The sequence below is a fragment of the Mauremys mutica genome, chromosome 3, assembly GCF_020497125.1.
Source record: "Mauremys mutica isolate MM-2020 ecotype Southern chromosome 3, ASM2049712v1, whole genome shotgun sequence".
Classification (NCBI taxonomy): Eukaryota; Metazoa; Chordata; order Testudines; family Geoemydidae; genus Mauremys; species Mauremys mutica.
In genome coordinates this window covers 80,457,494-80,601,672 of record NC_059074.1, presented here as the reverse complement: position 1 = coordinate 80,601,672, position 144,179 = coordinate 80,457,494, and the positions used below count along the sequence as shown (strand labels likewise).

Genomic DNA, 144,179 nt, shown 5'->3' with positions numbered 1-144,179 from the left:
TGCAGCACCCTGGAGAAAGCAATTGTTGGCAGGAACTGGAGAACAAGAGGAGTTCCTGGCTGACTGCTGGGACTGCGTAATTGCATGCCCTGAGGAAGGGTGAAAAAGGAGCTAGGGCCATGGGAAGGTGACTCAGGGAGAGGAATTTGAGGTGCAGCAGGAGGCTGTGATCCACAGGGTCCGTAAGTGGGGACCTGGAGTAGTGGGTGGCCCCAGGCCCATCACCACTTGCCACTGGGGAATTAGCAACAGAAAGACTTTAAGTGGTAGACATAGAGGTCAGAGATAGTTACATAAGAAATAAAAAGTAAAATCAGTCTAAATCCTGAACTTTATCAGACTAAGCAAGATTTGAATCAAGCAATTTTTGCTCATCCTATTGGATGTTGCAGGAAGGCTACAGTTCTTAATACACAGGATAAATTTCCTTCTCAGCCTGGGACCAGTCTCCCCAGTTCAAAGTCTTTGTCTTCCCAGCATCCTTGTTGCCTTCAGCGTAGGTGGGGGGAGGAAAGAGGTGGTCTTATGATGCCACTGTCCCTTATTTTATACTCTCAGTTCATGTCCGAGGAAAGATACTGGCCCAGACATGTCTTGGTAGACCTTGCTGAGAAACAGAGTTGAGCAATCTCCACTGTGTTGCTTGCACAACTATCTCTTATTGAATTGTAAACTTCTTGTTTACAATTCACTTACTGGTCAATGGTATTTAACACCTGCCTGTGTGTGGATCACCTCCTCTGTTGCCACTGGAGAGCCAGCAGTGGGCCCAGTTTCTCAGCATATTTCAATAATAACCATATCGCAAAATCTTATAACTTAATACACATTAAAGATGTACATATTTTGACAGAACATTGTTTCAGCAGATAATGACCTTCCATGTGGTACCTTACAAGGCATGTCTTGTATGAAATATCACAACCATATACAAGTGATGAATAGGGGGTTTCAGGGTGCTACTTTGAGGTACAGTGCATCACGGACTGAAAGGGTTATTTCACCACATTTACTGGGTTTTATGCCTAGGAAAGGAGTCACAAGCCCTGCTACAGCTGGCCGGGCTAGTGAGAACAACTGTGGGCATTTGTCTTTCATGGTGGCTGTTTCTGCCAGTAAACTAATAGGAGCAGTGCTGCTCAGCCTCGGTACCCCACATTTTGTTATTTCTCAGTCATGGAAAGACTTGCACTTGTCTCCTAGAGCTTTGCTCTTGTAGAGTGATCAAAGCCCTCTTGGGCCACAGTCCTGCAGAGAACTCTGTGCAGGGTGATCCCTGTGTCTGTGCAGAGCCATGTTTAAGTTAGTGGGACTCTGCACAGGGGTCCATCCATGCAGAGTTCATTGCAGGATTGTGGTCTTGGATGTCATTTTGGTGCTGAGAATAGCGTTGGGCATAGCTGTTGTGACGATGCTGCCTGTGGAAGCTAGCTGAGGTCACTCAATTAGGGTGAACTGCAAACAGAATGGGGCAGACAAACCCCCAAAGCTGGTGGATATTCCAATACTTAGATTTACCAAGCCAGCCCAAAACAGCCTCTGTATTATCTCACTGGTTACTCTGAAGTCCAAACAATACAGTTCCCTTAAAGTACCCAGCCTCAAGCCTCCATCCAGATACATGTCAGATATGATGAAGATTACTGAAAATCTCATATAAAAGAAAAGGTTCTTCCAATCTCAAAGGATCAGCCACACACCCAGGTCAAATTATAACTTAGATCTTACCCAAAATACATGCTATAGACAATTCTTGTTAACTAAACTAAAAATTATTTAAAAAGAAAAGAGATAGAGTGTTGGTTAAAAGCTCAACATACATACAGACTTGAATTCAATTCTTGAGGTTCAGGTACATAGCAGAGATGAGTTTGTAGTTGCCAAAAGTCCTTTTAGAAATAGTCCATAGGTTATATCCAATGTCCATATTCAGGGTGACTCCAGTCAGTGACTGGCGATGTCAATCCTTATGGCTTAAGGTTTCCGCCTCTTGAAACCCAAAGCAGATCTGAGATGAAGAAAGATCGTGTCCCAGGGATTTTATGCATTTCCAGCAGCCTTTGGGCCTGAGAAAACAATAGGCTTAACTTCCCTTCTCCCAAACATCATGGCAATTAGCACAGGATAATTTATCCATTAAACAGTTCAGATACAGGTTACCACAACCTTCAAAGAGACATATAGACAATAATACTATTTCACTCAGGTGTCTTCCTAAATATTAATATTCCCTTTTTGATCTTTGAATCAAAGCCACAGCAATAGACAAGACTTGTTTGCTTACATCACAAGACCTGAGCAAACATCTACCCTTCTACCTCTAACAATGCAGGCTTGCATTTCAAATCATTTCAAATTTACATATTTTCCTAACCAGTCTCTAAAGTTGGGCCATAGGTCAGGTCAGTCTGTGAGTTAATTAACTCTTTCTGGCCCTGTGACCTTTCAATGAGATATTATATTATGCTCATAATGTCACAGCTGTCAAGTTATGTTCTGCTTCATGTGGGACATTTTCTACAAATTACATAATGAGGTAATTTGCATATAAGCATTAATAAGTTATGGTCAACACACCGTGCCCCAAGCAGTGGCAAGGGTAGGACATGAAGCTGCACAAGACTAGGTATCTGTGGTTGGGGTAGGTGCTTGAGTGTCTGAGGGGTATTGGGTGGGTCTCCACTGTGGCAGTTGCTGCTGCTGGGATTAGAAGGCTAATGGGAGGTACGGAGCCCTGGGATGCAGAGAACGCCTGGGGAGTATGTGGGTGCTGGGGAGGGAGGCAGTGAGTGCAGAAGCTGCTGGAGGCCAGGAGGCGCCTCAAAGTAGAGGATTCTGGGGTCAGAGTCTCCTCAAGGGTGGGGGGGGGGAAGGGAGGAAGTGGGAGGAGATGCTAGGGCTCTTTGGGGGGTGGATTCCTGGGAGTAGAAGGTGCTGGTTGGGTACCTAGGAGTAGCCTGCTTTAGCTGGCTGCAGGGTGGAGGGAGTTTAGAGCAAGTATTATGCCCATTTCTGTTCTGCTTATGCTGCTGTCCCTGCCCTTGCCACCTTCTCTGGCTGCCACCTCCTTCCAGCTGCTGTTTTGGGTCCTGATCTAGGAAGTTGAGCAGAGAGAGAAGGTGCTTGGCTGCTTGCTCAGCAGGTGCTTCAGCTAAACACCTGCAACCCTCCTGTATCACAGCTGGATGTGACATCTCAGCTGAGCTGTAGAAGTATGTGTCAGGACTGCCGGATGCATGACTCTTAGCAGACCTGATTAGAGTTATGAAAAATGAGCCTGTAATGTGGCTTGGCTCTAGCCCCCTCCATCTGGCCAAACTGTTTTAACTTGATTGGGTCACAAACAAATTTAGCCACAAGTGGTCATTTATAGACAGGGCCTGATTTCACAGTACATGCCAAACTCCTATATGCAGGCAGCTCCATAAGAAATCAAAAGGACGACACGACTTAATGCTTTTGTATTTTTACTTACTAACAGAGTTGTTTTCCTCACAACTGTTGCAGTCTGAATTTGAGTAAATAGGATGGCAGGGGACTATTTCAGTATTTAAAGACAAGATTATAGGCCAATGGGGGCTGCAGGAAGCGGCACGGGCCGGGGAATGTGCTGGCCGCTGCTTCCTGCAACCGCCATTGGCCTGGAGCAGTGAACCGCGGCCAGTGGGAGTCATGATTGGCCGACTCTGCGGATGCGGCAGGTAAACAAACCGGCCCGGCCCGCCAAGGGCTTTCCCTGGTGGGCCGTGTGCCAAGGGTTGCTGATCCCTGATCTACATGATACTTTCCAAACCCTGCATCTGTTTACGTTTGGCTTATTGGAGGTTAGCTTAAATCTGTTAATAATCAATTTAAACTAAACCAGACAGCACCTGTTTAACTAAATTGGTTTAGTTCAACAAGTGTGACATTCTTACCTTGAAAAGCCCTTAATTAAATCACTGCAGCGCTATCTGTAGACAAGCCACTCCTTTGGGCTGTGGACTTAAGTGAGTATTGAGAACTTTTAGGATCTTTGGCACAGACCTGTGATCATTGACTATATGTAAGGTTAAGATTTTGTCATGGTTTATTTTTTTAATAAAAGTCACAGACAGGTCACAGACAATGCACAAAAATCATGGGAGCCAGGACCTGTCCATGAATTTTACTAAAAATAATGTTGGGAGAGAGGGCTGGAGGGATGGGAAAGAAAGATAGCTGGCGCCCCATTGGTGGGCGGGGGGAGGGAAGGACTGACAGCCTCAACCCCACTGCCATGGGGGAGGTGCACAGCCCCACCTTCAGCCCTGTCCAAAGTAGTGGGGTGGGGGCACACAGCAGCAGCTCCACCTCTGGCTACTACCAAAGATGAGGCGATGTGCACATCCCCAGCTCTGGCACTGGCCAAAGCCGTGGGGGAAAGGGGGTGCACAGCCCAGGCTCTGGCAGCAGCCACGGGAGATGGAAGGGAGGCCACAGCCCTGGCTCCAGCCCCAGCCAAAGCCATAGGGCACAGCACTGACTCCAGCCCTGGCTGAAGCTGTAGGGGACAGAGGGGGCACACAGCTGAAGCCCAAGTCACAGTCGGAATCCATGACTAAATCATATCCTTAACTATATCCAATAGAATTATATACTCATGCTACTAGTGGTTTTTATTAATTGGGTATACTGCGTGTAATTAACTGAGTATTGCACTATGTTGCATATTGCCCATTTTAAAGATTTATCTTTTTGGACGTTATCTTGAGTCTTGGAGGCTGGTTCTGTAAGTTGTCAAGCCGTCTTAGTGCCCATTAATTTCAAAGGGAGTTGAACATATCCAGAACTTCCTAGGCGGTTTTCAGCACTTTACAGGATAAAGCTTATATAATGTCAAAGATTTATGTTGGGAAGATCTGCTCTGAATGAAATGATCACTACTTATTGATAATCAGCATAATGAGCCCAGTCCAATTCCTGTTGAAATCAGTGGAATCAGGACTGGGAATACAAGTTTTTTGGCTGTCTACCTTGAAACTCATTAAAAAGATGACTTTGTCTGAAGTTAGATACAATTACTGTAGATGCAAAATACAGCTGTGCATTATAAATCATCCTGTCAGAAAGTTATCTTTACCTAGAAGAAAAAGCCTACCCTTTAATTGTGTCTAACTCGTGTACTGTTAACAAATGACAAGTAGCCATGACAGTTCCAGGATATTAGAGCGACAGAGTGGGTGAGGTATTTTTTTTTTAAGTGGACCAACTTCTGTTGTTGAGAGACAAACATTCAAGCTTACAGAGCTCTTTTTCAAGTCTAAGGGCTTGGCTACACTTACAAATTTGCAGCGCTGCAGCAGGGTGTGAAAACACACCCTCTCCAGCGCTGCAAATTGTGGCGCTGCAAAGCGCCAGTGTGGTCAAAGCCCCAGCGCTGGGATCGCGGCTCCCAGCGCTGTCCGTTATTCCCCACAGGGAGGTGGAGTACGGACAGCGCTGGGAGAGCTCTCTCCCAGCGCTGGCGCTTTGACTACACTTAGCGCTTCAAAGCGCTGCCGCGGCAGCGCTTTGAAGCGCTAAGTGTAGCCACAGCCTCAGAAATGTTCTCAGAGTGTTACAGCTAAGTACAAGATGGAACTTTGCTTAGCATAAGTAGTTAACACGTTTTTCAAAGGACCATTCAAGGTGAAATGATCTGTTAACACCTCTCCAGTCATAAGGGGGAAAGAGGGAAGGGAAAAAGGCTGGAAGGAGGGGTTTTAGTGAGTTACAGATTGTTGCAATAAGCCATAAATCCAATGTATGTCTGTTTGCAAGATACCAAAAATTCAGGCTAAGTTATGAATATAAACTCCCAGACCCATCTTTTGACAGTAGTATGCAGGTTTCCTTTGATGATCAGGACTGTGAGGTCAGATATAGAATATCAGGGGTGGAAGGGACCTCAGGAGGTCATCTAGTCTAACCCCCTACTTAAAGCAGGGTTAGTCCCCAGACAGATTTTTATCCCAGTTCCCTAAATGGTCCCCTCAAGGATTGAGCTCACAACCCTGTGTTTAGCAGGCCAATGCTCAAACCACTAAGCTATCTCTCCCATGATCATTTTGTAGAAGTGTTCACCCATAGGTGATATGATGTTTTTGTCTTTTATCATTATGCTCTGAGAGTTCTTTTGAGAGCATAGTGATTTTCTTGTTGCACCGGTGGTTATTGGGACATTTAGTGCACTGGATGAGGTACACCACATGTGTACACCAATGAATCTTGATAGATCTGTTGTGACAGGGTATTGATCATTGTAGCAGTGGAGATATGTCTACAGGTTTTGCATCTGTTCTGGCAGGATCTAGTGCTGCTTTGAGTTGGTGTATCCTGGTCTGTGGAGATCTTACTTCTGATGATGAGCTTGGAGAGACTGGATGGTTGTTTGAAGGCCAGATGAGGAGGTTCAGGAAAGATTTCTTTCAGGATGTGGTCCCCATCGAATATAGACTGAAGTTGTTTGATATTCCTTATGCGTTCCAGTGTGGGGTGATAGGTGACAACTAGAGGTGTACGGTGGGATGGGGCTTTATTTCTGTTTTGAAGCAGGTTCTCGGTGTATTTGGGTAACCCATTCCATGATGGGATCTACTTCTCTGGAGTGTCCTTGTTTGTTGAAAGCAGTTTAAATGTGTTAAGGTGTATATTCCGGACTTTCTCCTCCGAGCATATTCTGTGTGCCTGGCTATAGATAAATATGTCAAGAAATCTGTTGGTGTGGTTATTGGATCTGTGAAGGTAGATGTGATTAGCCATGGGTTTCTTGTTTTTTTAGTTGTCTGTAGGGTTCCATTGTTGAAGCCAATCCTGGTGTCTAGGAAGCTGACACTAATATGGGAATGTTCTAGAGAGTTTATTGGATGGGGGGTGGCTGTTAAAATTGCAGTGGAAATCTATGAGGGAGTTATAAATCCCTTTCATTTGTGAGTGTCTTTTGCTTTCATTGTTGAATATATCATTTGGGATGTGATTTTTCTTAGGTAGCATATTACTAATAACTCTGTATAACATTACTGGGCTGGGCAAGGGTTTCCTGGCATGCACACACAACATGTGCGCACACACTCCCAGTGACCAAAGGGTGTAGACTCCTGGCTCAGGAAATTAAGGAGTGTTTCTGTTTTTCCAGACTCTGGGGGTATGTCTACATTACAGTTGCTACAGCAGCACAGCTATGGTGCTGCAGCTCTGACACTGTAGCATAGACACTTCCTATATTGACAGAAGGGGGTTTCTGTTGCTATAGTTAATCCACCTCTCTGAGAGGTGGTCGTTTGGTGGAGGGAAAAATTATTCTGTCAGCCTAGCTGTGTCTACATCAGAGACTAGGTCTATTTAACTACATTGCACAGGGTACAACAATTTTCACTGCCTTGAGCAACATAGCTGGGTCAATCTAATTAAGTGTAGACCAGGCCTCGGAAGGAAATTGTGATTGTAATAACAGTGTGTGGTAAACTGACTGCACACTCTTCCAGCAACATATGTGGTTTAATAAACCTGTGGTTGTTCACCAATAGATTGATACAAACTAAGACCCAGAAAGGTCAAAGGTGTCATAAAGAGTTTCCCTTCCTTTTAGTCTGGTTAGGTGCTCTTGTCTCCAGGAAATTTATTGAAATATCAAAGGTTTCTGCCGTGAAGATGCTTCTTAGAGAGCAGAGAAGGCTGTCCTTGGCTCATCTCCTTTGGCAGAAGGAAGACAACAGTAGCTTTTCCATGCAGGGGTTTTGGAGAGCAGGGATTGATGCTGCAGCATAAGCACAGCCTTTCAGATAGGACCTTTCCTGTCCTCTCAGTTGAAGGAGATCTGCTACAGAAAAGTAGTTTATACTGCTTTTATTGTACAGTTGCAAAGAGGGGATTGGTTTCACTCTGCATACACTAATCTGTACATTTTAAAATAAGGTTTTAAAAGAACTTTAACAAATGTGGAAGTTTAAAAAATAATCCTCTCACTAGTCTCATATTTTTTACTTCTCCGAAGAAAGTTAGCAAGTCCTCTTTTTTTCCCCTCCAGCCCCTTTTAAAGTCAATATTTCTCTTCACAGTAAATTGCTCTTCCTCTTGCTGGGGGACAGAACCATACAAATAGCTTCCTCTGAGGCCAAAGCCTGTGCTATTCTATGGGTTGACCAACAAGTCTTAATCTTTTCTGGAACCTAAACTCTTCATATGAGAACTTCCTCAATATACTGATGTATTATCAACTTTAACAAGAGACAGACTCTTAATTGGTCTTTCAACTTCCAAGGATGTAGGAGAACTGCCTGCAAGGCATATTTTTGCTAAGGCAGTGTAGCAGGCCGGTGTGGCTCCCATCCTCCGCGGAGAGGGTTGAGCCCCGGACACAGGAAGAGGTGGGGCTACAGAGTGGTGAGCCCGCCCCTCAGAGGGTCAGGTGGCGACCCGGAAGGATAAAAGCCAGCCCCTCCAGCTCAGTCAGTCTCCAGCCACCGCGGGGAGCAGACCTGCCTGAGGGAGCTCCTGAGGGGGAAGCCGCTGGAGCCCAGAGCCCTTGCCCGGACTGGCTGGAGATACCCCTGACTCGCTACTGGGAAGACCTACCGGAGCTTCCCCGTGCCACCTACGAAGAGGAGCTGCTAGGAACCTCCCCACCACCGTGCTGTTACCCCGAGGAACCCCCGGAGCAGAATTGGCCGGACTTCCCCGAGGACTTACCAGATCTACCCCCCAGCCCGGGGGGGTGAGGAACCCATGCAGTGGGACTTCCCGGGACTGGACGCCATGGACCAGGTAGGCCCCGAGGGGGATATTGGAAGTGGCCCGGGGGCAGCCGACCTCAGCCAGGCTGCTGACCAGACCGTACCCATGTCAGTGTGTTGCGGTCAGGATCCCCACTGACTGTCAGCGGTAGCAACCGCTGTTTAGGGCCCCGGGCTGGGACACAGTGGAGTGGGTGGGCCTGTGTCCCCCCTGCCACCCCACTCACGGGTGGCAGTTATCCCCCTCACGTTTAGTGCTCAGCCCTGCTGCAAGAGGCCTGAGCCTTCCCTGAACTGTTTAGTGCTCAGCCCTGCTGCAAGAGGCCTGAGCCTTCCTTGTACTGTTTAGTGCTCAGCCCTGCTACAAGAGGCCTGAGCCTTCCCTGAACTGTTTCCTGCTCAGCCCTGCTGCAAGAGGCCTGAGCCTTCCTTATACTGTTTATTGCTCAGCCCTGCCACCAGGGGCTTGAGCCCTCCATCTACGGTTTACGGCCCCGCCTTGTAGCCCAAGGCCGGAGCCCGGAGACTCTGACTCTGTTGCCTAGCCTTAAAGGGACAGGACAGAGCCCCCGTGAGACCAGCGGGCCGGTGTGGCTCCCCTCCTCCCCTCAGAGGGTTGAGCCCCGGACCCGCCTGTTACAGGCAGCTACAAGCAATTTATGACCACAATGAGAGATGCAGTGAACTGGCTATGCTGTGGCTCAGTATCATGCTGAAACCCATGTCTTCTGCATATTGTAGCAAAAAAAGGAGAGAAAGATTGTGGAGGGCAACATAAGTCAAAATCTTTATATACACTACTCTGATGGTCCTTGGGGTACTGTGAGTCACCTTGTTACCCCCTGCCTCCAGCATGAGGGAGATTTGTGCTTATCTTAGTGTCAGCTCCCTGACACCACCAGCCTGTTAGCCACCCAAGCACTCTCCTTTGGGCAACACTAGCTCTTATTTTGCCTTGCAGATTAGCAATAGGTGCACCCTAGTCCACAAGCTCCTTTGAAACATTTCCCTGTAGCATTCATCTCCTTATCCATAGAACACTCACAGAAATACCAGGTCTGCTCTCCCAAAAGGAACAATGTACACACCAGCTTGTATGACTCCAGGACAGAACCTTGGTACTTTGATAATAAACATATTATTGTTTTCACTATAAACATATCTAAGATTCAAGTGCCCAAATAAATTTGTTAGTCTCTAAGGTGCCACAAGTAGTCCTCATTCTTTTTATATAAAACAAAATCCATAATATGCTTTCTAGAGCCCAAACAGGTTAATCAATCATAATTTAATGGTGATCCCTGTAGTATGAAGCTGAACCATGGATTCTAAAGCACACTCACCCTAGAGCAAATGCACATACTCTTATTTATTGGAAGGAAAAAACAAGTAGTCTTCTTTCCAAGTTTAAAAATCAGGTTCTGATTCTTCTCTAAGTTATACTTGTTTGTTCCTAATTTGAGAAAGTGGATAATTAGGTGCTCATAATATTGGCATGTTCTATCTCAGGTACATAAATAGCCTCCATTACCATAATATCTGAGCACCTCACGGTCTTTAACATATTTATCATCTTTTTACAGATGGGAAACTGAGGCTAAGAGTGCATCCACAAAGGTACTTAAGCACCCAAGTCCCATTTTAGGTGCCACCGCAATCCACAAAACTCCCACTCAGCTGCTGCTTAACCCTGTAGGTGCCTAAATTCACTCTAGCTACCCTCCATGCTCCTCTCCATCCTTCCCTCCCCATTCCCATCACTGCTCTCTCCTTAATGGCCCCTGTCCTTTTCTTTTGTCTTCTCTTTTAGCTAATCCTTTCCTGCCTTCCCTCTTTGCCCCATTCCTGTCTTATAATAGATAAAGTAAAATAAATGAAAGTGTACCCCCAAAAGTTTAGAACAAACAAATCATGGAACTAACATGACATTTTAAAACCATCACACTTGAATGTGCTTGATGTTATATACCTTTATTACCTTTTATCTATCTATTTAGACTGAAAATTCTTCAAGGCAGGACCATCTTATGCATGCACATGCATGTATGTGTGCGCATGCAGTCCCTAACACAGTGGGAATCCCGGTATTAATTGGGGTCTAATGGAATATAAATGAATAATCAAGTTCTATACCAGAAAAAAAGATACAGTAGTGGTTGATCTGATCCAATACTCACAAATAAAACAGCCTGTGTATACTTAATTTCAGAGTTACTTTTCTTTAAATGGTTTGAATTTTATACAATCTTTAGGATTTTAACAGTCTCATATGACCAACTGTACTACTAAAAACATAGCCTTATAGATCCAAAGTAGCTTAAGTTTGTTGATTGTAAGGACATTCAATAGGCTGTTTGATAGGGCTTTTGGGTAGGGCTGATGGTGTGGCGTTTGGATGAAGTGGGGTACTGGCTAGTACAAAAACTTATTGTGTTATGCTGCTGAATGGATCTTAATATGGATTGTGAATTTAATTGTTGTCAGGGTGCCTAGAGACGGTCTATAGGCATTGGTTGTGTATAAATGGAAATAAGCTAAATGGAATTTTTCTTGGAAGATTCACTGTTGCATGCTAAACATGTATAAAATTCATTCATTTTAGTCTAATGTGTCAGCATTTCTCTCCAACTTTTGGATTGTACTTGGCACAACAGACTATTTTCTACCCTTAGTTATTTCAGAATTAGAAATGCTACCCATAATTCAATTATGCTATTGGTGGGATGTTAAGGCTCAGTCCTGTGAGGGGTTCAGTACCTTCACCTTTGGTAGCAATTGAGGATAGTAAGCACTTTGCTGGTTTGATGCCCAAGTGAGAAAGAAATATGGTTTAATATAATTGACTGACTTGGCTATAGATATGCAATTAAACAGTGTTTGAATTGATTTGTTTTGAATATTTTATAGGGCAATTGATATACCACTAGGAAAGCACAATATGAATGCGAGGACAGGTGGCGGGCTGAAGATGATAGGTGGCATCAGCTTGCTGACAGAAGGCAAGAGGCAATGGCGAGGCTACTGGAGGAACAAACTGATATGCTTCAGTGTATGGTTGAGGTTCAGGAAAGGCAGCATGAGCACAGACTGCCGCTACAGCCCCTGTGTAACCAACCACCCTCCTCTGCAAGTTCCATAGCCTCCTCACCCAGATGCCCAAGAACGCGGAGGGGGGGCCTCCGGGCACCCAACCACTCCACCCCAGAGGACTGCCCAAGAAACAGAAAGCTGGCATTCAATAAGTTTTAAAGTGCAGTGTGGCCTTGTCCTTCCCTCCTCTCTCCCCCCCCCCCCACCTGGAGCTTCCCTCCTCCTCCACCCCTTCTGGGTAGTTATCCCCCTATTAGTGTGATGAATTAATAAAGAATGCATGAATGTGAAGCAAAAATGACTTTATTGCCTCTGCAAGTGGTGATGGAAGGGTGGGAGGGGAGGGTGGTTAGCTTACAGGGAAGTAGAGTGAACCAAGGGGGTGGGGGGGAGTTCATCAAGGAGAAACAAACAGAACTTTCACACCATAGCCTGACCAGTCATGAAACTGGTTTTCAAAGCTTCTCTGATGCGCACCACGCCCTCCTGTACTCTGCTAACCGCCCTGGTGTCTGCCTGCGCGTAATCAGTGGCCAGGCGATTTGCCTCAACCTCCCACCCCACCATAAACATCTCCCACTTACTCTCACAGATATTGTGGAGCGCACAACAAGCAGTAATAACAGTGGGAATATTGGTTTCGCTGAGGTCTATCCGAGTCAGTAAACTGCACCAGCATGCTTTTAAACGTCCAAATGCACATTCTACCACCATCTTTTGCCTTGTTTGAAATTTTTTCCCAAGTATTTGTCATTTGAAACTGAATCCTACTGTGGATTCTATACTACATTGATTTTTGACCTTTTTTCAAAATCTACTGACTTTCAAGTGATCACCTTCCTTTTTCATTTACCTTGTTATGTTTTAGAGGGTTAGTTATTTGTATAGCACCATGTGTGTGCATGGAGACTTACAGGGTCCCTTTTCCAATGTGGTTATCATGTAAATCAGACAGAATACAACACGTAACAATAGAAGACCATGGCATGTGGAGTACAGAAGAAATAAAGACATCAAAACACAGGGTTCATAAATGTAAGAAGGTTTAGAATTCAAGGTGTTGGCTTGATTCTTAAATATTGATCCTTTACATACTAAGTTAGACAAGTATCTTTAACTAATATTAAATAAAATAATAATGAAAAGTGGTAAGAAATTATAGGGCTGGTTAAGGTCATGGGAGACAATGAGGTGGCAGAAGGATAAGAGCCCTATGGATCACAGAGGAAGAAAGGGATCAGTGGAAGGTAGCACTGATAGCAATTAGCAAGGCAGAATGAGCCACGAAAGGGCACACTGACAGAAAATTAATAGTGGCTCTTCAACGATGTCAAAGGCAAGAAGGAGGTATGAGGAAGTGACCCTTAGATGTGGTGGTAAGGAAGAGCTAACTGATGATTCCGAGGGCAGTTCCAGTGGAGTAGAAAGGGCAGGGTATACAGGAAGAAGACAGAGGTGGTGATAGAGAGGGAATAGGACTTCTGCCTTCAAATAAAGAAGGAAAGCAGTTAGAGGAGAGTGATTCCTAAGAGCAGAAAGAGGATTAATGGAGAACAAAGCAGTAGGAAACAGGGCCAAGTCAAGGGGCTGAAGACAGATAGAAACCTGATGAACAGAATTCAACAAAAGTGTTAGCGGAAATTAAAAAAAAAATCAAGAAGAGGGGAAGGGGGGGGGGAAGAGCTCCTCTGATCCTGACAATTTTACCTCTTATGAATTTGCCTAGAAAGTCAAAGGCAACAGACAGTAGCCAAGGATTAAAAGTGTAGGATGGAGAGAGAAGAATGAGACTGGTTAGCCAGAATAAGAGCAGAACAGAAGGAAGAGAAAAAGGACTTAGTGGAAATGGCAAGGTCTTGGGACTTCCTCCCCAAGTAGCAGAGGGAGACCAGGAGTGGACATAAATGGATAAGGGGAGAACCAAGTCTGAACATATGGAGAGGGCAGAGTGATAGATAAAGAGAACAAAGTAGGTAAGTGTAGAAGAAAAAGGTAGAGCTGAGAGTAGTAACTATTAGACAGGGTAGAGGGCCTGGAGATTAAAAAAGAAAGGGGGTAGAGAGAGTAGCAGAAAGTCCAGGGTTCCAAGATTGACAGTCACTGAAGGGATGAGTGATAGGGAAAGAGGAGAAAGTGTGACAATCAGAAAGGGGAAACTGAAATGGAGAGGTTTGAGAATACCAGGTGAAAGGTGACAAACACAGCAAGTGAGAGAGTCAGAGAGCCAGGAGGAAGTGAGAGGAAAAATGGAGCCACTGGGGTCAGGTGGCTCAGAAGGCAGATGAAAAGCTGGGTATTGAAGTGTAAGTATCTAAATAAGTGGCTTGGTTTTCTGAGGGGCTGAGCACCAACACTTTCTTGGTGAGAGCACCACCTCTGAAAATCATGCCATTTAAGCCCTCTGCCAAATTAATCCCTGCTGTAACTCCATTGGCTGCAATGGAGTTATCCCAGAGATTAATGCAGCCCTTGGATACAACAGTGATGGGAGCTATATAAGTACTTAGACATCTAAATATCAGTGTATATAATATTAGGCACTGAAGTTTGAAGCTTTTGTCCTTAAACTCTCTGCCTCCCTCCTCCTGCCACGAGGAGAGAGAAATACTTGCTCATTTTCATACAGCAATTTGTACTTTGACAGTTCCCCTTTCATCTGAGGGAGAACTACAATGTGTATTCTAGCATTTTCTGGCACCCCCAACTCCACTCTCCACTCTGGTTTCCTATAACAACCTCTTATTTTTTTAAACAGTGAAAACTTCATTTTCCTACAGGGGATTCAGAGTTTTTAGAACACATATCCAAAACTTCAATTTATGCATGAAGAAACTAAACAGTCTTTCCTTTATAATGTTTTATTTATGCCTCAGACTAGGCATGGCTGCTTTTAGTACTCCAGTGCAACAAAGGACCTTTGAGACAGACTTTTAACATTTGTAACAATGTTGTTCAAGAATCAAGACATTCTGGGATTGTGTTCCAGGAGGACTTTATGGGAGTTGACTTGATGTAACTTCAGGTTTTAAGCTTCACCCCCATCACAATCCAGAGCAAAATCCAGATTAGTAAGGGATTGTGTCATCACCTGGCCTGAAATCTTGGGTGCCTCACAATGCTTTGCTGCTGCAGCTCCCAACCTGCACTGCTCACAATCAGCAAGCAGGTCAGACCCTACGTGTCTGTGTATGGCTGCAGCCTGCCACCAACACTCCAGTCACACTCTGGCTTCCACCATCCCTGGTTACCACTTGCAGGGTAACCCAAACACACTCCCAGTTCTGGATTCCCCGCCAAAATATGTGTTCTGTGCTATCCAGACCTCTCCTGGACAGTTCAGCATTTATAGGTCCTTTGCCCTTCTAAGAGGTCCATGTACAAAAATTTGCTACTTTTATTCCAGAGGGAATTCTGTGCCTAAAAATACTACACCAAAAAAAAATTATTTGCACAATATTTTTAAATTTTGCAAATGTTATTTGTCAAATAAATGTGGCTTCAGAATGGCAGTGAGGAGCACAGGTCCCTGGCTGCACTGAGGTAGGAGATCACTCTGAAGCACCCACCTCCTCTGGTACAGGGACGTGGCAGTGAGACTGAACCTGACCCTGATACTGTGCAAGGGCCAGGCCTACCCCAGAAGCACCCTGGTGCCCTTCCCCTTTGCACCAGGCCAGGCACACCATGTGTGGGTGGGCAGGCTCAGCCCAGCATGATCTAAGTGTGGAGGGGCTTGGTGTGGGGTGAGAGGTTTCTGTGTGGGGCAATTTGGGTGCGGACGGCTCAGTGGGAGATCTGGATGCACTGGTGTTCTGGGTGCAGGGGCAATGGGACTCTGCAGGGGATTGAGGTAAAGATGGTTGGGGCTCAGCTGGTGGGGGTCTGGGTGTAGGGAGATGGGGCTCAGCGGGGGGGGAAATCTGAGTGAGGAGGCTCAGGGGGGGTTCCGGTTGTGGGGCAATAGGGCTCAGCAGGGGGAGATCTGGGTGTGGGAGATTGGGGCTTGATGGGGTGGGGGTCCAAGTACAGCTGGTTGGGGCTAAGTGGGGTGGGAGTCTGGGTGTGGGGGTTCATGAGGGGGGTCCAGGTATAAGGGCTTGGTAGAGTGAGGATTCAATTGGCCTGCTTAAATGCTAAATGCTAAAATGTTTGCTAAAATGCAGATTGATCTGTTCCTGCCTCCCTTCCATTGCCAAAGTACAATCACTTGACCAGTCAATTGCCAATCAACTTTGACACCTGGCTAGAGGTGTCAGCTTTTCCTTTGTCTTTGAGAAACAGGTTTACCCTTTCCCCAGACTAGTTTGGTAAATGTACTTCAGTCATTTCAGCTTACGTTCATGCTACACACATTTCACCATAATATTATCGACCAGTGTGGTGTTAGTTTTCAAATGATACCTCACAAGGCATATTTTGTACAAAGATAATTACATTAGTGTGCAAGGTGTCAATACAGGGGTGCACTTGGTCACCCACCCCTAACTCCCCCAAAGATAAACAAACAAACCCATTTGAATTCATATAACTATAATATGTCATCATAACACTAGCTTTATTTTCATTCATCTGAACCTTCAATGAGCGCATGACCCTAAATTTCTTAATTCCAAAGTATTTTACTCTTAGGGGGGAAAAAGATGCAAGCCCAATGGAACCAGATTTCTCCAGCCTTCCTCATAGGACACCCATGGTGTAAAGTTTCTACTAAGTGAGTAAAGGGGACCTAATCTGGCCCTTAATGAGTTATTTTAATAAAAGCACATGACATCTATTTATTGGTAGTGTCAGTTTATGACCCCAATTAAGCTACCGTTAGCAGGTGACCCACAATTAATGGAAAAGTGATTATTTCCTGTGGCCCAGTTTTATAAATGCATTATCGACAGGTTAGGCTAGATGACCCTTGTGGTCTCTTCTAGCCCTATGATTTACACATGGATTTTTACACTGGGAACAATTACGTACCCACACTGTCTAATGGAATAAGCTTCAATTACCATGACCTTTGGTCTACTAAACCTTTTGCTTCCATTGTTAATTATATGTGCATTGTAGTTAGTTTGGAAGAGGATAATTTGATTACTTTTAAAGCCCATCTAGCCTGCTTTCTACTTATGAAGAAATGGATTTACTACATGGGGTAGAGAATTGTTAAACCAAAAAATCCTGGAAAGAAGTAAAGATATGTAACAGTGAAAGAGGGAGACTAAAATTGGCCAACATATAACTGAAATGCTAAAGAAAGGGTTAGCAAGCAAATAATGGTTAGGACAAGAAACAATATACTACAGAGTGAAAGATATGCACTAATGTATGTATAGTTTGTGTTTGCTTTTCTTTTTTTAGTAAGTGAATGTGGCGGTGTTGAAAGGACCTAGACGGACAGCCATTGAAAACAGAATCTCCTGTAGATTAGAACCACTGCAACATGGATCGTAGCTGTGCCAGGTTCCCCCTACTGAGACAATACGCATCATTTTTGATCTGGAGGAACCATCCAGGCGTCAGAGTGTAGTATGGGAGAAAGTGTGGTCTCGGGCATTGTACTGGGACTCAGGAGACTGTGGTTCTATTTCCAGCCCTACCACTGACCAGTGGTGTGACCTTGGGCAAGTCTCTTCACCTCCGTGTCTTTGTTTCTCTCCCTCTTTTTGTCTATCTCATCAATTTAGATTGTAAGCTCTTCCCGACTGGGATTCTCTCACTGTGTTTACAGTGCCTAGCGCAATGTAGGCACTACTGTAATACAAATAATAATGGCGGTGTCTAAGATGTTTCCATATACAGATATTGCCAAATTAGTTAGTGCCAGTTGTGACAGGGATTTGTGTCATCTCTTGATGTGTGCCCATTAGGAACAAGGCAGAGATCACTAACTTATTTCATATAAAAGCAGCAAAGAGTCCTGTGGCACCTTATAGACTAACAGACGTATTGGAGCATGAGCTTTCGTGGGTGAATACCCACTTCGTCGGATGCATATTTCCTATAGGCATTTCATGTAGGCTGGCAGGATAAGAATTTGACATAACTACCTTTTTGGACTGGATTTTTCATAATAGTTGATAGAAAGATTTCAAACCACTTGGTGAATATTGTACTTGAGCCCATGCCAGCCTCATCCATCTCCGCAACTAGAAGTACTACTAGGTTGCTGTGGAAAATTCAAAGGCGCTCAGTTGGAACAATAACCTCTTGGGTAACGGATGCTGACCCCTGCCAAGTGTCACAGATCTTCTACCTCATCCTGTGGTGGTGGTGGTGGTGGTGGTGCTGCTCCTCAGTTTGCCTTTCTGGTAACAGTAGTTTAGTCCTCTGGCCAAACTGAATTATACCCATTCCAGAGTAACAAAGATCCAAAACAAACAGCCACTCTGGCACAGAGCCCAGGGAAACAAGCCACTTCTTGGTCAGGTTCTTTCTTTACAGGTATTTCTTCTAGGATCCAATTAAACTCAGTAGCTGCTGTACAGAACGTAAGTGACAAACATAAAGGGTTTCCACCAAGTAATACCTGTCCAGATCCTCAGCTACCTGGTCCTAGGCTCTCTGCCAGTTTATGACAAGCTCCCCTGCTGGCTACAGTGGGAACTTCCTCCATTTGTCTACTAGAAGCGCTAACCCTGCTGGGCCCCTGGAAGGTAGCAAATCTTCACTCCAGGCTTTGTAAGCTCTGTTTCAATGCTCAGGGCCACTTCTTCAACCGGTGGGTGGGGACAGGAAGGGGGGAAATCCCATAAACACACCAAAAATGAATGAACTCCCCTGCCTGAGATTTCTCTTTCCTATGTGCCTCAAGTCTCTAAAACACTTTTTAGTACAGCTCAGACTCCTTCTAGGGCCCATCCTGGAGAGAGACCCCAACTACTACTGCTGTACTCACATCTTTCTTTTTCTGTGTAGAAACCCACAACAGGTCTAGCTTCAATCTTATACTGAAAAAATGGAGGAGCTCTTTTATATCTGTCCACTTTCCCAGCAAGCATTAATCTCCAGCCTATACATCCCATCAGTCCATCTAAAATACAATCTCAGAATGCCTTGCTATTTGAACAAGATTGTGACAAGTCATAAGCCTGCCTCAATGTTCCTTTTGATGCAAAGGGGTTCTAGCCTTTTTTTTAAACCCTTTGCCATGTCATGTTACTGGGACAGAAATAAAGTGCATTTTCTTACTAGCACTCCTTTGTGGCACATGTTTATTAGGGGGTAGCAAAAGTAAATTAAATCTTTAGTTAAAAATTGAGCAAATGAAACCATCTGAATTCCTCAGTTTAGAAGGGAACCTGGCAGAGAACTAGAGGCAGGGATAGATTAAAGTTTCCTGGGGTCCTGAACCAGAGCAAGTGGCCTGCTCCTTCTGCGTGCAGTCCTGCCCACAGCCTCACCCCTTTCTGCCCCTTCCCTGGGGCCTGCCCCCATTCTCCCCACTGCAGCATTGCAACCCCTTTTGCTCCTTTCTGCCCCCCGCCCCATGTGGCCCCAAGACTGGAGAAGCTCTGTCCCCCACGCCACAGCCCTGGGTGGAGGCATGCATGTACACGGTTCAAAAAGGGCAAGGCTGACTAAATTATCTTTCTGACCACCTCTAAAGCTCTTCTATTTATTATGTTGATTGTTGTTACAGGGTGCCAGCCAGAAGAGAGATGTAGTCCCCTAGCTACACACTAACCAATTGCTAATGGTACTTTTCACTTATCACCTCTGATGGGGTATGTACCCAATGCACTAATGTGGACCTGAGATGCCAATTAAGATACCATGCTGCACCTAGAAAGGGAGTCAAGCTTAACTGATCATGAAGCCCAGCTGGGCAGGAGCAGACTGATTAGTATGGGGAGAGGAAGTTTGTAGCAGAAAGAGGCTGCAGGGAGAGAGTGACTATAGACTCTCTCTGGGAATAGAGGGAAGTGAGAAGGAAGCCTGCGGGTGGGGGGAGAATAAACTCTGGGAGCCTAGCCAGACTAGAAGGCTGAGAAGAAAAGCTGGGCTGCAGAAGAAGGGAAAACCCCTAGGCAGTGGGCCCTGTCACTTTATCTTCTCAGAATGAAGGTATGCTCAGCTGACAAAAGAGTTTAGATTAGAACAAGGAATTCTTTGCAAAGTTCAGTAGCATCTCAGCACCTAGTACAATTCCAATAAACAAACAATAGTCAACAATTTGGGGACAAGTCTAGAAGGACTGGAGGAGAGTCTACCCTCTGCATACACTTTCTCCACTCTAAATGAGAAATATTGGGATTTGTATGCTTCAGCCTAAGTGCATGTCATATGTTACCATTAACCATGTATAGTGGGTTTTCTCAAAAGACAATGAAATGGAAATGAGATAGTGATGAGTTTTGCATAAATCCTTATTAGATAAACACTTCCTACCCTTCATCATAATCCTTTCCAGTCCCTTATATCTAATTTGACTTAAATCCCTTTGACATTCATCCATGAACTGGATCTTAATAAGAGGAGACAAGTCTCATAGAATTCTGCAGAGCCATCCTCTTGTACTATGTGAAAACTGGGAACATCTAAATAAGAGATGCTTAACCACTGCTAGTGGTCTAGCAAAAAGAGGCCTCTCTCCCCCCTTCTTTGTTTAACTAACTAGTCATTAAACTGTGAAGTGGGAAATGACCAAAAAAAAAAAAAGAAGAAAGGAGGAGATAAAAGATTTATCCCCTCATTATTTCCAGGATCAAGACACAGTCTGTTGAAGACAGAAGAGACATCCATTTGAGGTCTGAGATGACCATTCTCCCCTTCAGGTCCATTTGCTGTCATTCACTCTGAGTTCTTCTGGTGAGACCCAGGCTGTAGCCACACAAATCTTCCACAAATCTTGTTTCCCTAGGGGGCCTAGAGCCTGCAGACACAGTCTACAAAGTGAGCAGGACTGGCAGAGTATCATTATTATTATTTGTTATGTTTGTATTACCACAGTGCCCAGTCATGGACCAGATCCTCATTATGCTAGGCCCTGTACAAAACACCGGACAAAAAGCCTCTAAAGAGCTTACAATCTAAGTATAAGACAAAAGAAAACAGATGGACACAGGCAGATAGGGGAAGGAACAATGAGACAATCTTGGTCAGTATGGTAGGCTGAGATCTCCGCACACCAGCAGAATAACCATTATCAATTTTTTTTGTAGGCATAATAGAGAAGGTGTTTTTTTTAAATGAGGGATTTGAAGGAAGAAAATGCATTAGTTTTGTTTATGGAGCTCCTCCCAAGCATGGGAAAAAGCACAAAGGTGCTTGTCTGAAAATTTAACAAGTGGTGGATGGGGCTACCATCATAGGGCTGATTGGAGGTGAGAGTCAACATCTCATTACTGAATGAGCACATCTACCAAGTTGCCTTAATTGCCTCCTATAGAGCCCTAGTCAGAGTTTGAAGACTTTCTCTCCCAGCAAGTAGCACTACTACTACCTGCTCTCCCTTGCATGAATGCTCCGTTAGTATTGGAGGGGAATAGATTGTACCCTTGTGTCTGCGGGAGCAAATCAAGCTCTCTGTTTTTAAAAGAGATGAGACTGTATTGTCCGTCCACCTCAACAAGGCCCTACCAACCTCCTCCAAATATTGTGTAATGCTAATAGAACTATTTCCCATGCCTCCATGAACTAAATCAGACAATAGTGCTTCTGTCTATGTCTTCAGCTAAGTCTGCCCTTGGATAACCCAAAGGAAGCGAGGAGGTTTTTCTCAATGGATAGAGCTGAGCATCTACATTCTCCTTCTGTATGCACTGATGGATGTGAAAATGACTCTTTTAACCATCATCCTCCCATAGTTACTTGTTAATTAGTTGGCAGATACAACTTGCAGGCACCATCAAACATATAAAATAAGTAATTATGGTCATCCAAATCATTTTTGTCACAAGAACACTACCATGCCAGGGAAGGACTGGAAAGCATATCCACTCTTCTGCCTTATTTGAAATTTGGACAAAAACAGGAAGGAAATTTGACATGGAACAACCATTTGTCAACCAGATATTTGGGGGTAGATCCTCAGCTGGCATAAGTTGTCATTATTCCATTGACTTTCAAAGCAATTAATGGATCAATCCCAAGCTACATCAAAGACCAGATTTCAATAAATGAACCAAGACAACTATGCTCTTCTAGAACAATGCAGATCACACACAACAAAGCATGTGAGAGCTAGGGACAAAGCCATTCTCTGATATTATGGAATGCACTTCCAGAGAAGATTAGGTGAATTTAGAGTCTGATCATCTTTAGAAAATGTTGCAAAGCCTTTTCCTTTGAGAAAGCCTTTCCATCATAAGTGACAACTAAAACACCTCTCTTATTCCCAGCCCTCTACCAACCTCTGTCACTGAGGGGTTTTTCTTATAAGAGGAATTGGGTCCTGCCTCACCTGTGTCTGATCAGCTAAGGTCAGGTGATTATAAAAGCCAGCAGGTGGGCCAGATGGGTGTAGGACTCAATTCAAGTCTAGGCATTATATATGGCATCTTTATTACAACCTCTTTGTGTGTAACACAGATAACACTACAGCATTTCACCAGCAGCTAAGAAAGAAATTATTGGACTCAACCTTTAGGCAACAGTCAGAGGAAATAGAGAAGATGGGAAAACTAAACAAATATATGGAGAATGCTGGGAATTTAGTGGGTGGGAAAACCCCCCAAACGCCTCGTGTGAATAGGATTAAAATAAGGATAAAGGAATTAAGAGAAAAGAAAGACCTAAAAGAAATTAGTATATATAGTCATGGGAAAATGCATTATAGGGGGAAAAACACTCCCCCACATAAAAATGTGGAACTTTACAATGTAATTAAAAGAGGAAAATGAGCGCTAAATGGATTAAAATCAATATATATGTTATAAATGGAGAAAAAACATTGCCAAATTTTTATGGATGGGTCTAAAGATGAGAAAACTGGGAGTATGGGGACAGCATTCTGTAGCATAAAGAAATCCATTCGACTATGAAATTTTATAGCCTTATGATGGCCGAACTAGCAGGGATAATGTTGGCATTACACCGAATGTGTGACCTACCTCCACTGTCATCTTGTCAAATTCACTATCAGCACTACTGGAAATCCAAAATGAGAATTCAGATGGCAGAAATTATTGAAATAATTAATGAAAATTTGTTAACAAAGTTGGCACAGATGGGAATAAATATTGAAATAGCATAAATCCCAGTCATGTTGGGATAGCAGGAAATGAAGACACAAAGTATGCTGTAAAAATGAAAAACATTGACAAAGATCCCTGTAAGTAAACAGGAGTTAAAAACCTAATTTAAAAATAAACTAGGAGAGTAGTGGCAGGAAATATGGACAGAAGAAACAAGGGGAGAAAAGTACTTGAAGTAGGCTCTAGAACTGAAAATGCTGACATACTGCAGGAACCTGAGGAAAAAAGTGAGGTAGCTCTATTCCAAATACTGGACCCTGTGACTTAAAGAATAATTTGACCTTAATTAATAAACACCAAGATGGGCTGTGTGAAACATGTAAGATCAAAGAAACAATTGAGCACATCTTTTGGGAGTTTATATTGTGTAACATTGATAGGTGGATTTTGTATGACATTCACGCACCGTAAAGAGACAAAGTTTACACTAAAATCCCTGGTCGGAGCATCAGGAAAATGGGGTATCTATTGAGCAAGCAATGTTACAATTAAAAAAAAAATACTGGGAAAAGAGAGACTGTAACTATATATCATGAAATCCTGCCCCTGACGATTATAGACTTAGAATGTGAGTCTGCTACACCATACAATACAAGATTAATAAGATGAAGATGATATGGACAGAGACCTGTCAGAAGCAGGAGGCCCCTGGGTGGGGAAAAAGGGAAGGGAGAGGAGAAAGGTACAGGAAGCAGGTTGGTGTCTCTGGCAGGTCCTGGAACAGGGTGACATACACACATCATAGACTGTTCTAATCTGGGTTGAATAGTCAGTGATGTTGTGCCTAGGTTTGCCCAAATGAAAATTGAATTAGTAAAGCATGATAGATGGAGAGCAGGTTTGGGCCCTTAAGTAGGTCTGTGGTGGGCTTTGCTGACAGCAGTAATATTTGTGGCTTTAGAAACCTAAAATGTATATCCTGCTTTGAGACAAATCTCTCTAAAGATCTGTATGAAAACTGTGTACTGTTATGAACTGGGTTCAACCTTGTTAGGGGTTGAGTTAAAACGTCATTAAAACTGATCTGTGACCATGCATTTTACTTGATATATAGTTACAGTCTCTCTTTTCCCAGTATCAATGTTACACAATATAAACTCCCAAAAGATGTGCTCAATTGTTTCTTTGATCTTACATGTTTCACACAGCCCATCTTGGTGTTTATTAATTAAGGTCAAATTATTCTTTAAGTCACAGGGTCCAGTATTTGGAATAGAGCTACCTCACTTTTTTCCTCAGGTTCCTGCAGTATGTCAGCATTTTCAGTTCTAGAGCCTACTTCAAGTACTTTTCTCCCCTTGTTTCTTCTGTCCATATTTCCTGCCACTACTCTCCTAGTTTATTTTTAAATTAGGTTTTTAACTCCTGTTTACTTACAGGGATCTTTGTCAATGTTTTTCATTTTTACAGCATACTTTGTGTCTTCATTTCCTGCTATCCCAACATGACTGGGATTTATGCTATTTCAATATTTATTCCCATCTGTGCCAACTCTGTTAACAAATTTTCATTAATTATTTCAATAATTTCTGCCATCTGAATTCTCATTTTGGATTTCCAGTAGTGCTGATAGTGAATTTGACAAGATGACAGTGGAGGTAGGTCACACATTCGGTGTAATGCCAACATTATCCCTGCTAGTTCGGCCATCATAAGGCTATAAAATTTTATAGTCGAATGGATTTCTTTATGCTACAGTTTCAAACTTGTAAGTAGCACAGGCAAGGCGTGTTATTCTTATGTTTGTTTTCTCAACCTGTAAATGTTCCTTTTTGCTGAGAGGATTTTTACCTCTGTTTGCTGTAACTTTGAAACCTGAGTCTAGAGGGGTTTTTCTCTGGGCTATATAAATCTAAGTACCCTGTAAAGTATTTTCCATCCTGATTTTACAGAGATGATTTTTTCCTTTCTTTTTCTTTAATTAAAAGCTTTCTTTTTTAAGAACCTGATTGATTTTTCTTTGTTTTAAGATCCAGGGAATTGGGTCTGAACTCACCAGGAGTTGGTGGGGGAAAGGAGGGGGGAATGGTTAATTTCTCCCTCTTTTAAGATCCAAGGGGTTTGGATCTGTGTTCCCCAGGGAAGGTTTTGGGGGGACAGAAAGTGTGCCAGACACTGATTTCTGGCTGGTGGCAGCGTTACCAGATCTAAGCTAGGAATTAAGCTTAGAAGGGTCCATGCAGGTCCCCACATCTGTACCCTAAAGTTCAGAGTGGGGGAGGAAACGTTGACACTTACATTGGCAGTTGGTGCCTCATTCTTGTCAATTTCAGGGCTGCATGCATGGGTAGCCGGTTACCTGGCTGTTGGGGGAGGCTAGTCCCCAGCCCCTCCCCTTGTGCCCGAGGCCCCTCTTCTCCTCCTCCCCTTCTGCCCCCCTCCCCTCCATGTGCTCCCCTCAGGAGTCCAGCACATCCCCAGCCCTGGGCAGTGCAGCCAAAGCACCCACAGCCCTGGTGCTCCAGGCAGCCAGGTGGCACGGTCCAAGCGCCAGGTAAGCAGCGGAGCCCCAGCGCCAGCCATCCTGGGTCCAGGACAGTGCAGGGAACAGGAGAAGGGGGCCTGCCTGGGGGGCAGAGCATGGGCGGGTCCACGCTAGGCTATTTAGGGAGGCACAGCCTCCACCAGCCTATGATACTGGCTGCCCATGGCTCCATGGAATCCTGATATTGACAAGAAAGCTGCTTATTGCTCAGGCTGTCACCATGGGGCAGGTAGGGGGCTCCTGGCTCCCAGCTGGGCTGCTACCCAGGCTCCCGGGTCCCAGCCAGGTTATGTTTGCCCAGCTCCCCACTGGGAGCCTGGATGCTGCCCAGGCTTAGGGTGCATAGCTCCTCACTAGGAGCCTGGGTGGACGCCCTGCTTCTGGTGGGGAGCGGGGAGCCAAGAGCCTGGGGGAGGGAAGAAGTTAGGATGTGCACCCCTGACAGAAGGAGGGCAATGTGGACATGAACCACCACAGTAATTACTGCAGTGGCTGTAAGTCGACCTAACATAGGTCTACAGTACAAACGTATATAGGCAAGTCCTCAAAAGAACAAATGCAAAATAAGATTAAAATTGATTATTTAAATCAAGGTTTCCTGCTTGCTGATTTAAATCATTATTAAAATTGGTGATTTAAGTCAATCCACCATGATGGGTAGTAATCTCCAAATGTAATCCCACTGGTTTCAGTCAGTCTATTTGAAGATTAGGGTGGTACCCTCTGTGAATAAGGGTATGAGAAACTAGCCTATAAGACCCATTGAACATGAAGCAGAGTAGGCTTCTGGCCAAAAGGCTTGCTCACAGTCCATTAGCTACTATATACAACCAAAAAACACATGGACAAAATCTTATTGTGTTTAGCCCCTGTGATGGAATACACAAATCCCACTGGGCAACAAGGGTTAGGGACCTGTTCTGGCTCAGCCAGCCCTGCCCAGCCATACCTGCAAGAGATGCACAGACTGGAGGAGGAGTTAAAAGGGAGCAGAACAGCTCATATGTGGGCAGGCCAGGGAAGAGAAAGGACTCTACCTTACAGCTCCTGAGAGAAGGCAGCCTATCTCCCTCAACAATTGCCTGAAGGCCCCTCTCTGAGGGAAGGGAGGACTGGTTTCTGTTATACCTGGAGAAGGAAGGAGCACCTCTTCTCACCCAATTTGTGTTCATGGCCCACCCCTGAAAGGGAGAGACTTGGAACTGACCTGGCTGGAGGGCAAAGGCATGAGAAGAGACAGCTGCTGTCTCAAGAGGGAGAGAGCTTTCATGCCATAGCTGGCTGCAGAGAGGTGCCATGTGGTGAGCTGACCCTCTACACGGCCTCCTGTGATAGACTATGAACTCTGGACAATAGCAGTGTGGTAGGAAGTGGTCCACAGAGGGCAGCCTGAAGGTGCTCCTACGTGTCAGACCCTCACTGGGCCTTGGGGTGGAGGCTTGGGCTCCCCTACCACCCCGCTCCTGCATGTTGAAGGGCCTAAGCTCTGAGCACGAGGCAACAATTGCCATGAGCAAAGACCATCACAGGCCCCAGTGAGCAAAATGGAGTTGCCCTAAATGGAACTGAAGGGATTTAAAGAGGTTCATCTCTCACTGTGGAAGTCATGGTGGTGGTGAGGCAGAACGGATTGGAGCCATGATGACTTGGCAGATCCCAGCCCTTCTATTTCACTGCTGCCATATGGTTGGGGTAGTGTGCATGTACCTCTTAAAGGGGGTCACCCCCTGCCCCCAGGAAGAGCCCCAGCTGGTGTGGGTTAGGTTTAGCTATGGGAGGAATGTAGCCATGATGGTCCAATAACTTCTAGCTGCCTCTGGTACTAAGCTGTGACAAGAGGGGTGGTTGCTTCTCAGAGGGCTCACTTGTCATCATGCAGAAGTCCTGACTGATGGTGGACACAGGAGGGAGCTATGATGACCTGACAAGTCCCCTAGCTCTCCTGTCACTGTTGCTGTTTATGTTTAAATGGGAAGAACTAAAGTTTTGCATTCAGTCTTAAGTTTCGCATTTTCTTACTTTCGGTAGCTTCACTGTCTAACCTGAACAGTTATTTATGTATTTAATTCCCTAGGTTTTTAACAAAGGGCTCTGTGGGGAGAGAAATCACAATTCTCTAAAAGGCATCAATCAGCAAAAGCCAGCAGGAGTTTAGCAACAACATTAGTAAACCGTGCCCTTTAGATTTAACAGGCACCAGTTGGCCAAAGGTCACCTTGTTCCTGTTAGTTCTCCAGGTTAGATATGCATTTCCTTTCCTCTGCATGTTATATGCCCTTGTAAGTGTGCACTTCAGAACATTTTTAAGGCAGTGCAGGTCCATTTCTCCATCCCCCTTCCTGTTCCCAGAACAGTGTGGATTTTTTGGGAGGTGGAGGGTTAGGTTTGGGGTTTTTTTAGTTAAAACAAAAAAAGGGGGGGGGGAGGCTTAAAGCAACCTAAGTAGCTTAAACATCTAAAGCTGCTAAACTGAAAATATTAACAAGCAAACATTCAAAAACAACACTCTGCCCTCCTCCCCCTCCCCAAACAATTTGCTGTGGCAACAGAGGACTTAGAGCACTGACCAGGGGACAACTGGCCAACAGACTGATTTCAGGACTGTGGAATGACTTACCTCAAGAACTAAGGGCCATCGCAAACATCACCACTTTCTGCGTCAAGGGCTAGGCACACTGGCTTGACCTTGCCATCTCTAATATAAACATCTAATAGCTACAATTATTGGTTTTTTGTTTTTTTTTAAAAACAGCAACTTCTATCAAAACAAGATACTTCCCTGCACATGCTTCTCCTTCTGGGAAGAGGCTGAGAGAAAAACATGTGACAGATGTGTAGGCTTAATGCCCTACTGGATGACATTTAGATACTACAGTACTGAGCATGGTCTAAAAACTTATATAGACTACAACAGACTTTTTAGAGTTGTCCTAGTTCAAGGTGCAATTAATCACTTAAGATGTGCAGAACTTTAAAACCAGCAAGCTTAACTTAACACTAAACCTGGGGCCATCTTACTCCCTTCGAAAGCTCCCTGTATGAGTAAGGCAGTGGTACCCAAACTTTTCCTGTCGTGCCACACCCCATACCAGTAATAGAATCTGTCTGCGCCCCTCCCCCCCATTACTGCAGAGCCAAGACTTCCTCAGCAGAGCTTGGGCTGAAGGTAGAACTGGGGGCAGAACTGGGGATGGGGGGAGGAAATGGGGCTAGAGGCAGAGCTGGCCTGGGGGCAAGAAGGAATGAGGGCAGAGCTGGGTTGGAGGTGGGGCCGGGCTGCAGCTAGGGCCAGAGAGAGCTGTGGTTGGAGGGAGAGCTGGGTAAGGGGGAACTCCCTCCCTGCCCCCTATGGGAGCTGGCCCCAGGTCCTGCTGTACCCTCTCCCTGCCCCCAAATGTTCTTCCACACCCCCCTAGGGAGTGTGTGCCCCACAGTTTGGGGACCACTGGAGTAAGGTGTAAAGTTCTGCCACTAAAGTAATGTTTTTGTTTGCTTGTGAGATTATAATCTGAGAGCAAAAGCTCTGCCCCTAAGAACGACACAGACTGAGAGACTAAGGCAAGGAATAAACACGATGAGCTCAGCTGCAAATAAATAAAATAAAAATTGCACCAGAACGGTCTGTATATTTGCATAAACAGAACATGCAAGGCTATATGTAACAGTGTCATGTAGTGACATCATCATCATCACCCACCCTATCAAAAAATAATCAAATTCACTATTGATAGTTCTGACCAGATTTTTCAGAACATTGGTATTTAATGTGAAATAATATTATTCAAATATTACCTTCATAAAAAGCATTTACAGATTCAGTCTCTCAGGTGGTTTTACCATGCGATCAAGCACAAGCAACAAAATAGATGGCTGTGGTTTGGTTTGCCTGTGGACAAAATTCTAGGTCTATTCAAAGGTGTTGTAAAGTCCTGCAGTTGTGCAAATATACCAAAGAGAAAAATCTGTGAAAACAGAGCAGGTTTCAATTATCTATGTGAGTTAGACCACTCTCACATTTGGCATCATCTGTTATGAACAAGTGCATCAAATGTCTGGGTTTCAGCTTTTGTGCAGAAGCTAATTTCATTATTGATTTCAGCTATGACCTGAAAGTTGCCTTGTTAACCTTCACAAGCAGGGATGTAAAGAATGCACTCACCTCCTGTGGCTGGGATTGGCACAGCAGCTTGTTTGTCATTTTGCACCCCATGCCAACTGCTGTTCCAGCCCTAGTCACTGCTTCCATCCACCCCTTCCAGGGTAACAACAGAAAGCTCCCCAAAATGTTCTTCTGTCCCACCTTTGGGCAATTCCTCAGCCCATCCTTGAGGCTCAGCCTGCAGCCTCATACAGGGCTCAACAGTCCTTAAGATGGGCTTGTATGCCCCTCCCCTGGTAGGACCCTGTATTGAGCTGTTAGGTCTGCTCCTTCAGATGCACTGTGGTTTCTCTGGGCCACTTCCTGTGCTGATGGGCTTGCAGATCTACCCCAGGGGTTGATCCCATGCCATAACCCAAGCCTGACCCCAGATGTGCAGTACCTTCCCTCTTAACTTGTGTAAATTTGATTTTAAACATTAACTTTAATAAAAATTTTAAATCTATTAATTGGGTGGTGAGTTGACAACCATCAACAGGTCTGTGATTCATTCCATCATTACTACTTACCAGTTTAACAGTACAAGGAAGCAGAAGGAAACTATTTTTTAGGGAGTGTAGGGGAAAGGCTGTAACTCAGGAACTGCTTGGTCAAACGACCCCATTGTTGAATGGCTACACTCCTTTCTCTCTCTCTCCTCTTAGCTCTTTTTTTCTCTCATGATGTTCATCCTCCAATTCAAACAATTCTAACTCCTACCTTCTCTTTCTAGGTTTTTACATAGTGCTGCAAGGTAGACCTTTTTTAATTTACTGTATAGCTACCTCTCCAGCCTGCTATCAGAAAAATTAAAAGATTATAGTTCATTTTTAATAAACAATACTATTTGCATTGACTACCAAAGGCATTTCTAAACCAAAATACTATCAATTTCAGTTTGTGCAGCATCCATCTCCTATGGGGCTGGTAGTTTCACATGAGCCCACCTGCATTTCCTTCTGAGTTACTTTGCAGTCCCAGCAGCAAGGGAAGACTTTTCATTTTTATTTTTTTTAAACAACAACTTTTCCTATTCAGCGATAGGGTTTTAAATCTTTCTCTCTGTGTAACTCTGTCTGGTGTCTCAAGCATCTTGATCGCTTTCCTCTCTCTTGTTACATTTCTCCTCTTACAGTAAAATGTCTGTTTTTTAAAATAAGGTGTACAAAATATACAGTATTTGACAAATGTTTATGGAATGGATGTGAGCCAGTGTAAACTATTTAGAACATTACAGCCCTATACTTTGCAAGCTCCTCATTGGAGTTGGAAGCACTTAGATAATGTAACTATAATGATATTCCATATTAAAAATAAGCACTTCTGTTCCCGTGTCCTCTGTGCAAAGCCTGAGGTTTGGTTAGGTGGTGGTGATGGTGGGGACAATGGAATCAGCTGCCAATATGTGAATATGGATGCTCTGCATAGGTGCTGTACTAGGGTGCTATAGCACCCCCTGGCTTGAAGTAGTAACAAGCCAAATACATGGTTTCTGCCTTCAGCACCCCTACTATAAAAATTGTTCCAGCACCACTGATGCTCTGTAGCCTCTGCCTGGAGTTTTGTAGCCAGTGGATCTGTAATTGCTGACTAACTGGACCTTCTCCCTGCCAGCCCCCAAACACTTCTCTACACTGGCCCATCTGAAACTGGCACAAGGTCTGGCCCTGCTGCATACGGGTGGTGAGAAATTCCTCTGTGGGCTGGTTCATAGCCACTCACTCTTTGTTTGGTGGAGTCATGGCTGTGCCAGTTCACTGAGGAGCAATTTTGGTCCCAAACCTGCCGGGTGGATTTCTCTCCCTCTGGAAGAAACCCCCTCAGATTACAAAATGTGATCAAATCCCAATAACTGTACTTTTCTATGTGCTGGCATCTAATACTAATTCAGCATCTAGGTCCATTAACAGAGGACTTTAAAATCAGCTTAAAATCAAATTTGGGTGAAATATGAAAATTACACTTTTCGGACACAATCATTCTCCCCAAGAACATGACCAGAGATGGATGTACAATATCGGACAACAAATTTTAGGCAGCAGTAGAAATGCACAATGGCTATGTGTCATTTATATCACAAATACTGACAATAAGATCTTAAGTCAGATAACATATCAGATCAAATTGCAGTTACCAATATAACTCAACTATTAATACAGGCTGTATTGATGTTAATTGTGTTAGAAGGTCCCATTGACAACAGCATCAGATTGCATCAATTATACTTAAGATGGATATATAAATGTAATAATTGATTCCTTGTCAGAATAACAAATGACACTGAAAGAGCTGAATGTTGCATTTTCATATTATCAATATTATTGATAGCAAGATTAAAGGTAGATTTTGAAGCACTATGAAAAAACATCTGGAATGACAAGGAATAATGTATGTACATCAATTGATCAAGCTCTTACAATAAGTAAGTATTCCAATTTCTGAGATCGCTACCCTACATCTAACACTGGCAATGTTGTACATTGCTGGACCGACTGATACAATATGATGGATGTCTGCATTGTATACGTACATGAATCTGTTGCAATATTGGAATTTCTGATTATACACATGTGATTATCATTATCCTTTACATTAGGACTATTTACTGTTCCCTTTCTGGAAAGATTTGAACTAGTTGCCTCAATTATTGGAAAAATCTATCAAGTAATACAAGAAATGATATCCTAAAGGCCAAAGGGACAGAAGCAATACAGTTTCTTTTGGTGGATTTGCTTCATTCTTTGTCAATAAAGTAAATTCATTTGACTACCAGAAAGGAGATATCCTTCTCTTGAAATAGGCATTTGGAAAACAGTTTATATTAGAGCTCTCCCAAACAGTGAATGAGCCAAAATGATCCCTCATGTAACATCAGGAGTGTTCCATAAAAAGGTCAAACTCTAAGTGTTTTAAATTTACCCCTTGATGAAATATGAGCAATCACATTATCCCTTCCCACAGAATGAACTGGAATAAAAAATAAACCCAAACCTCCTATTTTACTCATTTCAAAACCCTTAATAGTATTTTTGTCATCCAAGGAGACTTGATTTTATCTTTCCTTTCAAGTACTACTGTCTTAATGGCTTTTCAGTACTTGAACATGCTGAACTGTGATCTGAATCTAAACTTTTAGAAGAGGGGAGGGATAGCTCAGTGGTTTGAGCATTAAACCCAGGGTTGTGAGTTCAATCCTGGAGGGGGCCATTTAGGGATCTGGGGCAAAAATCTCTCTGGGGACTGGTCCTGATTTGAATAGGGTTTGGACTAGATGATCTCCTGAGGTTCCTTCCAGCCCTGATACTCTATGACTTAATCCATTTTGTTGTCAGCAACTTTTCTTATACAGACACTTCTTCATTCAGTTACTTATTTTTGTTTTAATGAGACTTTCCAACTTACTTGTGAAACACTGGTCTTTAAAAAAAATCTATGGGAGATAGAAGAGGATCAGGGTACTGCTGAAAAAGTGTCAGTTGTGCTTTCCGACACATTGAATCCATTATTATTTATAACACAGTAGCACTTGAAGGCTTTAATTAGAATAATAGGCCATTCATTGTGCTAAGCACTGTACAAATATGATCCCTGCCTGTAGAGAGGACAAAAGTCACAAAGATCTGATCCAAATCATCCTACCACATGGCCTCCATCACGGTAGTATCTGAGCACCTCCCAAGTCTTTAGAAATAGAAATAAGAATATACATTTCTCTTTTTCTGCCTTCTCCAATGATAGTATAGATCCAAGCTTACTAATTCTTTCAACTTTTCTTGAAATAACATACTTTTATATCTCTATGAAATAAAGGCTGATAAAAAATAAGTGCAACCTTGTCCATTGTTTTAATTGTCCTGATATTATTGTGTCTCTGCAAAGAAATGCAATGCCCTTTCTGTTCTCACTAGGATATTCAAGGTTATAGACAATTAACTTACTGTAAAATCCAGGAACACTATCTCTCACAGGACTAATAACTGACTTGATTTCATTTATTATGAAAGACAGAAATTTCAACAAACGTTTTAATGCCTGGATAATAACTTCTTCAGATATCCTATTGGGTTGGATATATATATTAATATGTGCTTTTTCTCTGTGCTAAAGAGAAGACTGCTGATTGCATTCACTGTGTAAAAGACTTGGGTTTTTGATAAGCTGTGACCCTCTACCTTTCATTGATACAACTTTTCCCTCTGGCACTTGGCAAGTCTATGAAACTCTGAAATATTGTTGATAAAATTTCAACATTTGTCACTTGACATTTGTCATTTATACTCTCCAAAAAGCCTGCACCCTTCAGTCTGTCAGCAATCTTATCCACTCTAATATTTTATTTTGATAAGTTCTTAACAAAGAAGAGCTTAAAATAATATTCGGGTATTCTGCCTCACTAAGGGTGTAAGAGCTCTATTTCCCTTTCTTATGCCTCAAATAAGTGTATATTAAAAACAAATAACTTTGTTCACAAAGCCTTCTACGGCTTCATTCAAGCCTTCGCTCCAAAAACGTCAACATTAGCAGGAAGACAGGGGTGGTGAATTCAGGTCAGGCCAGGATCCTACTCTTCTGTCAGACCTGCATGATCAGCAGGAGCTGTTCTAGGGTACTGGATTAAGGTCTGGTCTACACTGGGGAGGGGATCAATCTAAGTTACATAACTTCAGCTACATGAATAACATAGCTGAAGTCGACGGACTTAGATCGACTTACCGTGGTATCTTCACTGCGGTGAGTCGACTGCTGCCACTCCCCTGTCGACTCTGCCTGTGCCTCTCGTGGCGCTGGAGTACAGGAGTCGACGGAAGAGCGCTCGAGGGTCGATTTATTGCATCCAGACTAGACGCGATAAATGAACCCCCGCTGGATCGATCACTGCCCACCAATGCAGCAGATAGTGTAGACATACCCTAAGTGACTTACTGGGGCAGCAACAGTCACATGGACTCTTCTGGGACTCTTAAGGTCTCACCAACCACCAGAAGAGCTCTCACTCCAGTGGCAGAAACACAAGGAGAAAGGCATGCCTTTGCAACTTTCAGTGCCTTAATCCTGTGAAGCTACAGGAGGGGCTGGGGAATTATTGGTTAGAAGGGGGCAGGAAATATTCCTGATAGAAATGAGTTTTAAAGAGGGATTCAAAGGAAGAGAGCAGGCAGGGAGACAAGATGATGGGGATTTTTCCCAGGGTAGGGAGCACACAACACAAAGCACAAACCTAAAAGTGTGAGAAAGGCAAGAGAGAAGGGGTGTACGGAAAGCAGGTGAGTAAGATGAAAGGAAGGAGAGGTAGTTGAGCAAAGTTATGAAGGATGCAAGGAGAGGAGTGATAAACTGAGAATCTGATTTGGAAAGCACAGGAAAAGGAACTGGACTGCCCTACAAGCAGACCTTTTGGTTTCTTGCCAAAACTCAGACAGCAGCTCTGGTAGACTATAGCTCTGAGCTGACCAGACCTTTTTGGTTCTGACCTGCAAATGGGCATATTAAGCATCCATTAGCTCAGGGGTTGGCAACCTTTCAGAAGTGCTGTGCCGAGCCTTCATTTATTCACTCTAATTTAAGGTTTCATGTGCCAGAAATACATTTTAATGTTTGTAGAAGGTCTCTTTCTATAAATCTATAATATATAACTAAACTATTGTTGTATGTAAAGTAAATAAGGTTTTAAAAATGTTTAAGAAGCTTCATTTAAAATTAAAGTAAAATGCAGAGTCCCCTGGACTGGTGGCCAGGACCCGGGCAGTGTAAGTGCCACTGAAAATCAGCTTGTGTGTCGCCTTCGGCACTTGTGCCATAGGTTGCCTACCCCTGCATTAGCTGCTCTATATACGAGACTTAGTCCAAATCCTGCATAGGAATACATATAGTCAAAGTGGTCAAAGACATCTTTGCTACATCCACAAACATTATATTAGTAAAAAATATGTAGCTTGTTTAAACATGGCCTTAAACAGTAAGACTAACATTACTACTATTCTAATAAATCACTTCAAAGGAAACATAAATAGACTGTCATCATCTTTGTCTTTCTTGAGTAAATTTTGGTACCAAGCAAGCATAGTCACCCAGTCAATGAGCCTGATCATTTCCCTTAGATCCATGTATGGAGGGGATCCTCTACTTGATGATCTGTCCATGCTCACTTGAGAGAGGAAGCAGAGTCAGCTGCACCCCTGCAGAACAGCTTGCCTTTCCCAGAGCCAGCACAGCATTCGGCATTGGATGCAGGATCATCTGAACAGGTGAATGGGTGATGTAATCTGGGTTTGAGGGCAGGAATGCCCACTGAGGAATCTGCTCAGGAGATTATACATTCAGAAGCTGTGTTAATTCTGAGTGGAATCCCTTTGTACAGTGGAATTCTCCTTTACAGGAAGCTCAAGAGGCAGTGGCTGGCAGGAAAAGCCCCAATCAGCTGAGAGATAGTTGACGGGCAATAGCGGTAGAACTGCAGCAGTCCAGGAAATTGTGCAAAAGGCTCAGACCTCCAGATGATGGTACTACAATTTTTTAGTGCTGACCCACCTGCTCTACTCCAGAGGCTGGGTAGAAGCCAGCGACCCATCCTTCTATCCACAAAGAGAGTTGCTTGATCTTCTTCAAGCCTGAGTTGGCATAAAGATGTAGAACTTGCAGGCATATGCACTCTTGCAATATAAAAGGCTTTAATTTAAAACAGGTGAGATCCTTAAATTCATATTATTCTTTTGACTGGGTCAGTATCCCCAAAGGGGTATTCTGGTCTGTGAAGACAATGAATCTTACCACTGAACCAAATATATAGCAGAGCTGTCAACCCTGAGGGTTTCCAGACCCTCCTACAGAGTCTGCTGGAAAATCTACAGGGAAAACTGATTTGCTATCTTCCCCCCTCACCCACCTGCTGGGGAACGCAAACAATGAGAGGCAGCAAAGTCAGACAGATTTCTTTCCCCTCAATGACCAACACAAGTTTTTGGGTAAAGGGTAGAGAGAATTAATACTATTTTCACAAGTGGGAGAGAACATAAAGACCCATGCATCCGACGAAGTGGGTATTCACCCACGAAAGCTCATGCTCCAATACGTCTGTTAGTCTATAAGGTGCCACAGGACTCTGCTGCTTTTACAGATCCAGACTAACATGGCTACCCCTCTGATACATAAAGACCCAGCAACTCAGGCCAGCTCTGCTTTCTTCTTCTCCCTGCCTCGTGTAAAGTGGGTCAGCTCCCCTCTGTTCCTCCCATTCTGGTCCTATCCTCCCTACGACCCAAGTTAAAACTGCCTGAGGGAGAAGGAGGTGGTGGTGGTAAAGAACTGCCTCTCCCCCCCGAAAGATGGGAGGTTTGAGTGAAAAGTCTGGAGTTGCTTTTCATGCCTGGGAGGAGGGAAAAAACTGCCACAACTGCAGGAGGAGCAGTGGTGCTGGGGGGCAATGAGAAGATCAAAGGCTGGGGGCGGGGGCAGTGCAGAATTGATGGGGATTGGAACAGAGGTGAGGGCTGGGGAGAGAATTGATTTGTTGCTGGGAGGTGCAGAATTGATTTAAGGCGGTGAGTGGAGAGTTGGTACGAGGTGTGTGTGTGCAGAATTGATTGCTGTGGGCAGATATTGGGCTGGAGAGACACATAATTAATTAATTGGAGTTCGGAGTTTCCAGTCAAGAATCCTTATATGTAAATTTGTGTGATTTTATGCAAAGTAAAATCTACTCTTTTTTTTTTTGACACAGGATGTTGATAGGTATGAATGTTTGTAAAGAACCAATGATGACTAATTCAAAGATACTTTTAATTGTCAATTTTCTTATTTTAATCTGCATGTTTTAAATACTATTTAATCTTCAGAGACTTTCCTGGCTGGGCTATTTTCCTTGAACAAAATACATACATGGAAGGAAGGGACATCCATGGAAATTATATCAGATTAATGTTTTACGAAGAGCCAAGTAAATTAAAAATCACAAACAGTTCCTTCCATCTTGTCCGCAAAAAACCCTGACACATACAGCAGTGCCTGGGAGAGTAGTGGCAGGGAACAGAATTTGTTATCTGTTCACTGACTATACCTCCAGCAAGCTTTCTGCTTGACTGACTGCAGGTCACAGACCAGTTATGTTTTAGAAAAACAACATCCTCTGTTTAAAAAGATGTTAGCTAAGGATTTTACATCACTGATGTAACCATCCAAGTACTCTACACGCTAAATGAATGTCTCAAATTCTAAGCTCGTTTTAAAATGGGTTCTACTATGCTCCTAAAACTGAAAAAAAATTCAGTCACAAATGTAACCTTTCTCAGACTATACTATAACTTAAATATCTGTGCCAGTCATGAAGCTTTCTGCTTCATTCTTTGTGTGTTCTTGAAGCAGAATACATAAAAGTTTCCAACATAAATCCAGAATAAAAAGAGAGAAGCAATCACTTAATCTTGTGATTTATTTAAAAAATCCCTTTAAAACTTAACAGAAGAGCTGAATCTTTAAATTCTATCCCATGACTTTATTAATAGTCCCTGTAGCATAGACATGGCCTTATTTAATCTCTACATTAAACCATTAGGGCAGATTGTGAGATGCAATGGGCTTTGAGACCAGGAATACAATGATGACACCCAGCTCTCTTTAAAATCTAGTGCAGACAATGCTACTACTTACACCATGCCATTATCAGTCTGTCCCAGTGCCTGGAAGAAATGAACACATAGGTGAAAAGTAATTGGTTAAAGCAAAACTGGGGGAAGACAGAGGTGCTATATATTAATGCTGCTCCTGGACACCATACAGCAGCAGCAGTCGATGCCTTTTCCCATCTTCAGTTGGCCAGAAGCCTACACCATTTGCTTAGGTGAGGAATACCACGTCCCAAATCACTGTGCACAGTTTGCTCAGTGCTTCCACGCTTGCTGGGAACAACAGCCCAGGCAGCTAATGGTGATGGAACAAAGTGGAATGGGGTTGCCAAATGTGGCAAAGTTCAGGAAGCAGAATCAAGTGAATGAGGGAAGAGGAGAGCCCTGCTGCATCCGCTATACTGCAGGAAAGGGGGACTTAGTTCTATCCTCAAGTGAAGCTGTGTGTGGACAGTGGTGGGACCTAGAAAATCTAGCCCGGAGCATGCAGAAACCTTGTAACCCTTCTGCCAGGTAGTGTCGGCAGGAAAAGGGCTGGGTTCTATTTTGAGGGGTTCCTCTTAACATTACAAAACAGAAGAGGATTGAGCCCCAACCCAGCAATCTGGGAAAACTATACACCACCAAGGGGCACCTCTAAGAGGCAATACTTCCCCACTCACAAGCACTTAATCAGTCTATAACAAAAGAAGACTTTTACTAAGAGCAGAAGGAAATAATAATTAATTTAGGAAAACACCTCAACAATTCAAAAGGATGCAAATCATAAGTAAACACCTGTCCCAAAGCATCCTGGGCAGTGTCCTCTGCTCAGTTTCCCACCTTGCAGCTTGAATGTCTGATGGACTAATGTCCCTTTAACATGCCACTCTCCTTTCCTTCTGCTGCACCTTACTCACAGTTGGTTGTCCAAGGTCAGCAAAGTCTCAGAATTCAGAGGTGCATTCACATGGGTTCACGTCCCATCTGTGAAGGGGAGATTCAAGGAATGCCTCTGCTGTTGCCGTTGCTCACTCTGCTGCTTACTGGTGCCTCTGGCTGTGATGCTGTGTTCTGAGGTTCCGCACTTAGACCAGTTCTTAGTGATTTCACTGAGTAATGGGGGACCTCATTGCTGTTGCAGCCTCTGTGTTTCCTTTCACTGCAATACTATCTCCACACCAGGTCTAAGGTTCACCCTCCCACCCCCACACCTGCCCATCAGTGTTTTCAGCTCTAGTGATTCAAACAAGGCCTCTAAGCTGATCCTGATCCGCTCCATCTTTAAGCACTCGAGGAGGGGCAAGGGGTCAAATAGTATCTAGGACTGTTTAAACAGATTCCTGAGGCCCAGATAAGAACACCTGTGCCCACCCTCCTCTGACTTTTACTTGGATTTGCTTAGTGAGTGAGGTTCAAGTAGGATGAGCCCTCAGCTAGGGCATATTAAGTATAGTTCTGCTTCCTTTAGTCATACGATGAGGATAACAACATTTCATAACCCATGTGCACAATACTAAATGGAATTTAAACCCAAAATGGATCACTTGGACAAAGCTGATCTGTCTGTTGTTCACCTAGGCATAGAAGGTGTGTCTGTGCAAATATGGTCTGCTCCTGTAGTCTTTCTCTCCAGTTCATCAATAGATGGTAGGGGAGTGCTCATTCAGACCCTGGCTTACAGGCACAACCTTGATGCTCTCCATAATTCACTTTGGCATCACGGATGTCCAAGTGCTGAGCCTCCTCTCAAATTCACAGAAACAACCGGTTTTCTTCCTGGCTCCTGAGCATCTGTTTGAGTCCCAGGGTTTTTCTGCAGCACACTTACAGTGCAGAAAGAAAATCCAAGGCCTCCATCTCAGAATACCTAATACTCATCTGGGCTAGATGCTCAGTCACCTGATTTCAGCAGGGTCTGGATCTGTATCACCTCAAAGCTGACCACGAGCTTGGGCAAACTAGTAGCACAGTCATAGGAAGGTTTCTTTTAAGAAGTCATGATCACAGCTCCAGTTTGCACTAGAAAATAGAGAACACACAGAGTGCTGGTGAAAAATGTGGGCAATGAAAGCTAAGGTTTGTGGGGCCCTCTTTGCATGTGTGAGAAACCCAAAAACAGGACTGCTAGGCATCGGAGTACAGAAACTTAACCAAAGATGCCACCTTGGTGGTGTCCAGTGCACTGTGGGACCAACAACTGAATTTGTGCAACTGCTGTTCCAGACTTTGATATTTACACTAGCACTGATGCATAGAAGACACCCTCAGGGCAAGTGTAATCACCATAGTGCTATGAATCCCTGTGCACCACTGCAAGCTCTTTTTGATTGTGGCTGTGTTGTGTGTTACAATCAAGCTTCGGGACTGCAGCAGTGCTGGCAATACCAAAATTCTTTAGTAGAAATACTTCCCAGGATGCTTTGGTTTGACAGCCCAGCCCAGCTCAGCCAATAACGCCTCCTGACAGTTCTTAGAATCATGGAATCATAGAACTGGAAGGGACCTCGAGAGGTCATCTAGTCCAGTCCCTTGCACTCAAGGCAGAACTAAGTATTATCTAGACCTGATAGGTGTTTGTCTACCTTGCTCTTAAAAATCTCCAATGATGGAGATTCTACAGCCTCCCTCGGCAATTTATTCCAGGGCTTAACCACTCTGACAGTGAGAAAGTTTTTCCGAATGTCCAACCTAAACCGCCCTTACTGCAATTTAAGCCCATTGCTTTTTGTCCTATCCTCAGAGGTTAAGAACAATTTTTCTCCTTCCTTCTTGTAACAATCTTTTATGTACTTGAAAACTGTTATCATGTCCCCTCTGTCATCTCTTCTTCTGATTAATCAAACCCAATTTTTTTCAGTCTTCCCTCATAGGTCATGTTTTTTAGACCTTTAATCATTTTTATTGCTCTTCTCAGGACTTTCTCCAATTTGTCCACATCTTTCCTGAAATGTAGTGCCCAGAATTGGACACAATACTCCAGTTGAGGCCTAATCAGCGTGGAGTAGAGCAGAAGAATTATTTCTCCTGTCTTGCTTACAATACTCCTATTAATACATCTTGCTGCTTTGCACTGCATTAGTGTTCTTTCAATGCTGTGACCCTTGTTCATTAATTGAATTCATGTAAAAGTAAAATAACTGTATTTGGTGCCATTTTAATAAGAAAGTTTGTTTTCTTTCCTATTTCAAATATGCAGGCTTTCAAGAGGTGCTCAAACCACTTAACAGCTAGAATTGATACTTTTCAAGGCATTTAATCTTCCTTTCGAGATGCCTGTGATTTGCGATAACTATAGAAAAAATTGTAAATTTAAACTCCATATTCAGCCCAGGAATTTTAAAATAAGAGCTGAAGTACTTAGAGCGGATAGACTGTTTATCTTTCCGTGATTAAGTGTTGTTTCATCATATTTTAGATATATTTTTGGGCAAATATTTGGAACACAATAATAGCATATATTTAAATACTTAGGGTTTGAATAATATCAGGAAGTATTTTTCTTTTATTTTCAAATAAGTCCTTAAAGTCATAGATCCACATTTATCCATGAATATTTAAGGTGAGGTATCTTACCCCCATTCTCTCAGTCTCTGAGCACCCTATAGTCTTGAATGTATTCATCCTCACAGCACCCATGAGGTAAGGAAGAAGTGCTGTTGGGGATGTGAAGTTTGACCAAACCACACAAGAAGTCTGTGGTGAAAAAAGAAACTGAGCCCACATCTCTTATGCTATAGCTTGAACCCTAACCACTAGACCATCCTTCCTTGCCCTGCTACAGGTGTCTTGAAATGGCCAGTGCTTCCCTTTTTTCTAGGGGCATGTCTTCACTAGACCTATTGTAACACCAACAGAACCTGTGTCCCCCCCCTATTATTAGGGTTGGAAGGGACCTCAGGAGGTCATCTAGTCCAACCCCCTGCTCAAAGCAGGACCAATCCCCAACTAAATCCCCCCCTCTGACTGAACTCACAACCCTGGGCTTAGCAGGCCAATGCTCAAACCACTGAGCTCTCCCTCCCACCGAATAGGAGGATCAAATGAACTCCTTAGACACAGACCACACCAGCAAGAACAAAATGGTGAGTTGTTGGTGGGTGGGATTGAACCTGGGACCTCTAGGGCTTAGTGCATAAACCAAAAGCCATGTGGCTCTTAGCTAAGGCCATAGAGCAGACTCATTAAGTGCTCTCTCTCTAAGTGGTCTCAGTATCAGTGAATGGGACAGACCACCACACCTAGGAAGTGTATGGGTTACATACTTCCCTTAGCGGAGGAAGCCCATCCTGAGATTGAGAGATTTCCCAATTGAAATCCCAGATGAGCACCCTGTTGTAACACCAATAGACCTTGTCATCAGGATCAAACCTGGGCCTCTGGAGCTTAGTGCATGAACCTCTACTTCATGAGCTAAAAGTCACGTGGCTCTTAAATAAGGCTCTTAAGTAGAGCAGACTCATTACTCTCTCTCTAAGTGGTCTCAGGGCCGCCCAGAGGATTCAGGGAGCTTGGGGCAAAGCAATTTCGGGGGCCCCTTCCATAAAAAAAAGTTGCAATACTATAGAATACTATATTCTCATGGGGGCCCCTGTGGGGCCCGGGGCAAATTGCCCCACTCGCCCCCCGGGCGGCCCTGAGTGCCCTCAGTGCCACTAGATGGGACAGAACACCACACCCAGGAGCTGTGTGGGTTACACTATGTTAGGTTGATTTACAGCCACCTCAGTAATTACTGCGGTGGCTGATGTCCACACTACCTTCCTTCTGTCGGTGGTGCATGTGTTTACTAGGAATGCTTCTACCGACTGAAGAGGAGCGGGGGAGGTGGGGGGGGGGCTGAGAGCCAGGGCTCTCAGCTCTGCGCAGCTCGCCACCATGAGCCCAGCTGCTCCCCAGCATTTCTTGTCTCCCCACTCCCAGTCAGAAGAGTGGAAGGGGGCAGCTGCCCAGGGCTTCTTGCCTCTGGTGGGGAGATCCGTGCCCAGCGTCCAATTGGCTGCAGTGCTCCCAGCGGGGAGTGGGGAGCCCGGGTGGCAGCCCAAGCTGGGAGCCTGGGTGGCAGCCTGGCTTAGAGCAGGGAGACCTGGCAGCAGCCCGGCTGGCAGCTGGCTTTCTTGTCAACTCCATGGCTCCCCCCGGGGAGCTGTGAAATTGACAAGACAGCCAGCAGCCCACGTAAGGAATGCAGTGTCTACACAGACACCGTGTTGCCCTAACTACACCAACATAAGCCCTATGCTTCTTGTGGAGGTGGAGTTATTATGTCGGTGTAGTAAGCATAGGTGCAGGAGCTGGGGGTCCTGCCGGGGGTGCTGCCTGGCTTGAAGTGGTTTCCATTATATACAAGGTTTACAGTTTGGTTAAATGGCTCTCAGCACCCCCACTATAAAAATTGTTCAAGCACCACTGGAGGTATGGCACTTACATCGGCGGGAGCAAGGGTGTAGTGTAGACACTGACATAGTTAGGTCGATATAAGGCAGCTTATGTCGACCTAACTCTGTAGTGTAGACCAAGCCTGAGTCTGATCTTTCATTTCATTTCTACCTTTTTTTTCTCTTGCTGAAGGCAGCCTTCAGAATTTAAAATCTGCTTTATTTTTATCTGTTATATGTAAAGGAAAACTGAGCCTTAGAAAGTGTGAATTTCCCTTATTAATCATCAATGGGGTGTTTACTTTATAGTCTTGTCTGCACAATCAGCATCTCAATTACCTTTTAAAAATGTTGTGAATAAATATGATACAAAAACTAGAAGCCATCTGATAATTTCTAAGGGTATGTCTACATGACAAAATTATGTCGACCTAAGTTACATCAACATACAGCCACCGCAGTAATTAAATTACTTTTGCGTGTCCACACTATGCTCCTTGTGTTGTCCTCACTGGAAGTGATTGCACTGATTTAACTGTCATCATGGGGCACTGTGGGATGATTTCTGAATGGTAGCAACAGTTGATGTAAGTAATGCAGTGCCTACACTGAAATTGCGTCGACCTAACTACATTAACATTGACTCTACACCTCCAGTTATTAAATCAGTGTAGTGGGTGAGTTACATCAGTGGGAAGACAGTTTAGTGTAGATGCTTACAGAGTTAGGTAAACATAAGCTGCCTTACATCGACCTAACTCTGTCATGTAGACCAGGGCTAAGAGTTGACTGCAGTCTGGCTATAAACACCCAGAGTTTTGTTTGAGTCAGGATTGGATTGACACAGGATACCATAATTTTTCCTTTTTTAGACTGATCAAAAATGTAAACATAATGTAGTCAAATATTTAAAGTTGGGCACACAAAACTATACACTTATAGTTGATCACTTAACTTCTTTAAATCAGTGTAAGCATGCTAATCAGTTATGTGCAAGTACACAATTGACTAACAAACAGACCAGCTACTTGTGCATACTTTTAAGTAATTCTTTTGAGTCAACAAAATATGTGCTTTGTTAACAGCCATTTCATTTATTGTGTTTATATGTAGCCTTTCATTTATATTTCTATGTGTAATCATCAGGCTGCATCTGTAGATAACTTTGTTAGGACTTTCAAAATAACTTACATGCTACATAAATTTATTTTAAAAGGTATTATACTTTTTTTTATAACACTGTGAATATTTTTTTAAATTGCATTTACTTGTACAAAAATGGAGTGGACTTTTCAGCATTGCCAGTACATTTTATCCAATGGTAAATTACTTTTAATGTCATTTTTCAATATTAAAACTTACTACATCAGTTTATGTATATGTTTGTGTGCCTCCACATCAGTTCTATATTTTCTTTTTTTTAACATGATTTCTCCCCGTTTTTTAGACTTTTATGTGTATACAATACCTAGCTCAATGATACTTGATTGGGACCTCTATTTTCTACTGCAATACAAGAAACAAATAATACATTTTGAAAGTATGTATTTTCATGTATTCATCTGTTCTCTGCTTCTCCTGTCACTCTGTTGCATTATGGTTACTGTTATTAAATCCTGTTGGTTTAATCTCTGTAATAGCTCCCAAATCTGCCCGTAACTCTCTTTTTCACTGCAGAAATCCTTTTCAAGTCAGTCATCAACGTCATCTTCATACCTGACTACTGCTGCCTTGTTCTCTTCAGTATTCTTAATGCTAATATCACTCAAGTTTTCCAATATGCTTTTGTGAAAATAATCTACTTAAAAAGAAGGGATCTACTCAAAGGATTTTAGCAGTATCTTGGGGACCTGATACTGTTTACACTTACATAAGTCTGACCTTTACTGGGAGTAGTTATACTGATTTCAGTTGGACTACTCATGGCAGTAAGGTGTAGCTCATACATATTTGCAGGGTTCAGCTCTACACCCAGAAATTGCATAATTCAGTGCAATTTCTTCTGGTGTCCACTATGATCTTTATTCAGTCACCTGACAGGCAAATTCATTTCCTAGTCCACAACGCACAATCACCGGGGGACACAGTCTTCTCGCAACAGCACACAGCGACACAAGCACCCTCCCGTCCTTGCGGACATGGGAAGGAAACCGAAGGGGGGGGGGCACTAATATTCTGAGGGGTGCAGGCACTACAGTGTTGGCTCAGTATCAGCCCCTGGACAGTTTGCTCCCGCTGCGCTTTCTCGGGCCCCAGCCTCCAAAGCGAAGGGAGAGAGCAGCGTCCGCGCCTGCACCTTCCTCACTCACTCACTCGCCCCCCCCAGCTCCTGACACCCCCAGCCCCGCTCCCGCGCCGCTGAGCCAGCTCCTACCGAGCTCACCCGCTCGGCTCCTGCCCCGCCCACAGCTCCGAGCCACGCCCCCGCTCCTCCCCTCCCCGGAGTACTGTCGGCGCCGCTGGGTAGGCGGGGCGCTGTTGCGGGTACGGGCAGCCACTTCAGAGCGGCGCCCTGCCGCTGGTGGGCACGCGCGTAGGAGCGCGCATGCGCCGCGGCTCTGGGCCCACGTGGGTGTGAGCCTGCGCAGAGAGCGAAGGGGGCCGCAGGCAACCGGCGCCGCCGCCGCCGCCGCGATGGGCTGAGGCGGGTCAGCGGCTCTGGGCGGAGCGGGGCCCCCCGAGGATGGAGAGAGCCATGGAGCAGCTCAACCGTCTCACCAGGTCCCTGCGCCGCGCCCGCACCGTGGAGCTGCCCGAAGGTAGGAGGGGAGCGGAGCGGGGCGGGGGGTCCTCGGGCCAGCGCCGGCCCCCGGCCGGGGGCGCCCGTGCCCGCTGAGCAGCGGGAGCGGCGTTCCCCGCCGGCGGCCCCCAGCGCGGGGTGACTCGCCGCCGCCGCAGCTGCCCCGGGGCCTGCCCCGCTTACTCCATAACCCCCCGCCTGTGCGCCGGGCGTTTCCCTGCGGCGCCCCTCACCGCAGCCCGGCTTGCCCGGGACTGGCTTCTCCGGGCACGTCGCCCTCCGTCAGGAGGGGCCGGCCGGCCGGGCGGGCGGCCGTGATGCCTGTGCCAGCGTCTCGAAAACCTTGGGACGTGTCCTGCCACCAGCTCGGGCATGATACCCCCATGGGCCGTAGCTTGGGGTCGCGAGCTAGGACCAGGGCAGAGCTCCAGAGAGAAGTCCGGCCACACCAGGCTGCGTTTGGGCCTGGGAAGGGTGACTGGGGTGGGATTCTGAAACCTGGTCTGCACCGGAAATGTAGCTTAATTTAGCTACGGTCCTCAGGGGTGTGAAAAAAGATGTAGTTCAGTTGACCCAGGGTAGACACCACTAACTAGCACCTCTTGAGGGGACGGTTTTACTACAAGCAGTGGGAAAAAAACCTTCCCTTGCTGTCTACTCTACAAGCAGGACAGAGGCATAGCTGTGGCACTGTAGCACTTGTAGTTTGGATAACCTTACTAATATACTGTTCCTGGACCCTAAGGGGCTTGTTTTAGACTGTTCTGTGGCTAGTGGCTCTCCATTCCTCTCTTTTCCTATTGGAAGGGAGGAAGAATTTCTTTTCCTTTTCCTCTTTCTCCCCCTTGCCCTGCCTCAAGCATCCTGGCTACTCTGGGTGGGGCCTCTTCCCTCATGCTTTTAGTTACTATGGTAAAGCAAATAAATAATGCTGAGGGGGAAAGGAGTTAACCTGTAGCTTCTGAAGAGCAGCAGTAAACACTGAATAATCCTTTTAGGCTTGGTCTAAACAGGAAGTTGTACTGACAAAATCATATAACCTTCAGTTATACTGACTTTGTTAAACTGTTGCAACTTTGTGTGGACAATACACAGGTGCACTCTGAATTGACATAAACAGTTCTATGCAATGTTGTCTTAGTTGGGTTGGTCCCAGGCATTAGAGAGACAAGATGTGAGAGGTAATATTTTTTTTCTTGAACCAACTTCTGCTGATAAGAGAGACAAGCTTTCAAGGTTACAAAGAGCCCTTCTTTGGGTCAGTTATAAACTGATATCAAAGAGTTCAGGTGCAAAAGTTATACTGATTTAAACCAGGTTATGTTAAACTGATGCAATGCCTGTGTGCAGATAAGCCCTTATTTTCATTTTGCAGCTGTTTGAGAAATCTGTGCAGAGGCATGTGTTGTACATCTGCAGACTCAGGAAGATAGTATCTGTTCACATTTAGAAGGTTGCAATCTGTAATGGATAGACATGAAAGTTTTAATTCTCAGAAGCTAATGGCTTAGGCCCCCTCAACTTGGCAGGAAAAAGACTTCCACTCATCAGTAATGAGTCAGGCTCAGCTGCTAGTCCTGGCTGGGGTGGGGAAGGACAGGACTTCCTCTTCCCCTACAAGGAGTGGCTTGGGATGGTTCAGATCCACCTCCAGAAATCTCATAAGGTGTGCCCCTCCTCTTGCTTCCTTCCCACATCGTTCTTCAGCTGCTGGGGGAGGGGCCACTATATGGGGACTTGCTTCCCAGTCCACCCAGAAAACCACCCCCTTCCAAGTCACCTGCACCCAGAACCCTCCCACTGAGAATCTCCCCCTGCATCTGGACCTCTACCTCTGTTCCCTCTGATGAGTCCACCTCCTCTGCACCTGAACTACCCTGATGAACTCCCTGCACCTGCACCCCCACCCCACTGAGCCACAACCAACTGCACCTGGACACCAAGCCCCACTTCCCCAGCATCCAGACCCACCTCCCACTGAGCTCATCCCCTCCATACCCACCCTGCTGAATCCCCATCACCTTCTCCGGCACCCAGAACCCCCTCAGTGTGTCCCTGTGCATCCATATTGCTCCTCACCTGGATCCCCCCGCCCCCATACTAAGTCCCTCCACACTTGGATCCTGTCAGGCTGAGCCTGCTTGCCACACATGTGGATTGGAGGCCAAGGCTGGGCGTGCATGTGAGACTTTGTTCCTCTTGATCGCTATCTTGGTGTGGAGATGCAGGGCCCTAGGGTGTTTCTGGGCCAGACCCAGGCCTTGCACTGTCAGGGTCGGGTACATCCTCACCGTTAAGTCCATGTCCCGGGGCGGGAGGGCTGCAGGGTGATCTTCCATCCATTGACCTGTGCTTCCCACTGCCATGTAGGTGCCTCCATATTTATTTGACAAATAAAATATGCAGAATTGTAAAGATTTTTAAAGTATTGTGTGCTGAAGTTTTATATTTTGGTACAGAATTCCCTCAGCAGTAATTCTACTACAGTGTTTGAACCCAAACACTGTAGCTTTGTGCTAGTCAGAACTAGAACCAGGTTTTGTCAGAACCAAAAAGTGTAAAGGTCTAGAAACAAAAGGGGGAAATTGACTATTTTTCAGTGTATAAGACAAAAAAGTTGCCAGCATTAATAGTATTAAGTAGATTAGATTTGAAAAAAAAATTATTTTTAGTAACATCAGTAACACAACTATGGAAATATGTAAATACAGGAAATCTAAAATATCCTTCACTTTTAAATTAACTTACATGATACTGAGACAATTCAGTAATGAGAACTTGGCAGCAATCAGAAGGATAAAAGTATAGACAAAAAAATAAAAAAAATCTAAAAATAAATCAACATACATATTTCTTATTTAGAAAGAACAGTTTGTTTTCACCTACAGTAATATCAGTACTACATCATAAAATATTTTAACATTTTCCATATAAACAGCAGTAGCTTTTCTTTTAGAATTGTTCAATTTATTTCAGTCATATCTATATATAGATCTATCGTACAGTGTAAATAGTTTATTCATCTACAGTAACTTCTAAAAACAGACAGTAACTACTGGATAAATTTACACACAAGATTTTATGGTAACTGAATAATCTAATTTCTGCACAGATAATGAAACTGCTGTCTACACACTAATGCCAATGGTTATGGCTGACCAGCACAGGTGAGTGTTTCTTCCTACAGGTTTGTGCATAAATTACTATTTTTTTAAATTACCTTATTTGTAAGGTTGCAAACATTAGCCTGTCTGTAACATCAGTCTAAATGGTAATAATAACCATCATCCATAGTAGTAGTCTAAAACTAAATATTTTTAAGGGCATAGAAAGCAACATGTTTAATTGAGCTGTATTTATTAAAGTAGTGTTGGCTCCAGGGTTTCTCTTGCTGAGCTGCCATCCAGGGTCACAAAGGCCAGGTCTGTACTACATACATTCTTTGGTACAACTACGTTGCTTAACTGGTGTGGATTTTTCACACCCCTATTAACGTGGTTATATTGACCGTAGCCTTCTGTGTAGACAGCAGTATGTCAGTGGCAGAGCTTTTCCTGTTGACATAGCCTGCCTTTTGCAGAGGTGTTTTTTGCCTAGAGTGTCTTCTCCAGAAGCGCTGCAGTGTCATGTCTGCGTTGATATAGTTGTGCTGATGCAAGTTTGTAGTGTAGACCTGCCCAGAGAGAAGATTTTTGCATAGCTGGGGCCCAGCCTGCTGAATACCCAGACTTGCATATGCCTATGTATATACTTTATGTACCTGAGAAATCTGGTTGACTCAATCCTGGAAGTGCCTGTGTGTGTGCTTAAGACGAGGAGTTTGAAGTGTGTCCAGTGATGGAGAAGGAGCCAGTATATAATTAGTACTGGGAGAACAGAACAATGGTAGTTTCTTTGTGAATGAGATGTAGCACTAGGAGTGGATGTACTGTTGGTATTGAAACTCATAGTATCTTATCTGTAGAGGAGATTGTCCAACATGTACTGATCAGACAAGACTGATGGCTGGGGGACTTCTTAAATGACAGCTGTTTAGGAAGTGGGGAAGCTGTTGGAATCTGTCTGAGGGATTGTCAAGTGCGTTTGCTGCTACTTCCCTGCCCCTGTTGAGTTTTGTAGGCAAGTAAGAAGCGCTGAAATTTGTTGATCTGATATCAGCATGGATGTTGGTCCTTCTCCACAATATGTTTATGCTGACACGTATACTAGAGTTTCAATTACGCAACCTCCTGGACAGCACAAACAGAACTGCAAGTCACCAGGTTGTTTCAGCCTGAGCCTAGTTTGAAATGTGTGTATCTTGTAGTTAATTCTGTGATCCATCCAGGCTTATAAAGCCATATGTCTTATGTGTGAGACTGCTTGCATAATAATGGCAATTCAGTCTAACAGTCTTCCTTAAATTTCATTATACTGGCACTTTTTCCTTCTAAACTTGGTGTATGCATAGGGAACTTGCCAGAAATGTGGAAGGGAACATGTAGTGGAGTGGGGAGAAGTATTGGCATACATTTATTTATAATTGCCCAAAGCAAAGTCAGTATAGTGCTTATCACAGTAAAGAAACGTCTTGAACATCTTGTGCTAGTCTACATTAATGTACATTCAAAATAAACACACAATATGGCATATTTGCTGATGTCAGTTTGAACTAGAAAGTGGAAGAGCAAGGGCATTGCAGGTTAGTATTCAGGTATTTTAACAGAGCTGTGGAGCCCTGCCTTGGTTATAGGCTGTAAGGGAGAAAAATGGTACACTGAGATAATTGTAAAACAGATACATTTTATTTGCATGACTGAATACTTTATGTTGTGATGCATATCTGAAAGTGGGTGAAACTATCTTTAGACTTTTTCCCCTAACACACAGTTTCATCTGCTTAAGGTCTGTTTCAGAGCTACTGTCAAATTCAAAGTTTGATGTGAATTATGCATTTGGACGTGTGAAGAGGAGCTTGCTTCATATTGCGGCAAAGTAAGATTTAGCACTTTTGAGTAGTCAGGGAGATGACTTAAAGGATTACATTACCACAGAAATCTAGAGCATTAAATTGGAAAAACCTTCAGTGCATATTTGTTGCTATATTTTTTCCTAACCTTTCTTGAATTAATTACCAGTGTGCACATTTGCCCTTTCAAGAATAACTTAACATAAAACCAGGCAGCTTACAATCAGGATTTCAAGTGGCCTTCCATATCCTAACAAGCTTTTGTATAGGAAACATTAACTACTGATGGTTGCTTTTTCATCTTTTTTGAAATAAGACTGCTGTGGGAGGAATAAAGCCTGTTTATGGTTTGTTGGTTAAAGAGTTACCTCTGCAATTGCTAGCTTCCTGAGCTTTGCTATTCCAGACTTGCTTTCTCTCTCTCTAGTAGACCATTGGCTTTTTTTTGGAAGCATTCAGTCATTCCGTCTCATGATAATGACATCAAGGAAGTGGGAAGTACTCCACTACTAATCTGATTCTTTACTGTCATAATATGGTGGGCACGTACTTCTCTGCTCAGTTATGAGCAGACGGGGAAGAATTTGAGGTTGTGTACTGAATATTTCTGATGGTTTTAGATCCAGGCTGAAGTCCTTGCCTGTAAATATGAAATGCATGATGTCAAATTATTTTGAACAGGTAGTAAAAATAGGCTTGTCTCTGACCAACTCCTCCCTGCTCCTTGTCTCCTAACTGCCTCATCCCAGGACCACTCACCTCTGTCCACCGCCCCGGGATCCCACCCCCCCATCCAAGCTCCCCTGCTCCCTGTCCCCTGACTGCCCCGACCCCTGTCCACACCCCTGGCCCTGACAGGCCCCCTGGGACTCCCACACCTGTCCAACCACCCCTCTTCCCCGTCCTCTTACCATGCCACTCAGAGCATCAGGACTGGCAGCCGTAAGGGAGGGAGAATGGTTTGAGCATTGGCCTGCTAAACCCGGGGTTGAGAGTTCAATCCTTGAGGGGGCCATTTAGGGATCTGGGGCAAAAATCTGTCTGGGGATTAGCCCTGCTTTGAGCAGGGGGTTGGACTAGATGACCTCCTGAGGTCCCTTCCAACCCAGATATTTTATAAGTAGTACACTTTAAGTAGCACATTCCTAGGGGGAGCAATTTAATACACTACACTCAGCCTGCTGATGGTCTGGAGTTCTCAAAATATGTTCTCGCACCCCTTCTCAAAAATTACACTACAGCTAGCTTAAAAACTTAACTTAACTTTGTATATTACAGTAATCGTTAAAGTGTTACTAAATACATACATTTGATGAAACAAAATAGTTGTACTTATGTGCCTGTGCTTAATTTGTGTTTGATTTACCTTCTAAAAAAATCTTGCATGTCTCACATCCCCAGAAAGGGCATCTCGCACCCCCTGGGGGTGCATGCACCCCCGGTTAAGAACCACTGCACTAAACTAAGATGTGCATTTTAATTTAATTTTAATGAAGCTTCTTAAACATTTAAAAAAACCTTGTTTACATACAACAGTAGTTTAGGTATATAATATAGACTTAGAGACCTTCTAAAAACGTTAGTGCATTACTGGCATGCAAAACCTTAAATTAGAGTGAATAAATGAAGACTCAGCACACCACTTCTGAAAGGTTGCCGACCCCTGCTCTAAAGTTTTACATTTTGTTTTATTTTTGAATGCAGTTATTTTTTTGTATGTAATTCTACACTTGTAAGTTCAACTTTCATTATAAAGAGATTGCACTACAGTACTTGTGTTAAGTGAATTGAAATATACTTTTCTTTTTTACAGTTCAAATATTTGTAAGCAAAAATACAAAGTGAGCACTACACTTTGTATTTGGTGTTGTAATTGAAATCAATATATTTGAAAGTTTAAAATACAACAATATATTTAAATGGTATTCTGTTTAATAGTGTGATTAATCGAGATTAATATTTTTAAATCACGCTTTTAATATTTTTAATCACTTGACAGCCCTAATGACGACCAATTAAATTGCAAACAGAAAATAAAGAGAAAGTTATGTAACAAAACTAATGGCAGACTCAGGTATTTGGATGGATCCTGTAACCCTCAGTCTTTGTTTTTTCTTTTTGCTGTGTTTACATTTGTGTATCTACCTTCCTTCTGAAAACTAAATCTCTAACTTTTTTTTAAAACAAGTAATATTGTACTTAAAGTGTTTTAGAGGTTTGATGCTGCAAAAGGACAAATTGGCTGAGGGAAACAAACATAATACCAAGGATGGGAAAAGCCTATATCTTTGAGGTTTCCTTGCACCAGCTTCTGCAATTTGGTCTTGAGTCCATTAAACTAAGATTAGTAACTCTTTCCCTGTAATGTTAACCAAATATTATATAATCAGTTCTCACTCCAGCAGAGTGTCTTTTGTTTTTTAAGCTTTCAAGTTGTAAAAACCTTAGTGACATTAGAGCCAAATTTTGTGCTGACTTCAATCTCTGGAAGTTAATGAAGTTGCATGATAGTGTAAGTTAGTGTAGAATTTGACTCTTAAAAATGCTTGCTGTGGTTTACCATGAAAGTTTCACTTTACTGATTTTGCCATTTCCTTTCTTTCTTTCCATACCTCCAAGCTGTGGATCAGTTGAATGTCTAGTTCTGCTGTTAAAAAAGGGAGCAAATCCTAACTACCAAGATATTTCGGGATGTACACCCCTTCATTTGGCAGCTAGAAATGGGTAAGAAAACTGTTACCTTCTCAAAGCATGCTGATTTTGCTTAACACAGATTATAGACCTGTTTTAAGAATGTTTATGATTTTAGTTTGCATACTGCTTAAATTATATATTTTGCACTTTTGAAAGTATAAATAAAACCACAGACTGTGTACCATGAATTTGTAGGATATTTATTTTTTTAAATTTTAGAATATTGATCTAAATACAACCAAGCAATAAACAAATTTCTATGGCCACTTAAGCATTTTTGCTAATCATAGTTTGATAGTTGGAGAGATTTTATTTAGTGGCTAATAATAATAAAAGGTATTGCAATATTGTAAGTGTATGTAATACAACACATGACAATGAACAAGGTAAATACATTAAAGGAGTAAAGCATGGATTGGATTATTCAGGATCTGGAAGACAAAGTTGAAGGGGTTTCATTGTTTGGATTGATATTTAGATAAAGAAATTAACTGTGTTCCCTGAAGGAACATCTTCTGCAAGACAGACGACTCAAGCCTTGTCTACACTACAGTTTTGTTGACAAAAGTGAGCTTTTGTTGAGTAAACTGTATAGGTGTACACACTGAAATGCTCCTCCTGCCGATGTAACTCCCCTGCTATGCCGACATAAGACAACCACCTCAACAAGAGGCATAGGCCTTATGTTGACATAGTTAGGACGATGCATGTCTGTGCTGACACTGCAGGCCTTATGTCGGCTGTCACTCTTGTCTGCTGGAGGCATGAAATTGATAAGAAGTAGGTTTCAGACTCCTGAGCCCAGCTGCTTCCTGGTCTCCACTCCAAACTGGGCTTCCACCTAGGCTCCACACTGGGAACCCTGGAGCACAGTAGCTGACTGGACTCCGGGTGTGGATCTCCTCGCCAGAGTTGAGAAGCCTGGGTGGCTTCCACACCCCCCCCCCCTCCCCCAGCTCCTGGCACGTTTGGCCTGGCTCTGTCTCCCACACTGCCCCTCTTCAGTCGGTGGAAGTGCTCCTGGTGAGGATGTGCACCACTGACAGAAATAGGGTAATGTGGACATTAGCCTCCACAGTAACTAATGCAGTGGTTATAAGTCGACCTACCATAGATCGACTTATCTTAGTTTAGGCATACCCTACTAACACCATACATGTAATATTAGGCCAAGCCCTCTTAGCCTATCTGCGCTCCTCTTATCTGGTAGTGGATTTCTTTAGCCATCCTGCTGATGGCTGGTTAAGTGTGGGTTTTTTTGGGTATCTTGAGAATAACACCACTTAAGGGCTGACTCGCTGCCTCCCATCTGACCCTTTTTTCTGTGTACATGCATGTCTGTTGCTTCTTCACTCTCCACTTTTCTTTTCGTGTGACTGGCAGACACCCTCTTCAAGGGCCTGGGAAAGAATATACTTATAAGTTCCCTAGGGCAGCATATGTGAGTGATGTTATGCTAGTGCAGATGATGGGAAATGCAATTAACCGTCAGTGAAGAAGTGGAACTGAAAATATACTATGTCAAGTAAACAGTGAAATGAAGAAAAAAAAAGAATACTTTTCAGTTATCTTAAGTGATGGTTGTAATGGTAATAGTTACAGAATTTTCAGAAGAAATCTGACTCTTCAAGTTGTCCCTTTAAAGGTAGGCGCAATATTAGCAGAGATTCTAGGTCTGGATTATTTTGTTAAAAGAACAGATTATTGCTGTCAACAATCACGCTTTCTTGCAGTAAAGGAAAAATCCCCATGAAATTAACAAGATGTGCCTGTCACCCTGACCACTTTGCTCTTTGAAGCCTGGGGACGGGGATGCGCTTCATAGCCCAAGCTCCAGCCTGAGCTGGAACTTGAAAGCACTGTCCCTGCAGCTATTTGTAGTGCGAGCCCGAATCTGTTGACCTGAGCTTGGACGCATGCTGCTGCATGCTGTGTTGACATACCCAAAGGGACTAAATGGCTTGCCTAAGGTAACACACGTAAACTGTGGTGGAACAGGGAACTTAGCCCAGGTATTTTGAGTGTGATGCGCCAGTGGATCATCCTTCCTTCCATATAGACTAAAAGCTGTTTTATCTGGCACTTCACCAACTGGCAAGCTCTATGAACCGGCATTTCTGATCTTCATTGAAAGTCTGGTTTATTGTCTGGTTGGCATGGGACTGGCAGGGGTTGGGGGATGGAAGGGGGTGTGGAGTATGGGCTCTGGGAGGGAGTTTGGGCGTGGGAAGGGGTGCGGGGCACGGAACAGGGTGTGGAGTGCTGGATTGGGGGCTGCTCACCTCAGTTGGGTCCTAGGCGGAGGCACAGCAGGCAGCTCTGTGTGCTGCATCCAGTCACAGGCACTGTCCCTATAGCTCCCATTGGCCATTGTTCCTGGCGAATGGGAGCTGTGAAGGCAGCACTTGGCACAGATTGGGGGCAGCGTGCAGAGCCACTTGCTGTGCCTCTGCCTAGGAGCACCCGGGACAGGTCACCGCTTGCAAGGAGCCACCCGAGGTGAGCACCCCCTGGATCTGTCACGCTGCACCTCTTCCCATGCCCCAAGCCCCCTCCTGCACCCAAATTCTTTCTCAGAGCCCGCACCACCTCATGCACCCAAAGTCCCTCCCTCTTAAATTAACCAGCATTTTTTGCTTCTTGGCACCCCCCATTCTACCAACATATAAAACAGCTTTTACTGTATTTTGAAATGTGTTAGAACAGGACTGTGAGGGTTTATGCCCCTGGTAGCAGGGCAGTGCGGCCTAGTGGCCAGAGTGCATAGAATCACCCCTGGTTGCAGGGCAGTACAGCCTAATGGCCAGAGTCTCTCCCACTTTGCTGGGCCCCGGCCCTAACAGTGACATAGGACCTTGTCACTGGCTCAGCGGGGGGTCCTACCGAAACACACTGAGGCTTACCAGGGGCAAGGTACCAGTCTGTCACCCCCCCAGGTTGCTTCCTACCGGCTTGAGAGTTGGGTTCTCCCTAGGTTCTCTGGGCTCCTCCTGTAGTAGGGCTTCATGCTGACCAGGAGAAGCTTCAGTTCCCAGCAACTTCCAGGGTGGTGGCTGGTCCTCCATAGGAGCTTCCCGGTTAGGTCCTTCCCCAGCGGCTGCCAGCCCAGATTGAGCTGAGTTCCCTCCTTTTATACTGCCAGAGCACTTGGAGCATGCCCAGTACGGCTGGGGCGGAACTTGCGCCGTCAGAGCTACTGGTCTGATGCTGCTGGGGCTAGTGCGGGGTGGGGCTGCCCTGTCATAAGGACACTTAACTATTCTGATATTTGTAACATAGCAACCTGTCTAATCAACCACCATTCTCCCTCTCCCTCCTGTAAGCTAAAAGTTTTGGCTGTGTGTGTCTTCTATGGCATTGGTGAGCATTTGCTTTTCTTTAAATATCAGTTAATGGTGTACTGTTATGAAGAAAACTTACATACTGCAGTTGATGCATGTGATGAATTAGTCTGAAAGGGGCATGGGGAAGATATTTGTTTTCTGCAGACCTTTTTCTTTTTTTATGACTGGAATTGCATATGTTTTTTCCTTTACAGACAGAAGAAATGTATGAGCAAGCTCTTAGAATATAGTGCAGATGTCAACATTTGTAATAATGAAGGTCTGACTGCAGTAAGTGCTATCCATTTTAGTTAAGTTACTGAAGTGCTTCTCTTGAAATGAATAAACCAGTGATAAGCATTTTCAGTAAAGTTAGCATATAGCTTGTTCCTGCTGAGTGTTTGACTAGCTCTACAATAATTAAAACTGGAAGGGTCCCTGTTACTATATAATTGTAAAGTATTGTGGAACTATTAATTTATCAGTGACAAAATTGATCAAAATATTTCTAAAACAGTAAAATATTTTGTTCAAATAAAACACTTTCAGAAATGCAACTTTATATGCTGAAGGTTAATTTTTTGTTTTTTCCACCTCCTTCCTCAGTGACCAGGGAGTGATCATTTTTATACAGGATTTTAACTTTTTTTTCCATTCCTCTGTGCTGGTATTGTAGCAAACTGCTTTGACTTGAAATTAAGAAAGGTAAAGTTGTGGAACTACATGGTATTATATTTGCAACAGCTAGTTTTGCTGTCCTGAACAATGAATGTGGACTTCTGATATCAAGGCAGAGGGCTTCTCCCTCAAACATTCTTGATTGTCTAAGCTGGCACCAATCCTTCTCTTCTTGTGTACCTCATGAGTGTCAAGAATCTAAATTTAACTCTGTCTGCTTGTTGTAGCTCCTATCAGTAGGATATTCAGGTAGTCTACTGGTTACATTCCTCAGCAGGTACTGTGTTTGAGGATCCTTTCTTAAACGCATTCTTGCAATCTACTCATGATCAAAGGGAGCTGCTGTGAATTCAGGCACAGATTTAGACTTCTAGATGCATATTTAGGCAGCTAATTCTAGGTTCCTATTTATGAAAATCTTGGCCACAAAGCCTTAGGTTTTGTACACTTGTGTTTATGAAATATATGTATGTATTGACTACTAAGAATATTAGTAATTTGATTTTTTTACTTAGATTCACTGGCTTGCTGTCAATGGGCGAACAGAACTACTTCATGATCTTGTACAGCATGTCAATAACGTAGATGTTGAAGATGCAATGGGGCAGACAGCACTACACGTGGCTTGCCAAAATGGTCACAAGACAGTAAGTTCATAAAACTCATTTGAAAGGACTGTAATTGTTAAAACCTTGGTAATACTTGTCTCTTTTAAAAAATAAAATATATATACTTGAAACTATGGCTAGTCATACACCTTTATGAAGGTTAAATGATAGAATTATTCACATGCCTATCTTAATAATTCTTAACTACATGTACTCATATAGGAATAAATGGTTTATTCTTGTGTGGGTGATCCTGCAGTCTCCTTTGAGAGTTTAAATAATTTAATGCACATCCCACAGCTGTTCATACAGTTGATTAATCTATTATTGCATAGTTGATTGCAGATCTTGGTGTAGTGTTTAATGTTCTTGAATTTTTTTTATGCGTTACTCATTATAATGTATAGTATTTTGAGCCATGTTTGTCAGAATGATTACATATAGAAAAGTGTATATGGCAACTTGGTTACTTTTAATCAGATACAGTTAAGTGTTTGTACTCTATCTTGGGGATTGTTTTTGCATTAGGATTAAGAATATACATATAGAATAGATGTGTACAGATTTGAACCTTTTTAAAAAAAGTATTTTAAGATCATATGGACCAGTGATCCTGTTATCCAGTGATATAGACCACTTTGAGTAAGCAGTGATCTCTGGACTATTTCCCAGCCCAATTCTCCATTCTACCACGGTCAAAAAGTTACTCTGTGAACCACCAGAAAGGGCTCCTGATGGCAAGCTGTCAAAGGTTACAAGTTTCAAGACATCACCTAGCAATCAGACTGATAATTATAGACACATCTACATCATGTGGATGGGATAGAGTTGAGGTTGTTTAAGTACCTTAACTCAGCATTTTCATACTTTACACTGTTTGCTTTTACTTAGTTTCCTCTTAATATATTTTTCAAAACTACAATATTTTTTAAACTCAATTTACTTATAAATATTTAAACTTCAGTATAAGCTTTTTGGGAGGATCTGATTTCAGTGATGTTACAGAATGGCCAAAGTCCTATAAAAAGAATTTTTATTAAAAAGCCAAGTCCTAGAAATAGAGACTAGAATATGTGAAAGCTTTTCAGGGTTTAACTGTCATAATCCTTTTCTTAATGTTTAGGTATCTTGTTTTTGAGATGTATTACTGGAAATTAAATCTACTCGTATAACTGAAGAGAGATGCATAAAGCTAAACAGTTTCAAGCCAAGTGATATTTTTGTTAGTTTCTTTCTAGTTTTGACACTACTTTTTTTTTCCTTTTTCCCAAAAGACAGTGCAGTGTTTATTAGACAGTGGTGCAGATATTAACAGGCCAAACGTGTCAGGAGCAACTCCGCTCTATTTTGCTTGCAGGTATGGTATGTTTGACTTCCAAATACTGTACAAAATGTAAAATTTTAATTTTTAAATGTACAAAACTACACTAATTCAATGTATAGCAAAGAACCCAAATCAGGAAATATGAAAACTAAGAATGTATTTAGTCTAAACTCTGCCTCTTTCTGGAATGCTGTATGGTATAGTATTTGAATATTTTGTCAGAAGTTTTAGACATGCACATGTATATAAGATTATATGTCTGTTAATATTGCAGGCTAAGCACCTTTCTACCAGGGTATACCCTAATAAACTAATAAGTCATAATTTTAGATTTAAAATAAGAAGCTGTTAAAATAACCAATATTTAACCAACTTTGCATGCTGGGTCAATATTCCAGGTGTACAATATATTCTTGGTATACAATTCTCAAACAACACTATGGGGGAAAAAAAAATTCAGACAATCAAAGGTACTAGTCTTCCTCGAAGGTTATATCCGTGGCAAGTTTAAGACTTCATTGTAAGGCTAACTTTGTTCCAGTTCTGTTTTTTAAAACAGTTGTTTGTTAAAAAAAATATTTGAGGAGGTGGCAAATTGAGCATGTGAAAAAGGCAGATGCTAATGGAAATGGTTTGGAACCATTGCTGTAATGGATGCTAACCTATAATATGGTTAAACATGCCTTTTATAAATCATGCTCTGGTATAAACTAACCAACATAAAGTGAATCAGCTATCTGAACTACTTTGTCATAAAATACAAACCCATGTCCTAAAGCAGGGGTGGGCAAACTTTTTGGGCTGAGGGCTACATCTGGGTGGGGAAATTGTATGCAGGGGCAAGAGGGGTGCGGGAGAGAGTGCGGGGTGTGGGAGGGGGTGCGGTGTGCAGGAAGGGGCTCAGGGCAAGGGATTGGGACAGAGGAGGGGTGCAGGGTGTATGGGGGGGCTCCGGGAAGAGGATTGGGGTGCAAGAGGGGTGTGGACTGCAGGAGGGGGCTCAGGGCAGGGGGTTTGGGTGCAGGAGGGGTGTGGGGTGCAGCAGAGGGCTCAGGGCAGGAGGTTGGGGGCAGGAGGGGAGTGGGGTGCAGCGGGGGCTCAGGGCAGGGGGTTGGGATGCAGGAGGGGTGCACGGTGCAGGCAGGGGGCTTAGGGAAGACGGGGGGTGGGGTGCAGGAGGGGTTCGGGCTCCGAGGTGGCGGCGGTGCGCACCAGGGCCAGGGCAGGTTCCCTGGGAAGGAGGGACCCGGAGGGAAGGGGAGGCGAAGGGCTACATGTGCGCTGCCCTTGCTGTGCCTCCAGGTACCTTCCCCGAAGCTCCCATTGGCTGCGGTTCCCCATTCCTGGCCAATGGGAGCTGTGGGGGGCGGTGCTGGGGGCTGCAGGGACATTAGGCCGGCCACTGCTGAGAGCGGTGCGGGGCCCGCAGCTCCCAGGTGGGCAGTCCCGCGGGCTGGATCCAAAGCCCTGAGGGGCCATAATTTGCCCAGCCCTGTCCTAAAGACTTAGTATTGGAGTGAAATTTTGTTTTCTACGTTGTTTAATTCAATTTCCAATGGCTCCTTATTTTAATTGGATCCATTCAGCTATTTGTTGGGACAGCTACAATTCTGTAATCCTGGTGCTTTGATTACAGGTTAAATAGTTCACCTGTTGTGAAATTATAAATGTAAACAAAGTGAGAAATGGGCTGACATGGTGGCCTGCTAAGAGCTAAATTGTGGGAGCCTGGTCCGGTGGAGGTCAGACATATGCTGGCTCTTGGCAGTTGGGGAGAGGGGAAGGAGAGAATAAATAGAAGCTAGCTAATTGAAGGTCTCCCAGCACTCAGTTTAGGGATTGGTATCGATATTAGAAGAAGCAGCTGAGTTGCTCCAGATTAGAGGCATTTAAACTAGGAGATTGGTATATCTCCAATTATTACTAGAAGGGGGAGGGATAGCTCAGTGGTTTAAGCATTGGCCTGCTAAACCCAGGGTTGTGAGTTCAATCCTTGAGGGGGCTACTTAGGGATCTGGGGCAAAAATCAGTACTTGGTCCTGCTAATGAAGGCAGGGGGCTGGACTTCAATGACCTTTCAAGGTCCCTTCCAGTTCTAGGAGATAGGATATCTCCTTTAATTTATTTAAACCTTCCAGAAAAGAAAGGATTGTGTGGTGGGTTCAATGGTGACTTCTAGAAATGAAAAATCCTTGGTTGAGAAACTTCCTGGTTCAGATAATGTCAAGGAGAGAACCCTCAAATGTTAATTTTTATATTCCAGTTGCATTCTAATTGGGGTGGATTTGATTTTAAATCAAATTGATTTAAATCATGATTTAAATCACTGGGCAGGAAGACTTGATGTAATCCTGGTTTTCTACATAAAAGTGCATTCTTGTTGGTTGTTATAACCTTAATACATATTCTTCACAACTCAGAGATAGATGTAGGTTTTGTTTTTAGAAAGTACACACTATACATTTTTAAACAGTGATTTATTTTGAAAACTTTTCAGATTTAGTTTTACAGCTATATCAGAAAATGAATGATTGTTTGGTTATTTCATTTTCCAAAGGTAACTGAAGCAGATATTTATGAAATCATTGGGAGGTGAACTATATCCAGTTCAACAGGTTAATTATTAATATTTGGAGGATTTTCTTGCCATGCTGTATTAGGAGGAGAACATTACCAGACAGACATTTAAATTGTTTTATTTTAACTAAAACTATAACATTAAGTATTCTGGATTTTTTTCTTCAACAACGAACATATATTTTAATAAAAGAAGCACATGTCCCTCACTTCTCACATTTATCTCCAGACTTCTTCTCCTTGTCCAGATCTATTCCACCCCCAAAAGCCTTCTATTCATTGAACTTTTTCAAACTTTGCACTTTTAGAGAGGTAAGGGATTGCCTCTGTGCACACAGATTTGTAGAGGGACAATGGAGCTGAGGTCTGTTTGTTTGTTTGTTAATAAACATTTTTGCTGTTAACAAGCATGTTACCTCTGGAGACACACATCTGCAGTTTGAGAACTGCAAAACTAAGCATCTCTGATGGTGCTCAATCTAGAAGATACTGAGTCTCATTGGGTAGATAGAAAGATTAACCTAAATAATCTATACAGATGTCTGTGGAATCCCTAATCAATGAACTATTGGAACTCATTTACAAAACTTTTCTGAAACATTAAATGCATATATTGTCTCATACTATAGAACTAGAATTTATAATCCCTTTTCCATTATGAGATCTTTGAGCTATAATGTGTCTTAATTAAAACTATCTTTAGATTGCTTTTTTCCTCAAAAAGCATTCTATCAAAAAAATTCAATTTAAATAAAAAAAATCGGATTTAAAAAAATCATTGGGTTTTTTTGTCCATCCTGATTCTAATATTATGTATATCCCCAATAAGTCTGCAAAATATTTTCTATGTTTAAGGGCATACAGGGGTTAAGACTAATTATTTTCGGAATGAAATTCATGTAATACACTTAAAGCCACATTACTTGGGCTTTGTAGGAGATGTTTAAGGGCTGAACAAATCTAGGGTCAGGGCATTGGAATGAAGTATAGAGCCTCTGTGGCTGGGGTAGTAATGGAAGCTCTCATGCAGGGTTTTAGGCCAATTGGTTTTGAGGAGTAGTCAACTTAGTAATCCTCTCCTGTGCAACTGCTTAATTTGCAGCGGGTAAAGACCGTCCTTGATTGGTGTAGAAGCCTTTGTGCCAGGTCTTCCTGGAGGGCTGAATTTCACCCATTCTGAAATAAATACTACTGTAATTGATGGTATATGCCTAAAAATCGAGCACTTGTAAAGGCTAACACCATTTTATAACATGCTATTATAGTATTCTGGTGACTATAGAAGCACTTATATCTAATTTTTCATTTCTCCTTTTAAAATTTAATTGGAAAATGAATTTTCTTAAGTGTAGCCATATGGAATGTGTGGCATAATTACTGCTTTTTGGTCTTTAATGGGTCACCACTGGCTGCAACAATAAAGTAGCTGATTATATGTTACATAAAGTAGTAATACTGTTTCCTTGACCCAGAGCTTTGACAATGAGATGTATTAGACTTTGAAATAGTCTCCCAAGGGAAGTAGTAAAGCCCATCACTCTGAATACTTTTATCTAGATTAGACAAAGCACTAAAAACTTATTGTAAAAAAAACCACACACATGCACCACATTATTGCACTGTCAGGATGATGTACTGGATGACAGAATAGATCTGTTTTGTCTTTCAGACTCCACTCATGCAAATATAGAGTATTTAACATTGCTGTATTTGAGTTTTTTTAATAACAGATAACTTCTGTTTTCTTACCCTTACAGTCTATTGTAAGAACATGGTTAGTTAGAGACGTTATATAAGTGATTCTTTTATTTAAAATGTATTGGATGAAAGCTTAGTAGGCATCTGGAAACAATCATATCTTCTCTAAGTACACTTGTCCAATGTAAAAGTGGCATTAAAAATGCCTATATTTTTCCTTGTGCACTGTATTACACTCAGGAACCATCAAATGGGCCTAGAGGCTACTTCTGATCAGAGTGTTCCTGTATGAATATACAAAAAATTCCAACTCAGGCCAGTGCTTGTAATATACCTTTGCAATAGGCTGAAGAACAGCCACTTAACAGTGGTCCCTCTGACACAGAAGAGGGGTCATCTTACATTCTGTGCTTCTACTTATGGATTTCTGTAATGTAACTTTATGCATTTGGTCCCTAGTTTGTATTGGTTTGGGAATCAAAGTTTGTGAGGAACACCTATTGCACTGTTAGCATATAATGTAGACATATGTACCACTCCTGGGCTAAATACTTTATGGTAAACCTTCTCCTTTATTTCATGTAGCCATGGTCAAAGAGACACTGCACAAATCCTTTTGATGAGAGGAGCCAAATACTTACCAGACAAAAATGGAGTTACACCACTGGATCTCTGTGTACAGGTATAAATTTGCTTTACATTCACCGGTGTTCTGTGTAAAATTGATATGGAATGATTTTTTTTCCCTCCTCCTTTATTTCTGCTATCTGAAAACAATGACTTCATCCCTAGAGGTCAGAGACCTCTTTTGAGGAGTTTCAGGGAAGCAGCTTTGCCTGACTCTTTTTCGGTTTGACTTCTTGGATTAGTTCAGAATAGCAAAACATGCAATTTTTTGTCTATTCCATTAGAAAATGTTTTATTCTTCTTCTCTTGAGTAATTAGGAAGAATGTCTATTCTTGCTACAATCCAGATCAACCAAGATTACCTTCTGATTAGGGTAGGCATATAGAAGATTGATGCTTCTGTCACAAAATAGCTGCTCACAAGATTAGGGTCTTAAAAGAAGTAAACAGACAGCCGTTCACTTAGTCTCTTCTTAAAGGCCACATTTATTCAGACCATAATTACATCATCTTGGGGTAACACCTTCTCTTTTAGGTGTTCATGTACAAACTGCTAAAACAGCTAAGAGCCGAAGGCCTCTACGTAAGAGTAACTTCAGATGTTAACTTTTCAAGGAGATCAAGAAGATTTTGCTGCTGAGCCTTCAGTTTTTTAAAGGTATTGCAATCTCTACATCAGGCCTCTATTTTAAAAACAATGAGGATGTTATGACTTCCTGTTCCAACACATTTTCAGCTGCCATGCAAAACAAAATCTAGTTTTGTCAGAAGTCTACGAGGTTTTATAGAACGTAAGTACATTAGTGAGTATCTTGTAACTCCAGTGACCTGTTTCTTTTTGTTTGGCAAGACAAAGGGTCAAGATTCAGGATATTAAATACACTATTTCCAAGTCATCTTTAAAAGTTAGGAAAGGTCACTTAGGCAGTAGTTCTACTCTTCATGCTTCTGGACTCTTTTAAAGAAGGATGATTCTGAAAGATTTATTTAATAGATTAATCTGTAAAATGTCTTGCTCAATTCACAACACTTTTAGCATCACCTTTGTATCTAATAAGTCTAAGGGTTTTAATTACTATCACTTTGGGCACAGTTTCCTCAGTGCCAGTACGCTGCTTTCCCTCAGTCTACATCTTTGCTAGCATTTCTTTTGGTTCTACAAAAGCCTTACAGAGTAACATACCTTTAATATAATTCCAAATCAGGTTTAACCTGTAAAGTGTCTTTAGTTCATCAATGATGAGCTCATACTGGAAGAACTCCTATAACACCATTTAGCATATGCAAGATTCTCTGTAAGTGGAAAATTTTGACATTAATTAGAATTTATTAATTTGTTTTAATTAGAAAAATTAAACAAATAGCTGGTTTGTTTCCAGCACAGTAGGTGGAATCTACACAGTGTAAGTTAGGAAATGGGTAAATGATACATTGATATCCTAGAGATAGGAAAGAGTATTAAGGATGTTGTTGCGTCTAGGACAGTACTGAATAGAACATCTAGAGGCTTTAAGATGCTTTATAAGAACGGCCATGGCCCATCTAGTCTGGTATCCTGTCTTATGACAGTGGCAAATGCCAGACACTTCAGAGGGAAATGAACAGAACAATTATTGAATGATTTGTCACCTGTCATCCAGTCCTAGCATCTGGCCGTCAGAGGCTTCAGGACACCCAGAGTCTGGGTTGCATCCTTGACCATGTTGGCTAATAGCCACCTATCCTCCATGAACTTATCCAATTCTTTTTTTAACTCACTTATACTTTATATCCTTTTAAATACTACACTAGGCCATCCTTAGCATGTTTCTTTCCTATATATTTATCAAAACTGTATTTCCTAACCACTACTTTTTTTATATTGCTCACTCCTAATAGTTCTGCATTGGTAGCTCAACTCATTTGTGATGAGAATGGAGTGGTTACTGCTCCTTTGGTGCATTTAATTTTGAATACATCATTCTTCTCGCTCTCTCTGGCACGCCCCCCCCCTTACAATCTGAGAAACCAGATTGCAGAACTGAGACTTGTTTTAGACTTTTATCACAGTCAGCCAGCTAATCTCTGCTGGGATTGTGTTCTGTGCTGAGTGAGCAGTGAAAGGAATGCCAGCTGGGGATTCCTCTAATATGTATAGCTTCTTATTTTGCATATTTTCTTCATCAACCAGCATATTCTGGCATGACTCTAGTTTGATACCTGAAGTACTGCGCTCCGTGGACTGACAGGAACTTGGGACGTGTTTGTGCAAGTGCTCAGTTCTGGGGGGATTACACTTGGCTGACTTCCAGAGTGTCATTTACTGGCGCTTAAAGGAGGCCTTTCTAGTGGGCTTTGTAAAGATGTTTGTGACACAGGACCTTGAAGATGGTGCTGATGTGAAACTGTTGAGGAAACTGAGGGTTATAAAGACTTATATTAATATTCTAATACTTTTAAATATAATTGAAGCATAAGTGCTGTTGACTGGTAGGGAAAGCCAAAAGTCATCTAGGGTAGATTTCCTGAAACAAAATTAGAGATGTGATATAATTCAGAACTCCAGATTTTGGGAATCTTTTGGGAAGTTTATTTCTAAACCAGGTGTCTTGGGCACATGTCTAGTCATAATACTTCGATTTTTTTTAATCTTGTTCATTTTAATTAAAAAAGTTATACATTGTTTATGTGATTATCCTATTGCCAGGATCTGTAAGATTAAAAAAAAAAAGTGTCCCATGAGCTTGTGGTTTGGGAACCTTTAGCTAAGGCATCTTAACCTTGTTTTGGGGAATTAGTTTTCTGGGTGCAACAAGCTAGAATAGCAATACTTACCAAATGTGAAAGCAGGAGCTAATTCCATTATGATTTGTGTATAAATCTATTGTTTTCAGCATTCTTCTTAATTATCAGTTAAAATTGCTGCTGGAATGTAAAGTTATTGTAGTTTCTCAAGGATTAAATTGATTACTTTGAGAAGAGAAACTGAGATTACTAACGATTGACACATGAATGTTCATTTATCTGTATTAACAAAAAATCCACTCAACACCTAAAGTCCACTTTTTATTTAACTTTCAAGTCTTTACTTTGAGATTAGGACTTTAAGAGTCTTTTGCATTTGCTCCTTAGTATTGGATGGATTGCCTGGCTGTAAATATAAATATAGCACTTGTTTTTAAAATTGTTTTATAATAGTTGCTTGCTTTAAAAATGCTGTCTTACAGGGTGGGTATGGAGAGACTTGTGAAGTTTTAATACAACATCATCCTAGACTCTTCCAGGCAATTATTCAAATGACACAGAATGAAGAGCTACGGGAAAACATGGTAATACATATGTTCTATGCTCTGTCTACTCTCTCTCACTCTGTCTCACTCTCTCTAAGTCCCCATAGGCCTTGCACCCTCTGTCTACTTCTGTATCTTTCCCTGCAATTTAAACATCTCAAACTTGATGTTTAAACCCAACTTCAGTGAAGTTGAAGCCCACGTTGTTACATTACAATGTGTGTTTAAACCTGAAATTTTTGTTTGTTTTACATGCAGCACCTCAATGACAACTGGAGACTTCCAGCAGTTCTGGGGCAGAACCCTTTAAACATGGAGAACTGGGGAGGGGGGCGTATGTATATATTGTACAGAACTTCATGTTCTGGTAAAGATGTACTGATTTAACATGAAAATGTACAATGAGGTAGTCCAGTGATTGTTAATATGTAGTAATTTCTACCATGGAGTGCTGGCCTGAAATTCAGTTTAGGTTACAAGTAAGTGAGTTTGGATTCTATCTAGAGCCCTGTTAATGTGCTGTCATTATAACTTTGGCAGACTGGTCTGAACAGAATAAGAACTGGAAGAGTAGGCCTTTTGTAGGCTCTTAGCAAAAAATCTTTGGTACAGCACTATAAATGCACATTGTACTTCAGAATGAGGCATATTCTCCTTAAATAATAGCTTCTGTAGATACACCCTAAAATGGGTATGTGATGTATGCCCTGAATCGTTTGGAAGATAATGATTATTCACCTCTTTCCCTCCCAGATTCTTATCTAATCTGTACCCACGGTTGATGGGTCTTGAAATAATTTCCAGCCCATTTCCTTCTCAATAGTTCTCTACCTTATTCCTTTTACTAGTATAAACAGGGTCAGCCTTAGGGAAATTGGCACCCTGGGCGAACTTGTATTTTGGTGCCCTGCAGGCTCCCCACTCTCCCATCACCCCTGGCCCCCACAGGCTCCCTGGGCTCCCCTTCCCCCTCATCTCTGTTCCCCGCTGCCTCCCCGCAGTGCTTAATTTGTATTGAAAGAGGTGCCAGAGGTCTGCCTCCACACCAATTAAGCACTGGCTGGACAATCTGATGGTGGCTGCTGGTCAGGTGCCCGGCTCTGAAGGCAAAGCCACAGCCAGCAGCAGCGCAGAGGTAAGGGTGGGGACGGTATATGGTGTATTGTCACCCTCACTTCTGCACTGTTGCTATGGCTTGTAGTGTCTGGTGCTCAGCCTGCAGCTCAAGGCGGGCTTTGTGCTGTCACATGGGGGCTGTATCTTAACAAAGTCCATAGCCCTTCTGCAACCCTCTGGCCACTCCTGGCTCACCAGGGGCACCATTTCAGATTTTGTAGGGTGGGCAGCAACTTCAAACGTGATTCCAGGGGCTACTTAGACATCTGAAAACTTTTTTTTGTGCAGTTAACTTAGGAATTAGCTGACAGGAGCACTGTATCTAATTGCTATATAAAGAAAGAAAAAATATATACAAACTCAAACTAAAGCCACATTTTAAGTTTTATATGTAAATTTAGAACAATGAGGAGATAATGCAGCAAGATATTCCCAATCCCAAGCCTTGAGGAAACTGTTCTGGAGCTTTAACACAGATATCAGAAACACAGGTTTGATATTTTGGACATTTATCTTTAGTAGAGATAAATAAAACTGCTGTCTTTCTCTAACACACTCTGTGTTACTGCCATTATCTACTGTATTTTAGCCAATTGTTTTTTACTCCATTAAAAATGTATTTATTTAATTTTAACACGTGATTAAGGATTCTTCTCTTTTAGTGAGAATGGGAATTCTCCTATTTTATTTTGGAATTTGTTCACTGATGACAATCGTGTATGTGACTCACTAACCTTTAACTCCTTCCTTGCTTTGAACTGCATTTATTTTCATACAAATTTTAAGTTGTTTTACGGATATAACTAAAAATAAGTGACCTTTGTCTGCACAGTGTCTAAAGTTGTGTTTAGCTAATTTTTTTTAAACTGGCTCTGCTAAAGTGAATACAACTAAATTTACATTCTAGAAGGATACCGTTATTTGGTTGTACCACTTTAAATAATGAATTACAAAGCACAATATTGTAATAAAAGTAGTAATAATTACTCCAGCCAGGCATTTTAGAACTCAGTACTTTTAAGCATAAGAGAGAAATAAAATTATGAAATGCTCAGACTAGTAAAAATGCTAAAATAACAGTACTGTAATCTTAACAAACTTGGAAAGAATAAAATTACAGAGAATATATGTGCATTGCGCATTTTAACAGGAAGTACCAAGAAGTAACAACAATAATAATACAATTATATGTTGGGGGGAGAGTGTGTGTGTGTGTATGAAGTCCAGCAGCAGCCAGCAGCTCCCACTCATTACTAGGGCCCTACCAAATTCACAGTTCACTTTGGTCAATTTCACGGCCACAGGGGGCAGAAGCCTGGAGCTCAGGCAGGAGCTGTCGGGGGTGAAAGCCCTGAGTCCTGGCTGGAGCAGCGAGGAGTGGCAGCCCCCAGCCGAGGGCTCTGAGCCCAGGTGGGAGCCAAGGAGGTGGGGCGGGGGGGCCCTGAGCCTGGCAGGAGTTGTGGGGGCTGAAGCTGTGGGGGTGGCAGCCCTCAACCCAGGTTCCTGAGCCTGGGCAAGAGCTGCAGGGAGTGGAAGCCCCGAGTCCCATCTGGAGCCCGTCTGCCTCCAGTCCCAGCAGGAGCCGCTGTGGGGGGCAGAGGTGGCAGCCCCGAGTCCGGGCAGGCCAGCCTGGGTGCCCTGACCTTGGGCAAGAGCTGCAGGGGGGAGACAGCCCCCAGCCCAGCTCTGGGGCTGCTGCAGTGGAGAAGTGAGGGTGTTGTGGAGGTGTGTCTGATCTCCCTCTGATAACAGCTGTGAAGGGGAAGGACAAGTCCTGTCCCTCCCCAGCCCAGCTGATTTCAGGGAGATCAGATTTCACTGTGAAGGGCTTATTTCACAGTCCCTGACAAGTTTTTCAGGTTGTGAAATTGGTAGGGCCCTATTTATGACTCAGAGGCAGCTGCACAGGCTCCTGCCCCCCACTCCAGCTCAATGGAAACTGGGTATACGGGTGGGGAGATGAGGACACCCTAAAATCAGCCCCCCACCTGTGCTCTGCACAGCAGACAGGAGGGTCTCAGGAGCAGCTTGGCCAGGGCAGCTCCAAGCTTAGATGGAGGCAGGAGAAGCGGTGGCTGCAGATGGCCATGGAGCAGCAGGGGGAGCAGGAACAGGACACCCTGCTCAGCAAGGCGCCAGGGTCAGTCACCCAGCCCACCTACCCACTCCAAAGTTGGGTCCTCAGAATAAAGTAGCTGTGATGGATTATACAAACCCCATTTTGGCCAGGAAAGGGTTAATAAGCTGCAGTGACCCCATTCAGCCTGGGTGTCAGGCTGGAAGGAGGAGTTGGAAGGAAGAAACACAGCTCAGCGGGATGCTGAGCTGGAATAAGAGTAGACTGGCAGCTACCACATCATGCAAGAAACCTGGCTAGGGTTGGAAAATGACTAGAGACTGTAATGTGTCAGAGACTCCCTGCAGGAGGGTAGGCCTGACACAGACTGTTCATTTGAATGGTTACCAGAAATCCCCCGGTGTGCATGAAGGCAAGAAGCTGCAACTGGGGTCTGTATGAAAAGAAGAGGGCTGACAGCTGAGCTCAGCAGGGCTGAAGATTCTTTTGGGCTAGGTTGGAGGAAAATTTTTTTGGGGGGACTGGGAATGGATGCAAGAATATGCATGAAGAGAAAGGAATAGGAAAAGTAACAAGGGATGACAGCAGGCATAAAAAGATGTAGTGAAGAGCACAGATAGAAGTTAGAAGATTTTTGTGACTGGGAAAACTTTCAAGGTCCTGGACAGTGAGGGGTGAAAGGAGGAATTGAAGGTAGAGAAGAGACTTTGGATGTTGGCAAGATAAGTGTGCATGGGAGAAGTAAAGTTGTTTAGCAAGGAAGAGGAGGAATGAATTTAAGTGGTTAGCACAATTTGGACTTTGGAGCTCATCACTATTTGAATAAGAATGGAGGTAGTGAAAGTTAGGTTGAGATTCAAAATTTGGGATCAGCCAGGCTATTGGTATAACATTATAGCGCAGCAAAGGAACAAATCAAGAAATTTAGTCATATTGGCAGAGTGATGAAGCTTGTGCTGGACTTGAATTTGCATTCTTACCAAAAAAAAAGGCACTTTGCTTAATGATGAATTTTATTAGTACTTTCAGAGCATTTATTCATACTATATTCTCAAGTCCTATAATACAAAAGCTAACTTCTAAAATATACATTTTTGAATAGATTTTCAGTTTAAAAGATCTTACTGAGTATTAGTGCTAATTATGAAATGGTTGGGCACATACATATTACTGTTTCTATGGGGTTCCTGCCTCACCTAGCTGTATGTTATGTTTTCGATTAATCTGTAATAGAACACTTAGTAATATCGCATGTTATCTACTTTATTTTACCATATCCAGTTGCGGCAAGTTCTAGAACACTTGTCCCAGCAGAGTGAAAGCCAGTACCTTAAGATCCTAACAAGCCTTGCTGAAGTTGCTACAACAAATGGTCACAAACTACTGAGGTAAGTGTCAAAATATGCAAGTAGGTCAGTAATAAAAAATAGTTTAAAGACGCTTGTTATATCAAGAACAGAATATTCATTTTCTCTTGATTTCTCACTCGGCTGGCATGGAAAACACATATCAGTCATACATGATAGAAACATTTGAAGAAAGGCCAAGCTAGTGGGGCTTTCATATGCATTTTAAAAGGTTCTTTAAAAGAAACAGTCCAGTTTTTTTTAGTGGAGATCAGGTAGGCATTATGATTTCTGAGGCTCTGCAGTGCCAGATCTAGGATCTAGTGGAGTTTTCTGCCACTTCTTTTCAGTTGAAAGGGCAGATTAGGGTCAGGTAGTAAGCTGCAAAGCATGGGGCTCATAGTCATTCTTTGAGATTTTGGGTAAGTACATCTTTAGGATGGGTTTATTATGGGCTAATGCATTTTGTTTGGTTGTCAAGATCATCCAAATTCAACTGTTGGACAGATTCTGTAAGCTGTCTGCTGAGCTGTGAAAGCCATATACCACCTCCTGGCCCTTTCCTGCTGCCTGTTTCCTAGTCATCTCATTTGTACCTTTTTAATCTTAGCTTGTGTACCTGCGTGGATGATAGTCAACCATGTGTCTTAAGAATCCTTAATGACTGTGTGATGGGTTAGACCCCCCTTTGGGATGCCACCTGATGTACTATGGTTTCACTAAGACCCTCCTCCTGCTCCACTAGCCTGAACTCCCTGTCTCTGGTTTGCTGAATTAGGCTCTCCGGCCTCTTGCAGCTCACATACATAGGTAGGGCCACACGCAGCTGCGGACACGGACCAAAGTCAAATCTGTGTGTGAGGATTCACTCAGCACTCATGTGTACACCCCTTTTGGGGAATAAACCCAAAATAATAGTGTCTTGCATTGTATAGAAGGATCTGCACAGTGCAAACTCATAAAAATCTCCCTCTCCCTCAATGTGAAGAGAGATGCACAACTTCTTGCCCCCCCTGCAACCACCCACTTTAGAAATTGCACAAGCTGGGTTTAATAATAGAACAAATTTATTAACTATAAAAGGTATATTTTAAGGGAGTATAAGATAACAAACAGAACAAAGCAAATAAAACAAAATATGCAAGCTAAGCTTAATACACTCAAGAAACAGGTTACAAAATGTAATTTCTTACCCTAAATGTTGGTTTAGGCAGGTTGCAAAGTTTCTGTAGCTTAGAGTTCCAGTTATACCTCTTTTCAGACTGGACTCCTGTCTCAGTCTGGACTCCCCCCTTGCCTTCCCTTCAAGTGTCTTTAGCTGTCTTTCTTCTTAGGCAGGCAATGGAGTAGAGTCCAGTTTGGCCACCTCCCCACCCTTCAATAAGATTTACATGAGGGCGGAATCTTTTGTTTCCCAAAACGCCCCCCTGCCCTCCTTCTTTTAGTGGAAAGTTACAAGACGTCCAAGATAATGTTTAGTGTCTGGTGACAAGACCACCTGGCCTAGTAGTGTCACAGCTACATCCCAGGATGCTTCTCAGGAAGGAGAGAGATTAGTATCTTCACAGTCTTGTTCTTTCTTCCTAATGGCCCATCAAATCTGATACCCTTCACACAACAGGCCATCTTCCAAATACACACCCAGTTGCAATTGATATAGTCCATATTCCTAACTTTAGATACAGAAATGATACATGCGTATGAATTGGCTAATCACATTCAGTAAATCATAACCTTTCCAATGATCTCACAAGACCCATCATGCATAAAACATATCTTAGTTATGCCATATTCATATCATAACAATATTTCTATGAAGAATATGGGGTGTAATGTCACAGACCATGTCTGCCATTTTACAAAGTTTAGCTAAAACTGTTGCTTCATGTTCCTTCAGCTAAATGTCGCCCTAACATAAGTGCTTCTACAAGGCAGAATAGTGCGATTGTTTGACTGTGTGGGTGTTTGAAAAGTGTGAATTGGGAGTGCTTTGTTCCAGGTGGGCCTTGAGTGGTTGATTGGAGAGCAGGCTTTGAGCCAGGCCACCTGCTTCGAGCCAGCAGCCTTATAAAAAGGCAGCCAGTTGCAAACAGCGGACAGGAAAACAGAGTGAGTTTGCCTGGGGTTCGCCTGCGGGGAGGTCACACAGAGTGTTTTTGCTTTACAGGCTCCTGTGAGCATTACATACAACATCTGAGGAGCCTTTTAGAAGGAAGACATGGATAGTGAGCAATCAGCTGTTGTGACCTGCTCAGAATGTGCCATGTTTGGCTTTCTCCCAGAAGACAGATGTGACTTTGTCTGTATGAAATGTAAGCTGGTCTCCATATTGGAAGAGAAGGTTAGAGGACTGGAGAACCAAGTATCAACGCTGCGTTGCATCAGAGAAAATGAGGTTTTTTTGGATAGAAGTCAGTGTTTGGTTCTGGAAGCAAAACATGCTGACGAATCAGAGTGAGGTACAGAATGAGGAAGAGTATTGGCAGCAGGTGACCTCCAGAAGTAGAAAGAGGAGAACCTATGTACCCCCAATGCAGATAGAGGTGCGAAACCGTTTTGAGGCTCTCTCCACAGGTACTACTGCGGAGAAGGATTTGGAAGAGCCCTCTGAGGGAAGATGTCAGAAGGAAATCCCATCAGCGGGGAAGCATGGGATGCATTGTCCTAGGGATGGGGGTTCCATGACCACCACTCTCAAGAGGAGACGGGTGGTGGTGGTTGGGGACTCCCTCCTAAGGGGGACGGAGTCATCCATTTGCAGCCCAGACCGGAGACTCGAAGTGTGCTGCTTGCCTGGAGCTAGAATCCAGGACGTGACGGAGTGTTTGCCGAGACTGATCAAGGCCTCGGACTGCTACTCTTCCTACTTGTCCATGTGGGCACCAATGATACTGCCAAGAATGACCTTGAGCGGATCACTGCAGACTACGTGGCTCTGGGAAGAAGGATAAAGGAGTTTGAGGTGCAAATCATGTTCTCGACCATCCTCCCTGTTGAAGGAAAAGGCCCAGGTAGGGACTGTCGAATTGTGGAGGTGAATGCGTGGTTACGCAGGTGGTGTCGGAGAGAGGGGTTTGGATTTTTCTACCATGGGATGTTCCGGGAAGAGGGATTGCTAGGAAGAGATTTGATCCACCTAGTGAAGAGAGAGAAGAGCATCTTTGCAAGCAGGCTTGCTAACCTAGTGAGGAGGGTTTTAAACTAGGTTCGCTGGGGAATGGTGACCCAAGCCCAGAGGTAAGTGGGGGAGTGGGATACCAGGAGGAAACACAAGGAGGAGCATACAAGACAAGAAGCCTCCTGATTCTTACTGAAAAAGTAGGGCAATCGGCTAGTTTTCTTAAGGGGCCTGTTGTGACGGGTTAAATCACAGAACCCCCCCCTTGGGAGCTGCCACCTGATGTGCCAAGACTACTTCTGCCCCTGCCTTCTTGCCCTGTCAGCTTAGGACTTCAGTGCCCTGCCTGGTTTGAGCCAGGTCTGAATCACATTCCCTAACAGCTGTAGGCTTACCTGAAAGCAGCTTACAGAAGTGTTCTTGTCTTTAACACTTAGATGCCCAACTCCCAATGGGGGTCTAAACCCAAATAAATCCATTTTACCCTGTATAAAGCTTATACAGGGTAAACTCATAAATTGTTCGCCCTCTATAACCCTGATAGAGATGCACAGCTGTTTGCCTCCAGGTATTAACACATACTCTGAGTTAATAATTAAAAAGTGATTTTATTAAATACAGAAAGTAGGATTTAAGTGGTTCCAAGTAGTAACAGACAGAACAAAGTGAGTTACCAAGCCAAAAAAACCAAAAACAAACCACGCAACTCTAAGCCTAATACAGTAATACAATTGAGTACAGATAATCTCACCCTGAAAGATGTTTCAATACGTTTTTTTTCACAGACTGGATGCCCTTCTTAGTCTGGGCACAATCCTTTCCCCTGGTACAGCCCTTGTTCCAGCTCAGGTGGTAGCTAGGGGATTACTCATGCTGGCTCTCCTATGCAAAGTCAAGCCAGGAGTCACCTGGGCAAGTTACATGTCCATGCATGACCGAGTTACTTACCAGCCAAGCCACATTCCTAGGAAAGCCTAGATGTGAATTGGTGTCTTCAAGTTCATTGTTGGCTTAAGTATTTCTTGATTGGGCACTAACTGAGAATAGTCTTTTCTCAGGAAGCTGACCAACTGCTTCAGTACAGCCTACTTACAATCAAACAAGTATGCAGGCAATATTTATAAATATTTATAATACAAAAAATGATACACGCATACAATAGGATTAATAGATTCAGTAGATCATAATCTTTACAGAGATGTTACATGGCATATGTAGCATAAAATACATTCCAGTTATGTTCTATATATGTACATCCATGAGCATATTTCTGTAAAGCCTTATGGGTGGCACTGTCACACATGTACACAAATGCAAGAAGCCTGGGAAAGAAGCTGGAAGAATTGGAAATCCTGCCACAATCAAGGAACTATGATGTGATTGGAATAACAAACTTGGTGGGCCAGTTCATATGACTGGAGCACTGTCATGGATGGGTATAAACTGTTCAGGAAGGACAGGTACGGGAGGAAAGGTGGAGGAGTTGTGTTGTATGTAAGAGAGCAGTATGATTGCTCAGAGCTCTAGTTTGAAACTGGAGAAAAGCCTGTTGAGAGTCTTTGGGTTAAGTTAAGAGGTGAGAGCAACAAGTCATGGTGGGCATGTGCTATAAACCACCAGATCAGAAGAATGAGATAGACGAGGCTTTCTTTAGAAAACTAACTGAAGTCTCCAGATCACAGGCCTTGGTTCTCATGGGGGACTTCAATCACCCTGACATCTGCTGGGAGACCAATACAGCAGTGCACAGACAATCCAGGAAGTTTTTGGAGAGTGTTGGGGACAACTTCCTGGTACAAGTGCTGAAGGAACCGACTATGGGCCATGCTCCTTTTGGCCTGCTGCTTACAAATAGGGATGAATTGGTAGGGGAAGTAGAAGTGGTTGGCAACCTAGGCAGCAGTGACCATGAGATGGTTGAGTTCAGGATCCTGAAGAAAGGAGAGTAGCAAAATACAGACCCTGGACTTCAGAAAAGCAGACTTAGACTCACTTAGGAAACTGATGGTCAGGATTCCCTAGGAGGCTAATATGAGGGGGCAAAGAGTCCAGGAGAGGTGGCTGTATTTTAAAGAAGGCTTATTGAGGGCGCAGGAACAAACCATCCCGAATTGCAGAAAGAATAGCAAATATGACAGGCGACCAGCTTGGCTTAACAGTGAAATCTTCGGTGAGCTTAAACTCAAAAAGGAAGTTTACAAGAAGTGGAAATTTGGACAGATGACTAGGGAGGAGTATAAAAATATTGCTAGAGCATGCAGGGTGTAATCAGGAAGGCCAAGGCACAATTGGAGTTGCAGCTAGCAAGGGATGTGAAGGGTAACAAGAAGGGTTTCTGCAGGTATGTTAGCAATAAGGTGGTCAGGGAAAGTGTGGGACCCTTACTGAATGGGGGAGGCAACATAGTGACAGATGATGTGGAAAAAGCTGAAGTACTCAATGCTTTTTTTTGCCTCAGTCTTCATAGACAAGGTCAGCTCTCAGACTGCTGCACTGGGCAACACAGCATGGGGAGTAGGTGAGCAGTCCTCAGTGGTGAAAGAACAGGTTAAGGACTATTCAGAAAAGCTGGACATGCACAAGTCCATGGGTCCAGATCTAATGCATCCAAGGGTGCTGAAGGAGTTGGCTGATGTGATTGCAGTGCCATTGGCTATTATCTTTAAAAATTCGTGGCGATCGGGGGGAGGTCTCGGATGATTGGAAAAAGGCAACTATAGTGCCCATATTTAAAAAAGAGAACCCGGGGAACTACAGACCAGTCAGCCTCACTTCAGTCCCTGGCAAAATCATGGAGCAGGTCCTCAGGGAATCAATTTTGAAGCACTTGGAAGAGAGGAAGGTGATCAGAAGCAGTCAACATGGATTCACCAAGGGCAAGTCATGCCTGACCAACCCGATTGCCTTCTATGATGAGATAACTGGCTCTGTGGATACGGAGAAAGCAGTGGATGTGATATATCTTGACTTTAGCAAACTTTTTGATATGGTCTCCCACTGTATTCTTGCCAGCAAGTTAAGGAAATATGGATTGGATGAATGGACTATAAGATGGATAGAAAGCTGGCTAGATTGTCGGGCTCGATGGGTAGTGATCAACGGCTTGATGTCTAGTTGGCATCCAGTATCAAGCAGAGTGCCCCAGGGGTTGGTCCTGGGGCTGGTTTTGTTCAGCGTCTTCATTCATGATCTGGATGATGTGATTAATTGCACCTGCTGCAAGTTTGCAGATGACACTAAGATGAGGGGAGTGGTAGACACGGCGGTGAGTAGGGATAGGGTCCAGAGTGACCTAGACAAATTGGAGGATTGGGCTAAAAGAAATCTGATGAGGTTCAACAAGGACAAGTGCAGAGTTCTGCACTTAAGAAGGAAGAATCCTATGCACCCCTACAGGCTGGGGACTGACTGGTTAAGCAGCAGTTCTGCGGAAAAGGACCTGGGGATTACAGGGGACTAGAAGCTGGATATGAGTCAACACTGTGCCCTTGTTGCCAAGAAGGCCAATGGCATATTGGGCTGTATTAGTAGGAGCATTGCCGGCAGATCGAGGGAAGTGATTATTTCCCCTCTATTCGGCACTGGTGAGGCCACACCTGGAGTATTGCATCCAGTTTTGGTGCCCCCACTACAGAATGGATGTGGACAAATTGGAGAGAGTCCAGTGAAGGGCAATGAAAATGATTAGGGGGCTGGGGCACATGGCTTACAAGGAGAGGCTGAGGAAACGGGGATTATTTAGTCTGCAGAAGAGAAGAGTGAGGGGGGATATGATGGCAGCCTTCAGTTACCTGAAGGGGGGTTCCAACGAGGATGGAGCTAGGCTGTTCTCAGTTGTAGCAGATGACAGAACAAGAAGCGGTGGTCTCAAGTTGCACTTGAATCTCTGTGCCTTGGTTCCCCGTATGTAAAATGCAGATAATACTTCTCCACCTCACAGTGTGTGCTCTTGCTTGTATAGTTAACCTTCTTTGTAACTAAGGGAGGCTAGTTTTGCAGGTGGAGCAATGTAAGTAGTATCTTTTTAATACTCAGCATATCTGGTATAGCTTTTCTGTAACACATACAGTAGATGTGGTGGGATACTTTTTTGCAGAGAAGGACTGGATGGAACGCAATCCAGGGTTCATTAATACATCTCTACCCTGTTAGAATGCAACCTGATAAAACACAAATTCGGCTATAACGCGGTAAAGCAGCGGGGAGCCCCGGACCCATTAAAGAGCCACCCGAGCCCCGCTGCTTTACTGCGTTATATCTGAATTCGTGTGGAGCCCCAAGCCCTTTAAATCCCCACCCGAGCCCCACTGCCAGAGCTCCGGTGGTGATTTAAAGCAGGGGTCCCCAACCCCCGGGCCGCGGACCGGTCCCGGTCCATGGCCTGTTAGGAACCGGGCCGCGAACCGAGTGCACAGCAGGACATGAGCGGCTAGGACATGAGCGGTGAGTGAGCTAGCAGAGCTTCATCTGTGTTTAGAGCTGCTCCCCGTCGCTCGCATTACTGCCTGAGCTCCGCCTTCTGTCAGATGTTAGATTCTCATAGGAGCGCGAACCCTACTGTAAACTGCGCATGCGATGGAGGGAGTTTTGCACTCCTTATGAGAATCTAATGCCTGATGATCTGAGGTGGAGCTGAGGCCATGATGCTAGCGCTGGGGAGCGGCTGCAAAAACAGATTACATTAGCAGAGGTTTCACTGCACAGAGACCATAATAAATCAATAGCTTGCAGACTAATATCAGAACCCTATCAGTGAGTGGCAAGTGACAATTAAGCTGCATCTGGTGGCAGGCTTTATAGTGGCAAGTGAGTTGATGTACTTCAATTGTACAGCTGCATCTGGTGGCAGGCTTTATAGTGGCAAGTGAGTTGATGTACTTCAATTGTACAGCTGCATCTGGTGGCAGGCTTTAAGTCAGAATCCGACACTTATATTAGTCCGCATGTGGCCCGCCCATTATTTTATTTACCACTTCCGTCCGTGCCTCTTTCCCGCACAGTTTTGGTAAGCCCACAAGCTAATCCTTGCCAAAATGAGTAAAAAACAAACGTCGCTGCAAAGCTTCTTTGAAAAGGGGGAAAGACCCAATGATGAGACAGCAGAAGACTCTAAGACGGCCAACAAAAAGAAAGCTGCATTTAAAAGAAAATACCAAGAGTCCTACTTAAATTACGGGTTCATTGCAACAGGTGACTCTCATTCTCCACGCCCGCTTTGTATAATATGTGGCGACCGGCTATCCAACGAAGCCATGAAACCTTCAAAACTGCTTCGCCACATGGAGACCAAGCACCCTGCATTAAAAGACAAGCCTTTGGAGTTTTTCAAAAGAAAAAAACGTGAACACGAAGAACAGAAGCAATTACTGAAGGCCACCACTTCATCAAATGTGTCTGCACTGAAAGCATCATTCTTAGTGGCTAACCGCATTGCTAAAGCTAAGAAACCCTTTACTATTGGTGAAGAGTTGATCCTGCCTGCTGCTAAGGACATTTGTCGTGAACTTTTAGGAGAGGCTGTAGTTCAAAAGGTGGCACGTGTTCCTCTTTCGGCTAGCACCATAACTAGACGAATTGATGAAATAGCAGAGGATATTGAGGCACAATTGTTAGAGAGGGTGAATGAGTCACCGTGGTACGCAATCCAGGTTGACGAGTCTACCGATGTTGACAACAAGGCAACAATGCTTGTTTTTGTGTGATATATTTTTCAGGAGGATGTGCATGAGGATATATTATGTGCGCTTTTGTTGCCAACCAACACCACAGCTGCAGAACTATTCAAGTCTTTGAATGATTACATGTCAGGAAAACCGAATTGGTCATTTTGTGTCTCTATATGCACGGATGGAGCAGCTGCCATGACTGGACGGCTTTCTGGTTTCACTACTCGGGTCAAGGAGGTCGCTTCTGAATGTGAGTCTACGCACTGTGTCATCCATAGAGAAATGCTAGCTAGCCGAAAAATGTCATCTGAACTTAACAAAGTTTTGCAGGATGTGATTAAAATTATCAACCACATTAAAGTACGTGCCCTTAACTCACGTCTGTTCGCGCAGCTCTGTGAGGAGATGGACGCAGAGCACACACGTCTTCTCTTATACACAGAAGTGAGATGGCTTTCTAAAGGTAGATCCACTGGCCAGAGTTTTTGAGTTACGAGAGCCGCTTCAGAGATTTCTTTTAGAAAAACAGTCACCACGGGCAGCACATTTCAGTGACACAGAATGGGTCATAAAACTTGCTTACTTGTGTGACATATTCAACCTGCTCAACGAACTCAATCTGTCACTTCAGGGGAGAACGACAACTGTGTTCAAGTCGGCACATAAAGTGGCTGCATTCAAAGCCAAACTAGAATTATGGGGGCGACGAGTGAATATTGGGATTTTTGACATGTTTCAAACATTAGCAGAGATTTTGAAAGAGACTGAGCCAGGGCCTTCTTTTTCCTAGCTGGTGCATGATCATCTATTTCAGCTTTCAAAAGAGTTTGAGCATTACTTCCCAACCACAAAAGACCCCCGAACTGGGAAGGAATGGATCCGTGACCCATTTGTGAATAAGCCAGGTGAATCGACTTTATCCGTGCTAGAAGAGGATCAACTGCTTGAGATCACAAATGACGGTGGCCTTTAAAGTATGTTTGAGACGACTTCAAATCTCCATACGTTCTGGATTAAAGTCAAGGCGGAATATCCTGAGATTTCCACAAAAGCACTGAAAAGCTTACTTCCATTTTCAACATCCTATCTTTGTGAAGCAGGGTTTTCTGCAGTGACAACAACCAAAACGAGATAACGGAGTAGACTGGACATAAGCAACACACTTCGGGTGTCACTGTCTCCCATCACCCCCAGATGGGACCGTCTAGTTGTAGGAAAACAAGCTCAGGGCTCCCACTAATTCTGCATTATGGTCAGTTGTATAATTATTTCATTATATATTACAATAATAGAAATAAAAGTACAAAAATAAATGTAATGTGCTTAAATCGTCCCAAAACCATCCCACAGGTCCGCGGACATTTTTTTTCTACGAAACCGGTCCCTGGTGCCAAAAAGGTTGGGGACCGCTGATTTAAAGGGCCCAGGGCTCTGGCTGCTGCGGGGAGCCCCAGGCCCTTTAAATCCCGACCTGAGCCAGCTGCCAGAGCTCCGGCGGTGATTTAAAGGCACCGGGGCTCCCCGCAGTGGCTGGAGCACCAGGCCCTTTAAATCACTGCCAGGGAAGCCAGTCCAGTCTGGCATGGCGTACCGGCTCTTGCCAGTACACTGTACCAGACCAAACCCGATATAACGCAGTCTCACCTATAAGGCGGTGAGATTTTTTGGCTCCCGAGGTCCATGTTATATCGGGATAGAGGTGTACTAGTTTAGGGAAAATGTTAGCTTATTTCTTCTTTTGGGCTGGTCATATACTTAGGAAGCATTCTCAGCCTGGGAAGCAAAAGATTGGAACCAAATTCTAATGTGGAAAAAATTGACACTAGGACATTGGCTGATACACATGGGTGGATTAAGTTTGTCTCATTATTTAAATTAAAATGTCTGTGTTCAGAAACTTTGGTGGCTAGATAAGAATCTCCCAAATGATAAATGTATGGCTGTGACCAATGCCTTAGGTGACCACAATTTTGAACCTGTAATTTGTTTTTCTTTTTCCTTTTTAAAAATTTAACTGGGGGAAAATGCAGCCTTTTCTATCACGTTGTAATACTATTCTTTGTTAATCCTGGCTTACAAAAAGCTCCCTGTTCAAAGATCAAACAGCAGGAAAGATGTGAACTCTACATATCACTTTTCCAAAAAAGTGTTAATTTAAATCCTCAAATATTTTAGTAATAACTTTTTTATTTAAAAAAGGCAGTCTTTAAAAAAGGCAGTTCCCCCCTTCTTTGTTTCCTTTTTTAGTGGATGAACTCTTTGACCCCATCAAAATCAGAACAGGTGCTGTCTTTGTCTAGTACAGTGCTTCATATGCTGTTGGCACTCTAATGTTGCTTGAACCAGTTTTACACGTGGTTTGGTCTGGTTTAGGTTATCATTGTTTAAAAATGGTTATGCTACCTTCTGTGACACAGGCAAACCATGTTTTAAGAAATATTGAAAACTGGCTCATATGACCTTTTAATACCCAGTATTTATATACTATGTATAGGCTATTGCAGCAGATCTAGGCTGTTTCCTCACTGACAAATCTTCTTTAAGGAATATTATAATACTGTTGGGGCATTATTGTGGTATGGAGTTATTTGGTATGCTGCATAGATTGGAACAACTTATGCTATAACATTAATATTAACTAGTTCTGTAACCTAGTCAGGGCACTATAACAACACCCTTCAAGATAGTAGGTGAGCAGGTATATGGTTTCTTATAGCCATGTCACCACACATGTCTCAAAAACTAGAAGGTATAATTTATTGCAGGGGTTTTCAACCTTTTTCTTTCTGAGGCCTCCCCCTCCCCCCCCAACATGCTAAAAAAAATTCCATGGCCCACTTGTGCCACTACTGTTTTTCTGCATATAAAAGCCAGGGCCAGTGTTGGGTAGCAAGCAGGGCAGTTGCCTGGGCCCCCACGCCACAGGGGGCCCCATGAAGCTAAATTGCTCAGGACTGGTTGGCAGGGCTTGGGGCCCCTGGGCTTCAGCCCCAGGTGGTGTGGCTTCGGCTTTCTGCCCTGGGCCCTAGCAAGTGTAATGTCGGCCCTGCTTGGCAGACTCCCTGAAACCTGCTTGTGGACCCTTGGTTGAGAACCACTGATTTATTGTATTTAAAGTCAGAGTTGACACTCAACAATTGTATTTTAATATGTTAGATACTAAGTTTAACTCCTTGAAGTTGTTTAACACTGTGTTATGGTGTCTTCAGATTTTTCATAGAGGACAAGCATCCTTTTTACCAGGCTTGAAAAATTCTTGAAGCTTGGTTGTACAACTTGTTAACAGAAAGCAATCTGAACATGGTTGAGTCTGTGGTGTTTAATGAATTCACTGATATCTAGATTATATATTAATAATTACACTAATGGTGCAAGGATACTGGTCTGCAGTTGAAGTTCTGTCCAATCTAGTCACACAAGTATTAAACTTTTTATTTATTTAGTAAGTGACTTTTTGGAATATTATTACATATGTTACATTATTACAGTATTACTTGAGACAAAATACTAGCTAGCATGTTGTTCATCACTTAACTTTTTTTTAGTGGAAGCAGTGAAAACATTTTCTTTTGAGTCAGCTTGGTTTATGATTAGTGGTGTGCTAAGACCTTACTGTTGTAGATAGCATCTCTTTCCCATGCTTCAGAAGTGGTGTAGGTATATACAAACACTAACAAAATGTACCCTAAAAGTTTGTATTTGCTATTTTTATTTAGCTATTATTGCAAAATATCTGGAATTTAAATATGGTCAGAAATCAGTAAAAATGACAGCATGTGTTCCTTGACCTTTTTGGCTAGGGAATAGGTTCATCATTTGTTAGCCATGTGTGTTGGAGAAGCGTTAAATCCCCAAACATTGGGCTGTGTTTACCCCTTTATATACTGAATCATTTAATTTAGGGGAAAAAATACTTAAATCAATATTTTTTTTTCCCCAGCTTGTCAAGTAACTATGAAGCTCAAATGAAGAGTCTCTTAAGGATCGTGAGGATATTTTGTCATGTCTTTCGCATTGGCCCATCCTCTCCCAATAATGGAAATGACATGGGCTACAATGGAAATAAAACTCCAAGAAGTCAGGTGTTCAAGGTCAGAAAAGTATATGACGTTGTTAGGAAGATAGACGTTAAAGAGATGAATTTCACAAAGCATGCATTCATTAATCAGACATCTCATGAACAGGAAGTAAGTTTGATTGATACCCGTATCTGTGTTTAAACTAGGCCCACCTCTTTACTTTTTGTGTAATCAGTTTTTTTACATTACATTTTTTTACTGACCTACATCTTACTTATCCTTTTTCTCTTCTTAATTTCTCCTACTAATAATCTAATGTCATTTTAAAGACATTTTAAATGCTTTAATTATCAATCTGTGTTTGTTATGGTAGATCTTAGGTTTTTATTTCTGTTTTAGGTTTAGTAGTCTCAATGCTATAACATTAGGAAATATACTAGAATGCATTAATGTAAATCCAAAATATGATGATTAGAGGTTTATAAGGTTTTTATCACTTCTTTTATCTGATTTCTCAAAATAGATTAAATTAATTTAATCTGTTTCTCTTTTTACTTTCATCACCAAGTCTTTTCTGAAGTAACCTTGTTTAAGAACTTTCAACCAATAACTTTATTATTGAATACTTTAAAGTTAATTGGCTTTATAGTATCTTGAAACATCTGCACAAAGCTCTGTTAATGAAAAGTCTCACCTCTGAATGTATATTTTTCATGTATATGATACTTCAGTAGGAAATTGTGTAACTTGCTATTTTGTAAAGCATTCCTTTTTTGCTATCCTCTAAATTCCTTCTTTTCAAAACACATCAGAGTTACATTTTCTTCGATGTGAAAATCATGTTAGCATTGAGGTAGGTAGGTAGGTATGTATATTGAGAGATGAATATATTGGTAGAAACAAAGCAGCCCCAAAAAAGAATACTCAAAATTCAAACCTTGTAATTCTTCATTTTGTTGAATAGTGTCACCTACTGGAAGGAGGGGAGAAAATATATAAATTAAAAAGCCTCTGTTTCAGATATTGTCTAATTCTTGATGGTAAAATAGTCTGTCCTTTTTCTCAGTGACTCTACTGGGAAATATGAAATCTACTGCAGAAGAAATATTGCTAATATAACTCAAGCTTTTTCCTAAAACTGAAATATTAAAGTTGAATAACTTGATACGCAGGTGAACATCACTAAACTCTATTCAAACAGTGCCCTCCTTTATTGTCGTCAAAGATTTTAATGGCAGAGTGCTGTGGGGAAGGTTTGTATTACTAAGATCACATTGCTTTCTCAAAATACACTGGTAATAGCTTTTTTACGCTATAAAGCAAACTTATATTTTCAAATACATGAGCTTAGTATATTTAACTATGTACTGTACTAACATGGCTTTAAATCTTAACTTGCTAATTAGCAAAAGTGAGAATTGCATGATGGGTCTCAGTTTGTTTTGTTTGCGTTTAGAAACCTTAAAATTTTGAAGAAAGGATTCTGCCTTGGCTTCTGATAGCTTTTCTGTCTGGGTATTTTAGCACAGATTAATTTTCACTTTCAGGTGTTAACCCTCATCTCCAGTTGTATATTTTACTTGACTAGCAATGGAGAGGGCTAGTTTAAAAGTCTTCAGTGGCATGTTGCAAGTAGTATGCTCCTTTTGGACTCTCAGTATTCAGGTAGCTTAGCTGGTGGGGGCCAGACAGTATTTGGCTCCCAGAAGATATTTTCCTCTTTAATCTTTCCTTAGGTATGTAGTGGTCCTGATCACTTTAATCCTTCGGGAAGAAAGAAATGTCATACTGTGTCTGCCAGTTAGCAGTGGTTACTGTTTCAAGTGGAAGCTGCTTTAGACCTGTCAATTGTACCAAACAATGTGTACGTATTTAATACATTTTAAAATATACATCTTGGGTGTACTGGCCCTACGGAAGTCAATGGTAAAACTGACTCCTGTTGTAACTTCAATGGGGCCAAAATCGATTGATACATATCAAGTACAAGCTTCTGAAATAACCACAATAGCAAAAGTTACTGCCACAAGTCAAAATATAAATCAGTTTAAAGATGAAATGAGCACAATGTCAAATCATATTAAAATAGCTTCCATAGTACCCTCAAAATTGCTAAATTTAGGCTTTAGCTTGTAAGCTTTTTAAAGGCAAAGGTCCTTAACTTAAACTGTAAAGCCAGTGGCAGAACTCTATCTAGGATTCCAGTTAATCTTAACTTTCATGACTGCTGTTATGAAAGGAGTAGTCTTATGTAGCTCGCTTTCAAACCATTGGGGTTTTGCTTTTAATTGCACCCAGAAGTGAGAAGAACGAGTGCAAAGGATGAATGCTATGCACTCATTTGAACCAGTGCAGAATTCTGAGAACAGATGTTGTATGAGAACAGTGTTCCCTCTTGTAGGCAGGTGGATGTATTCTTCACTAGGTGAAGCCACTGGGTGCCCCTCAAGGAAAGAGCAACTCTAGAAACTTTCTTTCTTGAAATACGGTGCCCAGAACTGGACACAATATTCCAGTTGAGGCCTAACCAGCGCAGAGTAGAGTGGAAGAATGACTTCTTGTGTCTTGCTCATAACATACCTGTTAATGCATCCCAGAATCATGTTTGCTGTTTTTTGTAACAGCATCACACTCTTGACTCATATTTAGCTTGTGGTCCACTATAACGCCTAGATCCCTTTGTGCTGTACTCCTTCCTAGACAGCCTCTTCCCATTCTGTATGTGTGAAACTGATTGTTCCTTCCTAAGTGGAGGACTTTGCATTTGTCTTTATTAAACTTCATCCTGTTTACCTCAGACCATTTCTCCAATTCGTCTAGATCGTTTTGAATTATGACCCTATCCTCCAAAGCAGTTGCAATCCCTCCCAGTTTGGTATCATCTGCAAACTTAATAAGCATACTTTCTATGCCAATATCTAAGTCATTGATGAAGATATTGAACAGAGCTGGTCCCAAAACAGACCTCTGCAGAACCCCACTTGTTATACCTTTCCAGCAGGATTGGGAACCCTTAATAACTACTCTCTGAGTACGGTTATCCATCCAGTTATGCACCCACCTTATAGTAGCCCCATCTAAGTTGTATTTGCCTAGTTTATTGATAAGAATATCATGCGAGACCGTATCAAATGCCTTACTAAAGTCTAGGTATACCACATCCACTGCTTCTCCCTTATCCACAAGACTCGTTATCCTATCAAAGAAAGCTATCAGATTGGTTTGACACGATTTGTTCTTTACAAATCCATGCTGGCTATTCCCTATCACCTTACCACCTTCCAAGTGTTTGCAGAGGATGGATCTAGACTGTTCTCAGTGGTACCAGATTACAGAACAAGGAGTAATGGTCTCAAGTTGCAGTGGGGGAGGTTTAGGTTGGATATTAGAAACAACTTTTTCATTAGGAGGGTAGTGAAGCACTGTAATGGTTACCTAGGGAGATGGTGGAATCTTGACAAAGCCTTGGCTGGGATGATTTAGTTGGGGATTGGTCCTGCTTTGAGCAGGGGGTTGGACTAGATGACCTCCTGAGGTCCCTTCCAACCCTGATATTCTATGATTTATTATATTTTAAAATAATTTTCAGGAGTGCCTAATGTCCCGGTCACCTCTTCTTCCTTTAAACCAAGGGTGAGCAAACTTTTTGACCTGAGGGTCACATCTGGGTATGGAAATTATATGGCAGACCATGAATGCTCCTGAAATTGGGGTTTGGAGTGCAGGAGGGGGTGCAGGCTCTGGGGTGGGACCAGAAATGAGGAGTTCAGGATGTGAGAGAGGGCTCCAGGCTGGGGCAGGGGGTTGGAGTGCAGGAGGGGGTGAGGGCTCTGGCTTGGGGCTGGGGATGAGTGGTTTGGGGTGCAGGAGTGTGTTCCAGGCTGGGCCCGAGGGATTCGGAGGCTGAGAGGGGGTTAAAGGCTTGGGCAGGTGGTCGGGGCATGGGGAAGGGTCATGGGTGCAGGCTCCGGGCAGCACTTACCTCAAGCTGCTTCCAGAAGCAGCACCATGGCCTACATGGAGGCGTGGCCAGGCAGCTCTGCCCACTGCCCTGTCTGCAGGTGCTGCCCCTTCTGCAAGCACTGTCCCTGCAGCGGAAGCTCAAGGGCCAGATTAAAAGGTCCGACAGGCTGGACGTTGCCCATGGGCCGTAGTTTGCCAACCCCTGCTTTAAACACTTAAATAAAAAAATGGCCACAGTAATCTGGCATGGAGAGGTGTAAAGAGTTTGGATAGACCCTGAGCATGGGCTGACATGGAAAAAGCTCACACTTTGAGGGACGAGAATAGCTGTGTGATCTTACTGGAGGCATAGTCAAGATTCTATCCTTAACTCACTACAACAGACCCAGCCAAGCTTCATTTAAGAGATTCCAAAGGTACTAAAAGTAGATGTATTACCTGTGTCATGCAGATGATAGAATGCACTAGGAATCAGCCCCTCTTCGTAGGTGAAGGAATCACTAGCTAATTAAAACTCACTTCTTGATTATACTGAACTTTGGCTATGCAAAGAAATTCTTTGGTTAATATATATTTTGTTTAGAAACCCAAGAGTGAAGGAAATCCCTTTTAACGCAAATTAAGTCTACCTGTGAGAAGCCCCTTTTCTGTTTACTTTGACCAGGCTCTAATCTTCTCTCCATTATATTCCATTGAATACTTCAAATTATTTCAGATTCAAGACTGAAGTAATGGTCCCACATCACATTGCAGCTCTAATTTGTCAGTGATTGCCATAGATTGCTGCTTTGAGGTAGTCATTAGAAAAGGAACAGAACTTCTTGTTCTGCATGTGTGTTCAAACTCACTGTAGATGACCTTTGCTACCTTGTAAACTGGAGGCAATAATTGGTCCAATAGGACCCTAAAAGAACAAACTATCTTTGAAAAAATCAAGCAGGCACTACTTCTGCTTATTCTAAATGTTTCCCTCTGCAAACATACTTCTGTTTTACATTGCTTAAGTCATAGCCAGTTTGCTTTTATCTGGGTCTAACACTGGGAGAATTTTAAGACTGTAGAGCTCAATAAACTTGGCTAGTAATTCCTATAAATCCTAGTGTGATCTGCACACTTCCAGATTTACAAATTAACTGTAATCCAGGATACTTGGACTTGAGTCATGTCCTTGAGAGTGGGCATCTTCTAAACCTGAGATCAAATACAAAAAACACGGCAATACCTCTTTCCTGGTCCGAATTCAGTTCACATTGGATTTAGTTCATCTTATTTCAGCTAGGTACTAACACAGTGCAATCCAATTAAGTGGTGGTAGTATATGCAAGGTCAGATGCCTCATCCATGGGTGAAGTATAAATTATGATGATCTTGTTATTGATTAAGCTTTAAACAGCCCAAAGTTGATGATGCTGTTGACTAATTTCCCTGTGCATCCAAAGCAATATCCTTTAAGAGGTCACTGGGACAAATAAACGTTAAACATGCTATGCCTGAATTGTGGCTTAGTATTCTTTAGTCTTCAGTGCCTGTATTAAGTGTTTAATTATCTTGTTCTGCTGATTTTTTTTTCAAAGTCTTTGATTTTTTTTCTGGTGAACTTCTTTTCATAATCTCCCTTCCTAATCAGAGAAGCCTGTAACATTTGATTCTTTCATTTCTAGTATCAAATTATGATTTTTTTGTTGTCATATGGCTATTTATGGACTAGTGGTTCCCTGCTCTAAACCTTTTTAAAACGAAAACATTTGTCAGTTGGCTGGAAGGTATTGCTGTATACGGTAGCATGAGAGCTGGGTTTGATTTCTGGCATTCCAGGTCAGTAGAGCAGTGGCTCTCAACCTTTCCGGATTACTGTACCCTTTTCAGGAGTCTGATTTGTCTTTCGTACCCACAAGTTTCAGTTCACTTAAACTACTTGCTTACAAATCTGATATAGAAATACAAAAGTGTCACAGCACGCTATTATTGAAAAAATGTACATGTTCCCCTGGTTGAGAACCACTGTAGTAGAGAATGAAAGTGCTGCACAGGCAACATGAATAGGTTTAAGGGAAGGGGTAGTGCCATGTGATACTGAACAGTAGCCTTTCTGGACACACAAAGAATAAAAATGACGCGACTCAAAGGATGTTTGATATGTGTGCTAGAACCATAGAAATGTAAGGCTGGAAGGGGCCTTCAGAGGTCAAGTACAGCCCTTTGTGCAAGGAGAAAATGGAGATCAGTTACTCTTTCCTGATTCATATTGGATATAGAATAGAATTAAATTCATTCTTCTCATTATAGAATGAATGTAAGGTCTGTATTTTTAAAAGCAAACTAAGTTGGTTTCTTGGTGACAACTTCAACTAAGTCATCCTGCTTAGGCATGGTCATTAATGCCAGCATAAAATGTAGACCACTTTGGGAAGGTGTGTGGATTCACATTTGGTAAGTCATAATGTTGAAATAGGAAAACAGGAACTGAAACTGCCTTGACCACTGCTCTGAATACAATCTGAATGAATTTTGGGTCAGACCTCCAGGAATACCAATTTGGTGCCTGCAGGGCATAACGGGAACAGAGAATTAAAAATAGGAGTCCTAAGAAATCAAGAAGGGTGTCTGACAAGCATCTGAAATACTTAGGAGAAAGCATGCTTTAGAAATGCAAGGCTAATTGAGGAAATGCCTACATAGCTTTGTCTTTCAGAGTATATATGTTATGCATACAGCTACTTTTTAATCTGACTTCTATGTAATTCAGTAAATCTTGTTTTTAATTAAAACATTTAAGTCTTACATTGTTTTGTGGTAAAGTCAGTCATGCATCCTTGGAGGGAAGCTAACCTTCTGACCTCTTGTGAGAAGTAATTGAGGTAAAAATGACACCTATATTGAAGCACTCAGTTGAGGTGACCCCCAAGAAGTGTCATACGGATACTGTTTTGTCAGCACGGGTGCAACGAAAACAGATATCAGTAAGTGGCAGGAACAGAGGACTGAAGTTTATAAGGGGAGAGGTCCAGATCCCACTTCTCAAGTACAACAGAACCCTGTTTATCTGACTCTCCCTTAACAGGCTCTCCACATTTACCAGACAACCAGGACTCCAGGACCAGAAGTAGGCGAATTCTCCTGTGGCCGTTAGATGGTGCTGCAGCATCACATTTTCCCATTTTCTGTTTTTTTCCAGAATTTTGATTATCTGATCTGGTCTTGGTTCCAGTTAGACCAGATAAATGGGGTTCTATTGTACCTCTGCAATAATGCTTTTAAGAGGGAGAAGGGATGAGATGATGGATACCTGTGTGCGTACAAAAGCTGCCTTACTTATTCCATACTCTTCAGTTCACCTCTAGTGAACTGTGGTCTTAAACAAAATAGATACTAAATATCTTGTCCTGTGTTTTTTTTTAATTAAACTGCTCTATGAATAGTTTTGCAAAATAGTGAATGAGATTGTTTTTTAAAGGGATTTGGGGAAACTTGCATAATTATTACCAATAAACTTGTTTCTAGCCAGTGAAATTAATCATATTAGCAATATGAACTCTGAGACGTTCATGATACTAGCAGAACTACTCATAAAAATATTAATTTTGGTCCTGCTCTGGCAAACTTTATGTTGATGGTCAGTGTGCTTGCATAGAGCCCCATTGACTTAACTGGGGCTCTGTATAGGTGCAGGGGTCCACCTTATTGGAGCAGCTTGCTTGATCTAGATATAAAAAAAGAACAGACTTGTTCAGGCTTCTAACATTTCAAATAGTATATGCAGGATTGTTAGGACTTGAATTTCATCTCTCTATCTCACTGCCTGACCATAGCAGTTAGGATAGCGCTACCTCTGGTCAGTAGTATGTACATAGCAACTGCTGGACTAACGTGTGTGAGTTTTATAAATTAAAGTTGGTATAAAACACAAGGTGATCATATATTTCTTCTTTATCTACTACGTGATTCCCTTCCCCCACCCTTTCTCCTTGATTTTATGTGGGTTTTTTAGATTACTGTATGGATATGTGAAAAGATTTTACATGAACAAATACTTGACTGTCTATGAGATGAGCTTTATTAGAATTTAATTTAGCAGCTTCACCATTTGCATGGAAGTTGTGCTGTACTTGTCTTTGTTTATGGTGTGATCTTATTTCTAATATTCACAAATATGTCCAATTACATTTTTGTCATCTCCTTGTCCGTTGCAGCCGCTGGAATTACTCTGGCACTCATTAGATGAATGGCTAGTTCTAATAGCTACAGAATTGATGAAAAACAAAAGAGACTCTGCCAACATTACATCCATTTTACTAAAGCAGAAAGGGCCAAATCAGCAGGATGCTACTCTTAAGCCTGCCTTTGACGCTGCAGGAACTGAGAGCAGAGAAAAGCTATCTACTGACACAGGGGATTCTAAAGCATATAATGTTGCCAGGAAGCAGGAAGCTTGTGCAGATTGCCAGGATGTTATCTCAGTGACAGCAAACAGGTTGAGTGCTGTCATTCAAGCGTTCTATATGTGCTGCTCCTGTCAGATGCCTCAAGGGTAAGGAGGATTCTGCTCGTTATCTAAAATTTTATTTTTTAAAATTAGTCTGATTTCTTGTGAAAATATGCATGCTGACATATTTAACGACAATCAAGGGATTGCTCTGTGCTTCTTTCATTTGTTCAAGTATGTTGTTGTTTTTCATAACGCTTCTAAACAATGCAGCATACCTTCCTTTTCTTAGTGTTGCTGCTCTCTCATGAAAACTCTCGGTGCAATTCTGCTCACATTGAGTATCTTGATTAGTTTTTGCCTTTTTTGTCTTATTATGTGTGATAGTTGTGGGAAGACATGATCTCCTGGGGTTCAACTACTTCCACTTTATATTCCACATGTGAAGTCCTCCCTAGTTTCACATAATTGTCTTCATAACTGCTACTATAATTTCGATGTCAGAAAAATCAGAACTGTCATTTCATGCAAAAATAAGCACCAGCGGCAGAACTCATCTGACTTGATGTCACAGAGAATTGTAATGGGATACAAAACCTTTCATCTCTAGGTCACGCCCACTATGAATTCAGTCCCAGGTTAGCAGACACTAAAAAGCTGTTACCATATGACATCTGTCCTAATGGCCCAGGTGAAATAGATTGGTGGTCTCAGTCCAATACCTAGTGAGTAGACAAGTGTCTCCATTATAACTGAACTCTTCTTGTTAATCTATTTGACATAAAGGATTGAACTTGTCTTGATAATATGCTACTTGCCTATAAGCATAACACTGTTGGTGTTAGTGGGATAGTGTAAGAGAGCTTGTACTGCTGCTCCCTCAGTTTTTCTAAGGCTAAAGTATTTCATTGTATAGTATTGTTCATGCAACACTTTTTTCACAAACTCAGATCTCAAAGAAAATGCTTCTGCTTTCATAAATATACTTAGCAGTAGGAGTAATAAACGTTCTGGTTTAACTCTAAAAGATTAGATTTGAATCCAGAGGATATTCCCAACAGAGCAAAATTAATTGAAGGCTGATCAGTTGTAGCTGAAAGTTTTCTGACACGTTGGGCAACATGTCCCCTTTTTTTTTTTTTAAGTTGAGAATGGAGTCAAACTTTTAGTCTCCAACTCTTTCTAAATATTGAGTGTATTTTGGAAAATAGATTAAAGAAAACTAGAAAAATAGGTTAAAAATAGGGTCCCCCCTTTAAGTGAGGATTATAATTGCACAAAAATTTTAACCATTCAATGGTTAGCACAATACTGAATGTAGATATAGGGTAGGCTTAAAAACATACAAACTTTTAAAAGCATTTGATATATTTAAAAGTAACTGCCTCTTAACTGCCAAGACCTGAAGTTTCAGCATCGTTCTCCTGCAAGAACTGATAAACCAGAAGCCTAAAGCAGTGTAAAAGATGCAGTTCCCTAAAATGTTTGAGGTATTTCATGTCATCACCTCTTGCTGGAGAAATACAGGTTTCTGAGTTCAGGTGTGGGCAGGTGAAAGTAATGATCATATTAATATCTTTTGGCTTGGTCTATATACAGACGGATGTTGGTATAACTACGTTGCTCACTGGTTTGGAAAATCCACATCCCTGAGTGATGCAGTTATGCTGACCTAACTCCCAGTGTAGACAGTGCTATGTCAACAGGAGGGCTTCTCCTGTCAACATAGCTACTGCCTCTCGGGGAGGTGGAATACCACCAGGGGCATAGGTAGTATCTCCACTAAATGCTACAGTGGTGCAGTTGCAGCGCTTATGTGTAGATAAGTTCTTAGTATCTGTGTTTGTATTAAATGTTTTTGTTCACCTTCAGATGTTAATACCTTTTGAGATCTAGGTTAAACAGTTAAAAGCTGCACTAAAAACATGTTATGTTAACATGCTCTGTATATTTAAATATAAACTCAAGCTGTTAGGTGCTCTTAACGTTATAGTAGAAAGGGTGTATGCTAAATTGTATCATCCAATGTATGTGTTCCCACCTGTATAGTGAAAGAAGCAAAAGTCCTGCAGAAAATGCATGTGATAATGCAGTTAGGCTGTAACACAAACCATATGCCCAGGAGAGCAGTTACCAGTCAGGCTGCATGGCCAGGCTTTGATACTTCTTGCCTTCTTGATTGCTTTACATTGCATCCTCAGAGGAGGTGTTTTAATCTTCTAGTATATCTAATTATACACTTGAAAAATCCTTTACCGCAGCATGATACCAGGATTACATGTAATTTTAAGTTTAAAAAAAAATCCTAAAGTTTGTTGTACAATCTTAAATTCTGCATTCGTTTTATTTTCATTGAACAAAATTATTTACAACTGAATACATTTTATTTGTATTACAGGATGACGTCACCTCGTTTTATAGAATTTGTCTGCAAACATGACAATGTTCTTAAGTGCTTTGTTAACCGGTAAGCCTTCAAAAATTTAATTTTTTTGACTAAAATGTTAGTTACAAATTCATATTTAATTGTGATTCAGAGGTGTTTGTTGCTGGGTACAATTCTGATCCAGCATGTATTCATACACATCTAACTATGCACATTAGTAGGCCCGTTGGACTCCGCGGAAGTACTCCTGTGCATAAATGATGTATGCCCACAAGCATTGCAGGAATGAAGCTTAAATGAGTACGTACCTAAGCAACTCTTCTGTATGTTTCGTATCCCAAAACTTGTCAAGAAGGAACTAGAACCAGGGCCGGCTTTATGACCTGCGGGGCCCAATTGGAATACTTGGCGGCGGTCCGGGGCTTCAGTGGCACTTCGGCCACGGAGCGGGGTCCGCTCCAGGTTTTCTGCGGCACCGAAGGACCCCCCCCCGCCGCTGAAATGCCGGCAAAGACCCCCAGAGCAGGGCCCTCTTCAGCGCGGGGCCCGATTCCGGGGAATCAGGTAAATCGGCTTAAAGCTGGCCCTGACTAGAACTATTGGTCTGTGAGTAGGTGCCCTCTCCTACCCTGCTCCAAACATAGCCCACGACAGGTCAATATTACCCTCCCTCTCCCAAGGTTTTGGTTTACTCGCCAAAGGAATGCTGAATGCATAGTTTGTCTTCTCCTTATGCTTGGCTGCTTCCAAAGTTCCTCTGAGGATTGCTCAGTCTACCCCGTTGTCCTCTCTATAGAGAGCCTCTGGAGGAGAGTTGAGGTAATGCAAGCCTTCCACAAAGTGAGGCAGGAAAACACACTTTATGCAATGTCAGTGTTTCTTGAAAATATCCTATAATCATTTTTGTTTTGTTAGACTTTTTAAAATACCTTTTCAGGTATGCTCAGTTCTGTCATGAGACTTTGGTTAGATCTGTGCACCTGCAACTAGTAAACTTCCAACCTAATTTTTTTTTTTCAGAAACCCCAAAATAATTTTTGACCACTTTCATTTTCTTCTTGAATGCCCTGAACTGATGTCAAGATTCATGCACATCATAAAAGCACAGGTAAATGTTAAGCACTTCTTATTTACATCTTTAATACTTTTTTTACACTTTTTTTTCATTTGCACATCCATAAATTACTGATTAATTCTAAAGTGTGAAGGTTAACTACCTCTAGTATTTGAGCTTAAACAAATAGATTGTGATATTTGCCCGGGTGAACTTTTTATCTTCTATCTTTTCCATTTAAAATATAACTGAATTACTTTGAGGACAATTGTGACCAACTGTTTCTGGCCTATAGCTGCACAATAATTAGTCTGAGTCTTCAATGTATGATTCTGCTATAGCTGCTCACTTCAGTCAGATATCATGTTGCCAGCACATTCTCTTGCTGTCTGTAGTATACCTCCTACCACCTGTCACATGCCATTTGAGGTTAAAACACTTGAGTATTATTGCAATTGGTTGCTTGCTTTTTTGTGTTCCAGAGAGTTAAGTAAAAAGGCAGGAAACAAAACCCAGTACAATCAGTGTATTGTTGCTGCACACAAGGCCACACATGTGAGCGTTGGCTGCAATGTGATCATTATCCAAGTCTGCACTAGTACTGCTGGTGGGTGGCTCGTGGGCAGCACTTTGTTTCATTCAATCTTCAACAAATTACACAAGAGAGCCCCTTTACTTCTGCAGATAATCTGGTGATTTCCTAATATTCTCTGTAGTCCTGCTTATTAGAAAGACCTATGATAAAAAACCATTTTGTTGGTCCTTTAGACCAGTTTCTCTAAAGATTTGCTCAAGTCCTGAGAAGACATGTAGGCTAGCTCTGGGCCATGCTGCCTGAATAGCAAAAATCTCTTTAAAGAAATTCTGTATTTTGAGAGTTATCAAGGTCTGGACAGGATTCCCCTCTCCTCCATAGTCCACAAAGCAAAACATTTATTTTAAGTACTTAGAGTTTATGAACCGACCTCCGTTGCCATGTGACTAACTTTTCAGGGTAGAGTGTGAGGGTTGTGCTAGCTGTCAGTCCCCTGGAAAATTTTCAGTTCTGTTCCATATTGTACTCAGCCAAGCCCCATGTGCTGGTATCCTATCCACTAAAGCAAGTAAAGGCACATTCTGCTTCCCCCAAGTGATAATCAGTGGGCAGTGAACACACCGTTTGTCTGGCCTTGTTCTAAGCAAAATCCCATAAGTCACCACAATTGTTTGAATGTCATGAGTCAAACAAGATGGAACTACCTTTCTGGTGAGAGTTGCTGAAAAAGATGCCATTTTGTATGGATTTCTAGGGAATCCTGGCTGTTTCCATTTCCATAGGTCTTATTTGCTATTGAATTAGAGGTCTCAAAAGTACTTTGAATTACTGTAAATCATACCTTTCATTATTGCTGTTATTTTAATGACAGTATTGACTTTTCTATCAAGGGAATTATACTTGTTTTTTTGTTTGTATCTTAGAACAGTGTCTACTTTTAGTTTTGAGATAAACCTGCAATGGTGGACAAAACACCAGATGAATAAGGATTTAAAATATTCAATTTCTGAGTCAGTGATTTTCATGGTCTCTGGAGTATCAGGGGACTCTACAATAAAACATTCTGAGAATCCAACAGTGGGGGTTTTGGGTGTTGTGAGGGGAGGTGGGTCCATGAGACTTTTTCCTTTTATTAAATGGAGGAAACAGAGAATCATTGCCCTAAATGAGGAAAACCTCTTTCATCAAACAGCTTCTTAAAAACCAGAGCAGTTTCAGATTAAGGCCCTGTCTCTGCTACATAATTTAAATAAGTTTGTAACCACTTAGTGGCATGGTTGGCCATAAACATGATTTGTCTCCGCAACTCACTGTTCACAGTCAGCTGCCACAGTTGATAACCTGAGAACCAACAGTGTGGTGGTCTGCCAGAAACCTAGTTTGCCACATGATTGTCTTCCTGTAATCAGTTCTGCATTTTTTCTGCTATCCTGTGTGGAAAGGACCTCTAAGCTTGGCGGTGTAACTGGTTAGGCCGGTCCTCCTTCCCTGAACACGTAATCCACAATGCTGCTTCTGGCATTTTCTCTAAGCATTCTGTCTGCTGAGATGTGTGTGAGATAGCTGCCCTCATTTCCCAGAATGCACTGATGCAGATAAAATACAATTGTGCATGCGCACTTACTATGCTAACTATGGTTGTGAGATAGAAGTGAAGTACTGAAAGACAAATGTATAACTCGGTCACATAGGTGTCATGAACTGGTTACAAAAGCATGGCTGTACTTGTTGTATGGTCATGGCCTAACTTGGGTCAACACCAAACCAGACATAATGAATTTCTCTCAGAATTGAAGAAAATAAGTGACTTAAATGAAAACAAAACAAAACAAAAAAACCCCCAAACCATAATGAGTTTGCTTACTTTTACAGAAGACCTTTTCCATCATCCTATTCAGTGAAGTCATATTATTGTCAGGTACTATTGATTATGGCCTCATTAGCATAGAGGATCAATGAGGAATAAGAATGGAAGCATATGTTTGTGTTAATATGCTAAATAGACAATGTGGAGGATAGTTTCAAAGAAAACATTATTCATGAGAATTCATTATTGAATTTTAAAGTGAGCTAATTGGTTGCTAATGTATTCAATTACAGATCTAACATTCAAAGTGCCTGGACATAAGCGTTTGAATTGTTAAGTGTCGTCTTTTCCAAATGCAAAAATGAGCTATACAAAATGTTTGTGTATTCTTTTAGCAGGATTAGTGCTTGATTTTGCTTTTATTCCCTTTGTGACATCTTGTTGAAATGTCTGCTAATTACACTTTAATGAAGTCCCTCACTGGCGCTTAATATTTAAAGTGAATTTAACAGAATGCTTTGATTACTAGCCTTGAGAATGATTGAGTAATATATTGGGCATGTTTTACCTGTTTTGTTTTGTAGCCCTTTAAAGATCGTTGTGAGTGGTTCTATGAACATTTGCACTCTGGACAACCAGATTCAGACATGGTGCACAGACCAGTCAATGAAAATGACATCCTGTTGGTTCACAGAGGTATTACACTACAAAGAGGAGGAGTGCATGTATAAAGTGCATAATATTTCTGAGATTCTTTTAAGATATAACATTAACTAGTGTTTCATTATTTAGATTCTATTTTTAGAAGTAGCTGTGAAGTTGTGTCTAAAGCAAATTGTGCAAAGCTGAAGCAGGGGATTGCTGTGCGATTCCATGGCGAAGAAGGCATGGTAGGTAAAACATTCATAAACAATTTTTTTTGATATGCATATAAATATAATTTATACCAATTCTAACCAAAATTTGAATCTAAATGACGTTTTAACAATACTCTTATACTTTTGCTTAAGAAATATATTTGGTTACTCATTTTGTTAAACTGTTTGTAAAATTAAATTTCTTTTTGCTGTATTTTTATCCTTTTGACATGTAGGGTCAAGGTGTGGTACGTGAATGGTTTGATATCTTATCCAATGAGATAGTTAACCCAGATTATGCACTGTTCACCCAGTCAGCTGATGGTATGTTGGTATCTCTTGTTCTTCTAACTTTAAATTTTGCTTCAGCAAATGTTCATAATCTAGGGAAAAGGTCCGATAAGTTATTCATAATGTAAACCGTTATCAGTTAAGGTATAATTGACAGAAAAAGTCCTTTGCTAATAAATATGCACTGTACATTAACTACAATTGAGAACTAAGCAACTTTTATAAGTAGACATATTGCTGACTGACTTGCAAACATTGCTCGCTCTTTGGCATGGGTGGAGAAATTCTATTTTAGCTCCTTTTGAGTTCCCAGTTTAATTTTCCTTTCATTTTCCTGGTAGCAAGAAGACATACCTCATGCATCAGCAGCAGGAGGGTGCTGTCTTTCCCCTTGCAGTTACTTGTATGTCTGGGCTGGTGCAGGCAGGATATGGGGAGTTTTTTTCATCCCCTCTTGACATCAGCCCCACAACTGGTTTCTGCAGTTAAAAACAGCTGTTTATCTCCCTGGAATTGCTTTTCAGTGCCTGACTTCTTGTCTCTTGGGTACCGAACAGATCATCTAGCCACAAAGCTTTTCTCAGAAGTAGGGATTGTCTCACTCACACCTTCTACCAGTTTCTTAGGAAACTGCAAAGAGAACTCAGCCAGCAAATGTTGCATCCTGAAAGCTGGGGAAAAGGGTTTAGAAAGGTGTGTGGGAGAGACTGAACCTTCTGTCACTATGCTTTAATTAAATGCAAAGGAGTGGTTAGGCTCTAATCCTGCAAACACTTAAAGTATGTTCACAAATTTAGCCATGTGAATAGCCATGGAACTGCTTATATGAGTAAAATGATGCCTGTGCATAAGTATTGTCGGGATTGGGGCCTATATGTAGTAGCTCAATATTACCCTTATGATGAGGGCATAATTGAGTCATCCCTGATTGTCTATTAAAATTCCATTTTAACCCATTTCTTTCCTAAATCACTTTAGTCCTGCTGAATGTAGTACAGAAATTACAATCTGAATTAGAATGTTTTAAAAAACAAACAACCCCCCCCCCCCCCCCAAAAAAAAACACAGACCAAATTTTTACTTCAGTGTTTCAGATAATCAAACAAGTAGATTAATTACTTAGGTAGAAGAAAAATAGCTTTGAAATAGACCACAGGTGAGTACAGCTACACTTAAGCAAGTTGTTTGGCTCTGATTATAGTCTGTTGAACAATGCATGCTAATTCTAAAAATCTGGAGAACTTGCTTCAACTTTTTGTTATGTAGAAAGATACTGAGAACTTGAAATTATATAATTAAATCTTAATTATCCAAAGGAACATTTCCTCCTCCTTTTTCATAGTGTCAGACCTTGCCTATTGTAAGGTGTGTCCAAGTTTTGGCTGTGCATGTTTTATATTTGCTCTGGATGGCCTTTGTACTTTAATTCCAAACCAGCAAGAATGTAAATATTTCTGAAAAATATTCAAATTTTTGTCAATTCAATGGATTGAGGTGAAGAAGGTAAACACACTGTGGCCCTGGGAAATGTAATTTTTGTTTGAAATGTTAAGAATGTGTGTGTAAGAAATATCTGTTTTATCCTGGTTTTGCCTTTTGATTTTGGTCACACCAAGAAAATAGATCTATCAGAGAAGAGGGTAATGTGGGTGTGTGTTTTTGTTCTTGTCCTACGAACAAATTACAACTGTTGAATTTGTTTGAGGCTTCAAATTACAGTAAAAATATATAGGCTGCAGTTGTAAGATACGGGCTAAAACTATGACTAAATATAATAGCACCCTTTGTTTCGTAGGAACAACCTTTCAGCCAAATAGCAACTCTTCTGTAAATCCTGATCACTTGAACTACTTTCGATTTGCTGGACAGATCTTGGGTTTAGCTCTGAATCACAGGCAGCTGGTCAACATTTACTTCACAAGGTCATTCTACAAGCATATTCTTGGTATGGTTCTATTAAAATCCTGTTTTAGACAACTAATTCATTTCAGTAAATGATATAAATGATGTGGCTTGGTGGTACTGTTACTTATGCACTAGGCTTTCATCTTTGGTGACCTGTGGTAAAGAATGGTGGATGTGAAAGTAAGTCTTTTTTTTGTGTACATCAGGGTTACAGCACAATACAGCATGACTGGCATTCTCTGAAGAAAGGCTTAGATTGGAATAGTAAAGTTGTTGAAAATGGAAGTACACTGGGTACTTCTGTGTGGTGAAACTTAGTAGAGCAACTTTTACACTATATCAACTGGAGCAAATAGCTAGTCCTTCACTCTTATTAACCAATATATGAAGCTCACTTGTGGATGTTTCTTAAGAAAAAATGACAGTGCCACTGCTATAACCCCTTTAAAGTGTAAATATATAAACTAGTGGCCATTGCCACTTTGTATTTGATTCTTTTTAAACACATTGTTAGTTCAGAGACAAGAAGTACAGGCATTATAGCCAGCAGGTTCATTAGTTTTATTACGTAATAACACTGTTTGATATTTAAATGGTAGGTTAATTCTAAACCTTGTTTTCCATGGTTTGTAATATCTCAGATATGTTCCCCAGCCTAGAAGTATGAGACCTTTCAGGAATTCTGACAAAAATGTCTTCATAGTGGGTCCCTGAACTCTGATTCAAACATTTGGAGTTTTAATGTAAAACTCTCCTTCATTGAGGGTGCTTGGTTTGATAACTTTGAAAAAAATTGACTAAAGTTTTTCCAGCGTTGCAAATTTATTGAGGAAACTTGCTGGATCTAGGGGGGAAAATCTACTACTCCACTCTTACCATAAACACCCACATGCACACTCAGGTTCTCATCACATAGCAACAAAGAAAATCTGTATTTTTACCACCACCAATATTAACAATTCCTTCCCCTGACAAATTTATTACTTCTCAGTAGTGGCTCATTGGTGCTGCTATAGTAGCCTTCTCAGCCTTTTTCCTTTTCAGCGGAACTATTTTTGAGTCATCATTTAGAATGTAATGTAAGTTTGTGTCCTTTCTGTAGATTCCTAGAGGATAGTTTAAAAACTCTAATAGAAAGGAGATTATTCTTGCTCAAGTTTTCAAAGAATTTCATACCAATTTCTATAGTACCCTTTTGGTTTCACCCACCTTAAAATGGATGGGATTTTTCCATAAGAGTCTCATGACTGCCATAGCTGCCTGTCCAGCAAAACCTCGAGTCTTTCTCCATTGGGAGAAGCTTAGTGTCTCAAAGATTGCCCCAGATGCAACAGTACTGTTCCAGTCCCCAGAAAGGAGCTGGAGTTCTGCTCTTTCTTCTTTAGGAATGGGGACACTAAGAACTGTTGGTGTCTTTGGCTCCTCCCTGAGGAACAAGAACATATCTGCTGGTCTTTGAGGACCTCTGTGCAGTACTCTTATGGGGATATGTTGCCCTTGGCATTTATGGAATATGTTGTATCTGGCATCGAGCTGCAGAACAGCCAGAAAACCAGGGTCCTTTGGGGAGTGCCTGAGAAGTCCCACATGAGGGTGACTTCATTTCCTTACCGTACATATGAGGGTGCACCCCCTAAGTGCCTCAGGTCTTTTGCTGCTGCCACTGCCACAGAATGCTAATGGAACTTGCTTTCTATAGATAGATCTTCCTCTATCCTTCCTTAATATTGTCTTGTAATTAGTTAGCTTAGAGTAGTATAAGGTAGTTTGTTGTAAATAGCCCTTCCCTTGCCCCAGATACCTTTTACCAGTGCTGTGTTGGGCCATGAGGTCTCATAAGGGCATCGAGAGATGTGCCTTTTGCCCAGTGATCATACCAGAGACAGGTGCTTTCATCTGGTGCTTGCTCTGTCTGGGCGAGACCCACTCAGTAACCGAAGGTACAATTTGCTGCCGCTTCCCTCCCTGCTCTAGAAGGCAGAGTCATTTCAGGCTCTAGTCTTCTCAGTGTGCCTACAGCCTTGGTAGCCTGGGCTAATAGATGGTGCAGAGACCCCAGCCTCAGCGCAGAGGTCTTCCTGTGCAGGACCCATGATGAGTTTTACTGCTCTGGCCTCAGTGCCAGCTTTTTATCATGGGCTTGAGACCAGAATCTCTTTGGCCCCATGCTGGGAATGAATCCTTCACCTAGCACCAAAGATCAAGTTGGCACCACCTTAAAGGTTTCCTTAGCCCCAGTGCTAACACAGGAAGTGCCTATCTTGCCACCTGCTCCTCACATGATGATTTGGCACTATTCTATTCATCCACTGATGCCTCTGCCACAGCTCTACAAGGGTATTCAGAGGTCCATTCAGGTAAAAGGAAGGAGAAGCAGCACATCTCCTCATGAGGCACAAAAAAGAGAGAGAAGGAGTTCTCTCTCTCTCTTGTATTCTCTGACACGCAAATGCCTCAAAGATTCTCAAATGGCATTTCTTTTCCATGCTCCTGTGGAGCCGAACATCTCAGCACCAGTTAACTTGGACTTCTAACCAGTTCAGATCCCAATAATACTTTGGATCTTTGTGTCTGAATCTACTAGCCACCCTACAGCATGCTTTTCCACTGCTTGACTCTGCACTGAAACTTAATCCTCCAGTCCCAACCCACAGGTGCCTCTGAATATCTAACCGCTTTGGAGATGAACTTTACAGAGTCCCCAGAATTGATCTCCGGGCACTGGACCTCTGCTCTTGTCTTAGGTCCAGAAGTCATGGAAATCTACCATAGGCTTTCTTCAGCTACTCACGTGGCTGTACATACAGGACTCTGAATACCCTTTTGGAGGCTGAGACCAGTCCTGGCACTGACTGCGACACTAGTTCCAATGCCTCATCTGGCACCAGGCCCCCACTTGGCATTGATACCCTCATAGTACTTATCATTCATCCAGTGCCAAAACCAACCTTCCTCATCAGCACTGATACTGCCACCAAATCCAGTAGATGTGCAGGAGGACCTGCCTATATCTAAGGGCTAGTCTACACTTACCAGCCGGGTCGACGCGGTGAGTTCGACTTCTCGGAGTTCGAACTATCGCGTCTAATCTGGACGCGATAGTTCGAACTCCGGAAGCGCCGCGGTCGACTCCGGTACTCCACCACTGCAAAAGGCGGTGGTGGAGTCGACCTTGGAGCCGCGGACTTCGATTCCGCGGCGTCTGGACGGGTGAGTAGTTCGAACTAGGGTACTTCGAATTCAGCTACGCTATTCACGTAGCTGAACTTGCGTACCCTAGTTCGACCCCCGCCCTTAGTGTAGACCTGCCCTAAGGAATGGGATGAGACTCCTTCAGAATAAACCATCTGAGTCTCCTTTGGAGGAACATACAGATGGTATGTTCCTGAAGCCCAAATTGGTGCTTCATCTGTTTACATTCCTGACAATCACACTATTTCAGGGGCTACTGGGAAGAATGGCAGATACATGTCAGCTGCAAATGGGTCATGGCACCAGAGATATCCAATCCCCTGTTTGACATATTTCAGGTACAGACTAGTGAGACGTAGTCTCTGCCTCTTATTCTTTGGTGGGCTGAGGATGACAGAATTATTTGGCTATCTCCTTTTTCTTCCTTGGCTGTGTCCAGGTGAGCAGACAGGATGTACACTCTGGCAAACAATGGACATCAAACAACTTTTTCCAGCCAGTTCCCTGGTGGTGTCTGCAGCATTAGAGAAAGTTAGAGGTGGCAAAGTGTCTTTTTCCACTCCTGACTGAGGAGTGTAAGCTGGGTGCTTTTGGCAGGAGAGCCTACATGTCTAGACCTCCCAAATGGCTGACTACTAAACCATCTTGTCCATCTGCAGTTACACTTTGGGGTGCCATGAGACCCATCTTGGAATCTCAACTGGAGGAATAGAAGGAAGTGGCTAAGACCTTGGTCACAGGGAGTTGTATGCTCACAAGACGCTCTTAAGACCAGCATACGATGCCTCAGACACAAGTGCAAGGAAAATGGCTTAGTTTCTCCTCTTACAGCTTCTGGTGCATGATTATTTTGGATCGGTGGATAGTGGACACCATTGATGGTGGATACTCCATCCAGTTCTGCACCAGGCCATTTCACCATTTTCTCCCATCTCATGAGAGAGTCCTATTGGAAGAGTATCAGAGGGGTAGCCGTGTTAGTCTGGTTCTGTAGAAGCAGCAAAGAATCCTGTGGCACCTTATAGACTAACAGATGTTTTGCAGCATGAGCTTTCGTGGGTGAATACCCACTTCTTCTTCTTGCATCCGAAGAAGTGGGTATTCACCCACGAAAGCTCATGCTGCAAAACGTCTGTTAGTCTATAAGGTGCCACAGGATTCTTTGCTGCTTCTATTGGAAGAGGTGGATTCCCTCCTCAAGAAGGGAACCATAAAGGAGTTTCCATAGGAATACTGAGGGAAAGGATTTTAACACTACCGTTTCCTGATTCCCAAGAAGAGCTAATGTCTGAGGTCTATTCTGGATCTCACAAACCTCAATAGATACATAAGAAGAATGTCTTTTCCATTTCCCTGATTCCCAGGGTCACATAAGGAAGATCAGGTTGGACAGAGCAAACATCATAATAATATCTGCAACATGGTCTTGTCAGCACTTGTATCCAGATCTCCTGCTGCTGGCCATGGTGCTGCTTTTTCATTGGCCTCTGTCTCCAGACTTCTTGTCTCAACAGCAAGGAAGGATTCTTCATCCTAGCATAGAGACACTCCACTTGGTAGCTTAGAGGTTAGATAACCTGGGACTAATGTGAACAGTTCCTGCTCTCAAAGACCTCAAGCCCATTCTCTTACAGCTTTCACTTTGAAACGTTATAAATAAAAATGGCAACTGTTGTCTGGGTGGCTGACAAAGGACTCGCTAGATCTCAAGCTGAAGTTTCTTCAATCTTTAGTCTCAGGACTTAGTAGTCTTAGCCTCTCCCTGAAGGTCCACGTGGCAGCAATATTTGCTTATCAGAATGTTTTGTTAAGGACAAACCCTTCTTTCACTTTGCAGGTTCCTTAAGGGCATATTAAATGTTCCACCCCCTCGCCAGTTAGAGAGTTCCTGTTGACACGGGATCTAAATCTTGTGCTAGTAAAGCTAATGGGACCTTCCTTATGAGCCTTTCGCTCAGGCTTCTCCCAAGCATATATCAATCAAAATGGCCTTCCTGTTAGCAGAGGTAATTGGTAGGAAGATGAGCAAGTGAGCTTAGTGTGTGGATAACCGCTCCACCCTGTGCTGTGCTCATAAAGGACACAATAATCCTGAGGCCACATCCCAACTTCATGCTTAATGTAGTCCCAGATTTCCATCTATCTTAATCAGTTTCCTTTCCAACACCTCATTCCCACCCAGGGGAAGCAGGTCTCCATACACTAGATATAAGAGGCTACTGTGCTTTACTTGAGGAAAAAAACAAAAAACCCTAAGCCCTTTGATTATTTAAATAGGTTATTTGTAGTATGTGGGAGAACCTATTACCAGACACTCTCACAAGACTACATTACTATGTTCCATATATCATCTTAGCTAGGAAAACAGTACCTTGTTTGAAGATCCATTCCACAACTGCCACCTCAGTGTCAGTGGCCCATCTTAGGCTGGCTTCCCCTGGTGGAGACTTGCAAAGAAACTGTTTGAGAATTCAGTGTACACTTTCACCAGACACTTCTCCTTAGACTTAGCATCATGCTCCAGTGCCTGGTTTCATGTAGCTGTTATATGGTCCATATTTAGCTAAAGAACTCCTCACCCGCTATCTACCTGGTTGAGCCATGCTTGCTAAACTCCCATAGGTGAGACGCATATAGGCCAATAACTACAGTGGTTGGAGAATTAGCTCTCAGTATTCATGCTACTGGCCCTCCTTCCTCTTTGCCATGGAATAACATCAGGACACTGTAGTTTGGAAGAAGGAACTGGGGCAATTCCTTATGTAGCATAGGGTGGTGATGTCACTCATACACAAGAACTGTCGTGCACCTGCCAGTGGAGGTGGTTTTGTAAAGTAGCTTGACACCAGGAGTGCCACATTGCAGTGGACTGTACAGAGGTAGCTCTTGAACGCTTACTGGTAAGTAATCTTTCACATTACTGTGCAGGCAGAGAAGAAAGCTGGAACTAAATGTGAAAGAAATTCCTTTGGCTCTGGCTGTGACTGTGTGGTAGGCAAGGAGTGACCAGGGCTGAGATTGGAGGAGCTGTTGATCTTCCCTCTTTCTCCATGGTTTCACAGCGGGGGAAGATATGGAAGGATCAAATTAGCAGTGGTACTTGCAAAATGTATGCTGTAATTGGATGTGTAGTTAGGAAAGGGGATAAAAATAGGAAATTCTAAAACTTCTTTCTGTACTCAGCTGAGCCTGTATAACAACTTTTTGCTTTTTAGCCTCTTTACATTATAAAAGCAAATCTGGAAGTTGCTTTAGAGTTTCACAACTTAAGTTTTTGTTCTAAAAGTGATTTGTAGCTGGACCACAGTTGTTGCTGAAAGAGCAGCAGATCTCACAGGAAATGGGATAAAAAAGAAATCTAAAGAACCAAGGAAATTAATTTATTCTGAGTATATAAAAGACCTCCATAACTATTTCCTTAGTATTTTTTTTCCTGATACAAACTGCTTTTTAGTGAAAAGAGACATTTTTTAATATACTAAAGCAACTGGTTTTGTAAAACTTACTGGTTGTAAACACCTGTTGGACTGGTGTATTTTTGTGAGGTGAATGGTTGAAAGCCTTGGGCTTCACAGTGAGACTTGAGTCAGTGTCCCAGGAATGTACACTTGTTATAGCTTATTGACGAAATGGTGTGTGACTTCGGTTCACCAGGAGAGTCTATATCAAAGGACATGTTTTACTTTCTATGGCTGTGTCCAAAATATAGAAGATATGGCGAGTTTAAATTCTGCTGTGTATCATGACTATAAATCTGTTTTTCATCCCTGCATTATTCCAGTCCCTCTCTAGAGGGCAATCTTCTACCATAGAACATGCAGGCTGAGGCAAACTGAATATGTGGATTTTGATTTTATTTTCTCAGGTATTCCCGTAAATTATCAGGATGTGGCATCTATTGATCCAGAGTATGCAAAGAACTTGCAGTGGATTTTAGATAATGATATCAGTGATCTTGGGCTGGAACTGACCTTCTCCGTTGAGACTGATGTGTTTGGAGCAATGGAAGAAGTGCCTTTGAAACCAGGGGGTGCAAGTATTCTTGTTACACAAGACAACAAAGTGAGTGTTCAGGTTTATCCAGAAGTTACTGATAAGAACAGTTGAACTGACCTATGAGTGAGTAGAAGCATAAATTATGTACCTAAAGTAATCATACCCACAATATTAAAAAGTAGCTGGCAAAATGGTCCCCGTTTGTATGTCAGTAAATTGGACCACTCTTCTGAAGAAAGTTCTTTAAACTGCTCTTGGAAATTCTGTCTCCTCTTTTGTTGGAGTTTTTATGAAGAAAAACAAGGTAGAACTCAAATGAAGGACTTTTTAGAAGTGACATCATACTATACTGCACATAATCAAGTTCTTGGCGGAGGGTGGGGGTGTGGGAGGAGGAGGAGGAGGAGTATTAACCAGGAACACCTGTGCGCCTTTCAAAAATACAGCTGTAGGTAATGTTGCTTAGGTGTTGTAAAATTCACTGTTAAACATGGCCTGTTTACTAAACAGTGGAGTATTTAAGGTGTGTTGGGACAGAGAAGTGCAAAGCACCCAAAACTCCATTTGAAGTCAGTAGGAATTGTGCTGCTCAGCTACCCAGACAGTTTGGTCTTACGTTATCATTGAACAAAACACGATGCAAATTCATTCACTAAACAGAAAGGGATAGGATTTTGAAATAAACTTATTAGGCCTTTCATCTTTCAACAATTCCAGGCTTATTTTATGAGCCATAAACAAAGTTTAACGATATAACATTTTGATCTATGTAAAGCAGAAGCTGACAGAATTATAACTGGGTTAAAATCTGTGTGCTAGCGCAGGTGGGTCTAATACTTAAACACAGTACTAAAGCAAAGTCTGTTTCTGTTCTGTGTTAAATATTTTGTAAACAACTTGCTGCTTGTGCTACAGAAAAACTAAACCTAAATTAAATATGTACTGTATACCCTGTGGCTATAAACCCCTGAAAATTGAATGATATAGTGGAATCTAAAGAGAACTTCTTTGGAAAAGATACAAAGTAATGTAGACTTCTAAAATTTAGTACTGTGATTTATGTTTCATGCACTGCCTACATGAAGAAAGTCATTAGTCTGTAGTGTGTAATTACCATAACAAGGGTTAAAATAGTATCCTTTGCCCAGCCTCTTTTTAAAAATTTAGTTCTAAATTGATATAATTTACCTTTTTATTGAATTTTGTCCTTCATTCAATAGCTAAGTGTATTCTTCATACAGTCTTTTTAATGTTCAGTATCTGGTAATATGCCTTCATGCTACTGACACTTCAGAAATTTACCATTTGTGTTTTCTTCTTTAATCTTTCCATATGTATTAAATGGTTGTGTCGTGGTGGGTCTGTTACCAGTATAAGCACACTGTGTGTGAATAGATTTTAAAGGAAAACTGTGCTCAGTTTATTCAATGCAGTGGTCTGAAAGTTTCCATGAGAAGCATTTCCAACCATGTATAAATTGTTTAGTATATATGAAAATAGTTGTAATCACAGTTTTGTTTGTGATATTGAGAGTCTGGGAGTCCAGCATATAATCCTTTTCAGTGTTAAGCAAACGAGCATCAATATAGTTGGTGTTAAAACTTCGTAGAAGAGTCAAGCAGACATTGTTCGAATCAAATTCTGTGCTTCCTTCGCACTGGTTCTGACTTCAGCATACTATGTGTATTTTATATATATACATACACACACGTAAATTATATGTATTTATCTAGCTTTTTGTTGGTAAGATATTCGGCTGTTATATTGGCAAATGACCACTTGGTGTCGTCATTTATTTTAAAATTTTCTTGTTTCTGGGACTTTGACAGTGAATTCTTACGTGCATAATCTTCCTTTCTATCAGGGCAGAAATGTCATTCAGATAACTAACATGCATATTATGAGACTGATTCTCCACTGTCTTGTACCATTCAGAGTTGGTTTTCCACCCCCTTTGCACAGGTGTAAATGACTACACAATGCAAGTCAGTGGAGATTTGGCCCCTTTATTAGTATTATAAATGGATGGAGTCAGGGAACAAATACACTGTTGTTTGGTTCCAATCTCTCAAATTCTTGTCGCATAATATATATATAATATATTCTTAGTTTAATATATCCCACAATAATTTGTGGTTTCAGTGTTGCCATTATAAAGTCTATCGTCAGTTTACAATGCTCTTTTCAATTTGAACGAAGTTGGAAATTTGCTAACATGTCATCCCTAATCTAATATTTAAGTTCTCCTGTTTGACTTATCCTACAAGAATTTTACATATTTTAGTTTGATAATTTTATGTATATTTGCTTTATAAATATTCTCATACTGCCTCAACTACATGCTCAACCCTGACATGAAGAGATCACCTCTAGAGGTGATATTTCTATTCCCTTCTTGCCCTTAGCACCTTTTGATGTTGCTAATTATTATGGTGACTTTTGAAATATGGATGTTAGTCCCTTGGGAATGTGGAGATTATCAAACTATTTAATGACACGGTCATACAAACAGCAGTTAGAGGGCAATGACTTTTTTGCTCTCTACTGATCTGGGCTAGATTCAGTCTAATGCAGGGGTGGGCAAACTTTTTGGACCAAGGGCCACATCTGGGTATGGAAGTTATATGGTGGGCCATGAATGCTCACGAAATTGGGGGTTGGGGTGTGGGAGGGGGTGAGGGCTCTGGCTGGGGGTGATGGCTCTGGGTTGGGGCTGGGGATGAGGGGTTGGGGGTGCAGGAGGGTGCTTTGGGCTGGGACTGAGGGGTTCAGAGGGCGGGAGGAGGATCAGGGCTGTGGCAGGGGGTTGGGGTGCAGGATCCGGGCGGCGCTTACCTCAGGCAGCTCCCAGAAGCAGCGGCATGTTCACCCTCCAGTTCCTATGTGATGGCGGGGCCAGATGGCTCTGCATGCTGCCCTGTCCACAGGCACCACCCCTGCAGCTCCCATTGGCGGTAGTTTCCATCCAATGGGAGCTGTAGGGGTAGCACTTGGGGCGGGGCAGCGTGCGGAGCTCCTTGGCTGCCCCTCCGCATAGGAGCCGGAGGAGGGACATGCCACTGCTTCTGGGAGCCATGTGTAGCAGGGTAAGCCCCCGATCCCTCTCCCTGGCGGGAGCTCGAGGGCCGGATTAAAATGTCTGGGGGGCAGGACGTGGCTGTCAGGCCTCGATTGCCCACCCCTGGTCTAAGGATACAGAGTCTTTGACTTTTAAATCATATGTCAATTCTTGGTCATACCTATTCAGTAAATATTTTCTTGATGACCTGGATTTGTATTGTGTAACTTAATGGCTCTGGCAGATTTAAAAAATGCCTTTTTTTAAAAAAGGATCCAAAGTATGTAATGATTTTATACTGCAGTCTTTCTTCTCCAATAAATTTAGAATATTTTTCTGTAGTCTACAGTGTAATTTTTGTTGTAATTTAAGAATAAAAAATTGCCCTTTTCCAAAACTTCTACTAACATCTGTAAGAGGAGGGAAATTCAGTCTCTGAAGAAGTTCATTATTGTGTGTCCAGTAGAGGGATACCTGTTGAAAAGTATTATCATCCCAACCAATTCAGAAAGTCATGGAGCACAAAGGGGAAAAAAATGATGCTAATCCCAGTCCAGTAGAAGAGGAATGTCAATTGAGAATGACGTACTTATTTAAAACAAAAATTAGTTCAGCAGATAAAAACTGAAGAAATTTGTATGGATGATGTTGAAAATAGGATGTACAATTTCAATAAAATAGTCTATATGTGGCTATCCAACAATGACAACTCACAGGGTCACGTGCTCTCATGTGGCTTCATAATATGATCTGTGAGGAGCAAGATCATGAACAAATGTCACACAGGAATGTGCATGCTCACACTGAAGTCTCAGCATGATGCTTGACCCTTTTTTCAATCACTTTTTCGCACCTGGCTTCCTCAAAGTGTTAACTTTTATTGATAGTTGCTCTCTATTCAGTCTATTCTGTCCTTGGCTATGTCTTCAAATGTATTGTTCTTTATGCTGCATGAGGTGAGTTTCTGCTTATGGGTGTCTCTTTGAAGTGTTTTGTTGACCACTCATACTGTGCTTTCAAGAGTGACAGCTCATAGAAAACTTTTGTTTTCTGGAGTATGTTGTTGCCCACTCTGATAACATGATCTGTCAGTCTAAGCTGAGCTTTGATCATTTACTTGGCCTCAACTGGCCTCAATTACTGTTTTTGTTCTTTCAAGGATATTAATGTTTGAGACTTTGTCTTGCCAGTCGACTTTCAGAATAGAGTGGTGGCAGCATGTGTGACATTCTTCAAGTTGCTTAATGTGTCTGTGGTAAATTGTCGGTTTCACACCTGTCTAAAAGGGATGCTATTACTGCTGCATTTGGTATTATCAGTTTTGTTAAGTGTTGGATGGTGTGCTGGTTGAGTATCCTATGGCAAAGTCTTCTGAAGGCCTGGCTTACCTTTTATATTTGACTTGATCTTTCATGATCCAGCGAACCATCTGTTAAGATACTACTGCCCAGGTATGTAAAGTCTTTGGCTTAAACAATCAATGGTGATATTTGGCTGGTGGTTGGTTGGAAGACGACTTGTTTTGTTTTTTTTCCAGGCTGATGGTGAGTTGAAACTGTTTAGTTGCCTCAGAGAACCTGTCAAGGATAAGCTGTAGATCGTTTTCACTATGGCAAGTAGTGCATAGTCATCCACAAAAAGGGCTTCGCATACGAGTTCTTCAAGAATTTTTGTATTTGCAGTAAGCCTTTAGAAATTGAAGAGTTTTCCATCAGTTCCATACATTACGTAGATGCCCTTTGGAAGGCTGGTCTTTGTGTAATTCAGAACTGCTGCAAAGAAGACACCAAAAAGTGCCAGTGCCAGCACACAGGCTTGCTTCACTCCATTATATATGGGAAATTGTTTAAAAGGTCACTATCTGAGAAGACTTGACCAGTCACATCTTTGTGAAATTGATATATGATGTTGGCAGATTTGGTGGAGCAGCCAAACTTTTTTCTAGAATTTTCCAGAGGCCGTTTCTGCTCACAGTATTGAATGCTATTTTTAGGTCAATGAAGACAGTGTACAGTTCTGTGTTTTTGTTCAGTTTTTTTTCCCTGAATCTGTCTCTCAACAAAAACCATGTCTGTGGTGCCGTGACCTGATCCAAATCCACAGTGGCTCTCTGGTAGAAACATGTCTGATACTGTTTTGACAAACTGATTGAGCAAAATATGGGTGGTGAGAATTTTGCTACTAACAGATAGCAGGGAAATATCCCAGTAGTTACCACAGTCAGAGTTGATGCCTTTATTTTTGTATACTGTAGCTGATTGCATCTTTGAAGCCCTGAGGAATTTGCTTGACTTCCCATCTTTGATTTCATGTAGATAATTGACAGCATTTAGGCCTGCAAGTTTTAAAGATTTCATCTAATATGTCATCTTTGCCAGGTGTTTTGCCTGACTTCATTTGTTTGATAGCTCTTTGCACTTCCTCAACAGTAGGTGGGTGGGCGATTTCTTCATATATGGGGGTCAAGTCCTCTAGCACCTGTGGGTTGATAGTAAAGGGTGATTCCGTGGCTCAGTGAAATGCTGTACTCATCTTTCAGAGATGCCTCACTTGTCCTTGATTAAGGTAGATCCACCTGAATTCTTTAGTGGAGCTGGTCCAGATTTTGATGGGCATAAATAGCTTTCAGGGAATCCTAAAACAATGTTATGCTAGTATTGACATAATGCAGTGTTTCTTCTGCTTTCTTTTCCCACCAGTTTTCCTGTAGGAACGAATGCAGTCTTTAACCCTTGGCTTACGGGTACTTGAATTTATCTTTCTTTAATGTTGTTTTTGTCATTTTGCCAAGACATACACATCATTCTTTTGCTTGAGGATTTTTTCATTGAACCAGTCCTGGTGCCATCTTTGATTTATGGCTAGAATATCTTCTGAGGCTTGAAGAATGGCCGATTTGAATATATTCCACTTTTACAGTACATTATTGGTTGATGATGTAATGTTATTAAACTTTCCCCTAAGTCTTCCCTTAGTTTTTCTTGACAAAATGGATGTCTCTGCTTTGCTATGTTCAATTTGAGATTTAATATCTTCAGCCGAGGGGCAGCAGCATGTAATTTAAAAATGACTCTGATCATTGTGTGGTGAGTCCAGCTATTTGCCCCTTGCATTGCTCTGGTGATATTAATGCCCCTTTGCCATATAATGACAGTCATTCAGGTGCTAGTACTTTGATCTCAAATGCATCCAAGAGGTTTTATATTTGTCTGCTTGCTTAAATACTGTGTTGGTAATAGAGTTCATGCTCAGCACACTTGCTGAAGTAGGAGGCTATTGCTGTTCATTTTTCCAACTCCATTGGTCTTTATTACACCATTCCAAGCCTCGCTGTCTTTTCCTACTCTGGTATTAGTCTCCCACAGATAAATCTTTCAGTGACTTCAGAAAGCTGCTTCTAATGGCAAAATAAATGCCATAATTCCTTTCTTCCTCTGATGTTTTCCCTTTCCAAAAGAAGATTAGCCACCTCCTAGTTCAGCAAACCCCAAACTTTTGACAGTCGTACCCCCCTTCCCGTCCGCATCCCCCCGTCTTCCTGTAGCTGAGAGCGGGGATCTGGCTCAGGGTAGGGAGGGGGGAGACACAGACAGGGTAAGGGGGCCAAAGGTGGGGCCGCAGCTGCGGGGTGGGTCTGGGGCTGAGAGTGGTGCCAAGGCTGAGGACGGAAGCAGAGCTTCAACTGGGCTGTAGGGGGGGCCTATGGCCAGCTGCTGCTCTGCTCCAAGCCTTACCCTAGCCTTTACCCCGGGCCAGGAATGGAGCTGTGGCCAATGGGCGAGGCTGGTGGGGGGACCAGGAGCAGAGCCACGCCAAGGCTGGCAATGGGGCCAAGGCACAGGGCCAGGAGCCAGGGACATGGCTGGGGGCTGGGTGGCACTCTCTCCCTGCCTCTGTGGGGGCTGGTCTGGGCCCTGTTGCGCCCCCTCTGGATGTTCCTCCATGCCCCTTAGAGGGGCACACCCCACACTTAGGAACTAGGACAGAGGTCCCCATTCTGGAGCCTTCTTCTGCAAGTCGTCTTTTGCTGAGGGCAGCCATATTGATGCTCCATCTTGCAAGTTCCCTTGCAATTAATAATGTACACCTTTCAGGTCTTGATGTGGTGTTATCTATTAGAGTCCGTATGTTCCATATCCCCATGATGAGAGCTCTTGTTTTGCGTACAGAATGACCACGTGTGTGGATGATCCACCAGATGTGGTAAACTGCCCAGATTAGAGTTGGGCAGGCAATATTATGGCACTTTTGCTGGCCTCTTCCTTTATGGGGGTGAGCAGTGCTGTCTTAAAAGGGGCTATTCAGTCACCTAGGATGTTGCCTAACATCCTTTGTGCCAAGGATGAAGGTTTGTGTCTGACTTCCAGTATTCACTTACACCTGACACTTCACCACTTGGCATTGCTGGAGGACTTCCTTTCTATGATGCGTGAAAGGCAATCTTGGTCTCTTGGCTGCTGAAGTCAAAGACCAGTGGCTTGAAGGGTCAGAAAGACTGGGAACTTCATTAGCTACATTGGATAGCCACTGATGTCTTTTGTGCCTTGTCATATTTCATGGAATGTTCCTGCAGTACCTTTCCCTCTGTTGAACCAAAAGGACTCCTCTGCCCTGTCCACCAAAGCAGACTTAGTACAGATTCATAAAGTCCAAGTCCAGAAGGGATCATTGTGATCATGTAGTCTGACCTCCTATATAACACAGGCTGTAGAACTAGAGCATATGGTGTTGATTTAAAAATTTTCAGTGATAGACAAGACACCATGACCTTGGTAAGTTGCTCCAATGGTTAATTACTCTCATTGCACTTTACATCTTACTTTCAGTCTGAATTTGTCTAGCTTCACTTCCAGCCATTGGATCATGGTATACCTTTCTCTGTTAGATTGACAAGCGCATTATTAAATGTTTCCCATGTAGGTACTTACAGACTGTAATCAAGTCACCACTTAAACTTCTCTTTGTTAAGCTAAATAGACTCAAGGAGCTCAGTCGCTATGAGGAAGGGTTTCTGATCCTTCAGAGATTCTTGTGGCTCTTATCTGAAGCCTCTCAAATTTATCAACCTTCTTGAAAGGTGGATACCAGAACTGGATATGGTATTCCAGCCGCTTAGGTGAAATAACCTCTCTGCTCCTACTTGAGATTCCCCTGTTTGTTATGCTTCCAAGGACTACATTAGCCCTTTTGGCCACAGCGGCACACTGGGAGCTCATGTTCAGCTAATTATCCACCACAACCCTCAAATCCTTTTCAGTGTCTTCCCAGGAGAGAGCCTTCCATTATGTAAGTAAATGTTTACCGTTAGCCCTGTTAAAGTGTATCTTGTTGCTTGTGCCCAGTTTACTAAGCGATGTAGATTGCTCTTTATCAGTAACCTGTCCTCTTCATCATTATTTACCACTCCCCAATTTTTGTGTCATCTGCAAACTTTATCAGTTATTTTGTTTTATTCCATGTTGTTTAATAAGAACGTTATAGTAAGAGTCAAGAACTGATCCCTGCGGTACCCCACTAAAAACACACCTGTTTGATTATTTCCTGTGTATAGATACATTTTGAGACCTATCAACCAGCTTTTAATTCATTTAACGAGTGACAGGTACATTTTTATATATTTCTAGTTTTTTATCAAAATGTCATGTTGGGACTAAGTCAAAGTATACTACATCAACACTATTGCCTTAATCAAGCAAACTTGTAATCTCATAAGAAAAAGATATCCAGTTAGTTTGAGAGAGACTGTTTTCCATAACCCATGTTGGTTGATGTTAGTTATGTTACCCTTCTTTAATTCTTTCCCGTATCAACTGTTCCCCTATCATGCTCAGGGTCAATGTCAGACGGACAGGCCTATAATTACCTGGGTCATCCTGTTTCTTTTTAAATATTGCCACATAATGAGCTTTCTTCCAGTCTACTGGAACTTCCCTGATATGTTAGCTTACTGAAAATCATCATTACCAATCCAATGAGCTCTTCAGCCAGCTTTTAAGACCCTTGGATGCAGGTTGTCTGGAACTGCTGATTTAAAAATGCCTAACTTTAGTAGCTGCTGTTTAACATCCTCCTTGTATACAATTTTTTTTATAGCCGCCTTCGCTTCCCTGTTAAATCAGTTTTGTGTTTTTGTTTTTTAAAACCATTATGGCGTTCTTCCTCAACTAAGGGATTGTGCTTTTTGGACATCTAGAAAAGTGTTCTTAACCCATTCCCAGTCCCATGCATGTTGGAAATAAGTATTTCCAGAGGTGTCTGTCCATGGGTTCCCTCAACCTGGTTTAGCCTGCCATTCAGTCCTTGGAAGAGACTGGAATCTTGGTTGAAGATGTACTTAAGTAACCCTTCTCCTTTTGCAAGCACTTCACAAACATTTAACTAATCATTCATCTCACTCTTACGTTACTACTACTTTTACACTGAAAAGAGAATTTCTTCCAATTTTGAAGAGACTAGCAATTCCTGTTAGAATAAAGTATAAGGGATTTCTTTGAAATTGGGCAGCCTTTTAAAATAGGGATTTTTTTTAAATGTTGTCACTTTAGACTTACAGTAGAACCTCAGAGTTATGAACACCTTGTGAATGGAGGTTGTTTGTAACTCTGAACAAAACATTATGGTGGTTCTTTCAAAAGTTTACAACTGACCATTGACTTAATTCAGCGTTGAAACTTTACTATGCTGGAAAGAAAAATGTTGCTTTTAAACATGTTAATTTAAATGAAATAAGCACAAAAACAGTTTCCTTACCATGTCAAATCTTTTTTACACTTTCCCTTTATTTTTTAGTAGTTTGTGTTTGATACAGTACTGTACTGTATTGCTTTTTTCCCCCTCTGCTGCTGCATGTATCACTCGGAGCCAAAGTTGATTTAATTTAGTTTTGAGAAGTCTTGGCATAAGTTTTGAGAAGTCTTGGCATAAGTTTAGATTCCCAAGTAGAAAGATGTCTGCATTGAGTAAAAAGAATGTGTTAAAGACTTATATAGTGTGCATCAAGATGAGCTGGAATAGACTGTCAGGCTGTGCACAAGCACATAGTGCTGTGTTCGTGGTCCAGGCAATGTAAAGCTGGATGAAGCTGTCTTTCTGCCCCCATTTGAAAGTCCCTGTTCCTTTTTGACTGCTCCATAGTAGTAGCAGTTTTGAATGATAAAAAGGGAGTGAGCCAAGGCCTTGTTTCATTTAGTGTGTATCTTGGAAGGTGGAGAGTGAGAGGTTCCCACTTGCAGATTGCTTAAAATGTGTGGGATACAGTACATCAGCGGTGTCCAACTGAATATTTTCATATTGTAGGTCTTTTGTTTTTCTCCTGTTTAGTTAAAAAACAAGAAAAGGAAATTCCACCCAAACTGATGTTTGAGGTTGTATTGTTCATTCAGTTAGAAAATGACAGTGTAAAATTCCATTAACATTCTTGGTCTAGATCCAAGCCCCTGCTGGGACTGTGCTGCACTGTCATTCCAGAAGTAGTCTCCAAAAACATGCCCCACAAAATATGGCTGTGCTACATACATTTGTATGGGCAAAAAGGAAATAGAAGGGTACTTGCTCAAACTTCGTTGGTGTCTTCTTTTTTTTTAAGAGGCCTTTTGAAAATGTGGCCATGTTTGCTGCAGTTGCTAGCCTCAGTTAGGTGAGTGAAGAATGCATTGAAAGCCACAGCTAGAATTTACTTTGAATTATAATCTTAATGTAGGCAGGACTATGTTCATGCATATGTATTTTTATATACATCTCTACCGCGATATAACGCGACCCGATATAACACAAATTCGGATAGAACGCGGTAAAGGAGTGCTCCGGAGTGCTGCGCACTCTGGTGGATCAAAGCAAGTTTGATATAATGTGGTTTCACCTATAATGTGGTAAGATATTTTTTGGCTCCCGAGGACAGCGTTATATCAAGAGAGAGGTGTATTTTTTACCATAAAATATCTCATTTTAATGTTCTCAATATCTTTCATTGCAGGCTGAGTATGTCCAACTTGTTACTGAACTTCGAATGACAAGAGCCATTCAGCCTCAGATAAATGCTTTTTTGCAAGGATTTCATATGTTCATACCACCTTCTCTTATACAGCTTTTTGATGAATATGAACTGGTAAGCAGCAGTGCCTATATTTGTAACTGACAGCATTCAGCACTTCATTGCTAATGTAATGAGGTAGAAGTAAAGCTCAGTGTTTTGAAAGACATTTGATATTCATGCTTTGGTTTTCATTTCTATAGACCTGCTCTGAAACTTCTTCCTTGTTCACTCTGATTACCTTAGGTGAGCATTTTCCTGAAAGATGGTAGTACTGGTCACTCATTACAAGAGTAAAGTCTTGCTTTGTAATACCCAAGATAGAAAGTGAATATGTCTTGTGGTGTCCATAAATCCCTTCAGTAAACTTCAGGAAACGTTCCTATTGCCTCGTTTATTTATCTTCACCCACTTCCTACTTTCTGAATAAAATTTACTTTCCTAAAAAACTTGGTGTAATTGCTCCATTTTTCATTTCTGACTACATATATACTTAATACGTTGGAGAAAGTGACCACCAGTCAGGGCCTTTTCTGCCTGTTTTCCGTGATATTCCATGGCTGTTTCCTTATCTGTTTGGATGTTTCTCTTCTTTCCTTCTTCCTAAGCCACAAAGTCACTTGGTGTAAAATGTTCATAATGATTTAGGAGCCTAAGTCTCACTGAATGTAAAAATATAGATCATACTGTAAGCATTGCATATGATTTAATGTAAAATTAAAGATTTTTTCCAACTTAAGATTGGAAATTCTGCTTATACTGGAGTATTGTAGTTAAACTAAACACCCAAATCTTTTACTAAAACCAGAAAATTCAGAGCAGAAATTCCACAAAAATCCTTCTTATGCAGCCTTGCCCCATTTATTTTATTCTGAAGGGTAAATCAGAGTTCCAGCCTCCACTATGTACATGTGTGATGTTACAAATTTATACAACACTCTCTCATGTTTTTCTCCTGCAAAGTATATATGTGTATTTGTGCACACATTTGAGGTGTCGTTGGAGGGGGAACAGAGAGGCCACTGAAAATTAATTTCTTTCCCTTGTTTTCAAAGAAATACAGATTTTCTTCAGCATTTTGTCCTTTTGTCTTGCTGGTCACCTAAGATCCTGGTGTACATAGATAGTGCACATGTGCACACACATGCAAGCTCAAATACAATTCCAAGTTGTCATATTGGGGACACCGGTTCATTAGGCACACTATCTGAAGGAGTTGAAATATTGTCCTGTGATTCGTTTATATATGCTATTTTTGGTAGAATGTTGAAATTACCCTCCCCTCCCCCACCCCCCTATATTGTAGATTATGCTGTACTGCCAGTCCACTGAGTTCTAATGAGAGGCCTTCACAAAAGTTTTGCTGCTGTTCATTAAGCATTTTTTCCTTCTGTCCCCTTTCAGGGATGCTTTTTTGATCATTAGGTGTATCCTCCCCTCCCTCCTGTTCTGTCACTGTCACCTTGATTAAGGTGGTGGGGTCAGTCTAGAACCTGATCTTCCATCCTCACATCAGCAAGGTGTATCAGACAAGTGTTAAGAACACTGTGCCTCTTTTGCTCCCTGTCCTTCTCTTCTCCACAATGCATTCAGCTCCTGCTGGGCAAGGAACAAAACACAGCTTTAAGCTCCAAATTTGGCCTTCTGAATAGTAGTTTGTGGTACAACCACTAACTTGTGCTTCTATAAGTTTAAAACTGACATTGATATTTTTAAACGCTATATTAAAATATTATATTAAAAATTTAAACAATGTTTTATTATTAAAAAGGAAAACCTGTCATTTCAGGTGATCACTTACATGTTTAAAATTTCTTAACCTGTAAAATCTTTACCAGGTTTTATTGTATAGATAGTAACCGATTGAGACTTTTCAAAATGAAATTAACAACTCAGTCTTCCAGTTACGCAAATGCTTTAATATTCAAGTATGCTTTCTAAGAGAATTTTTTCCTGTATCAGAAATCTGTGAAACAATAAAACACAAAGGATTTCTCATTCTGATCTAAGGGATTTAATGTATTTTATATTAAGGTTGAATATGTAGTTGTGTAGTTCAGTGTAGACAAACTTGGCAGCCCTCATACACTTAAATATTCCACTTAGAATCCCTTTTATTAAAAGGGGTTCTGGTGGCTATGAGACAATGCTTTTACCTACTTTGAAACTGTATCTTTGACTTCTAGTTTCATATCTAAAATATTAAGTTGTCTTAGTCTGGAAGTAATGAATTAGTAGGGTTTCCCTTCTCATTGTCTCAGCATAGGTTGATCCTCCAACTCGGTGGATTTTTGGCATCACTCTACTGAGAATAGCCTGTTTAGAAAGATGCCAGTCTTCCTTCTGTCTCACACTAGATCAGATATGGATTTGGATTATCTCTGCCGAAAAGGATGAAAGTTGCTTCCCCCTTGCCAGGAGAGAAGGCCAAAGAAAAACTACCTCTGGTTGTGGCACTAGACTTTCCTAGTCAAGGTGACAGGTTTTTCAGCCAATCCATTTCTGTGCATTGGAGGGCTGGTAGTCTGCAAAGATCCACCTTGCCTGGGGGATGGGTGGATAGGTTGGTTCTAGTGGAACTCCGGTACCAGGACTGTACTAGCTCCCTTGCTTACACTGCACTTGCATGTAATAAAATTTCTACATCTGATGACTTGCCGGTGGAATTAAATAACGCACAAAGGTTTGCCTGTCTTTTTTAAAATGTAGGAGACTCAAGGATCTTGTATTATAAGATTTGATATCTTATTTATTATTAGGAATAAAGTATTGAAAGGAAATTGGAACAGAAAAAGCGTTTTGGTTTCATTCAGGATTATTCTTTAATTAAAGCAACTGCACTCTTCAAAATTAATTGTTTGTAGAGAAGACTAATCAAGATTTGTTTTTGTCCCCCTGAAGGAGCTGTTGCTGTCTGGTATGCCAGAAATTGATGTGAGTGATTGGATAAAAAATACAGAATACACAAGTGGCTACGAAAGAGAAGACCCTGTTATTCAGGTAAAGTCCCAGCTGAATGGATGGAGAATATTGTATTTTAATCCTTCAAAGTTTTTTTTGCTACTTTTGGATAAAAACTTACATTAACCAAAGTATTCTTATAAATCACTTAAGATGGGAATGTCGCATAATAAAATGAGGTATGAATCTGACTCGGAGCTAATTTCCATAATTTAAACCATAAAATTTTAAATTTGCCCTTATTTGTTTATATCTTTTTTTCAAATTAAAAAAAAAGTTTTCATTTTCCATTAACACACTTATTTTTCACTTAGTGGTTCTGGGATGTTGTAGAAGAACTAACTCAGGAAGAGCGAGTGTTACTATTACAATTTGTTACTGGCAGGTGAGAAATATTTCTGTTTATATTGCATATATTACAAATATTCTAGAGTCAACTGGACTGCAAATGGAAAGACACATTTCATGATCAAGAACTGTTTGTTTACCTAACTGGGCAACCTGAATACTCACTTGGGAGTCTACTGTTTGTTGATCTGTAAACAGTTGTACTGTTTGTTACCACCAAAATGGCTAATTAGTATTTGTCAACACTTACTGTAATTTTGGTAGTCACTTACTTTTATTTCATCACTTATTCCTGTGCATTATACCTCTTGTGTGGTTAACTTGCTATCTTTAGCTATCATAGATACTAACTCTTGCCCATTGTTGTGATATCTGAAAGTTTTACAAATATGTACATAAATCCATATCTGAACAGGCAGTTGTCGTACTGCTCTACCATAGAACACACTTGAGTGTCCGAACTCCTCTTTCTTTCCAAATTGGTTCTTTTAATGGCAGTTAAAATAAGCAATGCAATATAAAGTTTCACTCCAAAGTAAGCTGTTCCAAGAGTTTTTCCCCAGGATGACTCTGTCCCAAATACTAGTTCCTTCTGTCATGAGTCACTTGTGCCTCCCTTTTCATGGGGAAGTTATATTCAAGGAGGGGTTAAGGAGCTCCACTTGCCATAGGGAGTACATGAGTCAGTGAATGTCTCAATTTCCATGCAAGGTTCAAATACCTGGTTGCAGGGTAGGTCAACAGAAGATCCTGTTTATACCACCTCAGTGGCCAGTGTATAGGCCTAATTTTTCTCTTGCCCTTGTTTCTGGGAGGCAGGTAGAATTTAAAGGACAGGAAAAATGACTTCTGTCTTCTCTCCCACATCTTTGAAATGACAGAGTAGTGGATTTTTCTTTTTCCTGTTAATTTTGTGGACAGGCAATAAAAAGAGGGTATTGCGTTTTTCCCTAGAGGGAGCCAAGTTTGTGGTCATCGTTTAGTCTTGTGGCAAATAGTGGAATAGTGGTAGGCCACCAGAAATATCTCCAACCCCCATTAGTCTCATTGTATCTATTAAGAGCTTCACTATCTCCAAGGATCATGGTCAGTTTAGGGGGTTATTAGTGAGAGTCTTGATCTGTTCTTCCATCCCCTGCAGAACTGACTCCTGCAGTTCTACCTGCACTACTTCCAGGTCTCAGTTTCTAGCGTTTCTAAATTAGCAAAATCTATTTTTTGCATTAGTCCAGTTTTGCTATTCCTAGATCCAGAATGGTACTTTGAAAAGCACGGGTTTGGGATATGTGCTCTAAGTGGAATCCATTGTGTTTATAGCCTTGTTAATGAACTAGGGGAATTCTGACATGTGTTCCCTGAAATTGACTAATACCAGCCTTGCTAGAGCCCCCTTTGCTTTGTTTACAGATCACAAACTGCTATGATGTTATAGCTTTTTTTTTTAACAGTAATTAAATTTATATTGTTAATACCTTTAAAGCGTAGGACTGCAACTTGGCAGAAATGGCTCAGATTACTATTACTTTTCTGCTTATGGTCTGAGGTTTCGGCTAAGCACGGCTGGTGGTGGAAACCTATTGTTTCTTCAGTGAGCAAGAAATCTTCTTGGCCTTTTGAGCATTATAGACAGGCTTGGAAGCATCAGCTTTTTATTGGTAAATGTCGGTCATATTTGAAGCCAAGCAGGATCATTCCTGCCTCATACTAATAGTACCAACATGGCCTTGGAAACACTGGTCCTCAACCTGTTAGTATTGTTAGTGAGGCCTCTACTTCTCCCATTAGATTCAGATGTAATTTTCTCAGGATCATGGCAGTCTGCTCCGTCCCAACCTACAAGCCCTCCACTTGTTAGCATGGATGCTTCACAGCTAACACCATGACTTGCTTGAAGATCATTCAGGAGCTGCTTCTGAACAGCAGAAAGCCTGCAGCTAGACATACTTCCCTGGCCAAATGGAAACATTTTTCTACTTGCTCTCAGCTGAGAAATATCTCTCCAGTGCAGGCTTCCACATTTTTGGATTATCTGTTGCCCCTAAAATGGCAAGGTCTGACAGTTCCATTAAAGTACATCTGACAGTGATTTCAGCATTCCATCCTCCAATGGGTAGTTATGGGTAGGGCCCTACCAAATTCACGGTCATAAGATTGTAAATTTTATTATTTAATCTATTTAAATCTGAAATTTCACAGTGTTGGAATTGTAGGGGTCCTGACCCGAAAAGGAGTTGTGTGTGTCAGGGGGTGTTGCAAGGTTATTGTAGGGGGGGTTGCGGTACTGTTACCCTTACTTCTTTGCTGCTGCTGGCGGCAGCACTGCCTTCAGAGCTGGGCAGCTGGAGAACAGTGGGTGCAGGCCAGGACCCCAGCTCTGAAGGCAGAGCCGCCACCAGCAGCAGCGCAGTTGTAAGGATGGCATGGTATGGTATTGCCACTCTTACTTCTGTGCTGCTGTCCACAGAGCTGGGCCCTCAGTCAGCAGCTGCCACTATCCAGCTGCCAAGCTCTGAAGGCAGCAGTGCAGAAATAAGGGTGGCAGGCTATGGTATTGCCACCCTTATATCTGCACTGCTGCTGTCAGGGTGCTGCCTTCAGAGCTGGGTGCCCGGCCAACAGCCATCGCTCTCCAGCCGCCTAGTTCTGATGTCAGCACAGAAGTAAAGGTGCCAATACTGCAACTCCCCCTAAAATAACCTTGTTGACCCCCTGCAACCTCCTTTTGGGTCAGGACCCCCAATTTATGAAACACTGGTCTCCCCTGTGAAATCTGTATAGTAGAGGGCAAAAGCACACAAGACCAGATTTCACTGTCTGAGACACGTTTTTCATGGTTGTGAATTTAGTAGGGCTCTAGTTATGGGGTTGGAAAAAAAAGCAGTCTACGATCAGATTTCTAAAAGAGTTGAAGAGATTATACCCTTGAGTATAAGAACTTGTTCCCCCATGAGATCTCAACCTTGTGCTAACAAAAGAATGGGGCCTCCCTTTGCACCTCTTGCGACATTCTCTCCCTACTCTCTCTACCCCTGTGTGCATGTGTTTTCTCTAGTTGCTATAACATCAAGGAGAATTGGTGAATTTTGAGCCTTGGTTTCAGAACATCTTTGTACCACGTTTCATAAGGATAAAGTTTACCTTTATGCTCACCCAAAATTCTTGACCAAGGTGGCTTCCAGTTTCCACATTAGCAAATACATTGCCTGATTGATTTTTTTTTGGTTTTTTTTTTTTTTTTTTTTTTTTTTTTTTTTGAAGCATCACATGCATACAGATGAAGAGAAGCTTCATTTGTTGGGTGTGAGGAAAGCATTGGCCTTCTCCTTGGACAGCACCAGACCCTTTAGAATGTCAATGTGGTTATTTCTTGTGATTTGTGGACAGGGTAAAAGGCACACTGGTTTCCACTCGGAGGATTTTCTCTTGTATTTATTTGTGCTGCCAGTTAGCTAATGTCATGCCAACCCTGTGATTATTGGCTCATTTGAGTAGAGCACATACAACTTCAGGAGCTTTCCTAGCGCAAGTACCTATTTAGATATTTGCTAAGCAGCAGCCTAGTAATCAGTACTCACTTTTACTGCTCATTATGCAGTTTCCCATCAGTCCAGGAACAATGCCAGTTTTACAATGGTCCATGTTAATCTGCTTGTGAATCACCTATAGTAAAATGGACATGTACAATCACTTGAAGAAAAAAACTGTTGCCTACCTTTCTGTAACTGTTGTTCTTTCAGATGTGTTGTACATGTCCATTCCACAACCCGCCCTCCGTCCCCTTTCTATCAGAATCTATCCAGTAAGAAGGAGCTGAGGAGGCTTGGGGGTGACTCCGCCCTCTTCTACTGGCATGCAGTGGCACTTGGTGGTAGAGGGTGTGTGAGCTGCCCCAGTAAGAACTGCTGATGGGGAAAAAGTTCTCTGAGAACTGTGTACAAGTTGTACATGCACCTCTAATGGAATGGACATGTGCAACACATCTCAAAGAGTGATAGTTACGGAAAGGTAGGTAACCATTTTTTAGCACTGGTTATTAGCCGTGGCAATACAAGTTTTCTACAGTGTGCTGGTTTTTCAGCTCCCAAGTACCCTTTTAATGTGTTAATAATTGGTGGATGCTTTCAGTTCCAGGGTTCCTCATGGTGGCTTTGCCCATATAATGGGTGGCAGTGGATTGCAGAATTTCACAATTGCAGCTGTGCCATATACTCGAAATTTGCTACCAACATCAAGTACATGGTATGTTAAATAGACTCATTTAAATGCATTAAGAAACTGAGCAGAATCCTTTCATTGTTTTCATTATTTGTTTTTCACTTCAGGTGCAACCCTCTTGTACAACCTAATTAAAAGGAAAAACTAAAACTGGTTGTTAAGCCATAAGTAGTTATATATTTGAAGGAAAAACCTTAACTACTCCCATGTAGTTAATGGAAGGCAGTACAATATCACTAAGGGATGCTTCAAGCTACATTACTATATTGCTTTTTACTTTAAACCACAAGGAACTTATTTTCCTGCAGTACATTTGAATGCTGAAGGGTACTGCAATGCAGCAGTGCGTTTTTTCATAAATATGACAACTTCAGGGTTTTCTGATTTGAATACATATTTGAGAGGACAGTTTCATATTAATTACCTAGTACAAAACAATCAAATTTTTACTCCTACTTCTCATATTTAATGGCGATGCTTTTATTTTAGTATCAACATGCTCAAGTTACCTGAATATCCAAGCAAAGAAATCCTTAAGAACAGGCTTCTTGTGGCATTACACTGTGGAAGCTATGGTTACACAATGGCATAATGAAGTCCGGAAAACTCATCTGACTACTGATGCGCAATTCAGAGTGGCAGAAGTAATTTTGGAAACTGTCAACACAAAAGCAGCCTATATGCTGCGACTCAGAGACAGGGCTGACTTAAAAAAAAAAAAATTAATAAAGGATCTGTTTCCTGTCCATTATGTTGTCTAAGTAAGTCTGTGATACTGTTACATGACTTAAATTTCATAGTACACTGTATCTTTGTTTTTTAATGTTAGATTAGTATTGAAAGCAGCATATTTTCATTAGCGTTAACGTAACACAAAGAAGAGTGGGTTTGTCAATGTTTCCCACCAGTTTTATTTCTGATTCTCAACTGTGGATGAATGAGTTTCTTTTAGTTGACCTCCCACTCACATGATATGCTATTAACACACACACTTGTATTGTGTGTCTTATTGCATGTAAAAGTGCCATTTATTTTTGCAGAGAACACTGTATAGAAAGTTTGATTTAGATAGTGTACAAAATGACAGATCTAATGTATTTTCCCACTTATTGAATTGTACCTATATTACATAGTTTTTAACTTTTTAATATTTTAATGTGTATATAATATGTAAAATGTAGACCATTGTCACTGAAAAGTAAATGGCGGATGGAATTAAGATCTAATTTATATTATATATGAAAATGTACACTATATTGTACTAAATATTAAAGTACTTGTGACTTCATTGTCAATTTGCAGTTTAGAACTTATATATATTGTTTTAGATGTATATCTGTTCTTTATTCGAAGAATACCTTTTCTCATGCCTTGCTATAGTCCTATGTAGAAAAGGTATAATTAAATTTTAATATTTTAGCAGAATCTGTGACTGGCCACTGTTTGTTTTGTCTGGACCGAATTCATATATTAATGGTCTCAACAATCACATTGCACCTCTCATTGTGTTGACAACGGCTATTGCTTTGAGTAGGCTTTCACATTGCACAAAGGAAAAAGGCTTGAATGTATTGAGGTACCAAGCAGACTGTAATAATTAGAAATCCTATGCCACTATCATAGAGAACATACCACTCCTGAGTAATACTTCATATTACATTGAAAAAAGCTTCTTTAAATTATTGGAGGACTCTATTGTTTTAGGGGGGAAAAAATCACAAGATGCTTGTATAGAGGGCAACCCACCTACACACAAGCTCAGTTCATACATCATGGTAAAAGTTTTTTCCCTGATTGTACATGAAGTCCTGCATCATAAGGCTTTTGCATAGTGTTACTGCCATCTTTTCCTTCTGAAAAATAAGCATTACTTTCTGTGAAATTGTAGTTTTTGCCTTTTCTAGTTAACCTGGGATTTTTTTTATTTTTATTTTTTTGCTTATGTCTGGGGTTTAGCTTGCAAGTGCTTTTGTTTTGTAATGACTAAGCAATTTCTGTCAATACTTCTCACATTTTCTGTTTCATTGTAGTGTACAGCTGTTTGCAAAGAGCATAAAACTCTGCCTGCTAAAAAGAAATATCTAAAACACTAAACATCAAATGGCATAAGACAGAATGCACAATTTTCAAACTTGTATTTATATTTGCCTTGTACTTTTCTATTAATGGATTTACAACAGTCCATTGATGCAGAAGTATTGCCATGTATGTGGAGAGAGGTCTGGAAAATCTTCAAACGAGTCTTTAAATCCTTACATATTCTTAATGATCCTGGACAGCAAGCAGTAATGGTAAAAGGACAGTAATTGACATGGGAAAAGGAGAACAAAGCGCTCACAAATAATCCACTATTTTTAAAAGTAATTTCTTATCAAAGAAGTAAAATATTTTGATCCATAGGACAATCTAACCACTTTGTACCAAAACATACAGGGCTAATGTACTAAAGGGATTTTACCTATTGACATAATAGTATTGTCAAACAAATAGTAAACATTATTTCCATATAACTTGATTTATACATGGATTCTTGTATAGTTATAGGTGCCTGATCAAACATGTTGCAGTTTTATTCTACAGAAAGATAGGGACCTGCGTATTTTACCATATTTCTCCTATGTTGAGAGATGCTTCCTTATAAATATCTTACTTTTAAAAGTAAGTCTTACTGACCAAATCATGAAGGCCTGGACCCCTCCCCTAGAGTCTAACAACTGCTTCCTTTGTCCCTTCAGGTGCAGTGAGTTGAAGGGGTGGGGAGAGTGGGGTGCCTTGGGGTGTTTGTCCCTCCTTTTATGTAGTTTCAGTCCCTCTCTTGAGAAACATTTCCAGCAGGGCACCTGGAGACAAAAAGTCTATGTGGAAGGATGGTCCCTGTTGCTTTATTCTCACCTGTTGGAACTTTTGTCTTCCCTCCCTTACTGCTTAAATGCAAATTATGGAGAACACACGCTCCTTTGTTTATGACAGACCTATTTACCAACTTCTGTTTAGTCAGAGCTGTGGGGTTTGGAACGTGTTATCATACAGGGAAATCTTATAATTTTACATACAATGTTGCCATACATATTTTATCAGGGTGATTCCAGCAAACTGAGTTTTCAAATGATACATTACAAGACATGTCTTGTACAAAATTATTACAATAGGGTGTGGATACAGGGGTCTATTCTGTTACATACATATTTATAGAATATTTGCCTGCTAGTGTATCAGTGCCAAGTTTTTTGAGTATGTAATGAAAAACTCTATCAAAATACACATTAGGAAGTAGAGCTTTTGTTGCCATGATACGTAGAACTCCCTATCCTTGCTTCTGCAGGTTTTGAAGTGCAGTCTTAAATGTGCATTAACAATTTTTTTTGTATTTAATATACATAAACAGGATTACTAGCTGGAGCTGACCACGTGATGAAAGCAAGATTTAATAATCATATTGCAAAGGCTATTTTAGAACACCTGCACCCTATTAACAGAATATGACAACCCTGTTGAGAAACTATAACTTAATATAGCTTATAGTTTAGAATGATTAATTGGATCATATTTGTTCTCTCCCACTGTGCCAGAACAAGACGCGGTGGGTGTTTTATCATCTCAGAAAGAAAAGAACAGATGTCTTGTCAGATCATAGATCATGAGTGCTCATTAACTTTTATTATCTTTATAAAAATGTTAGATAGCAAAGCCTGGTTTTTGATGCTTGAAAATGTTGTGCATCTAATGTTGCAAAAGCCATTAAAACCATAAACTGTGAGAAGTAACCTAATGACTATGACAGTTGTAATTCACATGGAATATACAGTAAATAGGCTAAAAGTGGGAAAAGGAGGGAAATAACTTCTTTGAGCCAAATCTTCTGTAGGCTAATTTCTGAGGATTACAAGATTATAGTATTAAAAATATTAATGCCAACTCCACTTAAGAAATCTGGCAATTCATGTTTAAAAAAAAATCCTTTGTGGTTGTATTTACATGGGGAAGTTTTCAGAGCCTTTCTCAAGTGTGTGATCATGTAGCAGCCTCATTTACCCCAAGCAGTCCATTCCCTCCATAACCCTTGCCTCCTCACCTGGCCCCAGGGGCAGGCCACTGGAGGAACAAAGCCTCTTCTCCCTATCCAAAGCTGGGCTGCTCCCACCTGGGAGCTGCTCTCTATTCTGGTACCATAGCAGCCCCTGGTGGGTGAAAGGCATAACTGCAGTGCCTCTCTGGCAGAATGCATTTTCTGCAGAGAAAAAAAATTCTGTGAGGGACATGAATTTTGCTTGTGTGCAATGGCACAGAGTTCCCCCCAGGAGTAAACTTTTACACTCCCCTTTCTGCAGCTCTGGTTAACTCTTGGATGTAGCACAGACCAAAGTTCTGTCTCTCAGAAAGATTAGTTAAACCCCAGGGTAATTGTATTCAAAATCCTGACTGCAGGTCTTATTAAAGAGAGAGTACCATACAACTGCTTAGTGTACAAATATTTACATTTAATAAAATCATTGTAAGCAATTTGAAAAACTTTACATTTTTTTAAACAGACATTGTTAAGCCCACCACTATGTTCTTCCACTCTAGACTTCTCCAAACTCTTTTTTGCTGCTATAGCAGTGCACGTTCATGGAATGAAAATATCATTTTGTAGCATTTGTATCATGAGGTAGGATTTCAGAATAACATTTACACTTCTGTTCTCTCACATCTACTTACATTCTCTCTCTCTCTCTCTCTCTCTCTCCCTCCCCTTTTGAGCTTCAGAGACCATTTCTCAAGGCTTTACATGAGTGGTACCAGTTTAATTTACCTTATAAGCAAACAGAAAATCTGGCCTCTTTCTGACTGGCAGCAGTCCCCTTTTAATAGTTGACTTGTTCTCAGTTTGTGTGGTCAGCTAGGAAATCTTGCCTTTTGCCAAAATGTTACAGATTTTGAAACTCCTTCCAGACAAGTCCCTGCTTTGGTGATGACTGCCAACTAAGACCTGAATCCACAAAGGGACTTAGGCATTGTGATGCCGAGTTTTGCAGTGCCTGATTTATAAAATCACTAGAACAAAAATGGAATCTACAAAGCTTGAGTTAGGCATATAGGCTTTTGTTACAGGGTGACAGAGAATGTGGGAAAAGCCAATGTACTCAAGCTTTTTTTGCCTCTGTCTTCACGAACAAGGTCAGCTCCCAGACTGCTGCACTGGGCAGCACAACATAGGGAGGAGGGTGACCAGCCTTCTGTGGAGAAAGTAGTAGTTCCAGACTATTTTAGAAAAGCTGGACAAGCACAAGTCCATGGGGCTGGATGTGCTGCATCCGAGGGTGCTAAAGGAGGTGGCGAATGTGATTGCAGAGCCATTGACCCCATTATCTTTGAAAACTCATGGTGATCCGGGGAGGTCCCAGATGACTGAAAAAAGGCTAATGTAGTGCCCATCTTTAAAAAAGGGAAGGAGGAGGATCCGCGGAAATACAGGCCAGTCAGCCTCACCTCAGTCCCTGGAAAAATCATGGAGCAGGTCCTCAAGGAATCAATTCTGAAGCACTTAGAGGAGAGGAAAGTGATCAGGAACAGTCAGCATGGGTTCACTAAGGGCAAGTCATGCCTGAGTAACCTAATTGCCTTCTATAACTGGCTCTGTGGATGAGGGGAAAGCAGTGGATGCAGATTGTGAAGAACTTCAAAAAGATCTCACAAAACTAAGTGATTGGGCAACAAAATGGCAAATGAAATTTAATGTGGATAAATGTAAAGTAATGCACATTGGAAAAAATAACCCCAACTATACATACAACATGATGGGGGCTAATCTAGCTATAACAAGTCAGGAAAAAGATCTTGGCGTCATCGTGGATAGTTCTCTGAAGATGTCCACGCAGTGTGCAGAGGCGGTCAAAAAAGCAAACAGGATGTTAGGAATCATTAAAAAGGGGATAGAGAATAAGACTGAGAATTGCCCTTATATAAATTGCCCTTATATAAATCCATGGTACGCCCACATCTCGAATACTGTGTACAGATGTGGTCTCCTCACCTCAAAAAAAGATATTCTAGCACTAGAAAAGGTTCAGAAAAGGGCAACTAAAATGATTAGGGGTTTGGAGAGGGTCCCATACGAGGCAAGATTAAAGAGGCTAGGACTCTTCAGCTTGGAAAAGAGAAGACTAAGGGGGGACATGATAGAGGTATATAAAATCATGAGTGATGTTGAGAAAGTGGATAAGGAAAAGTTATTTACATAATACAAGAACTAGGGGTCACCAAATGAAATTAATAGGCAGCAGGTTTAAAACAAATAAAAGGAAGTTCTTCACGCAGCGCACAGTCAACTTGTGGAACTCCTTACCTGAGGAGGTTGTGAAGGCTAGGACTATAACAATGTTTAAAAGGGGACTGGATAAATTCATGGTGGCTAAGTCCATAAATGGCTATTAGCCAGAATGGGTAAGAATGGTGTCCCTAGCCTCTGTTCATCAGAGGATGGAGATGGATGGCAGGAGAGAGAGATCACTTGATTGCCTGTTAGGTTCACTCCCTCTGGGGCACCTGGCATTGGCCACTGTCGGTAGACAGATACTGGGCTAGATGGACCTTTGGTCTGACCCGGTACGGCCTTTCTTATGTTCTTATGATGTGTTATTCCTTGACTTTAGCAAAGCTTTTGATATGGTCTCCCACAGTATTCTTGCCAGCAAGTTAAAGAAATATAGGTTGGATGAATGGTGGATAGAAAGCTGGCTAGATCATTGGGCTCAACGCATAGTGATCAATGGCTCCATGTCTAGTTGGCAGCCGGTATCAAGCAGAGTGCCCCAAGGGTCTGTCCTGGGGCCAGTTTTGTTCAATATCTTCATTAATGATGTGGAGGATGGTGTGGACTGCACCCTCAGCAAGTTTGCAGATGACACTAAACTGGGAGGAGTGGTAGATATGCTGGAGGGTAGCGATAGGATACAGAGGGACCTCTAGACAAATTAGAGGATTGGGCCAAAAGAAATCTGATGAGGTTCAACAAGGACAAGTGCAGAGTCCTGCACTTAGGACAGAAGAATCCCATGCACTGCTACAGACTAGGGACCGAATGGCTAGGCAGCAGTTCTGAAGAAAAGGACCTAGTGGTTACAGTGGACGAGAAGCTGAATATGTGTCAACAGTGTGCCCTTGTTGCCAAGAAGACTAGTAACATTTTGGTTTGTATAAGTAGGGGCATTGCCAGCAGATGGAGGGACGTGATCATTCCCCTCTATTCAACATGGGTGAGGCCTCATCTGGAGTACTGTGTCTAGTTTTGGGGCCCCACACTACAAGAAGGATGTAGAAAAATTGGGAAGAGTCCAATGGAGGGCAACAAAAATGATTAGGGGGCTGGAGCACATGACTTACGGGGAGAGGCTGAGGGAACAGGGATTGTTTAATTTGCAGAAGAGAAGAATGGGGGGGAGGGATTTGATAGCTGCTTTCAACTATCTGAAAGGGAGTTCCAAAGAGGATGGATCTAGACTGTTCTCCGTAGTACCAGATGACAGAACAAGGAGTAATGGTCTCAAGTTGCAATGGGGGAGGTTTAGGTTGGATATTGGGAAAAACTTTTTCACTAGGAGGGTGGTGAAGCACTGGAATGGGTTACCTAGGGAGGTGGTGGAATCTCCTTCCTTAGAGGTTTTTAAGGTCAGGCTTGACAAAGCCCTGGCTGGGATGATTTAGTTGGGGATTGGTCCTGCTTTGAGCAGGAGGTTGGACTAGACCTCCTGAGGTCCCTTCCAACCCTGATAGCCTATGATATTCTATGGTACTGGGCAAAGGGTTGCTGATTCAGCCCTCTGTCATGCCAGCTCTCATTTAGGGGAATAAATTAGAGCTGACTGGAGATGACCTGGGCCTAATTGAGGAAGCAGAGATAGCTGTTACCTAATTAGCCTGGAGCTATATAAAAGCCTCAGGAAGGAAGCCAAGGGGGGAGCAGAAAGAAAAGTCAGGGAGTGGAAGTGGGGAGGTAGCTGGTTAAGGGCCAACTGTACATAGTGAAATGGTGGTGGGAACAAGCCTATGAATAAACCACCAGTGGTGACTAACTTGAGAGTCTCAGAGTGACTTTGTGGACCCAGCAGAGGCAGGAATCCGAGGGGCCCTGCCATGCTCTGCTACACGTGGGGGCTTGTCCAGGATTCCATGCTAGAGCAAGTGTTTGGCAGCCCAGAAATGGAGGAGACCCTGCAATGGCTGGTCAAGCAGCAAGAGGAGGTGAAAAAGGCAATTCAGAGATTTCAGCAAGCCCAGAAGCTGGAAGGCAGAACAGCAGAAGAGCCTGCAGGACTTCATTCAGGAGCAGGCTGGCATCCAATAGCAGCTCCTGCAGAAAGTGGTGAGTCTCAGGGGAGGGGATGGTGTTCAGGTGCTGGGCTTAGGGCTTAGTGTAAAATGGGTTTGACCGATGACTCTATGCCTTTCTAGGCACATGAGCGGGTAGCCATGGGGGCTGGATGGGACTGGGCAACCTGAGCCCTGTGACTGGCTCTCTACCTTGCTGGTGAAGGCCAAGCAGCCTACGTGGCTCGAAATGAAGAGCAGGCCAGGAATTATGAAGCAGTAAAGGCAGCCATACTGGATCTGGTGGGACTGTCTGCAGAGAAGTACCACCAGAAGTTCTGGTCGGCGAACTGGATGGGGGATTTGCGGCCCTGGGCATCCGCCCAAAAGTTAATGGAGGGCCATCTGCTGGCTGAGGCCGGATACCTAGACAGTGTGGGAGATCATGGATGAGCTGGTCCTAGAGCAGTTTTTATGGGGCCTCCCCGAGAACATACAAGTGTGAGTGAGGAGGCACCAACCGAATATGGTCAAGCCAGCTGTAAAGCTTACGGAAGAGCATGTGGAGGTGGACTTTCCCAGGAACGAGGGATGGCCGAGCAGGGAAGTGGAGGCTGGGAGAAGGCCCAAAGAACAAACAGTAGGATTCCCGAGGGGCCTCCATGGGGTCAGACTGATTGTCTCTGGCAGTGCGGACAACCGGGACACAAGAAGGGACTGCCCGGACATGGATTGTGGGTGGGCAGAGTTTTGTGGCTTGGCAAACACTGGAGGGCTGGGGAAGGGGCGGAAGCTGTCCACCATTCCAGTAATGGTGGGGAGGAAACGCCAACAAGGCTTGGTGGACTCTGCCTTGGCCTGCTCTCTGGTACAAAGGAAGCTGGTGAGGTACTGCACTGGTGGATACCCAGTGAGAAGATGGACATAGAATGCGTCCATGGGGATAGGAGGCAATACTCTGTAGCCCAGGTGCTCCTCGGTAAGATAAGAAAAAGGGGAGATTCCCTGAGGATTGGGGTAGAGATCCCCGACCAGAAAACCCCTAGACAACAGAGCCTGAAAAGGGAGCGGGAAGGTATGGGCGAAATGTCCACCCCAGGGTCCTTGACTGGAGAGCAAGGTCCAGCGGAGCCCTTATTAGCCAGCCCCCAAAGGAAAAGACCTAGGTCCCGGTGGACAAGCTTGTGAGACTGGAGGCCCTGAGTGTCTGAGAGGACCTGTGGGTTCAGCAGAGCTGTGGGGCTGTCCACCCCACACACAGTGTAGTTTCTGGGGGTGGGGGATGAAGGAACCCCACGCGGCAAACCCTGGAACTGACCTGAAAGAGGAAAAGACTCCCCTGTAAAGCCCTCTCTCCCCACCGCACCCCCTGGTAGAGGAAGGAGAGGACAGGGAGGGGCGAACCAGGCAGTTGGAGAAGTGGGGGAGGTGTGTGATATGGTGCTGGGCAAAGGGTTGCTGATTCAGCCCTCTGTCATGCCAGTTTCTGTTTAGGGCACTAAATTAAAGCTGACTGGAGATGACCTGGCCCTAATTGGGGAAGCAGAGACAGCTGTCACCTAATTAGTTTGGGGTTGTATATTAGCCTTGGGGGAAGGAAGCCAAGGGTGGAGCAGAAAGAAAGGGAAAAGGCAGGGAGTGGAAGTGGGGAGGAAGCTCTTCCCTCACTCCTGCCTGCAGATGGTGAAGGGCCAACTGTAGATGGTGAAACGGTGGTGGGAACAAGTCTGTGAATAAACTGCACCAGTGGTGACTACCCCAGGGTCTCAGAGTGACTTTGTAGACTTAGCAGAAGCAGGAGCTAGAGGGGCCCTGCCGCACTTTGCTACAGCTTCCTATACACTTATGTTAGGGAAGAGTCAACATGGCTTTTAGAAAGGGAAATCATGCCTCACCAATGTGTTAGAATTCTCTGAGGGTGTCAACATGTGAACAAGGGTAATCTAGTGGATATATTGTACTTGGACTTTCAGAAAGCCTTAGACAAGATCCCTCGCCAAAGGCTATTAAGCAAACTAAGCAGTCATGGAATAAGAGAGAAGATGGGGAAACAAAGGGTAGGAATAAATGGTTAGTTTTCGAAATTGAAAGAGCTAAATTATGGGTACCCCAAGGAGCTGTAGTAGGACCTGGACTGTTCAACATATTCATAAATGATCTGGGAGAGAGTGTGAATCATGAGGTGGCAAAATTCACAGACAATACAACGTTTCTCAAGATAAAGTCCAAAGCCGACTGCGATGAGTTAAAGAGCTCTCTCAAAACTAGATGATTGGACAACAAAATGGCAGATATTCAGTGATGATAAATGCAAAGTAATGCACATTGCAAAACATAATCCCAATTATACATACAAAATGGTGGGTTCTAAATTAGCACTCAAGAAAGAGATCTTGAAGTCTTGTGGCTAGTTCTCTGAAAATATCTGCTCAATGTGCAGCGGCAGTTTAAAAAAAAAGCAGCGAACAGAATGTCAGGAACCATAAGGAAAGGGATAGATAATAAGACAAAAAAAATCATAATGCCACTATAGAAATCCATGGTATGCCCACACTTTGAATACTGCATCGTCCCATCTCAGAAAAGATATATTAGAAATTGGAAAAAGTAGAGATGAGCAACAATAATAATTAGTGATATAGAATAGCTTCCATACAAGGTGATATTAAAAAGACTAGGCCCATTCATCTTAAAAAAGAGATGACTAAAGGGGGTTATGATAGAGGTCTATAAAATCGTGAATGATGTGGAGAAAGTGAATAGGGAAGTGCTATTTACCCTTTGACATAACACTAGAATTAGGGGTCACACGATGAAATTAATAGGCAGCAGGTTTAAAATAAACACGAGGAGGTATTTCTTCACACAGCCAACCTGTGGAACTCATTGCCAGGGGATGTTGTGAAGGCCAAAACTATAACTGGGTTCAAAAAAGAATTAGATAAGTTCATGGAGGCTAGGTCCGCCAATGGCGATTAGCCAGGATGGGCAGGGATGCAACCCCATGATCTGGGTGTCCCTAAACAACTGACTGACAGAAGCTGGCACTGGACATCCAGGGATGGATCACTTGGTAATTTCCCTGTTCTGTTAATTCCCTCTGAAGAATCTGGCACTGGCTGCTGTCAGAAGACAAGATACACATTGCAGGATGGTGCTCCAATAGGAACCTTTTCCCAGGCAAACCTTTCTGGGGCAGGCCCTTTACATTTAACAGAGCCAAGCATCTGCAGTCCTAAAGTGGTGATTTTGCAACTGGCTGTTGTTTTTGGAATCTCTTGTTTCCCACTGTTAAGTGCTCAGTTCCCTCTGTGTTTTCCCTTTCTTATTCCTGAGGAGATGACAGTCTCAGAGAGAACTTTCCTCATGCTTCAGAAAAATGTTTGAAAAACCCAGCTGTGTGGCTGATTGCAAGGTCAGTCAACAGGCTGCTAAACAAGAACTGAGGGAGAAAGAGCGATGTGCTTTGTCTCAGTGCCAAGCTATACAGGTGTGGTGGCCTGTGGCCTGTTTCTAAGTGTTCTGAATTAATCTGAGACCCTTGGGACATGGCACAGACTCCAGAGAATGGGGAATTGGGGAGACAGATTCACAAGGGAAAAATCTGCTTTGTGTTTTTCAAGCAAGCTTGTACTATTGTCTTAATTATGTTTATAAAATGAAATAAACACATTAAAGAGAATGCAAAGTGCTGTAAATTTGATTTTTCTTCCAGGCTGTGAGGAATCCAGTTTTCTTTTTGCTTTATTATTATTATTATTTTATTATTTTTAGTTACTTGTAACTGAGCTACTTTTGGGCAGAGAAAAGGAAGCTTTCTGTTTTCAGCATGGACAGAGATTTTTTGCACTGAATTATGCCTTAGTTTGTACAGTGTTTTGAAACTGGATAATCTTTCAGTGAATCTTTTGAAATCACCGGCACGTTGGTAAACCCCAGAGTAACACATGAGATGGTACAATGAATTTCTGAGCGTGCCACACAACAGTTATTTGTCCAGTTAAAACAAAATTAGCCACTTGCAGCTGTAAATTGATATTAGGAGTCAAAGCTTCAAATCAAAATAATTCAAGTTCCTTAGGGGTTCTTGGGCTGTAAGAATACAATTATTCTCTTCAGTTCAACACATCTGTTTATGACCAGATATAATACAGGTAATACACAGCCTATAGGGTAGAGACTGTGATATGTTTTATAGGCATACAATACACATACCAATTCAGGAAACCCACTCCAGTTTGTCTAAGATCAGCAAAATTTAAATCAAGGAGCTAACTTCTCTACCGACTAAGCATAGTGTATAGACAAGGGGACCACAGCATGAGAGGCAGCGGGCGGGGAAAGCTAGGAAATGATGTGGCCCTTTATTTTGCAATTCTTGTAGTTTACTTAAAAATAGCGCAGCTATTTTAAGTAAGATTAAAACTTCAAAGTAAACCACTGAGTTAAGTTGACTACTTGTGTGAGTGAAATGTTTAATTTGTAATTTTGAGACCATGACAGCTTTGGTTTGAAGATCAACAATTTTCCATTCTATTTTGATTGCAAAGAAAGTTATTCAATGCCCATTATTTTTAAACTTTCCCTCTGTGCCATGTCATGTGGGTAGAACACATCCCTTTTCAATGATCTTCTCATGCATTTAGAGTGCAACACATGCACTAGTGTCTGCAGAGGGGGCTGTAATGAACCATCATCAAGAGATGTTTTCTCTAAGGCCAGTTTTCTAACTATCTTGACTTCCTTCCCATCAGATCGGTTGCCGAACACTGTACCTTCTTACTCCTAACAAAAATACCCCTCTTTGCCCCCTGAGGGAGAGCTCTCTGAAACATATTTTGAATATTAACTGATTTAGATGCTTAGTAATTATCTTCATGGCATTAAATGTCTTTTTTTTTTTGCCTGAGAATTTCTTAAGGAACCTTATCATACTAATATAATTAGAAATAGACAAAAGCCAAAACCAGGTATATTGTTTCATCAGAAGTGCAGGAACTATTAAGTGGTGCACAACTGAGCCTGTAGTTTGCGTGTAGGATTGTTGTGCAGCTGTATATACGTACTGCATTAAGTGCTTGTGATATTCTATGCCAAGAGTTCAACTGTTGGATTATTAGGATTCTCAAGGAATAACTTCACTGTACTGATTGCCTTTGACAGATCAGTTTGCTTAGATTAAAAAGCAATTGCTACTGTCAAGTCAAATTTAAACACTTTGGTGAGAAGAAATGGAACCCTAGCATTGTCCGATATAAAAAAAAAACCACCTTGGTCTACAAATTATGCGAAGTGGAAAGAAGACTCTGCATATTTGAAGAGTGATATACGGGTGTGTGGTGGGGGTGGATGTGCAAAGATTTCAGCAAATACACAAGTGGCTAATGTGCTTTGTGCTTTTAATGCTAGAAATATACTATATATTATGTGAGTTTACTATACAAATATTTAAAACCTAATGCTTCCAAGCTGACACCATACTGCTAGGAAAGTAAATAGATGCAGGTTTTGTTAGGATTTGGACTTGTTTTGAATATTTCTGTGCTATTGCAGTGCAGAATGGGCATATATGATAGGGTGTTCAAACCCCACACTGGACTGGGTTAATGATCTGACCTACAGAGAGGTACTGCAATGAGCTTTGCCTTGCAAAATCTGCCAGAAATACTCCAGCTGGATGGCATGAGCAGGGGAAGAACAGGAAATTAAAGGCAGGAAGCAGACTGCAAAGGGTTGTTTGCCCTGGTAGAAGGATTCCTGTGAGAAATTAGATCTCAGGGCTCTGAGAATTAATGTCTGAAATGATGGGGACACTTCGGCCAGAGATGATACTTCTAGCTGGTGAGTGGAAGGATTGGCCGGGTCTCCCTGAGGTGAAGAAATTCTTGAGTCTGTAGATTTTTTTCCCCTTGCCCCCACCTCCTGTTTGGAGTGTACAATTTGTTCACACTCAGAGACTGGGAGAGATTCTCTAAGCCACTTGGAGAGAAAGGAAAGACCAATAAATGGGGTTGGAGGGAGGAGGGGTCTTTTGTTTCTTTACAATTGACTCCAGCCTATAGTGGGCCTTTCGCTGATTCAGCAAGAGGTTTTTGCTTAGTGTGGGTTTTTCCTACCCTGCTGTGAAATGCATTTTTTTCTACAGCGTTTGCTGTGGCCTGTTGGGCTTCTAGTGTTGGGGCACAGGTTGCCAAGACGAACTCCTCTTCTTAGGGTACGTCTACACTACGGGATTATTCCGAATTTACATAAACCGGTTTAGCAAAACAGATTGTATAAAACCGAGTGCGCGCGGCCACACTAAACACATTAAATCGGTAGTGTGCGTCCATAGTCCGAGGCTAGCGTCGATTTCTGGAGCGTTGCACTGTGGGTAGCTATTCCGTAGCTATCCTGTAGTTCCCGCAGCCTCCCCCGCCCCTTGGAATTTCCGGGTTGAGATCCCAGTGCCTGATGGGGCAAAAATCATTGTCGCGGGTGGTTCTGGGTAAATGTTGTCAGTCACTCCTTCCTCTGGGAAAGCAATGGCAGACAAGCATTTCGCGCCTTTTTTCCCTGGATTGCCCTGGCAGATGCCATAGCATGGCAATCATGGAGCCTGTTTTGCCTTTTGTGACTGTCACCGTATGTGTACTAGATGCCGCTGACAGAGGCGATTCAGCAGCGCTACACAGCAGCATGCTTTTGCTTTTGCATGACAGCAGAGATGGTTACCAGCCATACTGTACCATCTACCATACCATAAATTGGTAATAAGATCATGGTTACCAGTCCTTTTGCACTGCACCATTTGCTGCTGTCATAAGTGCCCCTGGCTGAGATCAGCCAGGGGTGCAAAAGCCAAAATTGGGAATGACTCCCTGAGTCAATCCCTCCTTTTTGGTATCTAAAAATAGAATCAGTCCTGCCTAGAATATGGGCAAGTGTACTAGAGAACCACTGTATCATAGAACCAGAGAGCACAGCTGCTCTGTGTCAGATCCTGCATAGATTATGAGCTGTATGCTATTCACAGGGGGTGCTCCTGCAACAACCCCACCTGTTGATTCCGTTCTTCCCCCAGCCTTCCTGGGCTACCGTAGCAGTGTCCCCCCCACTTGTGTGATGAAGTAATAAAGAATGCAGGAATAAGACACAGTGACTTGTTAGTGAGAAATGAGTGGAAGGCAGCCTCCAGCTGCTATGATAGTCCAGACAGGACATTAAGCAGTGTGGAGGAGAGGAGCCCAGCATCCCGCTGCTAGTCCAGGGGCAATTGAATCTTTTCTTTACACATGAAGGGTGGGGGCTGATGGAGCTCAGCCCCCTCTTGCTATGATGAAGACGGTTACCAGCCATACTGCACCATCTACCAGGAAAAATTAGGAGCAGGCGCCCTTGATCGACCTCACTGATGCTAGTCGGCATGGTTACCAGTCCTTTTGCACTGCCCCATGTGC

General features: G+C 42.3%; 1 protein-coding gene across 3 annotated transcripts; it reads left to right on the top strand.

Annotated features, from left to right (window-relative positions):
- The first annotated feature begins 46,216 nt into the window (after positions 1-46,216).
- HACE1 (HECT domain and ankyrin repeat containing E3 ubiquitin protein ligase 1) lies at positions 46,217-129,879 on the top strand. Of its 3 annotated transcripts, none has more exons than XM_045010418.1 (24): positions 46,217-46,365; positions 49,459-49,513; positions 51,231-51,320; positions 53,914-54,018; positions 57,527-57,602; positions 58,505-58,636; positions 59,872-59,954; positions 64,782-64,878; positions 68,030-68,131; positions 72,567-72,673; positions 85,356-85,506; positions 93,588-93,925; positions 96,219-96,287; positions 97,227-97,314; positions 100,187-100,298; positions 100,395-100,492; positions 100,696-100,783; positions 102,546-102,695; positions 109,713-109,909; positions 120,874-121,005; positions 123,832-123,930; positions 124,206-124,276; positions 128,365-128,478; positions 128,944-129,879. In XM_045010418.1, exons 1-24 carry the CDS (start codon positions 46,290-46,292, stop codon positions 129,044-129,046), a joined length of 2,733 nt encoding a protein of 910 aa, XP_044866353.1. In that variant the 5' UTR covers positions 46,217-46,289; the 3' UTR covers positions 129,047-129,879. The 3 variants fall into 3 exon arrangements, with proteins under 3 accessions (XP_044866353.1, XP_044866351.1, XP_044866352.1); XM_045010416.1 differs by having other exon boundaries at positions 85,356-85,602; XM_045010417.1 differs by lacking the exon at positions 51,231-51,320 and having other exon boundaries at positions 85,356-85,602.
- The last annotated feature ends 14,300 nt before the right edge of the window (positions 129,880-144,179 follow it).

Coding starts and splice junctions, on each gene's coding strand:
- HACE1 (XM_045010416.1), top strand. CDS start 46,290: ATGGAGAGAGCCATGGAGCAGCTCAACCGTCTCACCAGGTCCCTGCGC. Junction 54,019..57,526: donor CATTTGGCAGCTAGAAATGG/GTAAGAAAACTG, acceptor TTTCCTTTACAG/ACAGAAGAAATGTATGAGCA. Junction 124,277..128,364: donor TTACAATTTGTTACTGGCAG/GTGAGAAATATT, acceptor GGATGCTTTCAG/TTCCAGGGTTCCTCATGGTG.